The sequence below is a fragment of the Homo sapiens genome, chromosome 16 (assembly GCF_000001405.40).
Source record: "Homo sapiens chromosome 16, GRCh38.p14 Primary Assembly".
NCBI classification, from domain to species: domain Eukaryota; kingdom Metazoa; phylum Chordata; class Mammalia; order Primates; family Hominidae; genus Homo; species Homo sapiens.
Window position 1 is genome coordinate 24,914,859 of NC_000016.10, and position 110,623 is coordinate 25,025,481.

Sequence of the window (110,623 nt, forward strand, 5' to 3'; positions counted from 1 at the left end):
AGATTCCATCTTAAACAAATAGAATGACAACCAAAAACCCCAAATTCAAATACAAGTAGAAAGAGTGAAAACAGAACCCTGAGGATTTTTTTAGGTTGGGGTTCTTCCTTGTATCAAATATCCCCCTCCCCACATGTCATTTGTGATGATGTTTCGTGTGTGAAGGATAGACCCTAAGGTGACCCTCAATCATCCCTACTTCCTGGGAAGTGGATCCTTCCCCAGCCCAGCCTCCAGATGAGATCCCAGCCCTGGCTGCTGCCTTGACTGCAGCAGATGAAGATCCTGGACAGAGGACCCAGAGAAGCTGTGCCTGGACTCCTGACCCACAGGAGCTGTGAGAAAATGAACATGTGTTGTTGTAAGCTGCTAAGTATGTGATCATCTGTCATGCTGCACTGGATAACTGACATGAGGGGCATGGTGTGTGAACGCATGTGTGGATGTAAAGGAGGGGTTGGCTGGAGAGGGTGTGGGAGGAGGACAGTTGCCTGCAGAGCTGTGTGGGGTCTACACAGCCATGTACCTCCTTTGGAGGGTATCGAGTACAAGTAATTTGGTTGCCAGTAAGAGAAACAAACCCAAAGAGGAACGTTTGTGCCAAAAACAAGCACTTTATTGTGAGCATACAAAGGCAAGAAATGCAGAATGGCTTCAGGCACACAAACCGGGAGCTGGGAGGGTTTTAAAAACCAAGCCCTGCACTCTCTCCCTCTTATCTTTTGTCCCTGCCTCTCCGCACATCTGCTGACTTCTCCCTCTGCAGGCAGGTTTTCTCTACTCCACAGAATCCACGGTGGTGGCAGGGCACCCACAGCTCCGTGCCGGGAGACAGGGGTCCTGCCTGCTGGGGAAGAGACTCAGGGCCCATGCCTGTGCGAACCCATGCGGGACAGGGTGGGGATGGCCATGTGTGCAGCCTGCTGTGGGCAGGAGGGAAACTAAGGGGGTCCTTGACTTGCTCCCCTCCCTTAGCTGGCAGCTCAAGTGGTCTTGGTCACTTCTTGTCTTTTGGCTGCACCAGAGCCTGTGGCTTCCCCGCACCAGCACATCTCCTCCTCTCTAGCTCCACCGATGAGATAGGAGGAAAGTGCAAGCCCTTGACTGAGAAGCATCCCTATGAGTGAGGTGCTTGCTGCCCAGTCTGATGCAAAACCCTGAGACCGTGGGTCCCAGAGGCCAGAGGCACTGGAATATGGTGAGGAAATCGTGGGAGGAGACCTCAGGGAGAAACCAGGAGGGTTTGTCTTAAGACCTTCAAATAGGAGCACTTGTGGGACTCACTGGGCTTGGGAGACACTGAGAACTGCAGCCCCAACAGAGGAGCGGGAGTCACTCCACGGAGCTCCCAGAGAACCAGGGCCATCACAATGGTCCAGGGATGGGGTCACTCCAATGGCATCTGAATTTTTTTTTTTTTTTTGAGACAGAGTCTCGTGTCACCCAGGCTGGAGTTCAGTAGATGATCTTGGCTCATTGCAACCTCTGCCTTCCAGGTTCAAGCAATTCTCTTGCCTCAGACTCCTGAGTAGCTGGAACTACAGGCGCGTGTCACCACACAAGCCTTTTTTTTTTTTTTTTTTTTTTTTTTTTTTTTTTTAGTAGAGACAGGGTTTCACCATGTTGGCCAGGCTGGTCTCAAACTCCTGACCTCAAGTGATCCACCCACGTCAGTCTCCCAAAGTCCTGGGATTACAGGCACGAACCGCTGCGCCTGGCTAATTTTGTGTGTGTGTGTACACACACACACACACACACACACACACACACATATAATTTTTTTTTTTAGAAGAGATGGGGTTTTGCCATGTTGGGCAGGCTGGCTTCAAACTCCTGACCCCGTGATCCGCCCACCTCGACCTCCCAAAGTGCTGGGATTACAGGCATGAGCCACTGCGCCTGGCTAATTTTTTTTGTGTGTATGTGTATATATATATATATATATATACACATACACGCGCACACACACACACACACACACACACACACACACACATATATATAATTTTTTTTTAAGAAGAGATGGGTTTTGCCATGTTGGCCAGGCTGGTCTCAAACTCCTGACCCCGTGATCCACCCACCTCGACCTCCCAAAGTGCTGGGATTATGGGCATGAGCCACCACACCCAGCGCATCTGAACTCTTGGAATGACCACAGGGTGGAACTCGGCAAAACCAAGGCAGCCAGGGCTCTACTCTGAGCCTCTGCAGTCTCCACAGTGCTGGGTGCAGGACAAGCTCCTTCCAGAATGCTAGGTGAGTGCTAAACCACAGGGGGTAGTGAGAGGAACCGGTGCCTGACCAAGGAGGTTTGGTGCAGGTGGGGGAGCAGGGACACGAAGTCTGAGCGCAAGGGCCTAGAACATTCTATAAGAAACTACTGTGTAGAGAAGGGAAGGAAACAATCTGAAGGGCAGATGGCCAGTGCCCTTCTGGACAGCCAGAAATGGCCACTATGGGTTCAGATTCTCTGCCTCTCTGACGGTGGGCAGGCTGGAAATGGTGTGCCTAACGTACAGTGCCAACACAGTACAACGCCTCCAGCAGAAGGAATCCCGGGCCACAGAACGGGAAAGAGGATCCAGGTGCCTCTCCTGGCCCTGCCGGTGGGATGCTCAGCCATGTATCCCACCCTAGACAGTTCTGGGTTTTTTTTGTTTTTGTTTTTTTTGAGACAGAGTCTCACTTTGTTGCCCAGGCTGGAGTGCACTGGCTTGATCTGGGCTCACTGTAGTCTCTGTCACCCAGGTTCAAGTGATTATCCTGTCTCAGCCTCCTAAGTAGCTGGGATTACTGGCACCCACCACGATGCCAAGTTAATTTTTTGTATCTTTAGTAGACATGGGGTCTCACCATGTTGACCAGGCTGGTCTTGAACTCCTGACATCAAGTGATCTGCCCGCCTCGGCCTCCCAAAGTGTGGTCTTTACCTTTGACACATACACAGAGTCAAATGACTTTCATTGTTTTGAAGTTTGCAGCTGTCAGGGTAGGAAGATTGCTGCAAACAATAGGAGAGTAAAAACTGAATGAGGCTCTTAAAATAATGAGGTATGGTTTGCTGTATTTCAGAATCAGCAATGATGAACACATGCTATATGCTGGGCAGGATGTCAGCATGGATGTTTCTCATCCCCAGGTGCCAACAGCATCTCCTTGACAAGCGCCCAAGTCCCTGCTTCCTCTGGAGGACAAGCTCAGGCATCACGATGGGAGCATCTCCGAGGCTCCATGGAGACACCTGACCGTGGACAGCCAGGCGCCTGGAGAAGGTGCTCAACATGGAGCATCAGCCTACACAGAGGATTCTTTCTCTGCAGGGTTTGTTCTGTGGCTAAAGGAGGGTATAGAAAATTAACAATACACAGGTGGCACAGGGGAAGAGTGAGCCTTAAGCCAATGAAAATTCAAGATATGGGAGCAAATGGGCTTACAGGAGCATATTTTGAAGGTAATTAATAAGTATAGGGAGTACTTTGAGGGCATAGGAAACTGAGTAAAGATGAAAATGTGGGCTGGGCATGGTGGCTCACGCCTGTAATCCCAGCACTTTCGGAGGCTGAAGTGGGAGGATTGCGTGAGGCCAGAATTGTAAGACCAGCCTGGGCAACACAGCAAGATCCCTGTCTCTAGAAAAAAAAATATTTAAAAATTAGTTGGGTGTATTGCCATGCACCTGTAGTCTCAGCTACTTGGGAGGCTGAGTTGGGAGGATCATTTGAGCCTAGGAGTTTGGAGGCTGCAGTGAGTTATGATTGTGCCACTGCACTCCAGCCTGGGCCACAGAGTGAGATCTGTTTCAAAAAAACAACAAAAGGAAACTGTGGTTCCCCTTTTTAAATCAGGCTTAAGTCAGTTCGTAGTGGAAAGAGGCCCAGTGTCTTCTAGGCAGTGACTTAGACACTGACACACCTAGCAAACTCGATCAATAGAAGGCTCAGGGCAGCCAACTCTGGCAGCGTGTCCCACTCTGTTCCCAAGAGAAAACGGCCTTATCTGGGCCAAGGGGTCGTGCTATCGTCAGACCAGCTGTCCAGAGCCTCAGTCTCGCTTTGCTCCAATTCCCCATCGGCTCTTCCCTAGTATTTCAATCCTGGGAGAGACGGGATAATTTTCACGCCTTGGATAGGGCATGAAAGCACCAGCCATTGGAAAAAGGGCTCTCTATGGCAATTCACAACTGCTGACGAATGCACCAACCCGGTGGGGCTGAACTCCTGTGAGCTGCCCCCGGGAGTCTGAGTATCTCTAGATGGAAAGAAAGGGATGCCAGCACTGGGAGGACCAAGGGTGCAGCCTTGACCAGAACCTGCACTGAGGATGGCCAGGCTAGGAGGTCTTTGGGGCACCTGGCGGCCTTTTTCACTGTTGCGACCTTGCTCTCTGTTTCTTCAAACTCCTACAGCTACAATTAGACCCTCTCCCCCAAGATGTCCCAGCCACAATTCTATCTGGTTGAGTGGCAACACACACACACTCATGCACACACACACACACACACTCCACAATTTACCTCCAAGAATTATGAAGTTTTCATATAAACCACAGAATATATTTAATTCAAATTAAACATGAAACTAGAATAATGTTCGGTCCTTATCAAGTAGCAATTACATTGTTTAAAAAAAAAAAAAAGAACAGTACATTTCTGTCTACATTCCGACAATCCAACGAGGCGGCATGGGTCACATCCAGTTTGATGAGGTGACAGAGCCAGCAGTCACCATCCATGGGCATGGTTCTGAGGGGACTGGGGAGACACAGACCATACATGATACAAAATGATTCTGCAGCAAGTCTGAAGGAGCGCAGCCTCCCTCCTAATACATAAGAATGAACGTCCAGGTAGCAGAGAGTAGGCGACTTGCATAATGAGCGCATTTTATTAAATAGATAGTTAACGCACTGCTTCTTACTCATTCCAAGTTGCTGTAGGTGCTGCCCGCATTAACAGCAGGGACAAAAGCTTCCTATGCGCGTTTCAGCAGGAATACTCTCTCCACTCCAGGTACTTCTTTGTTTTGGATTTTTTTGGCATGATTTCCTTCCCATGTAAAGAAAGCCAACTTCTTCAAGACACAGGTCATTCAGCTTTAGTGGTGGCCTCCAGGTTCTCCTTGGGCCGTGCAGAAGGCCAGGTCCCGCACAGTGAGGCCCTCCTTTGTCCTCCACTGAAAGCTTTTCACTGTTCGGTCTGCAAAGAAAGAGGTTCGCCTGCCCCTGCTCCACTCGCCAGGGTGGAAGTGGTGGAGGGCTGGGAAAGGGCTTTCTTCACAGGGCAGTGCTCTCGGTATCATTGTCTATATCCAGCAGGATGCGGCCAGGCACGTCTTTGCTGGCTGAGTCTGAGTGCATTTCAGGAAAGATGCTGCGATGCGGTTCTGAAACCCTGGAATTGGAGTCTGGACAAAAACACGAGGAGACATGGTATCAATGAGGGGTAACCCCCGAGAGGCCACCTGAGGGTGCTCTGAGAAGAAGAGAGGCTGGGAAGTTTCAGGGTCAGCCCATGCACACAGGGTCCCTTGCGAGAGGCCTCATCAGCTCTTAGAAGCCAAGTGAAGCCTTTGTGACCCCAGAGGGCAGCTGAGTAGCACAGCCTTGCCTCTGGGCTCCGACGTTGCTTGCTATGAGCCCGGAGCAGCCCTTGGAGATGCAGCTTTTAAAGGATTTGCTTGCTTTGATGGAGGAAAGGAAGCCTCATTCTTCCCAAGACCTCTAATGCATGAGATGAACCCTCCTGATGGCCCCTGGGCTGCCCTGGGAAGAGGTCTCTCCTCCAGACTGCTGGGTTTTCCTCCTGTTACTAACACTAGGACCTCACCCTCAGCACCAGCAACATTTGGGCCTGAATTATTTGTTGTGGTTGTCCTGTGCATTGTAGGTGTCACCCAACAGATGCCAGTGACATGCAGCCTCCTCCCCCAGTGTGACAACCGAAAGTGTCTCCTGTACATCACAGATCACTGGGGAAGTTTAAACTAAAATGTCTCCAGATGCTGCCGAGTGTCCCCTGGGGAATCACAATCACTGCTGACTGACATCACTGAGGCAGACCAAGTCTCCTGCAAACACTAACATCCCCTTGTCTGTCTAATACACCTCGAATGCCATTTTCATGTCTTATTATGTTGGCTGAAATTCCTTCAGCAAGATGGCAAACATATGGTCCTCATGCTGTTGTCCCCCTCTCCTATGCTCTTCCCAGAGGCCAGTGGGTCTCAGATTCATTTATGCATGAACAAATATTTACTGAGCACCTCCCAGGTGCCAGGCACCATTCTACCTGCTGAGGACGCAGCACTGAACAAGACAGGCACAGCCTCAATGAAGCCCACGGTCAAGTGGGCAGACCAAGGGGATCCTAATTAAGACAAAAGGGCTGGCTTCTCTCGTAGATGTGGGTTCTGGCAAATTATGAGAGCCTCATTAGGTATTTTAGGGCTGGTGTAAGAGAGAAGAGAGATGTTTTGTAGTTTTGCTTTGCTGCGTTAGAGGTAGCCATGGCAGGCAGCAGTGAGGGAGTGGGAGGAGGAGGTGGTTTGTGGGGGCGTTTCACAGTTAGGCTTGAGAGCTGCTTTCCCCTACTTGCTGTGGTGCAAAATGACATCCTGTCTGTCCTTGACGGGAGCTAGTTTTGACTATATTTCTGTTCGACCTGCTCCCGTCTACGCAGGCACAGCTTGAAAACGCTGGTGCACTTTGGGGAAGCTCACTGCTTGGAGACTTGTTCCAGCTCCTACCCCTTCCACCTTCCTGTCCCTACAGTTCTGAGCTGTGAGATCTATTTACTCCCTGGGACACCCTTTTTCTCACAGTTACTCCTGGGTTGTCCCTCAAGGTTTCCTATGCACCACAACTCAGAGAAATTTCTAGATTTATGGAGGTGCCAAAGTGTCAAAGAGTTCAGGTGCTGAATGTCATTTCAGACAATTCAGGTCTTGTGATAACTATAAAACCAATGACACTGTGCAGAACTGCACCAGCCTATGGTGCAGCCAAAGGTGGTCTGTATGCACAGAATAGGGGCTGTCTTGGATTTGTCCTAAGCAGAACAGAAGTCAACGAAGGCAGGGACTGTGTCTGTCTTGTTCACAGTGTATCCTCAGTACCTAAAACAGTGACCGGCAAATAGCAGATGTTCAAGAAATTTTGTAGCTGCACACTTGGATGGTTGGATGGATGCATGAAGAGTCATCTAGAGCAACCATCTTTCCAATCCTCCATTCTTACATCCTCAGGCAAAGAAGTAGCTGTGACTTGAAGACGACGTATAAGAAAATCACTGCAAATGCAATCCTTTCCCCATTATCTTGGCCCCCAAAAACAGAAGGGGCTACCAGCCCGTGTCTCTTCTCAGCCCAGAGTTTACCAGAAACTATGGAACCGACATGACTTGGCGGGGAATGCATGATGCAAAGGCACTGTGTATACGGATGAGATTTCTACTTGTTAATATCTGTATTCACATGCAAGCTAACGCCTATCAGCCACCAAGCCCCTCCACAGCTGCTCTCTTTTTCTTATACATCACATATACATAATTTTTAGATTTGTGCCTCTCTGAATTTTTCTATTTATGATCCACACACATTATTAATTCAAGGGGAAAAAATGTGTTTTGGGGCATAAAGGAAATCCCTTACTCTGCCGCCCACCTGCCCCATCTGGTTTCCCCAGCCCCTCTCTATTCCTACATGAATCAGTCCCTGAAAGAAACAATGACTTTGTTTACACACAAAAAGTAGAAAGAATTACGGCAACCTGTACAGAACCAGTTTTCAGAAAGAGACTTCATCACAGTAGCTAACATTAAAAAAAAAAATTTTTTTTTTGAGATGGGGTCTTGCTCTTTTGCCCAGGCTGGAGTGCAGTCGTGCAATCTCAGCTCACTGCAGCCTCCACCTCCTGGGCTCAACTGATCCTCCCACCTCAGCCTCCCGAGTAGCTAGGACTACAAGCATACGCCACCATGCCTGGCTAATTTTTTTTATTTTTGGTAGAGACAAGGTTTCACCATGTTGACTGGGCTGGTCTTGAACTCCTGGCCTCAAGCAATCCTCCCACCTCGGCTCCCCAAAGTGCTGGGATTACCAGCATGAGCCACCACACCCAGCCTCAGTAGCTGACATTACTATAGAGCACTTACTTACACCAGAGACTGTACTATACACCCACACTTTATTACATCGTCTCACTGAACCCCCACTAACTAATCCTAAGGCAGCAGAAATAAGAAAGGGAGACTCAGAGGCTCTATTCCTTGCCCAAGGTGACACAGCCAGTGTGGACCAAAGAGGATCAAAGCCAGATTGGTTGCACTCTGGCTCTTCGCATTACATTTTCCCTCCTCCCCAGAGGAGTCTGTAAATCCCTGGGTGAGGGCCTTCAAAGACATTATCCAAGATCATTGTTTCAGTCTTACAAACACTCTGGTTTGTTGTAAAAAGGAGAAAATGGTTATTTCAGAAAGACACCTGTAAGAACCTGGTTTGTCTGAAACACCTCTAAATCTTTCTGGCTATGAACTCGTATATTAACTGCACTCCAAGAAGGGCTGGTTTCTGAGCATATGCTTGGAGCTAAGTTCATACAAAAGATATTGTATTTAAAAAAACAAAATAGGCTGGGCGTGGTGGGATGATGGTGTGAGCCCAGAAGTTCGAGACCAGCCCAGGCAACATGAGACTCCGTCTCTATAAGAAAAACACAAAAATTAGCCGGGTGTGGTGGTGCATGCCTCTAGTTCCACCTTCCAGCTACTTGGGAGATTCGCTTGAGCCCAGGAGGTCAAGGCTGCAGTGGACTGGAATCACACCGCTGCACTCTAGCCTGGGCAACAGAGCAAGACCCTGTCTCTCTTTTTTTTAAAAAAAAAAAAAAAAAAAAAGAGAGAAACAGAGGATGACCTCCAGTAACCAGCCTCAGCCCAAAGGCAGAACTTGATACAGTTCATCTCAGATTTGGGGCTCTGACAAATGTAACCCAGGTTCCTTCCTGCACTGAGTATCTCATCCAGGAAACAGAAGTGGGTATTTAAGAGCTAGAAGTGGAATGTTATCACTGAGGGTAAGGTTCTAGAAGATTTACTTATTACTTCAACAATTTTGAATATGTGCTTTCTCGGTTGTGAACTCACCCTTCAAGAAGTCCAAGGTGATTCTGATAGCCACTTTGACAAGTAACAGATCCAAATATGCCCTTGAAAGTAAGTGGTGCAGGCACAACTGCAGGGCGAATAAACTCCCTCCCCCTCTCCACCACCCATCCCTCTTCTCAGACCTAGAGTCTCAGGGAATGCCTTCCTTCACCAGTGAACGGTTTGAGTCTTAAACACTCTGGTTGATTGTTGTAAAAAAGAGATAAAGGTTATTTTAGAAAGACACTTGTAAGAACCTGGTTTTCTTTAAACACCTCTAAACGTCTCTGGCTATGAATTTATATATTATTTGCATTCCAAGAAGGGCTGGTCTTTGAGCATACTGCTTGGAGCTAAGTTTATATGACAAGTATTATATTTCAAAATTAAAAAAAAGCAAAAAATCAGACAAAAAAGAAACCTTTTATTGGAGGTCTCTTTTCTGTTTTTTTTTTTTTTAAATAAAATATCTACTGTATGAACTTAGTTCCAAGCAATATCCTCAAAGACCAGCCCTTGGAAGGCAGAGAATATATAAATTCACAACCAAAGAGGTTTAGGGTGCTTTTAGAAAGCAGGTTCTGGCTGGGTGTGGTAGCTCATGCCTGTAATCCCAGCACTTTGGGAGGCCGAGGCAGGCAGATCACCTGAGGTCAGGAGTTCAAGACCAGCCTGGCCAACATGGTGAAACCCCGTCTATACTAAAAATACAAAAATTAGCCGAGCACGGTAGTGAGTGCCTGTAATCCCAGCTACTCAGGAGGCTGAGGCAGGAGAATCGCTTGAACCTGGGAGGTGGAGGTCACAGTGAGCTGAGATCGCACCACTGCATTCCATTCTGAGCAACGGGGTAAGACTCAGTCTCAAAAATAAAAAAAAATAAAAAAAAAAGCAGGTTCTAACAGGTGTCTTTCTAAAATAACCTTTTTCTCCTTTTTACAATGTAATACCTGTCATATAAACTTAGCTCTAACCAGAGTGTTTAAGACCCAAACCATTATTTCCTCAGATAATGTCTTCACTTTCAGGATCCTCACCCAAGGATATACACAACTCTTTTGGGAAAGAGGGAAAATGTTAGGGTGATTAAGAATGATGGGGCCAGGTGCGGTGGCTCATGCCTGTAATCCTAGCACTTTGGGAGGCAGAAGTGAGTGGATCACTTGAAGTCATGAGTTGGAGACCAGCCTGGCCAATATGGCAAAACCCTGTCTCTACTAAAAATACAAAAATCAGCCAGGTGTTGCCACACCTGCCTATAATCCCAGCTACTTGGGAGGCTGAGGCAAGAGAACTGCTTAAACCAGGAAGGCAGGGGTTGCCGTGTGCCAAGATTGCACCACTGCACTCCAGCCTGGGTGACAGAGCAAGACTCTGTCTCAAAAAATACACAAAATAAATAAACAGAAGAATGACAGTCCAACCAATCTGGCTTTGATCCTCTTTGGTTGAAGTAGAATTGTGTAATTTTATCAGGAACTGATGATTTCTCGTCAGTTTTCTAGGGCTATTAGAGACTCTGAGTCAACTATTCAGGAGTGATTCTGTTCAAGTCTCACTGGATGTTATCTTGACACAATTCTGATTATCTACTTATTAAAAATAAACTGCAAGTAGAAACAGAAGCCACTTAAATATCCAACTAGGAGTAATAATACATCTGGTTGATGAAACATTATGTAGTCACTGAAAAACATGGTTCTAAAAATTACATTATCACATGAGAACGAGCATATGATGTAAAGTGAAATAAAAGGATCCAAATCTGTCTATGTCAAATAATTATGCTCATGTACCTCCTTGCCTTCTAGAAAAACTAAAAGAAAAAAAGGGGCGGGTGTGGTGGCTCACGCCTGTAATCCCAGCACTTTGGGAGGCCGAGACGGGCAGATCACAAGGTCAGCAGATCGAGACCATCTTGGCTAACATGGTGAAACCCTGTCTCTACTAAAAATACAAAAAATTAGCTGGGCGTGGTGGTGGGCGCCTGTAGTCCCAGCTACTCGGGAGGCTGAGGCAGAAGAATGGTGTGAACCCAGGAGGCGGAGCTTGCAGTGAGCCAAGATCGTGCCACTGCACTCCAGCCTGGGGAACAGAGTGAGACTCCGTCTGAAAAAAAAAAAAGAAAAGAAAAGAAAAGAGAAGAGAAGAGAAGAGAAGAGGAGAAAAGAAAAAAAGTAGAATATAAATGGCAGACTTTTTCAATTGTATAGCTACAGTTGATTTCTTATTATTTCCATTTCTCAAGAGTTTTAATATCCATGCTTATTTTTATTTATTTGAGACAGAGTCTCACTCTGTCACCCAGGCTGGAGTGTAGTGGCACGATCTCAGCTCACTGCGACCTCCACCTCCTGGGTTCAAGCAGTTCTCCTGCCTTGGCCTCCCAAGTAGCTGGGATTACAGGCACCCACCACGACACCCAGCTAACTTTTTGTATTTTCAGTAGAGATGGGGTTTCCCCATGTTGGCCAGGCTGGTCTTGAACTCCTGACCTCAAGTGATCCACCCGCCTCAGCCTCCCAAAGTGCTGGGATTACAGGCGTGAGCCACCGTGCCCCAGCTCATGCTTATTTTTAAAAAGGCATTACTTACATGACATAAGAAGGGTGAGAGTTTAAAAAGCAAACACTATGAAATTAGCCAGCAAAGTGTCCAGGCTTATGGCTACTTTGTGAGTGATTTGGTCTATCTGTGGTACAGTGGACTAACGCCTCACAGACAGTCTCAGGCTCACTAAATTATATGAATGTATATGTTATCTCCTTCTGCAGAGCATTGTCTTTTTAACCCATGAAAGAAGTGAGATTCAAAAAACCAAGTGGTGCATCAGAATCAAAATATGGATACCTGGGTTCCACCCCCAGTCTCCTGTGTTTGGGTCCTAGAAGGCCGGGTCCGGGCGTATGAGTTTTTAAAACCCTGATATGTGAATCTAACATAGAAATCTGATTAAAACTATTTTCTTCTAGATAAAAATGATAAATAGCAGGCCAGGCACAATGGCTCACACCTATAATCCCAGCACTTTGGGAGGCTGAGGAGGCCGGATCACCTAAGGTCAGGAGTTCGAGACCAGCCTGGCCAACATGGTGAAGCCCCGTCTCTACTAAAAATAAAAAAAATAGCCAGATGTGGTGGCAGGCGCCTATAATCCCAGGTACTCAGGAGGCTGAGGCAGGAGAATTGCTTGAACCTGGGAGGCGGAGCTTGCAGTGAGCCGAGATTGCGCGTATATTAAGAACTGTAACTGGCTAACAGAATAATCTTGGACTTTCTCTTATTTCATCTTCAACAATTTAGACAGATGTCACCACTTTACAGATCAGCCAGGTTGTGCCTAGCCTATGTTATACCAAGAGCTGAAATTCTAACTCAGTCAGGTCTGACTCCATAATGTGTGTTCTTCCTACTATACCTCAAGCTTGCCTGATATGGAAAAGAATGGAAATTAAAGAAGTAACAAGGACAGCCCTGTGACCACCTGTTCCACATCTGGGTACACACTTAGTATTCCGAATCATTGCAGCAAGCATCAACAAAGCCAGTCCTCCTTCAGTGCATGCACTATTAGTAGGGATGCAAGCAGGCAGGGTTAGGGTGGCCAGTTAGTAACAGGCATGAGTGCACAAATATGATCATCAAGTAGCAAAAATGCATTGGCCAATCAGGTGCCTTTTCCTTACCATTAAATATTCCAATCTCAGTTCTTACTGAATATGGCAGGTCATACATCTAAATTATTTAATAAAATGTTTAAATTAGAATACTCTTTGCTAAAATCTATTACTTCAAAAATAGCAAGATGTAAACTCTTTTACATGGGAATTAAAACTCTTACTGCTCTCTAGAGTCACAATTAACAGGAGACTCAAAATGATGCCAGAATGCCGGCATCCTCCAGTGCTGGTGCTGAGCTGTGAGAAGTTGGCTGCCAAACCTGCTTGGCAGCAATAATCTCCCCCCAAGAGTTTATCTTAATCCCATTAGCCTTAACCCAACTCTTTAAAACTCTAACTTAATCCAATTCTAAAGGAATAACCTGTTTTCAGGAATTTGTCCATCTAAAGTTTTCTAAGTGAAAACATTATGTCATAATAAAGGACCATCCTGTCCAAGGAAGTTATATATTTTTTCCTCCTTGAAAAACCCAATGGCTACATCCAAGAATGGTTAATAGCAGTATGATCAATACTAGCAGATTAAAAAATTCTAAATGTTGGCCTTCTGTGTACTTTCAGTGGGAGGCCAGGGGATTTTAAGATAGTACAGGTTAATTCTGTAATACAAAGATAACTCTGGTAACCTGGAATTTCTTGAGTTAGGAGAATTCATAGCATAGACCGGTTTTTAAATAGCTAGTATCTTCGGGAAACACATTTTTAATGTAAAATTTCACTTATCTAATAATTACAGGCAGTATATTACAGTGTTGTAGCAGATCAGTAAACTAAACTTGTGGAATAAATACACCCCGGGTAACAATGGTATTAAAAAATAGGCATAATTCTGGTTTGCAATCTTTCATTTAAATAAAAGGAAATATCTGATAATAACATTTTGGTGTGTCACAAGCATGAAATTGTGGAATCGCACCCGGGCCTCCTCCCTGTTTTGAAGGCTACACTCTGGTTTTCCACTTACGGTTCCTACAGAAAGTCTTACTCAGACCTAAGCTGTGAGCACTCTGGCTAAGGGGCCCACAGTAGGCCTAAGGCTCAGGCCAGCTGATTAAAGCAGCTGTACATATGATGAGGGCCTTATGCTGTCCACATGTAGACCCAGCGGCAGACTTAGATGAGCTCACAGTGCCTTTTAAAAAGCTCATATGGTTTAATAAAGCAAAACGTAAGCATGCTAGGATGCAAAGGAATTTAAAATAATTCAGTGTAGGGTATTTGGCGGAAGATTTTTTTTAATTTTTTGGTCTTGAGAATTTAAAATATCAAATTAAGAAGCTCCATGCAGTTAACTTGCACTTAAAATACAAAAATTTAAAATTAAAGCTCAAGACACAAAGGACACAATTTCCTCCCGTGCTGACTGCACCTGGGTCCTCTTTGGTTGGATGCTGGTGAGCCCATCAGTGACAGGTAAATCACACTGGGAAGAGTAGACTGCTGCTAAGAGGCTCACCAAAAAGATAGAAGATATTCCTTTTTTTTTTTTTTTTTAAAAAGAGGCAGGGTCTCACTCTGTCATGCAGGCTGGACTGCAGTGTGCAGTGACACAATCACTACCCACTGCAGTCTCGAACTCCTGAGCTCAAGCAATCCTCTTGCCTCAGCCACTCAAAGTACTGGGATTAGAGGCACGAGCCACTGTGCTTGGCCCCTAAGAAAGAAGATACTCTTCAAGAGCAGCTTGAAATCAGGCTCTTGATCTACTGACATCTACTCCTCGAATTTGAAGCACTGCAGCTCAAAGTGCTTCTGATAAAAATAAAGAAATGTCAATATGCTACAGAATGGATGGCCTATTGGCTGTCAGGGCACACGGTCAAACGGCTGCTCCTGAGCACATGGTCAAAAGCACATATGCAAAACACGGCTAAGCAGGAGCATTTGGAGCTGTGGGGCGAGCTATGGGGCAAGCTGCTCGGGGCCATTACAGACCTTAGTCCTGGAAACCTTCCCCACCTGTGAGGGCACTAGGAAGGGCATCTATTGGGAAACAAAACAAACAAACCAACATGGCTTTGTTGTTTTCAAAATAAAAGCTCTGATGGCATCAGAAAAAAAGTTATTAACCATTTATAACATGTGCAAATTATGTATTATATTCCTGAAAAAAGTTATCAAAAGCTGTTAGAATCAGTTAACCGTCACCCTTTGGGTTAATGGAAACCTTGGCACATTTTTAGCTGCAAAGTCACTCAATATGGTTGGAAAGCCCAGAGGTGTATTTCAGCTTCTTTTCCGAAAGTGCCTCCACTTAGAACAATTTAAACTAGGCTGCTGTAAGAAATTATTTGAGGCCCCTAATTACCATTTTTAAAAACACACTAGAAACCCCCATATTCATCCTTAAATTAAATAATAAATTAGAGCATTTGGGATGGAAATATTCTTGAAATGTTAAATAAAATGGTCATGTTCTAGACTATTAAAAATATGCCATTAGGTAGCCCACTAAAACCTGTACAATCACCACCACTTCCAAACAGGTTCCCACTGGGTCTACAGGAAAATCTTGATTCTTCCCTCCCAAGCCATTAGAACATGACAGTGCCCTGAGATCTCCCTTCTGGAGCATTCAATTTGGCATAAATCATGTTTTTTAAAGTTATACCTGAAATTCTGTACTTAATATGAACACTTTTACTCTTAGAAGTACTGTTTAAGCATTTTAATGAGGAATTCACTAAGAAATAAAGTTCATGCTCGTGTTGTAAAATACCTTCCACCTGGAATAAAAGCCATTATGTTGAGAAAAATGTAAACGTACATAGGTCTTAAACACACAAGCAACTATAAGTCAGGGGTCGGCAAACTTAAAGGACCAGGCAGTAAATGTTTCCAACTTTGTGGGCCACAGGATCTTTGGTCACGACTACCCAGCTCTGCTGTTTCAGCACCAATGCAGCCACAGACAATATGTTAACAAATGGGTGTAGCTGTGTTCCAATAAAACTTTAATGACAAAAACTGGCTGCAGGACAGGTTTGGTTTGGCTTGCGGGTGTAGTTTGCTGACACCTGGCATAAATCAAAGCTTAAATAAAATGTAGTAGTACAAAAGCAATGTAGAGCAGACGAGGAAATACGGGCATTGATGTCCTACTTACCTGTTACTATCTTGGAAGCTGTTGGTGCTGTGTTGGTGAGGCTGCTGTCCCCAGCTGAGTGGACACCAGGAGGTTGGGGGGGTGGGGGCACGCTGGGCCGGTTCCTTGGCTTTGGTACTGGTCTCGGTCTCGGTAAGGTTCCAGCATGTGGCTGTGCAGTTTCAGGGTTACCCCCTGCCAGGGTCTGAGGAGCTGGCAGACTGGGGTTCTGTTTTCCTAGGGGCGGAGTACTGGGGGGCGTTGGAGTCTGGGGAGGGGTGTGAGATGGCTGCTCAAGTCCATGCTCACTGGGCAATGCCATGGGGTTGGGAGGGCCCTGGCTATTGGGTTTGGTGTGCATCAGTGGCGTGGCCTGCGTAGGGGGCTGCGGCGGTGGGTGATTGGGAGCTTGGATTGGAGACAAGCTGCTGGAGTACCTCCGGGGTGCTGAGAGCTGGGAGGGGGCGGAGGGCTGGCCTGGAGGCTGGCCCGTGTGCTGGGTGGGAGGAGAGGGGCTTCGGGTGGGTGGCTTTGGTGACAGACTGGGTGGATGCTGAGATGTTCCTGAAGAACTCTGGCCCCCGGGGTGGCCAGGAGGTGGGTTGCCCGGTTTCGGGGGTGCTGGAGCGGGTTTTTTAACAGCTGCACAAAAAGAGAAAAAACACCTTTCAGTAGGAACAGTGAGGCAGCAACCAACCCTGGCCAGGAGCCCAAATTTAACATCACCAGTAATAAGGTACACCAGCATCATGTACCTCTGATGAGAGGTGGTCAGGAGGGCACCACACTGTGTCTTCCTCCCCAAAGCCCATAACCCATCAGAAGAACATCTGACAAACACAAATTGAAGGCCTTTCTTCAAAATGCCTGACCAGTACTCTCCAAAACCATCAAGGCCATAGAAAAGCACAGAAAGACGGAGAACATGTCACAGACAGCAGGAGACGAAGAAGATACGATGACTACATATAATGTGGGCTCCTGGATGAGATCCTGGGACAGAAAATGGACATGAGTGGAAAAACTAGGGAAATCTGAACAAAATGTGGAGTCTAGTTAATGGTAATGAACCGCAAGGTGCAGTGGCTCACGCCTGTGATCTCAGCACTTTGGGAGGCCAAAGCAGGCGGATCACTTGAGTGCAGGAGTTCAAGGCCAGCCTGAGCAACGTGGCAAAACCCCATCTCTACAAAAAACTACAAAAATTAGCCGGGCGTGGTGGCATGCGCCTGTAATCCCAGCTACTCATGAGGCTGAGGTGGGAGGATCCCATGAGCCTGGGAAGTCCAAGGCTGCAGTGATCACACCACTGAATTCCAGCCTGGGCAACAGAGTGAGACCATTTCAAAAAAAAAAAAAAAGTTGGGGGGGATGGGGGGACTAGCCCAATGTTGACTTCTGAGCTGGGGTAAATGTGCCATGGTCATGTAACACATTAACAACAGGGGAAACTGAGTAAGGGGCATATGGGAACTCTCAGCATTATCTTTGCAACTTTTCTATAAATTCAAAATTACTCCAAACAAACAAGTTTATTTTAAAAATTAAGTACATTATGCACATTTGAAAGGGCTTTAAAGGCCTATCGTTTTGAAAGTTCAATAAGAAGAAAACTGTTAACAGAGGCCACCCCAATGACACGGAAGTGCTGCCCTCAGCCCACTTAGCAGCCTCCTCATTAGGGCCCCATGGGAAGACGCAGAAAGAGGCAGAACAGCCAGGAGGGACCACCAAGCATGACTAGTTCACCCTGATATAACATGACCCCTGATCCCAAGCCACCTTCTCCTTGAGAGTTTGATTGGTTTGATTGGTCTTAATAACAGAATTTCTACCAATTCCGCAACCATTTGAGTTAATAGATATGTCCTGGACAAAAGCATGAATAAATCTGGAAGAGTTGCCTTAGAATTATTTCTCTAAAGAGAGCTGAATCACATCACTCTCCTCCCTACACCAGCTGAGATCAGGGATAGGAACCTGGGACTGATGAGGGCAGGAGGGAAAACAACAGATCTGGGGCTCTGGTTTTGGGCTGGGAGGGGTAGGGGGAAAGGAGAGATTTTAGCCTTTTTCAAACTCTGCTAAGATCCTACTGGTTCTCTAAGAAAGAAGGAGAAGGAAATGAAGGAAAGAAATGAACATGTATCACTCTTATCACCAGTACCAAGTAAGGCCTTTTATATAAATTATGCACATTATAATTTATATAAATTATCTCATTCAAGTTTCATAAGCTCATTGCAGGGCAAGCTCTGTTATCCCCATTTTCACAGAGAAGAAAACTGAGGCTTGAAGAGGGCCAGTGTTTGGTAATAGGTCACACAGCTAGTAAGGGGCAGAACTGAGACTCCTGCCCATGACATGTGGACTCCCTGAATGCTTTTTCCTCTTCCTCCTTCCCCTATTCCCCGGCTGCCTGTTTACAGGGCCCAGAATTCAGGATTGAAAAGGGTAAAGTCTCGGTGGCTCATGCCTGTATTCCCAGCACTCTGACTGGCTGAGGCAGGAAGATCACTCAAGACCAGCCTGGGCAACACAGTGAGACCCCGACTCTACAAAAAAATAAAGCAGCCAGGCATGGTGGCATGTGCCTGTAGTACCAGCACTTTGAGAGGCCAAAGTGGGAGGATCACTTGAGTCCAGTGGCTGGAGGATGCAGTGAGCTATTATCACGCCACTGCATTCCAGCATGGGTGAGAAAACGAGACCCTGCCTCTAAAAAACATAAGAAAGGAAAAAAAAAAAGAAAAAAGGGTAAAGTCTACTCTGCTACACTGGTCTGGAACTTTCAACCCTGGAACTCAGAAACCACCAACCAGCTTACATTAGCTGTACTCCAGACTGCCATCGGCATTTAAAAAAAAAGTCTAGTTTTCTGTTCTAAGCAATACTAATTGTAAAGTCATACTGAATAAAAGCTCGTTCCTGAAATTTAAGGGTGTGAAGAGGATGGGGAGAGGGAGCGTGGGAGCAAAGTGTCAGGGGGAGGGGGCTGGGAGAAATGGAGGCCTTGTCTGAGACCACCTCAGAGGCGCAGGGGGTGGGGAAGGAAAAAAGAATCAAACCCATCCTGCGAAGAAGCCTGGGAGCTGTGATTTCGGGAAGCATGAAAGACTCTGAATGCGGCTATAAGGAAAAGAGTCTTCTTAATCCAAAACCAGAGTCACACCTGGAATCTAGGTCCAGAAGACTAACTTCCCTCAAGGATCAGCTGAGATCCTGATAAGATGACAGGGCCCAGAGAGGCAGCCTGAAGAAGAATAAAGTGGGGGTCTGCAACCAAGCAGTGGACTCGGATTTGCCTCCCTGCCTATGATTTGTAGAAATTCCACTAACATTTGTGTAGTGCTTTGTAAAGACCATGCTTCTATAGACAGACACAGTGAATTTAATCCATTTTTTTTTCTTTTTTCGGGACAGAGTCTTGCTCTGTTGGCCAGGCTGGGGTGCAGTGGCACAATCTTGGCTCACTGCAACCTCTGCCTCCCAGGTTCAAGCAATTCTCCTGCCTCAGCCTCTTGAGTAGCTGGGACCACAGGCGTGCAAGCACCATGCCCGGCTAATTTTTGTATTTTTAGTAGAGATGGGGTTTCACCATGTTGGCCAGGCTTGAACTCCTGGCTCAAGTGATCCACCCACCCCGGCCTCCCAAAGTGCTGGGATTACTGGTGTGAGCCACTGCGCCTGGCCTCTCTTTTTTATTTTAGAGATGGGGTCTCACTCTGTTGTCCAGGCTGGAGTGCGGTGGTGCAATCATAGCTCACTGCAGGCTCGACCTCCTGGGCTCAAGTGATCCTCCTGCCTCAGCCTCCTGAGTAGCTGGGACTATAGGTGTGTGTCACCACACCCAGATAATTTTTAAAATTTTTTTTGTAGAGGTGGGCTCTCACTATGTTGACCAGATTGGTCTCCAACTCCTGGCCTCAAGCGATCTTCCTGCCTCAGCCTCCCAAAGTGCTGGGATTATAGGTGTGAGCCACCACGCCCAGCTGGAAGAAGTGATTTTTGAGGTGAGACCTGAATGGTAAGAAGAAACCATGTGAAGATATGGGACAGAATGTTCTGGAAGCCCTAAGGAGGGGATGAACTTAGTTCATTCAAGGAACCAAGAGTGGAGTGTGTTGAGAGGAGGGAGTGTAAGCTCTGGGCTCAGAGGTAGGCCCCACCAAAGCACAGAGAACCCAGGGTGAGAAGTTCGCATGGAAGCCACTGAAGAGTTTAACCAAGAGACGACATGATCTGCTTGGAGTTTTAAAGCAATTCCCCTGGCTGCTGGGTGGAGGACTGCAGGGAAGACAGGTGGGAGCAGTTCAGATTCTGTTAATCAGGACCTAGAAAGCCTTCACCCCAATTCCGAAGCAAAAGTGCCTCCCAGACCCACAAAGCTGAGAAGTACAGAGGCTGTGGTAGTCTCCAAACAGAGCGAGGGCTTGGGACACCAGGAAAACTGGGAGCATTTCTGCAGAACTGACTGTTTGTTAAGCTTTGTCACGCCTAAGGAAAAACTAAATGTCTGCTTTTCTGTTCTCTATTTTTTCCTTTTTCTTTAATGACTTTTCTCTTGAATGACTGAATTTTCTGCTTGGGATTTTACAACAGACATAGAAAAGATCTGGCCACAAACCTCACCATCTGAATCCTTGCACTAACTTAAGGAGGTCTGCACAGGCTTCCCTGAGGGCAAGGAGGACGGTGGCTGCTTACCTCGGCGCAGTGTATGCGGGCTGGGCCCTGCAGCATTGTGAGGTTGGCCCATGGAGAGCTGGTGGGAGCCAGCAGCTGCCTGGGGCTGATTTTGGCCAGATGCTATCTGACTGTTGTTTCTCCCTGGTGCTGGCACAGCTGCAGATACAGGGTCCTTCGGTTTGGGAGGACTAAGAGGAGTAAAAGTCAAGTTAGACGTCAGACAATCCCAGCTAGAAAATCTGAACATACTGCACATAAAACATAAGATTCCAAGCAGAGTTTTCACTTCGGCAGGCAGGAAAAGGATCTGAAATTCTAACTAGCTCACACTGGGCTTATAAAGCTAATGTTTACTTGGTGCCATATAAAGAGCTAATGTTTACTTGGTGCCATTTTTTTTTTAAGAGATGAGGTCTTGCTATGTTGCCCAGGTTGGTCTCAAATTTCTGGACTCAAGCAATCCTCTCCTGCCTCAGCACCCTGAGTAGCCGGGACTATAGGACTATTTATTTTATGAGATTCGTTGCATCAGACTGGACTCCAACGACTCTGCCACTCCAGTATCATCAGAGAGACCATTTCAAAGCAACCAATGCGGAGTTTTCAGTTCTACTGCGTTTGGACTTAAATTGGGCAGTACTTAATACCATGAAATGGCTTTTACATGTTGACATATACACTGTACAAAACTAAGCAAAAGCCATGGCAAAATAAGACCCTAAATGATAAAGGGCTTGATTATTATCAATAACTTGGACTGAAGAAGGAGAACTCAGAGGCTAAATGACTACTCGAAGTCCAGAGTTGGTAGCAGCAGGATAGAGATCAGAATTCAGGCTTCCTGTTTCCTGGCCCAGAACTTTTTATACCAAACTCTGTAGCTCCATTTTGTCAAGGTCACCAAAGAGTGAATAACATTAGTGTAATGTACATAAAAATACCTACAGAATACAGTATAAAAAACAAACAGCAGGCCAGGCACAGTGACTCACGCCTGTAACGCCAGCACTTTGGGAGGCTGAGGCACATGGATCACTTGAGGTCAGGAGTTCAAGACCAGCCTGGCCAACAAGGTGAAACCCCGTCTCTACTAAAAATACAAATATTAGCCAGGCGTGGTGGCGCATGCCTGTAGTCCCAGCTACTCTGGAGGCTGAGGTGGGAGAATCGCTTGAACCCAGGAGGTGGAGGTTGCCGTGAGTCAAGATCATGCCACTGCACTCCAGCCTGGCTGACAGAGCGAGATGCTGTCTCAAAAAAAAAAAAAGCAAAGTAACTGACATTCCATTTGTCCTTCTGCATTAAGACTAATTATTGTCTTAAATAATACATTTAGCCTTGATTAAACAAATGGAATGTCACAAGGAAATGAAAATATGTAAATTGGCTGGGCATGGTGGCTCATGCCTGTAATCCCAGCACTTTGGGAGGTTAGGGAGGGAGGACTGCTTGAGACCAGGATTGAAGACCAGCCTGGGCAACACAGTGAGACCTCGTCTCTACAAAAATTTAAAAAAATTAGCTGGGCATGGGGATGCACTACTATAGTCCCAGTTGGGAGGCTGAGGTGGGAAGATCGCTTGAGCCTGGGAGATTAAAAGGCTGTAGTGAGCCATGATCACACCACTGCCCTCCAGCGTGGGTGACAGAGCAAGACCCTGTCTGAAAAAAAAAAAACAACAAAAAACAGGCCGGGGCAGTAGCTCACGCCTGTAATCCCAGCACTTTGGGAGGCCAAGGCAGGTGGATCACTTGAGGTCAGGACATCGCGACCAGCCTGGCAAACATGGTGAAACCCCATCTCTACTGAAAATACAAAAATTAGCCAGGCATGGTGGTCCATGCCTGTAATCCCAGCTACTCCGGCGGCTGAGGCAGGAGAATCATTTGAACCCAGGAGGCAGAGGTTGCAGTGAGCCAACATTGCACCACTGCACTCCAGCCTGGGCAACAGAGCGAGACTTCGTCTCAAAAAATAAATTAATAAATAAAAATAAATAAAAATAAAAAACAAAACCAAGAAAAAGAAAATAAGTGAATTTGCTTAGACTTTTTTCCTTCAAACAAAAAAATTTAAACCAAAACAAGTACATGCATAGGGCACAATTATTGACAAGCTAACGTGCAGCCTATGAGGTGCACGGGAAGCCCTAAGAAGTCTGAAGTCTTAATTTTTTTTAACCCCAAAGTAAACTTTCCCAAGGTGAAGAAAATGGAATTCAGGAATGCACAAAGCATTCAGCATTCAGTTTTAATGGTGAAACAAGATTCCTATCTCACGAGCAGCTTCACACACAACAAGGCTCTCCCTTGCTCATCCCAAGGACGATGAGAAAGGAGTTCTTTCAAGGCAAATTCATCTCTCTGTGTGGGAAATAAACGTGTGGATAAACAGCCTGTCCTTGTTTTGTGCACATTTATTTTACTTCATATATGATCATTCGGTGTGTTGTGGATGGCCAATGCAGAACATATGACAACAAAAATTTTGGCACACATGTATGCAAAGCTAAGCAGCTGTCAGTTCCAAACCACAAGAGATGCCACCTGAAGTAGCCTCTGGTGGTCATCTGCCTGGATCAGTGTGGAGAACTGAATTAATGTCAATTAAATAAAAATCTCAAGTTATGGCTGGGCGCGGTGGCTCACACCTGTAATGCCAGCCTTTGGGAGGCCAAGGCAGGGGGATCACCTGAGGTCAGGAGTTTGAGACCAGCCTGACCAACATGGCGAAACCCTGTCTTTACTAAAAATACAAAAAAATTAGCCTGGCATGGTGGTGTGTGCCTGTAATCCCAGCTACTCCGGAGGCTGAGGCAAGAGAATCACTTGAACCCGGGAGACGGAGGTTGCAGTGAACCGAGATTGCACCACTGCACTCCAGCCTAGGCGACAGAGTGGGACTGTCTCAAAAAAAAAAACCTCAAGTTCAAGGTGACTTTTCTTAAAAGTTGCTATCCATTTGCAGCCCACTCCAGGTGGCTTATCCAAAGGTTAAGCAACTAAAAGAGCCTTTTAAGAAAATCTACCAGCTAGGCATGGTGGCTCATGCCTGTAATCCCAGCATTTTGGAAGGCTGAGGCAGGAAGATCACTTGAGGCCAGGAGTTCGAGATCAGCCTGGGCAACCTAGGGCATCTATGTTTACCCCATCTTTACAAAAATAAAAAAATTAGCTGGGCATGGTGACAAGCACCTGTAATCCCAGCTACTTGGGAGGCTTAGGTAGGAGGATTGCTTGGGCCTAGGAGGCGGAGGGTGCAGTGAGCTACGATTATGCCACTGCACTCCAGCCTGGGCAACAGAGCAAGACGCAGTCTCAGAAAAAAAAAAAAAAAAAAGAAAAAAGAAAAGCTACCATCTTATTTTCCACCTTGGACTCATGGATCAACTGCCCTACAAGACTGAAATCTGGGGGTGTGGAGTGGAGTCTTAGTCACCTCATGTGCCTAGCACATATCAGTGACTCAGTAAATCTGTTTCACTGAATCAATCAACGAATGGGTGAATAAATGCCAGGAATACGAAAATTTAACTAACTTGCCACACTCAAATGCTTCCTGGTTAGCACACTGGATGACAATGAACAGAAGGTACATGAATGCTGACAGTATACATCCAACAGGTGACAGAGGCTCATCACACTATGAGACATCCACTGGCTTCCGGTTTCCAGCACCAAAGCAGTGTGGCAAAGAATGCAAACCAATGTTGCTTTCTTTGGAAAACATAAAAAGAAGCGAGCCATTCATAGTCTTTTTTTCCATCTTTTGCCAACCAGAGGAGTGAAAGTAAATCTGTTCACTCCATGCTGGAGCAGTTCTTTGGGCATGGATGCCGTGCTCAAAGGCCACCACCTGCAAGAAGGCTGGGGCGTCCAGCCTCCACTGCCAGCAGAAGTCAGCCTCCTTACCTGCCGTCGCCTGGGCTCGGCCCCTGCTCCAGTATGCCCGCGGAAGAGGGGACAGTCCCACCCCCAGAGCTGCTTTCAGCCCTAGAGCTCTGGGGAGGGGGCTCTGGGCCAGCGGGCACCACGGTGCTGCCATCTGTGGGCGGAAGTGGCGGCTGGAAAGCGGGGGATATGTGCTTTCTATTTAGAGTGCCACCCCGCCGGTGGGCCTGGAAGTCCATAAGCTTCACACCAAAGCTACACAGAGAGAAGAAACAGTCAACACACCATGCGAGCAGACTACTGAGACAGAAGCCCATCGGTCCACATGTGTTAAAACCACACATGGGGATAGCCACCCAAGCTGCCCGGCATGCAGTGAAGCGGCAAGGACCAGACTAATGGCCACCCCTGAGCAACTCCACTCGGCTTCAAGCCTGAGCAAAGCCAATGAACCTGGTACTGTTCAATGTCTTTGATCAATTTGGGTGTGAGCAGCTAAAAGCAAATAGGCAGGCCTCATCTTGAATGACATCATGTTAGTGTGTTTATCCCCATACTTCCTCTGCTGTTTTTTTCCCCCTTTAGACATGTGGTCTCACTCCACCACCCAGGCTGGAGTGCTTGGCACTCCAGTGGAGCAATCATAGCTCACTACAGTGCCAAACTCCTGGGCTCAAACAATCCTCCAGCCTCAGCCTCTGGAGCAGCTTGGACTACTGGCACACATCACCATACTGGGATACTAAAAAAAAATTTTTTTTTGTAGAGATGCGGTCTCACTACATTGCCCAGGCTGATGTCAAACTCCTGGCCTCAAGTATTCCTCCTGCCTTGGTCTCTCAAAGTGCTGGGATTACAGGCATAAGTCACCACATCCGGCCTATTTCCATACTTCCTAGTTCCCATCTCAAATCTGTTTTTGGGGAATGACACAGAAGTCAAGTCCAGAAGGCCTACCAATGGCAGTGTAAGGTTATCACACCACACTGCCTCTTAACTGAGATGAGATGTAGAAACAATCCTATGTGCATATGCAGACTACATGTGAAAGGTACATAAGGCTGGAAAAGCTGGGCATGGTAGCTCACACCTGTAATCTTAGCACTTTGGGAGGACAAGGTGGGAGGATCGCTTTAGCTTGGAAATTCAAGACCAGCTTGGGAAACATCGTGAGGCCCTGTCTCTACAAAAAACTATTTTTTTAGAAAATTAGCTGCGTGAGGTGGTGCGTGCCTATAGTCCCAGCTAGTCAGGTGTGTGAGGTGGGAGGGCTGCCTGAGCCCAGGAGGTCAAGGCTGCTGTGAGCCATGATCATACCACTGCACTCTAGCCTGGGCACATAACCCTGTCTCAAAAAAACAAAAACCAAAAAGACTGGAAAAAGCCGTTGCTTTGGGGAAGGGAATGGTGGCTGGATGTGGCTGGAGAGGGTGGAAGGAAGGCTGACTTTTCACTTAAGGCGACTGATCTATGAACTTAACAACTTTTTCTTTCAGTTCAAAAAGTAAAAAGATACCTGGCTTCTTGAGCTCGTGCTTACTGGGTCAGCTGGCAGGGAGAATACACAAGGCAGGTAACTGAGAATTGTCTGTCACGTGCTAACTAGACTCATGCACTGTATTCTGTAACTTAAAATATATGAAAGCTAATTTTGTTACAGGTAGAGTCTGTCATCAGGAAATACTACTGAATGTATGAATGAGGGTTCAGAGAGGTAATACGTCTGCATAGAATAAATGTGGATTTTGGAAGGACAGAATAGGGACAGAATAATGCATTCTCCTTTGCTAGGGGTAAAAAATGCAATACAAAGAACAAGAAACAAACAGCACACCTCACTATAAGACTGAGCAATTAAAATAAGAGCTTGTCACTTCGTTTTAATGTAAAACTATTTCTAGTAGTATTATTTAATATACCAAGAAAAGCATATTACTTCCAACAGGCCTCTTAACTGTTAGCATTCCTAGTGAGTACAGTGGCATTTCATCACACACATGGGACAGGTTGGCATCCAAAGGCACAAATTACAAACAGTCTTAATCACCCTTGAAAATCCCATGAATTGCCCATAGAAAAGAGTATATAGAGACACACTGCTTCTCACTAAGTTCAACACTGCCATTTTTTTTTCTTCTAGAATTGGCAAATACTGAGGTTTTTCCCACTGAACATCAAATTCAGTGGTTGGCTTCCATTGTGGGGCCACATTATACCAGAAATATGTCTCCTTAAACGCCAAATCACTCAACTCACTGTGCCAGGTGGGTGTTCTCACACTCAATTCTGGACAAAAGTCCACACTATTGAATTTATTTTCCTTTCTGTTTCCCCCCACTCACGTACATCTGGGTCACTTTTAACATGTGTATGATGCCGTTCCACTGCAGGGCTTACCAAGCACACCACCAAGTTAAGCTGGAATACACGTGGAAGAAACGTTAACTGAGAAGCTACACACTGACTTTATGGTGAGATTAGTGCTTGGAATGACCTACAGCAGAATTCCAGAAACTATCTGGACACCATCAGTCATGGGTGGATGGCGACCACTCTCAAATCCCAAGTCCACTGAGCGATACCAGATACCACGGGTCTAACAACATATTTACTGCTGGTTTGGAAGTGAACGGTCAAATCATACCTTTCCTTCTTCACCAAGTCTCCTTCCATCACCGCCATGCTAGCAGGCCGCTTCCTCTCCAGGGTCCCCGAGTCAGAGTCGTTTCCAGTGTGGAATGAGTGATTAGAACTCGGGGTGGTGAGAGGTACAAATGCTTCTGATACATTAAATTCCACCTCTGCAAGAGGAAAAATAAACAAGTGCATGAGACACTGAGCACAGCAGGCGAGGGAGCTCTAAGACACCCCTCATTGGAACGGGAACCTCGTTCTTCAGTCCACAGCCCTCACTATTTCAAAGTGGAAGCTCCAGGCACTCACATCGCAAGAATGGTCCATCAAACCAGTGGGAAGTAATGTTAAGAGGACAAGACAGGGGAAGAAGTATGGGTCAGAATATAAGTTACACACTTTTGTGCTTTCTCTTTTGTGGAAAAAAAATAAATAAAAACAAATCTAGAATGTAGAAGAGGACGATGAGCACAGATCACTTATTTGAATCATTCAAAAAGAGACATTTAGCTGGGTGTGGTGGCTCATGCCTGCAATCTCAGCACTTTGGGAGGCCAAGGCAGGCGGATCACTTGAGGTCAGGAGTTCAAGACCAGCCTGGCCAAGAACGTGAAACCCCGTCTCTACTAAAAATACAAAAAATTAGCTGGGCATGGTGATGTATGCCTGTATTCCCAGCTACTCAGGAGGCTGAGGCAGGAGAATCGCTTGAACCTGGGAGGCAGAGGTTGCAGTGGGCCGAGATCGCGCCACTGCACTTCAGCCTGGGCGACAGAGCAAGACTCTGTCTCAAAAAAAAAAAAAAAAAGAGAGATATTTACACTTTAATATAAAATAGAAATAAAAGGCAACATCAAGTTCATACTGCCTTTAGCAGTTTTTGCAAGAATCATTTCCTCAAAGGAAACCTTGAGCAGAATGCTAGCATTCGCTCATCCATCCCATCCTCACTGGGCAACCTATATGAATGAGGCGTGATTCCTGATGGTGACAAAACAGTGGTAAAGAAAAGATGGGCTCAGTGGTGAGGGAAAGATGGGTATCATGGGGCTTGCACCCCACGGGACATGGCAGCAGGGTTGCTCTGGGGGAAGTAGGTGTGGGGGATCCGGAATTCCAACACTTGCCTGGCCAGCATCCCCAAAGGGGGCCATGGGAACCTCTGTGGATCCCAGAACTGCAACAAACCTAGTTTGAAAATCTATTGCCAGCAGGATGAAATACTAATTCCCTGACACAGCCAACTCAGGCCTTCACCAGCTGGCCCCGATCAACCTTTCCTGCTTTATCTCCTATCTATGGGCAAATCCATAATCTAGCTAGAGAAACAAGCCCTCTTCCAAGTGAAAAACTCCAGCATATTCAACATCGCCTCTTCTAAAAACCAATCCCTGGTTCCCTTTTCCCAGCACTTGAGTTTGTCAAATCTTTCTCCATCCACCTATCTTCTAATGTGCCTTGTGTTATAATTTATCTGTTCATGTGGCCATCTTCTCCAGTGGCCGGAGTTCCCCCAGGTAAGACGGCATGTTTCACCAGCAAACATATGGCACCCAGTGGGTATTCAACATACACTGACTGGCTATGTTTTAGTGAAACTAAGTGAAATACAATACAATATGATTACCATCATGTCAAAATACAAATGCAATGAACAAAGGCTGGAAAGAAACATGAAAAAGTGAAACCAATTACGTAATCATGAAGAAGGATTACAGATGTATTCTCTTAAGAAGACTTTTTGTACGATTATCACATTGCTTTGGCGGTCAATGAAACTGAAGTGAGAATTACCTTCAGGGAAGAACCAGTCGGCATGCTGAATGATGGGTTCAATCACTGCAACCACATGGACGGATGTGGCTGCTGCCATTTCAGCAAGTGTTCTGCAAAGCAAGTTCACAAAATTAAAATACTTCCTGTAGGCAGCATCTAATTTCTTCTGGTTGTGTCAGGGCAATTCAATTATTTTTAAAGGATAAAATATTTAAAAGATGCAAAAATCAAAATCACTGGCCGGGTGTGGTGGCTCACACCTGTAACCCCAGCACTTTGGGAGGCTGAGGCGGGCGGATCACAAGGTCAAGAGATCGAGACAATCCTGGCCAACATGGTGAAACCCCGTCTGTACTAAAAATACAAAAATTAGCCAGGCGTGGTGGTGCGTTCGCATAGTCCCAGCTACTCGGGAGGCTGAGGCAGGAGAATCGCTTGAACCCGGAAGATGGAGGTTGCAGTGAGCCAAGATCAGGCCACTGCACTCCAGCCTAGTGACAGAGCGAAACTCTGTCTCAAAAAAAAAAAAAAAAAATCAAATTCACATGGTCCTGGTCTATGAATGTGGCCGTGATCACCCAGGAAAAAATGACTCTGGCTTGGCTGCTCCTTAGTGTGCACTGTGATAACAACCACAGTGTCTGCTACACACAGACCCTGGGGGCAGCAAAACCAGTCAGTCAACAATGCTGTGTCAAATGCTGGTTTTAAACTGGTCTGTAAAGAGGGTTGCACTTTCCCACTGGAATAGCATCACACATGGGTGGTAGCTATGTTCTAAGACTAAAGATTACTAAAAAGCAATTTTGCCTACGATATCACCAAGAACATGCATTGTTACAGTGTGCCTTTTATTTTTTATTTTTTTATTTTTTATTTTTTGAGACAGAATCTCGCTCTATCGCCCAGGCTGGAGTGCAGTGGCGCTATCTCAGCTCACTGCAAGCTCCGCCTCCTGGGTTCACACCATTCTCCTGCCTCAGCCTCCCGAGTAGCTGGGACTACAGGCACCTGCCACCGCGCCCAGCTAATTTTTTGTATTTTTAGTAGAGACAGGGTTTCACGGTGTTAGCCAGGATGGTCTCGATCTCCTGACCTTGTGATCTGCCCGTCTCGGCCTCCCAAAGTGCTGGGATTACAGGCGTGAGCCACCGCGCCTGGCAAATGTGCCTTTTATTATGTTGAAACCTGAGCCTCCCATTCACACGTAAGGTCATCATATATGTGGACTAGTCTCAAGATGAGTGTTCAGATGTTAATAGTGTCTGACGCCAAGGCTCAAAAAGAAGAAAATAAGTAGGCCAGACGCAGTGGCTCACACCTGTAATCCCAGCACTTTGGGAGGCTGAGGCAGTTAGACCAGGAGTTCAAGACCAGCCTGGACAACATAGTGAAATCCCATCTCTACAAAAATACAAAAATTGGCCAGGTGTGGTGGCATGCATCTGTATTCCCAGCTACCGGAGAGGCTGGGGTTGGAGGATAGCCTGAGCCCAGGAGGTTGCGGCTGCAGTGAGCCATGATCACACCACTGCACTCCAGCCTGGAGAACAAAGCGAGAACTTGTCTCAAAAAAAAAAAGAAAGGAAGAAAGAAGAAGAAGAAGAAGAAAAAAGTAAGAGTTATTATCACTGCTATCAAGCTCCTGTTTCAGCTGAGAGTCAGAACACCACAAAAGCAAACCACCTGCAAAAGGCCTGACACTTTCTGGCCACCTACCAGGCTTCAGGTTCTTCACCTCGCTTAATTTTTACAACAACCCGTTATGAGGCCTACATGAGGACACTGGGTTCCCAAGCTCAATCCCAGGTCTGACTGCCTCAAACCTCTCCTCTCCTATCACTCTGACCTCTCTTCCCATCAGAGTATTTTCACCCACTTTCCGACCAAGTAAAATTTCTTGCTCCTTTCAAATTCCAGCTTAAAATTGAAGCTCTGCCTGTAAATGATCCTTCCCAGCCTTCCTCCCATGTGGAATCTGATCAGTCTGTGTGCCTTAAAACTCTGCTGGATTAGGGAGGAACTGTCCTCTCCATCCTTTCCCATTTTTCTTTTAGGAGAGTACTGGAAAGCTAATAAGGGTTAATAAGGACACAGGCTCTGTATCCAGAACCTGGGCACACCAGTTCCCTGCTGTGTGACCTTAAGCAAATTACTTTTTCTTTCTAAGAGTCAGCGTCCTCATCTGCAAAAACAAGGACAACAGTATAAATGTCAATGATTCAACCTCTATTTGCTATATATTTCTAATCAATTTCTCCTTTATGTCCTCTATTCAAAAGGTTACTTCTGATTACTAAATGAGATCATCACAATGCCATCCACAGAGTGACAATTTCCCAGAAGCTTTCCAGCGGATCCCCCGACCCCTCCTCTATTCAATCTACATTTTGCAATGCCAATAAAGTTATCTAAGTGCAACTTAAGACATTATTCTGCTTAGGAACCTTAATGAATGACTCCCCACCACCCAGAAAATAAGTCCCAGACACCTCAGTACAATGTGTGAGGCCCTTGAAGGCTCTGGCCTTCCCAGTCACAGCCTCATGTTCTCTGTCTTCAAGTTTCACGAAGCCACGTGACATGCCCATAAACGATGGAAACCAGGCCCTTTCAACAGTGTCTTGGCCCATCCAGGTCCTGGCTGTACGAAACTGTTAACTCATCAAGGTACAGCTCCAGTGCCATTCCCTAACCAGAGCTTTCCCTGACTTCTCAGCCTGAATTATGTTTCTTTACCTCTGCTGCCGTCATACTTGATAAAGGGGGCAGAATACGCTATCCCAAAATATGCTCCTTAGGCATAGGATTATTTTGAGTTAAAGACACTTGAAAACCATCACATGCAAGAAGAGGGCTCCGACCTTCCTTTTTCATCCTGAAAGCAGGAGATAAACTCCCATGTGAAGGATGCCCTCCTTATACCAGGAGGAAAGAAACATTCCTAACACCAGGGACGGGGAGGCAAGGCTGAGGGAAACCTCCATAAACAAACCTTGCTGAACGAATCCTTATCTTCCTAGTCACTTCTCCACAACTAACTGCCCTAGCCCATGCTCCTTTGTCTGGTCACGTTTTCACAATTTACTTTTTGTCCAACTTCATATATAAGCATTCAGTTCCACCTGCTTCTTTGGATCTTCCTTTTCCTATGGGAACTCCAATGTCAGACATGACACTGATGCTTCAAATTCATCATAATATACGTGAAATCCCATTCCCAGTAGTCCCAAGTTACTCTCCAAAGTGATGTGTTTTTTTATTAATGTGCTAAGTAGGCATGAATTAAATGGCTTCTCTGCTGGGCATTAAAATGTAAAAATCTGTATGCTTTCTCCTGTTAACCTGTCTTATGTCCATTTAGTTCTCAGGCCCAGCCAGACACCCTAAGAGGGTGGAAGTGCTACCCCTCCTACAATATCATATATACACACACATAAATATGTGTATTTTTCTTATCACTGTACTGTAGCCACTGAGCTATCTGACTGCCTAAGAGCAGGGGCATTTTGAGAACTGGGACAATGTCTCACACATCTTTGTGTCACCACCAGCTGGGACAGCACCCAGCTCACAGCTGTGTTCCAAGAATATAGGCTGAATGAGAAAACCAACTTCAGAATACCTTGAATTGATCTTAAACTAGAATGTGTAACCTGAGTTACATTTCTATGCATCCCATCAGGTGGGAAAGAAGAAATTCAAATGATACAGAGAAAGATGACTTACCCTTCATTTCTGGCCCATAACAAGTTAGGGCCTAACACAATCGCAATGTTGCTGGGAGTCATTTTATTCACATCGCTGGTCTGAGCAAGCTTTGCAAGGAACTTGATCAAATATCTAGGGGTCAAAAGAGAAGGGGAGGGTTTCTCCTCTGAAATAGCTGCTGGAATGTTCTCTTCCTGCCTGGGTGCACAATCCCAGTTTGCTCAGGTGCTAACTGCAGAGGGTTCCTAAATCAGAATCTGGCTCAGGTGAAGCATTTTATACATTTCTTGTGTTCTTTGCTTCAGATAATAGACTAATTAGGGCTTGGAAGAAGAAAATAGGTTAAGTCTAAATCTCAGTGATTTGAACCCCTATTGGCTGTATATTTCTAATCAATTTCTCCTTTATGTCCTATCTATTCTACCCCTATTATAAGTTATAATGTGTTAATAGTGAGCTCAATATTTTTAAATACAAAAACAGACACAGTTATATTGCTTACAGGAAACTGTATTTGAAAACACTTTATGGTGGAATTATAAAAATATCCAATTTATCATATATACCTACCTTATGTATAAGTACAGTCATATAAAGGCAAAAACGTAAGAACAACCTATCAATAGGGAGCTGCTTAAATAAATCACAGTATATCCATACAGTGGAGGACTATGCTACCATCATTACAAAATGTACTGAGAAGGAAAAATCTCCAAGATGTATTACGCAAATACCTTAAGCTGTCAAGCAAAAAAGGTAAGGGGGAGAATGACGTATACAATATACACTACCATTTGGTTTTTTAAAAAGGGGGTGTGAGAGGAAAAACACACAGGCAAGTATGTACACACGAATGTATCTGCTTACGTCTACATTAACTCTTGCTGAGAGGATATATAAGAAACTGTAAACACTGGATGCATCCCAGGAGAGGAACTGGGTGGCTGGGGTATGGGAACAGGAGAGAGATTTTTCATCGTATACCATTTGAATTTTGAACCATGGGAATGTGCTCCCTATTCAAAAATCAATTAGTAACAATTACAGAGTAAAATAAACAAAATAAAGAGCCAAACTCTCAACATACTAAGAAGTACTGAGCTCTCACCATATACACTGAATAGAGGAAGAGTATCTGTAATTCCAAGGTGGGTGAGTTAAATTAATCAAAGGGAATATTTAAAAGGCAGTATGTAGCTTAGCTTAGTAGGAGAGCCCAAGGCGGAATTTAAGGACAAGTAACATTCCAGGCATATCACCTGTAAACTATTCTGACTGGTCACTTAATGTCACTCAAAACCAAACAAGGAAAATTTTCTAGGGGCACTTTCTAGAAAATTTTCTTTGTTTGGTTTTGAGTGACTTTACCACCTGAGGCCACTTTTTCCTTTTCTCTATACTTGTTCAAAGTTACATATTAAGTCAAAAGGAAAACAGAAGTTACATTATGGAAGTTTTGTCCCATGGTAAATTTTCTTAAAACCACAGTTATTCCACAAAGCAATATATAATCTCCATTCTTTGAAATTTTATTTAGTAAGATGATTTATACTTTAAATTAAGTAGCATATATAAAAGACATTACAGAATGTACAATTATTGATTAATTTTGCCTTTTAACATACTGGATGATTTGGACTCCAAACCCAACATACAGTCACTCAAACTTTTCACAAGAAATTTATTGCTAATAGCTGTAGTGGGAAAATGATAAGCCAACTTACGTATTAATGTCAGGCATGATACTGATGCTTCAAATTCATCATAATATACATGAAATCCCATTCCCAGTAGCCCCAAGTTACTCTCCAAAGTGATGTGGTTTTTTTTGTTGTTGTTGTTGTTTTTTAATGTGCCAAGTATGCCTGAATTAAATGACTTCTCTGCTGGGCATTAAACTTATCTTCACTCCAGAGTCATTGTAGCTCAATCATACATACCTAAAGTTAACAAAATTTTGTGGTGGCAACTTCTGACATGTTCTCCACAAGTCTTGAAGTTTTTTGTCTTGATCCTGCACACTGAGAACAAAAACTTTTAAGTACAACAACTTATTAAGACACCAATTATCTTATTAATATGCTATGTTAAAAATGAGGCCTCCATTTTGACAGAGAAAGCACAGTTGGAAAACAGCCCATGCTATGGAAATAAACAGATTTAGAGTCAAATACCAATTAACTGTTTAACTCTGCGCAGTTGGTTAACCTTCAATCTCTGGATGTGCAAAACAGGGTAAGTGTTGATTCTGCTGAACGATTTTGAGGCGTCTGTGACAAAACCACCTCCACCAATGCTTGGCACAGAAGAGACAAGACACTACTGAAAATTCTGTCTAGAAAAAGTGTGTACTGACGTATGGCTTTACAGAACCCAAATTCTCCTACCCTCAAGCAGCCCAGCCACAGATCAGGGGGCTGAGCTCCCAGGCACCCAGACCTCTGGGTCTTTCCTCGCTTGCAATACTGCAAACTGGCTGCACATCAAGCAGCCCATTTCTGTTGTGAAGCAACTGTAAGAGCTCTTGCACTCCACAGGCGCAACGTACAAACTTGCAGAGACATAAAAAAGGGGCAGTGAGGAGCCTGTAGAGCACGGCCAACTCTGCCCACTAGGGACCAAGAGTGTTAAAGGGGCCTCTATAACACCACTTTGAACGTGAAATATCCTCCAGAACAGAACCATTCTGGAGAACATGGATAGGGATTAAACATAATTACACTTTAGAGGCCAGTCGATGTGTTACTGGGATGGAAGCCCACCCATATTGACAATTCTCAACTATAGAATCAATATACCAACAGATAGACGCCTTCTTTTACAAGTTTATTTCCTTGTAATAAACAAGGAAATCTTTTATTGGGTAGGAGGCTAGCCAATAAAAGAAATCCCACAACTCTCTTCTACCTAACACTGATGTTGGATTCTACTGAATTCTGTCCCATAAACATTAATACTGACAGCAGGCTGGGCCCCAGGCAGGGTTCCAAGGATACGTGATGACTAAGAACTTGTCTCTGAACTTAAAAACCTCACCATCTACCAGGGACAAAGTCTCATTCCACAATTACAGAGAAAAGCTCAAATGCGGCTGAGCGCGGTGGTTTATGCCAGTAATCCCAGCAGTTTGGGAGGCCGAGGCAGGCAGATTGCCTGAGGTCAGGAGTTTGAGACCAGTCTGGCCAACATGGTGAAACCTTGTCTCTACTAAAAATACAAAAAAATTAGCCAGGCATGGTGGTGTGCGCCTGTAATCCCAGCTACTCAGGAGGCTGAGGCAGGGGAATTGCTTGAACCAGGGAGGTGGAGGTTGCAGTGACCCTAGACTGTGCCACTGCACTCCAGCCTGGGCGACAGAGTGGGACTCCAACTCAAAAAAAAAAAAAAAAAAAAAAGAAAAAAGCTCAAATGCAAAACCTGGTTAAAGACACAAGCGATGGACTCACATCCACTGAAGTGTAACTGATCAGAAATAAGTGGCTCTTATTTGATCATGGCCTGCCTGCAGGGAACAGGGGCAGTGTCCGTAGACGGGGAAGAGGACAGAACAGAGGTGAGATTTGTTCCTCTTCCCTTAGTGGTGAGGAGTAGGCACTCTGGAGAGGAGGGGAGTCAGCGCCATGAGAAAAAAGACGAGGAGGTGGGCTGGCCAGCCAAGCAGAAGCCTCTAGGCTTTTTAAACAAAGCTGTCCTGCTTAAAATCATCTGTTCCTAGACAGACTGAAGCTGAGGGTGGAGGGAAAGGGACGAAGTAGAGGAATATAGCATTTGGGTCTGTCTGGTTTGAATTCTAGCTCTGCCAATTACTTGCTACTCTCCTGGCCCTGTTCCCTCCCAAGCCTCAGTTTCCTCTCTGTAAAATGTGGATCACAACATCATCTGCCTTTTATAACGTTAATTAAAGATTACAGGAGGTAATAGCTACAAAGATGAGCACAGTACTTAGCACAAGAAAATGCTCAGTAAATATTAATGTCATCATTATACAGCTGACAACACAAGGTCCACTTATATGCAAATTTTTCAATAAACATATAGGAAAATTCCTGGAGATCTCGGACAATCTGAAAAAACTCACAGATGAACTGCCACCCCTGAAACAGGAAGACCAACCCCTTCACTTTCTCTGCTTCTTCAACCTACTCGACATGAAGACAAGGATGAAGACCTTTAAGATGATCCACTTCCCCTTAATGAATAGTAAACAGATTGTCTCCTCCTTACAATTTTCTTAATAGTACTTTTTCTCTAGCTTATCTATTGTAAGAATACAGTATATAATACATACAACATACAAAATATGTGTTAATTGACTAGGTTATCAGTAAGGCTTCCAGTCAACAGTATGCTATTAGTTGTTTTGAGGGAGTTAAAAGTATACTTGAATTTGCAATTATGTAGGGTATCAATGCCCCTAATCCCCATGCTGTTTAAAGGCCAACTGTATTATCGCACAGGTGAGACTGCACACAGCTCAAAAGGCACACTGCCACGGGTCAGTATGACCCCTATCCCCAGTTACAGGGCTTTCTTCAACATAAAGGGGGCTGGAAATTTGCAAATCCATTAATGTGGGTACCACTCTATGTCTTCATCCACCTAAATAACACAAATTTAAACCAATGCCTACGTGGTGACTTTCCTACACTAATAATTATAATACTTGATATTTTTATTCTAAACATAAATAAGAGCTGAGACATGTATTATTTAACAAATACGCTATTTTAATCTTATGATCCCTGAGAATAAAATGATTTGCAAATAGGGCACAATATCACTTCATTCCCTTTAACATTTACAACTCTGTGTTCTTTAAACTTACCTTGCAACTTGTGTCCATTCTTCATACAGATTAAAAGTCATCAAAGGTTCAGGCAATTCCCGTAAATAGGATTTTAAAGCACCTGAAATCATTAACACTCTCTTTGAGTATGAAAAAGGGGTAAGGCTAGGAATCTTGGGACATATTATTTTGCAAATTGAAATGATCTCAATAACGATCTTCCAAGGTGTACATAACAAATCATAAGTTGGCAAGAGTTGTTAGAGACTAAAATGTTCATAAAACAAATTCAATCTCTGAAAAAAAAAAGTTTTAAGAGATCAATTACAAATAAAATTAGTTTTAAAGTCATCCCCTTAACAGACATAATTTCTCCAGGTAGAAAGGAATTTGGTGGGGGGAGACTGTGAAAGATGGGAAGAAAATACAAATATGTCTCCAAATATTTGCATTATAAGCTACTCTCTCTTTTAATCATCAAAATAGAAAAACAGAAAAGGAGTAAAGAAGACACAGTGTACATTACATTGTATATACACTAAGGAATTGTAGCAAGAGCCACTTCGGTTTTGTCACTTAAACCTGTAACTGAAATTGGATTTTAACTGACCATCTGTCTGAGACAGAACCTGCCCACCGCCTTGAGGGTGACTTGATTTGCAGACACTCTTTGGCGCTCACCTGCTACAGCATGGGGGTCTGAATAGAACTCATCCAGGTGAGAAGTAGAACAGTCCAAAGCAGCTTTCAGCTTCTTTAACTTGGAGGCCCCAGCCCCAATTCGGAAAAGGCCCTAAAGATAATGAAAAGCCATCAGCATCAAGTGCAGGTTGGGACACTCAGACTAAGTGGCAGTGTGTTCTGATGGGTATTTCCTGACTTCCGCTCACCTCCTGTCTATGAAAGCAGTGTTACTGCCTGCCCTGCAGGGCTGTCAGGAGGAATGATGAGGGCTGAGCACGCACCCAAGCACAGGGACAGGCAGGAAGAAAATTAATCTGGGCAGAGTTTCTTGACCTCAGCACTATGGACATTTTAGGCTGGATGATTTTTTGTTGGAGGTTGTCCTGTGCCCTGTAGGATGTTTAGCAGAATCCATGGTGATATGGTTTGGTTCTGTGTCCCCACCCAAATCTCATGTGGAAGTATGATCTCCAGTGTTGAAGGCAGGGCCTGGTGGGAGGTGACTGGATCATGGGGGTGGATTTCCCTTTTGCTGTTCTTGTGATAGTGAGTGAGATCTCACATGATCTGGTTGTTTGAAAGTGTGTAGCAACTCCCCCTTTGTGCGCATGCTCGCTCTTTCCCTCCTGTTCCACCACGTGAACACTGCCTGCTTCCCCTTCCGCCATGACTGTAAGTTTCCTGAGGCCTCTCCAGCCACGATTCCTGTACAGCCTGTGGAACTGTGAGTCAGGTAAAGCTCTTTTCGTCATAAATTACCCAGGCTCAGGTAGTTCTTTACAGCAGTGTGAGAATGGACGAATACACATGGCCTCTACTACTAGATGACAGTAACACCTCCTCTTCTCAGTTGTGATGATCCAAAATACCTCCAGACCTTGACAAATGTCTCCTGGGGAGCAAATCTGGCCCCAGACAAGAAGCACCAATGTAGGCTGTTAGAAGGGGAGTGGCTGGAAGCAAACACAAGGAGGGCTTCCGGGATGTTCTTTGATCTGAGCGCCGACTCCATGGGTGGGTTTAGTCATGCAAGCACATCAAGCTGTACACCTATGATATGTATGCTTTTCTGTATGTACGTTCTATTTCAATACAAAGCTTTAAAAAGGAAAAAAAAAAAGCCTTGCATTTTGATTCTAGCTCTGACCTGGAGTAAACTCCCTGCATGCTGACTTCCTTATTTATACAAGAAGAGTAATAAAAACTCCCTTATTTGGTTCATGGGGGGTTTGGGGTAAGAATCCTGTAAAATTAAGTATGTAAATGACCTCCAACCAAAAAAACTGCATAATACTATGCAAATGTAAACTAAAGCTCCTTAGCCCATTAGTGCGTCACGAAATCTATTGTCACAAATCACAACCAGAGTTTTAAATGAAACAATCAAACAGGACACAAAGAGGTCAGGGTGTACCACAATCAGGAAAGGTAAACATTGTTTTGTAAAACCTTTGTTTCATTCATAGACAGATAGGTATCATAGGGAACAGGGTTGCAATTTAAAATATGGATCATGGTGACAAAAGCTTGAAAGCCACTGTTCTACACAAAACGGACAATGGCTGTATAACTAAGCAGGGGTGGACAGGGGGCTGGCGGGGAGCATGGTGCTCTGGGTACAACAAGGGGCATGGAGACTTGGTGCACAGGATCACGAAGCTCCCCTCACCTCCTCCTTCATGCCTGTCTCCAGAAGCAGCATGACACAGGCTTCAATGGGCAGCGCAATCTCGCGCCCGCTCCTCTTCAGGTGTTCTTCTAGGGGAGTCCCAAAGGCTGGTTTTTCCGCCCACTTATCTAGAGCAGCAAATTGTTCAGTTAGACACCCAACAAACTCACGGCATTACCAAGCTATTTTCTCCCCAACTACCCAATGGGCTTTTCTAGCCGACTGGTAGGTGAGGCTGTGCAAGAGGGGATACATCTGTTCTATTTGCTTTTGTTATTTGCCATCTACTGGAGCAGCAAACTATGGACCAGGCTGGGGCGGTTACTTGTGGAACAGAAGCCTGAGCGTACCTAGATGGCACCAACTCAGGCTGCCCAGAAGCTGCAGTGGCACGCTGCACCTGCACCACACTTCATCAACACACGCCAGCGGGTTTAGTGGGCTGCCTTGAACCAAAAGGAAGATTTGCCAGAGCATACCGTTTCGTTGAAAAGAAATTTATTCTAGCCATGCAAAGCCTTCTAGCTAGAGGACAAGAAATAGATTCTTTGCTATGCAAAAATGGAAATGATCTCTGAAAATTTCAAACACAAGTTAAGTATCTGTCATACAAGACTGGAGATGGCCAACGTGAACTCTCCACGTTGCAGTTACTCTCCATCAGATGCGACATCTCCGCGGCATGCAGTGCTTCAGAACACCGCATCCCCAAACAGCTCCGAAAAATTCTGAGTGGAAAGAAATGCAGCATCTGCAGCCCTAAAGCAGCTGAAGGCTATGCTGATGGCAGGAAAGCCATATTTTAGATTATCTTCAGGTTATGAGGCAGCTTAGCACAAATACAATGAAGCAGTAAAATAGAAAGAAGAATTTAGAGAACGGACATATGAATTAGAATAAGAAGTATCTGGTTGAATTTGGCCTGCCTGTGCAAGCTGCAGAGATCTAGTGCTATCTGAGCAGCTCGCAGAAGCAAAGGAGGGCAAACCAGTTGTGAAAACTGCTCCAGGGAGAAACACTTAAATCTTTCCAACAACAGGAAGGGTTCATGTCCTTCTCTGCACCTTTACTGGCCATTGGTCCCTTAGCAGCTCTGCTGTTAGAAAGCTGGGTTGGAAGAAGGCAGTATGTACTCTGGTGTGTCCTCTTACACTCTCTCCCATGTCACAGCAGGGGTAGATTTGCACATGGGGAAGGAAGAAAAATAAAATCCCACAAATCCATAGAACCGAGAGCTTGTGGAAAGGTAAAAATGGATGGAAAGAGCAAGAGGTAAAGACTGAAGAAAGGGGTGAGGGAAAGGAAGGTGGGGGACAAAAATGAGGTGCAGGCCACCAGCCACTCTCAGAATTGTGGGGAGCCCTCCTCGTCTCTGGCCCGGCCCCAGCTGGGGAATTTCCAATAGAAAACGCATCTGGGGGTCTGGACCTTCCCAGAGGTCAAATCTTACCTGAAATACTTTGTCCCTTTTATCTAAAGCAATAAGTTACAACACAGGCTGAAAATGGCCACGTGAGCCTTCCACTAGGGGATGCCCTGGAATCACCCAGGGGGGTTCTGCAAATGACACCCGCCATTGCCTTCACCACAAGCCCAACCCTGTAATGCTAAGGGGCGGGCATGCTTCAAACCTCTGCTGGAACTTTCTAGTAAACACTGGACAGAGTGTACCCCACCCCCAAGCCTGGTATAATGTTGACAGAGGGTGCAAGTGAGAACCACTGACCTAGAAGCAAGTCATAAGGCAAATTCCACCTCAGGCACTGGCCTCTCAAACAACAGACCTACTATGTGTCAGGTACTGCAGGAGGCATGTAAAGTTAACAGAGACTCCCTACCCTCAGGAAGAGGGCAATTGAATTGTGAAGGGAATATAAGACACACATGTAAACACAGAACAGTCAATAACAAGACAAGACATATTTGCTAAGTCATGGCAGATCGATGGTATAGACAAGGGTTGCAAATGCAATTGTCCAGAGGAGTCGGATAGGTAGCACAGGGGCACAAATCCTGCTGGGAGTGCACGATCTGCCGACAGGCGATAACCACTCCTCTGCACCAAACCAACACTGCCACGTGGGAAAGCAAAGCCAGTGTTGCCAGATGTTCTCAACTTTCAGGAGAAGCCAGAAATCAGAATTGTTACATCAAACCATCTGGTTTTCACATGATGACAACCAACTTTTAACAATTTTTAATGAGATATGGCTGTTTGCGACTTCTGGTGTAGACCATAAATGCTGGCACAATTCAAGAGGCAAAGTGTTTGCCATTGGCTTCAGCTGTCGGAGAAGGCTTCTCAAAGGAAATGAGGTTGGAGGGGGTCTCATGAGACGGACAGAGATTAAACAGGCTGAAAAACGGACAAACACATCTTTGTGAGGGGCAATCAGCTGAGAAAAGATCAGGAATTGTGAGTCTGGGAATTTACATCTTATCCCAAGTTCACGCCAAGGCCGTGAGAGCATGGAGCAGAGTGGGCCAGGGGAAGAGAGGATGACAGAGCCTAGGGCGAAATGGACAGAACCCAGGCACTGGATGGAAGAGAGGAAGGAGAAAAGGGTTCCAAGGTTAAGACCTGAATCACTTGGAGAAAGGTGATATAAGGGAGACAAGAAGGGAGAAAAGGGACAGTTGGAGTGGGAAGAGGACTGGTTTGCTTTTTGAGTTTAAGGTGAGTGCTGTTCATCAAAGGGAACCGATGCTTAGGAGGCTGCAAGGATTAAAATGCAGGTAAGAGGCAAAGCTGTCCAAGTAAGGGGATTTCTAGGGAAAAGGGGGCGAGGAAGTGAGGGTGGGAGAGAACAGAGGTGCAAGGACTGGACCTCAGAAAAGGCTGACTTCTGGGGTGGAGACAGAAATGAGCAATATATAATCCTTCTTGAAGAAAAATTTTTAAAAAGAAATGGAGCAATGCAGAGTCCTTACAATGAAAGAAGACAGTCGAGTGGCGTGAGGAGACAAAAATGAATAAGGAAGGGACGGCCCATGCCGGGTCAAATGCCAGGATCTGACGGGTGGTTGCTGGTCCTTTGAAAACTGCAGTATGTTTTGCTCTTTTTTCCTAAACAGCAGAGGGATTGGGGGTAGACACAAGAGTGCAAAGGATTCAGGAGTAGGAAGGTGGTAAGAAAATGCAGGTGGCAGGCAGGAAGGGGTCATCTGAAGTACCCACCAGAAAAAATGAAGGAGAACCAGATTAAACAGGACGCTGTGTTCAGGTCAGGAAGGTACCAGATTACCACCAACTGACCATGAATGTGACACCAGAGTCCACGGAGGTGAGGGGGCTGTGGGGGCAGGTCACACTTTTTTTATATAGTAAGGACAAGATAAGTCTTTCTGAAAACAGAGAAGACAGCAAGGAAAGAAAAGACAGAACTAAGATGAAAGGCAGGTACAAGGACAGGCAGAGGTGGGAGGGGTTGAATTGCAACTCGGTAAAGGGTGACCTCAGCAAGAAGGACAAATCGCACTTCCTCCACGGGCTGTTCCATCCTAACCTCTTTCCTGTCCCATCCCCGCTCTCCATGGCTTCCTGATGTATTTCTCTAGGGAAAATACCCTTGGGAAAAAAACAGAATGAGAGTTCTAGTCTAGCCTGGGCAACAGAGTGAGACTTTGTCTCTTTAAAACAAACAAACAAACAAAATGCGAAAAAAAATCCAATCTCTCGTTTTTCCTCTTGTTAATCAACTCTTTCAAATCAGACTCTCAGCCATTCAAAGGCTAAAATGATGATTTGTCTACTATTTTGTCCTATGCGGGGCCCAGCCCACAGCAGATATCTCATAAATATATTTTCTTGGTCCTCTGAACTTGCCCAGCAAGAGTCTGTCCCTAGAAAGGTGGGAACATTTTCCAGAGACCTCGTTCCTTTGCACTGTGACTCAACACCATCCTCCATGAACTAATAATCTTGATTATTTGGGAAGGCAAGGGCAATGGCTGAGAAAATCAGAAACACTGCCCCTGAGAATGCTGAAGATCTGACTATATGGTCAGGCAAGACATAAAATTTTATAATTCCATAATCCCAAAATTTTCAGGCACAAAGCCAGAACCTGTGAGGATCTCCTGGAACTTAGGGGGAGAAGAAGTCGCATTCTTGAAGGTGCTGGTATGTATGCACATCCACAAAGCATCCCCCCCACAACACACACAGACACATGCTCGGTCTCAAAATCACAAAGTCATCCCACTCAGCACCTGGCCTGATCCCCTTTCAGCTCAAGACCAGTGGTTCTGCAGAGGAGCATAAGCTCCAAATGTCAGGTCTACACCACAGGTGAAATAGATCCAAAGACGGCCGAGCAATTTCTGACTCAACAGCTGTGCTCATCTCTGCTGGTAAATGCTCTAATGGTAAATCAGAGAGACACAGCATCGAAAGCTTTAGGGAGAGAAAAAAAAAAAAGCAGCTTTAGATGCCCAACTTAAAATTCAACATAAGGGGAAAGTTCAGTCTGCACCTAACTTGCAGATACAATCTGCAGTGTGCTTGAATATGATAGGAGAAATATTAATGGTGATAAGAACAAAAGCTTAGTATAAAGACAAAGGAGGAGTCTGAACGAAGCGACCACGGTCTTAGGATTCAATCACACTTATTATTAAGTGTGACGTGCATGATGTGGCATCAAGTACTGGCTTCTCTTTTGGAAAGTCCAAAATATTTTCCCTAGAATGGATGCTCTTGGAGTCACATGGCCAGAATTAAGTCCTGTGGAACAAATAACTGATGTGGAAAAGGATCATTCAATGCTGGACTTTTTCAAGCCTACAGAAGATGGGAAAACACACAGGTACTCCCCAAAGAGGCCAGCTTTCTCTTCAACTGAAGGTTTCAGAAGAACTACAAATGTTCCATTAGTGTGTTAATTTGGGTTTGGAAGAAATTAGAGAATGCAGCAAGGAAGATGAAATTATGCTGGGAAACAGTACCCTCCTAGGCAGAGAAGCTTTATCCCAAGGACGTGCATGCAGAGGAGTCAGGGTGAAGAAGAACCCAGGCAGAGGTGGCAGAGGCAAGAAGGAAGCATCAGCCGCACGCGGGTTACATTACCTTGATGGGCTCGCATTTCGGGGAGGGTCTTTTCTAAGACTGCTAATGCTTTTCTATGGTAATCTGCTTGGGCTTCTAATAACTGAGAACAGACCCACATTCAAAAACAAAAGTAACGTTAGCATCGGATGGACACACACACAATGGCTGAGCAAAACTAAAAATGAAATCTTTTGCAAAAAAGCTAAAATGACTCCATTTTAACAATGCTTTAACATTTTCTCAAGGGAAGGTGCTTACCGTAACAAAGAATTTGCCATACTCCCCTTCTTTGGCCATAAAGTTGTACATGTCTGCTGCAAGTTGATCCTGGGTAAATGGAAGATAAGAGGTTATTGAAGAAAAAAGAAGTGAAACAAAATGGCATCTGAGAACAATCTCTGTGAGCTCTTAGATGAAAAAGTGATGGAAAGCACCACAGATTAAATGTCCATCAACTGCCTGGTACAACCATACAGAAAGAATAAGGAGGCTTCTTACATGACTGACAAAGAAAGATCTCCAAGATATATTTTAACACATCTGTTTAAGAAGCAAAGTACAGAGCATTACTTATGGTGTATTAACATCTGGGTTAAAAAAGGGGTGGAATGGCCGGGCACGATGGCTCATGCCTGTAATCCCAGCACTTTGGGAGGCTGAGATGGGCAGATTACCTGAGGTCAGGAGTTTGAGACCAGCCTGGCCAACATGGTGAAACCCCGTCTCTACTAAAAATACAAAAATTAGCCAGGCGTGGGGGCGGGCAGCTGTAATCCTAGCTACTCGGGAGGCTGAGGCAGGAGAATTGCTTGAGCCTGGGAGGTGGTGGTTGCAGTGAGCTGAGATCGTGTGCCACTGCACTCCAGCCTGGCCGATAGAGTGAGACTCTGTCTAAAAAAAGGCTGGGTGTGGTGGCTCACTTTGGCAGGCCAAGGTGGGCGGATCACAACGTCAGGAGATTGAGACCATCCTGACTAACACAGTGAAACCCTGTCGCTACTAAAAATACAAAAAATTAGCCAGGTATGGTGGCGGGCACCTGTAGTCCCAGCTACTTGGGAGGCTGAGGCAGGAGAATGGTGTGAACCCGGGAGGCAGAGCTTGCAGTGAGCCAAGATTGTGCCACTGCACTCCAGCCTGGCAACAGTGCAAGACTCCGTCTCCAAAGAAAAAAAAAAAGGCAGGGGGTGGGTGGAAGGGTATGTCATATTTTTATTTTGTTTTTATTTATTTTTTTGAGATAGAGTCTCACTCTGTCACCCAAGCTGAAGTGCAGTGGCACAATCTTGGCTCACTGAAACCTCCACCTCCCGGGTTCAAGGAATTCTCCTGTCTCAGCCACCCTAGTAGCTGGGATTACAGGCGTGTGCCACCACACTTTTTGTATTTTTGGTAGAGACAAGGTTTTGCCACGTTGGCCAGGCTGGTCTCAAACTCCTGGCCTCAAGTGATCCACCCACCCCAGCCTCCCAAAGTGCTAGGATTACAGGCGTGAGCCACCACACTCAGCAATGTCATATTGTTATTGTCACATATGTATAAAAATATGTCTTGACAAAAAAACAAGAAATTAGTACAGTTATTACCTATTGGGAGCAATGGAAATTAGGCAGGAGGAGGATAATGGTAGAAGAAAGACTTCACGGTACACTGTTTTACACTTTTTCATATCTGACCTAATGTAAATGAATTACATATATAAAAATTAAATAATTTTGTGAACAGTGACAGGCTGAGTGTGGTGGCTCACACCTACAATCCCAGCACTTTGGGAGGCTGAGGTGGGAGGATTGCTTGGAGCCAGGAATTTGAGAACAGCCTGGACAACAGAGCAAGATCTAGTCTCTAAGTAAAAAAAAAAAAAAATTTTTTTTTTTTTTTTTTTTTTTTTTGAGATGGAGTCTTGCTTGCTCTGTAGCCCAGGCTGGAGTCTGGTGGCGCAATCTTGGCCCACCGCAACCTCCATCTCCGGGGTTCAAGCGATTCTCCTGCCTCAGCCTCCTGAGTAGCTGGGACTACAGGTGCATACCACCATACTCAGCTAATATTTTTCTGTTTTTTAGTAGAGATGGAGTTTCATCATGTTGGTCAGCCTGGTTTTGAACTCCTGACCTCAAGTGATCCTCCCATCTCAGCCTCACAAAGTGCTAGGATTACAGATGTGAGCCACTGCACCTGGCCAAAAAGAAATTTTAAGTGACAGATTAGGCAATTAGGTACGTATTTCCAATCTTCAAATATAAATATACATAGGAATTTTATATATATATATATATATGAAAACTTATATGCCGGAAAATATATATGTAGAGAGAGTTTGTTTTTTTTTTAATGTAATGACTTCTGTTTTTGGCATCAAGGTACACAAATTAATGTGAAGGGCCTCCCATTTATGACAAAAACTTGGAAATGCTAGTTAGAAGTAATGAACATCCTTTTATAATAACTGGGAAAGCAATAAAGTAAATTCCTTGATTCCCCTCAACCCCACCATACACACACACACACAAAGAGAGAAAGAAGAAAAAGAAGCAGAAAGAAAGAAAAAGTCGGAATGCTAAGCATCAATGGAAGCTGGAGATGACCTGGGGCAGATTTGTGCCAGTCTTGGTGACCAAGGTGTCTGAAGCCTTGGGGACTAGTAAGGAGAAACAAGTACACATATATCATGCATAAAGATAAGATTCCTGAAGAACTGTACTCTCAACGAAACAACAGATTAGAACAAATGCACTTAGCATCACATGGAAATCATGGGGAAGTATGTCTGTTTTGGAATGGGCTTTAGGTCTGAGAAACATTGGCCAAGAGATTTCACAAAACATAGGCCTGCTTTCAGGAGGGTTTAAAGTTTAAATTTACTGACATGTGGTCCCAGAAACCCCAAACTGATTTAAGTTTAATTAAAAATGGACCTGGACTGGTAATACTCTCTGGGAAGTCTCATTCCCAATCCCTGATAGTCCCACAGATAAAGCCCCTCTTAAAATGAGTTCAAATAATTACAAAACACATGAGGAAATAATCCACCACAAGCAGACACCTACCACTCTCACAGAGAATTTCAGAAAACAGAATTAACAGAGATTATTAAATAAGTATGTTTAAAATGACTTAAAAGAAAGAAACACTAGAAAAGAATAATGTAGTATCAAAAAGATTTGAATAACTAGAACTTCAGAAATGGAAAATATAGTCAATGAAATTAAAAACTCAGTGTTATTTGAGTAGCAGATCAAACATAGCTAAAGAGAGAATCAGTGAAACAGAACATAGATCTGAGGAAATTACCCACAAGGTATGCATAGAGAGAGAAGGAGGCAGAAAATATTTTCTTAAGTTTTTACCACTTGAAATACTGACAAGTGTGGAAGTTGAGAGAACAGACATCAGCCCATGATGACTTCCTAAACCTCTACCCAAATTTGTGTGCAATAAGTAGGCAATAGCCAGGATCTAGGTTAGACCAGATATTAAGAAGACTGCTGGGTAAATGACACTGACAAAGCTACAACTCTTCAGACCACAAATAAGCCAATGTGACATTATTTTAGTAGAAGCATTTATCTGAATATCATCTTTTAAACATAAAAACTTTTTAAAACAAAGGCATAACTTTGTGAGTTTAGTTTTAATTTCTACCCACTATATTATTTTTATATTTTTCTTATATTTCTACCCACTATATTATTTTAAACAAGTCATTTAATTGCAGTTAACTGATCAAGGTTTGCTATTTTGAAAAGCAAAGTATGTCATGACCTAAATGAACTAAAATATAACAGTCTTAATATTAGCAGGAAATAAAAAAACAATTTTTTTAAAACAATGAAAAATAAGAGCAGGAAAAGTCTAAGTCAATCCAGACTTAAGACTCTAGATTGTCAAGACTCCCCGAAGACCTATTCCTTTACCATTTCAAATAATTTCACCTCAAATAACATTCAGAATGAACATCTATCTACACAGGTGGATGCAGAGAGAATGAGATCACTTGACCATCTAATTAATCTGTAATTTATGAGATAAAAAGCTCTATTTCTCCCAAATTACAAACCAATTGTTCAAGCAACATTTTAAAAGTAATCCTTATCTTCTCCAAGGACATATGAGCCATTTACTGTATATTAAATTTTACATTATAGCATTCATTCCAGAAAACCTATACTATTTCACTGATCTATTTTAATGCTTCTTATACAGTTTTACTTCTTTTTTCTTACTTTTGTATTTCTTATGCATTTTTAATCGCTGTAATTTTATTATATGTTTTGCTATGGTTTTCTTTCCTTTTTTCTGACTTCATCTTTAAATAAGCTTAGACATCTTGTCAAGTTTTTAAAAATATCCTATTTGAAATTTAAAATGTTTTATTCTGATCATAAAATAATATAGTCTTAGAGAAGAAGAAAATAAAACCTACCTTTAAAATCATTCAAAATATTCTGATAGAAATTATTTAAAACATTAAGTAACTTACATTTGAACTTTCATCCCTCATTTGCAAAAACCGAAAAGATACATTTATCAAGGAATTCTCATACCTTGCACTGTTCTACTTTATTTCCAGCTTCATCCATCTCTTCCTTTAGAGTATCTATTTTTGATGGAAGCCCCTGAAAGTTGGTTCCTGAGGATTTGTGAGCTTGGTTCCACCTGCAAAACAAAGGGGTCACCAGCATCTGAGAACCAGCTGTGTATACTCAACAGCTGGAGGCAGGACCTGGTGGAGATAGATCCTTCCCCACAATTGATTCTACCTGGAAGGGGTATCATTGCCCAGGATGCCAAATTCTCTTGAGCTTATTCTCTAAGAATGGAAGCAGGCAAAAGGAGACTTTAGCTTCTCACCATGACAGGACTCTCATAGTGCTAGGAGTAGTGGTCTGCTTTGAGCATAACCAACCACATCTTGTCTCACACAAACTCTACTACTGGAGAGAAATCCATGGAACCCCTTTCTTGTGGTGGCCAACCATGGAATCCCTGCCACCGGAGGAGAGCAAGGTGCTCTCCTTGCTCTCTTGCTTTGAGCTGAAATGTTCCCTGTGCCACTGGGAATCAGCTCCTGCTTTTGAGAACTCCTTGTGGCTCTTTCCACTACCATACTACCATCTGTGACCTGGGATTACTTTCAGAAAGTAAAAGCCAGAACTTCAATAGTGTAGCTATGAGGCTGGGTGCGGTGGCTCACGCCTGTAATCCCAACACTTTGGGAGGCTAAGGTGGGAGGATCACTTGAGCTAGCAGTTTGAGACCAGCCTGGACAACACAACAAGACTCCATGTCTACAAACAACAATAACAATAATAATGTAGGTATCAATCAATAGCTATGAAAGCACTAAAAAGAAAAAAAAAGAAACTATAGTAATAATAGGGGAAAAGTGGGAAATAATCATAGAAAACAATTTGTTTTGATTTTCAAATGTGCTTTGACCTTCTGTTTGAAAATGGGTATGTCTGGTGTTGTGGAAAACTCTATCACTTTAAATGTAAACATAGATGTTATAAAATGCAGCAAGAAAACCCACGTTGGCCGGGTGCGTTGGCTCACGCCTGTAATCCCAGCACTTTGGGAAGCCGAGGTGGGCGGATCATGAGGTCAGGATATCGAGACCATCTTGGCTAACACGGTGAAACCCCATCTCTACTAAAAATACAAAACATTAGCTGGGCGTGGTGGCAGGCGCCTGTAGTCCCAGCAACTTGGGAGGCTGAGGCAGGAGAATGGCGTGAACCTGGGAGGCAGAGCTTGCAGTGAGCCCAGACCAAGATCGCAACGCCGCACTCCAGCCTGGGGACAGAGTGAGACCCTGTCTCAAACAAACAAACAAAAAAACCCAAAAAACATGTTAGCTACTTACTAAACTTTCTAGACTGCTGCAGTGCCCCAAAATGCTATGTTCTGCCCACTTTGTGTTCCTGACGTGACACACTCCTCCACCAAAAGGCTTCAGCAAGTCAGCCAAAGCTAAACTGGAGATGCTATATTGTGAAAGGAGCATAGATTTCAGAGTCTGACATGTTCAAGTTTGGAGCTCAGCTTTATCTTAACTAGTTATGTGACCTAGTTAGTGACTTAGCCTCTATGCATCTCAGTTGCCTCATCTACAAAACTATCACAAACACTGTCTGCCTTGTGGAACTGTCATAAGGAGGAAAAGCGAGAAAAATATGTGTGCATGTGCACAGCATATGATGTCTGGCATATAATGGATTCCTACTTATTACCATTTTTTTCTCCAGGGAAAAGCAAGAAGAATGAGAAAAAGTGGAAATATTCAATTGTTTCAGCTTCTCCAACACCTATTGTGATTAAGTGAACAAGACCATGAATGCAAGATCAAGAATCAGTATTAAAATCACCTATGAGATACATGCACTCAAGATGCAAAACTCCTGTCAGATAAACATCTATAATAATGCTCAACCAACTCTAGTGAGGGAGCATTTGCTGCCTTGTTTAATTAATCATTAGAATATTTTTCCTTCTCTTGAGCAAAGATGTATCGCAGGGTGGCCTGCACTCTCAGCTACACAGGATTCCAATCACACGTACAGGCCAGGTGTGATGACTCACACCTGTAATCCCAACACTGTGGGAGGTCAAGAAGAGACATTTACTTGCGGCCAGGAGTTTGAGACCAGCCTGGGCAACATACCGAGACCAGGTCTCTACTAAAAATAAAAAGCTGGGGCTGGTTGCAGTGGCTCACGCCTGTAATCCTAGCACTTTGGGAGGCTAAGGCAGGGAAATCACCTGAGATCAGGAGTTTGAGACCAGCCTGGCCAATGTGGTGAAACCCCATCTCTACTAAAAATACAAAAATTAGCCAGGTGTGGTGGCACATGCTTGTAATCCCAACTATTAAGGAGGCTGAGACAGGAGTATCGCTTGAACCCAGCACCTTGGTTGCAGTGAGCCAAGATTGTGCCACTGTACTCCAGCCTGGTTGACAGAGAGAGACTCCATCTTAAAAAAAAAAAAAATAGTAGCTGGGTGTGGTGGTGTGCAGCTACTCGAGAGGCTGAGGCAGGAGGATCCCTTGAGCCCAGGAGTTTGAGGTTGCAGTGAGCTATGATCACACCGCTGCACTCCAGCCCAGGTGACAGGGAACATCACATGTACACATGACCAGGAGACTGTGGACTTTGCTGTCAGAATCCTAACACTGCAATGTATGCTCCTGAAGGCACAAAGCAAGTCATATAGATAACAAATGCAGGTCCCTCCCTTATCTGTAAAACAAGTCTCCTCTCAAAAGTAGGGAATGTTACACTAACCTCTACCCTGTTCCCTCCAAGTCACATGGAAAGGCCTATGCATTTAGAGTCTAGCACAAAGTCTGGTGCACACTGAGCACCTAATTGATATCAGTTGAAAACACAGATGAACAAATGAACAGGGATTGCTGGGAGAATCAAATGGGCTGACATAAAATGAAAGTAGCTCGATCTCTGGCATGTGGCAAGAGGTAAGTTACTTGATAATTGCACTAGCAGAGTCTTCACCATGTGTGAATTCCTAAATATACCTTTTCTCATCTCAACATTTCTTAAATCAGGACTCATCTTCACAACTGATTTGTACACATTGTAAATAAAGTTTTATTGGAACACAGCCATGCTCATTCATGTATGCATTGCCTACAGCTGCCTTTATGCTACAACAGCAGAGTTAAGCAGTTACAACAGGGAGCAACTGGGTTGCAGCACCAGAAAGATTTACTATCCAGCCCTTTACAGAAGAGGTTTGTCAACCCTTGTGATAAAGCAGGAAACAGGACTGAGGCTGGTGGTGCCTGTTTCCCTATTCCCAACTGTCACATGCCTGAGAAGAAAGCCATGTAAGTCACTGATAGAAACTCCACTGAGGGCCAGGTACCACGGCTCATGGCTGTAATCCCAGCGCTTTGGGAGGCCAAGGTGGGAGGATCACTTGAGGCCAGAAGTTCAAGACCAGCCTGGGCAACACAGCTAGACACCATCTCCAAGCTGTGGCATGTGCCTGTAGTCCCAGCTACCTGGGATGCCGAGGCAGAAGGATCACTTGAGCCTGGGAGTCTGAGGCTGCAGTAAGCTATGATCGCACCAGCCTGGTACAGCAGAGCAAGACCTTGACTCAAAAAAAAAAAAAAAAAAAGAAAAGGAAAGAAAAAAAAGCCAAAAAACTCCATCAAGGACAAAGCAGAGGCAGCAGTCCTGCTCTGAATCCTGACAGACTCCTTCGCTGGCATCAGTCCCCACATCAGCAGCGCTGATTTGGCTACATAGGTTTACATGAGTTCCTGCCATGTGAGTGCCTCCTTCCTTGGTACTGAAGGTATTACAAGTACACAGGGTTTGTGACATGGCAGGACCCTCATGAGCTGTTAGGGCCACAGATGTGTTTATTCCTACACTCTGAGTTGTGCTCTCAAAACTGCCACCATCCCCTCTTCCGTTAAATATACTCACTTCATTTTCCTTAGATTATTTCCTTTCACTGCTGGCTCACTAAGAACAGGATGTTCTAACAACATCCCCACTGCCACGCTTGGGAGAACAAGGCCTATAGGAGGTGCTGGCAGGCTGGCACCCAGTCTGGGGGTCAAATGCACGAATTGGTGAGCACTTCCATTGTGTCCACTGTCAGTGGTCTTCTCCCCCGTGGTGGGAATGGGACACAATGCTGCATTGCTGGCTCAAGCTGTTACCTGGCTCTGACTGAATCCCAGTCTAACACCAATCTTGCAAGCTGCTTCCTCTGCTTCTGGATGTTGGGAATCTCCACCTAAAAATAAGAACATACCAAATGGGATGCACTTCAGGGCTTTTAGGTTAACCATTTTAAAGTATTTACAAACGTTTTTTCTCTAAGGCAAAGGATTTTGTACCTTCAATTGACTCCCCTTATTTCCAAAAAGAAGTGTATGTTAAAGCCAGCAACTACTGTTAAAATTTTAACACTCACTGTCCAGCCCACACCACTCTCGGCTCTTCCGTGCTGCACGGTGAAGCACCCACCTCAGCTATGCCGTACAGAGGGTCCACGATCTCCTTCTCAACAAAGACTTCGTGCTGGGAGAGCTCGAGAGCCAGCTGATTCTCAGCATCTCCACACGTCTCCAGCATCTTCCTTTAAAAACAAGACCCCCAACAACGAGCACGTGCTCATTAAATCAGGCACTGGATTATCGTGTGGATCAGTGCTGCTTGCCATACAACAGGAACGCATTAGGGTGCTACCTAACGAGCCTTGAAAATATTATAAATGTAGGGTACTGCCTAAAACATGAGTCCACAGATTTGTGCTTTAAAATAAAAATGACTGTCTCAGGGATGCACTTTGTGTGTGTGGGTGGCAGACAGATGTGTGAACAGTGAAATAACAAATTACTCAAGAATTAAATTCTCAAGTCAGGTGAAAGCCAAGTGTTCACAAAATACTCTGAAGATCTTTTAAATTAGACATTAAGTTCATTCCATGTTATCTTATGTCTGCGAGTCCAGCCTTGGCCAGGCTCCCTTTCTGCTATGCAGATGAGCTAGCTGGCTAACACTTAAGGGCCCTGTTACATAAATATCATGTTTCCTTTTAGTTTGCTTGCGAACATGCAGCTGATATCATACAAAGTACACGTGCAGTGATATAACTCCACAGTCTCTATCCCTCCCTCCTCCCTCTCTCCTTTCCTTCCCCTCCACCCCTGCAAGCTCTCTATGGGGTTTTTTTGACACCAGAAATGCACGTTGCCTGGTGTGAGGTGGCCATGGTGTCATAGTCAGGAACATGCTCTCTGGTGCCAAGCTGCCCAAGTCTGAATACAGGCTTTGCTCTTCTCCCACTGTGGGGTCTCAGGCAATTTCCCTGCCCTCTCTGTCAGTATCCTCGTCTGTAAAATGGGAGTGATGTTGTGTGTTAACATGGTTCTAAGTGCTGATATGACCTACCTCCTAGGTTGTTTTAAGGATTAAATGAGCTATTACTTGGAAAACACTTATAACCATGCTAGCACGCAGTATCACTCTGGTGTGATGAGGATGGCCATAGCATGTGGAAGCACAAACAGGAAAAACTTCCAGGCTGGAGGGAAGGAGGATGCTGGCAGGTGGGCACAGGCCACCCTCCTCCCAGGGCCCCCAAACATGGAAGCAGACAGGAGAAAGGAATGGTGACGAATGGGAGGAAACTGTTCTAGGACAGCGAGATAACTGTAGACGCTGAGAAATGGACTGAAAAGTCTGAAGGCCTCGTCCTGCTGGGAAGCAGGGCCCATGTCACAGCCAGAGAGAGCAGACAGGGCTAGAGAACACCAGCCTTGCTGCAGGAGCAGACAGAAGGGTATACCTTCCCTCCTACAATAAAAACTGCTTTGTTCTTACTTATATAAATTATTTAAAGAATACATGACAATTGTAAAAAAAAAAAAAAAATCCAAGTAATTCAGAAAATACACTCTTTTTAGATAACTACCATGGACGTTTTGGTGACCGCCTGTAAACGATGTGACTAAGAACTGAAAGGGTCTGGTCAGAGTTTCTAAATCTGAGCCAACACCTGGAACACAGAAGGGACCACATTCTTTCTGTCCAAGATTAGGGGAATAGGCATTGACCCTATCAGTTGCTTTTTTGTTAATGGCCCTTTCTGCCATCCAACTCCAGCCTGACACCTACTAAAAGGAAGATTCTCCAGCAACCTGGCGGCCTTGACCCCACTTTCTCCCAAGGAGTCTCAGCCGGTCTCCTAGCGGATGAGCCATGCCATCAACGCTCACAGTTCCTCTCACAGGTCCTACATACACCACCTGGCCCAGCCACTTCCACCAATCTACATGGCACTTGGCACTCTGAAGGCAGCAACTCTTACCCCAGGAGAGAGTCTTCCAGCTGAGTCGATGCTTCTTGCATATTTTGAGCAAGAGCTGTCAGAGGCAGTTTTTTCTGGAAGATAGAAGACAGTGTGTGTTTTTCTCATTATTTGATACCCATTCTCAATGATCTTTTTCAGATCATCATTCATTAATTTCTCCCTCCAGGCAAATTACACAGGTAGGAGACAGCCTGTCTGGGTTCAGGTTCTGGTCTCACAGATATTAGTTGTATGATGATCTCTGTTTCAGTTTGGGGCTATCTGTTGACTAAAGAAAACATATCAAGTACCTAACACATTGTAAGTATTCAGTAAATGTTAGCTGCTATTATTATTATTGCTGTTGTTGTTGTTCTGCTTATTATTATTTTTGTTTGTTTTTTTGGGACAGGGTCTGAGTCTGTCACCCAGGCTGCAATGCAGTGGCATGATCTTGACTCACTGCAGTCTCCACCTTCCAGGTTCAAGCAACTCTCCTGCCTTAGCCACTGAAGTAGGTGGGATTACAGGCCTGCATCACCACGTCCAGCTAATTTTTGTATTTTTGGTAGAGATGGGGTATGTTGACCAGGCTAATCTCAAACTCCTGAGTTCAAGTGATCTGCATGCCTCAGCCTCCCAAAGTGTTGGGATTACAGGCATGAACCATCACGCCCAGCCTGTTCATATTATTATTAATGAATCAAAGCACACTATGTTCAAGGCACTGGGGACATGACAGAGACATAGACCTTGCTCTCTAAATGGTTATCCTGACAGGTAAATGCAATGAAGTGCTCAATTTCAAAAGCTTTTGCTAGAACACTCATTCTTAAATTGGCTTTTTTTTTTTTTTTTTGAGGCAGAGTCTTGCTCTATCACCTAGGCTAGAGTGTAGTGGGGCAATCTCGGCTCACTGCAACCGCCGCCTGCCAGGTTCAAGTGATTCTCGTGCCTCAGCCTCCCCTGCTGTGATTATGGGCATGCACCACTTACACCCAGCTAATTTCTGTACTTTTAGCAGAAACAGGGTTTTGCCATGTTGGCCAGGCTTGTCTCAAACTCTTGACCTCAAGTGATCTGCCCTCCTCAGCCTCCCAAAGTTCTGGGATTGCAGGCATGAGCCACCGCACCCAGTCTAAACTGGCTCTTAATTTGGCTATCATTCTAAAATGTAGCTTTATTTAAATACCTAAAAACTTCTAGCTAAAGAGCCAGTTTTTGTAATATTTTTAAATACAAAGCCACTCATTTTCCTATCAGAGATTTGTTTTCCAGCTGGCAATGACCACAGAATCACCTGATCTAATGTTATAATCATACAGTCAAGGAACCCAAAGCCGAAGGAGGTCAAGTGGCCTGGCCAGGCATCCCAGGGAGACGCAGGAAAGTCAGACCTGAGTGCTGATGGCCCGGGCCTCTGTTCAGTGTCTTCCCTACGGGCCAATGGCTTATCTCAGGAGAGGCCTGGCAATTACAAGTGGGCTGGTTATAACGTCATAATCTGCTAACAAAAAAATGCTTTCAATTCTGCAGCATCCCATGTAATTTCACCTGCCCAGCAGAAAGGGCATTCATGTTAAAAACACAGGGTCCACCCCTGACATGTCACTTGCCTCTTCTGCCTCCAAAGGGCTCCATCTGATACAATCACATATGCACTGGCTTGTACTGGACAGAATATCTCTGCAAGGCTATACAACAAACTACTAAGAGCAGGGGCTCTGGAGGAGGGAACTGGGTGCCTGGGGAAATGGGCTAGGAGGCACTTCACTGTAAGTTCTTTTGTATATTCTGAATTTTGACCGTGTAAATGTAGAACCTATTCAAAACAGTAAGCTGAAATTTAAAAATAAACAGAGGCATTTACTCATTTCCCCTCTCCCCAAATTATTGATTTTTAAATTTTTTGTAGAGACAAGGTCTCACTATGTTGCCCAGGCTGGTCTCAAACTCCTAGTCTCAAGCAATCCTCCCACCTCGGCTTCCTACAAAATTATTTTCAAATAAATAAATAATGGGCTCCATCTGCACTACAAGGAGACTATTCCCAGCTGCCCCATTTCTGGACAAGGAAGACATGAGAATAATAGGGGATAATTCCTACCTTTTGGTTATGCTGCCTTTCTAAAGGAGGTTAAATACCTATTAAAGATCAATGCAATAATCAAGACAAATATATTGTGCAACTCTGGAACTCTAGGAGTCTATGGAAAAAAAATAATAGAAAACTCTATTTTGACAAGCATCACTCAAGATGGCAGCTGTAAATAGTTTTGTGGTTTCCCTAACCTGACCCCAAAGCCACAACAATCTTGTTTCCTATGTACATAAATAAGGAAACTCTGCTTAACATATGGGCTCATTAATCAAGTATCAACACTGAACTCCTCCACAGGGAGGGCTTCGTGCTTCCTAGAGGTGAACAGCTTTCTATCATCAGGGATAATTTTTTTTTTTTTTTAAGACAGGGTCTGGCTCTGTTGCCCAGGCTGGAGGTCAGTGACGCGATCTCAGCTCACTGCAACCCACTTCCGGGGTTTTGCCATGTTGCACAGGCTGGTATCGACTCCTGAGCTCAAGCAATCCACCCACCTTGGCCTCCCAAAGTGCTGAGATTACAGGAGTGCAGCACCATGCCTGGCCAGGGATGAATTTTAAATGCTCTAAAGACTTAATTTGTAAAATGCATGCCAATCGCACAAAAAGAAATAATTCTCTAATCTAATAATCTATCTTATCTGACCCACGACAGTTCTGCCATGTCAATGGTGGCTGGGCTGCAAAGGTCACCTGCCTCATGTCTCTCTCTTCCCTTCTATTCTTGCCTCTTCCCATGCAGGAAGCATGTTATGAGGCCTTTGGGAGGTTCCTCCTGTGTTTTCTAGAGCCCTGGAGACTGCTGCAATTTTCTCCATATTAGTCTTCTCTCACCATTGTTGTGGTAACTCCTCTTCCCAAGTGCAAAGTGTAGGCATCCTCAAAGCCCTGTCTTTGGCACTTTCGTTTGACGTTGGAAAAGGAAAGCTAAAGCATTAGGTTTCAGAAATGAGGGCCAAGCACTTTGCCCCAGCTGCCTGGAATATTCCCACCACCTGCCACTAATTTCCCTCCTTTATAGGGCAGACACCACCTCCTCCAGGAAGCCTCACCTAACTACCTCCCTCTTCCTCTGGTACCCATTCTGGGCCCCCCATAAAACCCTGTGCATGTTTTATTGAGCATCTTGTTTTATAATGATCCATTTGTATGTATCTCCCCCATGAGACCATGAAAACTTACATTTCATTCATTTTATATCTCCAGCACTTGTACACAGTAGGTGTTTGATAAATATTTGTTTCTATTGAATATATGTCTTGGACTGCGTCTCAAGGAAGACAACAGGAACTAGATAGAACTGTGAGGGACAGTGACATATTTGGGGACTGGTGAGTGTTATGTGGCTGGCACAGGGTGTGAACGGGAAGCAGCAGGAGACAATGAAGCTGATAAGGAGAAATGGAATCAGCTGAGAAAGGGCTTAAGTCATCTAAAGAGTGTGGACTTTATCCCAGGCAATGGGAACCAGCCAGTGTCCCTCAGAAGAAGCACTTCTAACATTAAGATACTTCCTGTGTGGAACTATTTCACCAGGCACTACAAAACATTTAGCATCTTGGCCAGGCACGGAGGCTCACGCCTATAACCCCAGCACTTCGGGAGGCCGAGGAGGGAGGATCACTTGAGGTCAGGAGTTGGAAACCAGCCTGGTCAACATGGTGAAATCCTGTCTCTACTAAAAATACAAAAATTAGCCAGGCTTGGTGGCGTGCACCTGTAGTCCCAGCTACTCGGGAGGCTGAGGTGGGAGAATCGTTTGAACCGGGTGGTGGAGGATGCAGTGAGCCGGGATCAACCACTGCGCTCCAGCCTGGGCGACACAGCAAGATTCCATCTCAAAAAACAAACAAACAAACAAAAAATGCTTAGCATCTCGGTTCACCCTCCAAATGCCAGTGGTGCCTGCCAGTCCCTGTGATGACCGAACTGTCTCTACACATTTCCATATGCCCCCAGGGGTGTAATTCTGGTCCCTGTTAAGAACCACTGAGCCAAGATTTTTTTTTTTAGGCAGGAGGATAATAGGGTTGATTTGTGTTTCAGGAAATTGACTCTGGTGATCAGGTTGAAGACAGACTGGAAAGGAAATTACAGACAGGAAATGTAGCTCAGGAGGTGACTACAACAGTCCAGGTGAGAGGGAGTCAGGTCTTGCATTAAGGCCAAGGTGGTAGAGATGCAATGGAGATGAGCAATTTAAAATATTCACAGAGAGAAATCAAAGGACTTTCTAATTAGGCAGTTATGGGGTTTGGAGGATAAAATAAAAGCGAGGCCCAGCACAGTAGCTCATGCCTGTAATCCCAACACTTTGAGAGGCCAAGGCGGGAGAACTGCTTGAGCCCAGGAGTTCAAGACCAGCCTGGGCAACAGATGAGACCTCATCTCTACTACGAAAAAAACAAACAAACAATTAGCCAGGCTTGGTGGCGCAAGCCTGTAGTCCCAGCTACTTAAAGGTTGAGGTCGAAGGATGGCTTGAGCCCAGGAGGTTAATGTTGCAATGGGCCGGGATCGTGCCACTACACTCCAGCACGGACAACAGAGTGAGACCCTGTCTTGAAAATAAAAAATAACAAGGAATATAAGAAAGCCCCCCAGTTTCCAGCCTGCATAAAAGGGTGGATGGAATTCAGAGAGTCAACACAGAAGGAAGAACTGATCATGCATGCTAGAATAGACATCTAAGAGAGGAAGTTTTTTGCTTGGTTGAAAATGGCTTAGAAGTCACTGGCATAAACACATCAGTTAGAAGCCATAAGAACAGAGGAGGTGGCCCAGAGAATATGACTTGGAGAATAAGAGAAGCAGAGAACTTAATGAAACAATGTGAAAAGGGTAAGCAGAGCAGAAGAAGGCAACAGAAGGACAAGGAGCTCCAGGAAGCAGAACCAGTAGGCTGGGTCTGGTTCCGAGGGACAGAGCTTTGAGGCAAGTGTGGAAGCATAGGTGTATGCAAACTTCCATTCCTATGACAGACATGATTGCAGAATCCTCACTGTTGTGCAAGAGTGGAAAAACCCTGCTGCCAGGGTGCCCCATAAAAGTCTGTAGGAAACATAAAAGGGTAACACAGATCATCTGCATACTATTAATAGTTCTCACTTTTGAGACACCTGGTGACAATACACCAAATCATAGCTTCCCTGTGTGTCACCGAAACTGTCACTTCAATGTTGCATGGGGTCTAAGGTTTACCGCATGCTCATAAGCTGGGGACTTGTAAAAGCAAGGATGGAACTCCCTCATGAACAAAGGCTGCTGTGCTCCACTGGCTCTACCTAGGAACTGAACGCTCTGAACAAGTGGACCTTGGAAAAGACACCGGATGGCTCTCCTAGAGTCCATCCCTCTTCCTCTCTATACTAGTATCCTGATTTTTCTCAGGGATCTACCCTGGCCTTGATAAAGTCTATGAGCTAGGAGTAGGACCACAGCCCATGCTCTAGGTCTGGGCCAAACTAACTTAAACCAATCGGCACATCCCATCTCCTCACCCCACCTCACCCCCTATCCATGGTAACTAGGGTGGAACAGAAACAGTCAAAAACGGGGAATGTAACTCCACACAAATCAATGCAATGGAACGCGCTTTCAATCTGCCAAGAGCTTGGAAAAAGCAGCTTTCTCACTCCATCAAGAAAAACTACTGGGGCCAAGTATGGTGGCTCATGCCTGTAATTCCAGCACTTTGGAAGGCCCAGGTGGGAGGACTGCTTGAGGCCAGGAGTTCTACATCAGCCTAGGTAACAAAGCAAGATCCCCATCTCTACAAAAAAATTTAAAAAATTAGCCAGGCATGGTGGTGTGTACTGTGGTCTCAGCTGCTTGGGAGACTGAAGCAGGAGGATCTCTTGAGCCCAGGAGTTTGAGGCTGCAGTGAGCTGTGACTGTACTACCACACTACAGCCTGGGTCATGGAGTGAGACCCTGTCAGGAAAGAAAAGAAAAGAAAGAGAAGAGAAGGGAAAGGAAAGGGGAAAGGGGAAAGGGAAGGGAAGCAAAAAGAAAAGAAAAAAGAAAAAGAGGCGAGAGGGGAGGGGAGGGGAACTACTGGGAGAGAGGCTCTCTACTCCCACTGGCCACACTCAAGGAACAAGCAGCCCATAGAAGCTGCCAATAGCCAACTTGCCATCATGAGGATGCCTGTCTAGGGACAAAGCAGACACTGAGGGCACAGGAGAGAGAAGGAAAGAAACTGGGTTTTTCATTACATTACTAAAATGTTAGATAAACCCTGACCTCAAGTCCATCCCAACCTCTGGACTTTTCAGTTAGCAAACCAATACATTACTTCTACTTCAATGTCAATTTAAGACAGGCTTTCCGCTTTCTGCCAGCAAAAGATGCATAACCGACACAGCCATTCTCTTATCAATGACACATGATCGTGGAGCTTTTAAAAGCACCTGGAGAAGATTCCGTGTAAGGAGGGCTTCCAGCCCAGCGATGTCTTAAACACAAAAGAATGCTATGGTCACGCAGGTGTCATGAGCGTGCTTGGTGATAGAAGTCACCAAAGGCTGATCCACTGATGCCACTTAGGACAACCAACCAATCCAGGGGTTGAAAAGCCTCAGAGAGACGCAGGAACTGTGGGTCTGAGTCACATCTGATACTCACGTGTCTCCTCTCGGCATCGGTGCCATGCTGGCCCTGGAAACATGCCACCAAGCGCTTATGGGAATGGTGGCATATTGACCGCACCGTGTCCAGGCGTCTCTCAATCTGACAAGGCAGAGACAAAAGAGAACAAATTCATCCTCTTTCTTTTGTGGTGTCTGCATGCTGGTAGGAAAAGCATGGCTGAATCTACATGCAGGGAAAAGGGATGATCTTGGCTACACCTTGCTATCACACTGAGTGGCGCCAGTCAGTTTACACACTACAGCACCAGAAAAGCACCAGGTTGGACCAGGCAGAAATGAAAATGAATGATCCGGGCCCAGACCCACTGCCAACTGGAAAAAACCAGAGATGCCAAAGAGCTCTCTCCAGTTCATGGCAACTGAGCCTTCCACACAATGTACATCAGACAGAAGCAGCAAAATAAACGTTCCACAATTTAACTGCAAGATCTGTGTTTTCAAAATTATTCCTTATTGGGTTTGGGGTGTGTGTGTGTGTGTTTTAAATAAACCTCTAAAGCAGAATGGACAGTCAGCAATAAGAAACACTGACTTAGGGGACCCACGCATCATAAGCAGCTTCCCAAAATACTATTGCTAGAATATGGCTGTTTATGGCAAAGAGAGCCGCTTTTTACAGGAAGGAATGCCAAAAATGTGTATTCTGATGACTCATGAAGAATGAGAGCAGGCCCTTTGGGATGCTTTCTATTTTAAAGATAAATCAACAAATTCAAAACAGAATACATTTGACCCCAAACCATTTTACGCATCGAGATGGTCTGTGCCTCTTTCTCAAAAGGGCAGCGTTTCTTCAGATCCAAGCCCATAGCCCCAGGACTCAGGGCTGGCAGGCAATGGGAGATTTAGGAGCAGATTCCACATTACCTTCCCCAAATCTTGCAATGACCAGATTTTCAAACATTAGAAAACTAATCCACATTCATTTGCCACCAGAGAAAAGCAAAAAATGAACAAATTCCATGATTTAATTTTGATTCCAATTTCCACTAGAATGTAAACTCCACAAGGACAGAAGCCTGGATCTGTTTTGTTCACTGATTTCTCCCAGTGCCTGGGACGTTATCTTTCACAGAAACAGAAGGTGCTCATTTAATATTCGTTGAGAGGGCCCATGTCTACTGAGTTCCTGTGCAAGGTATTCAAGAATCAACAGCAAATAAATGCTGGTTCTGCCCCGCTGGGATGCACAGCCCCCTGGGGAAATGCCACACAACTGCTCTAACAGAGACTGAAAAAAAGGCAGAAGAACACAGGGCAAATCAAGGGATGTTTCACGTCAGAAACAGACAGTCTCTGTGGCTTGCAGTGGCAGTAATAATAATAGATCACTAATATCTAGCACTTACCACGTGCCAGGCTCCGTTCCCAGTGCTGTTCCTGCTTAACTCATTAAACCCTCCTAACAACCTGTGAGGTGGATAAGGCCTTTCCCTCAGTTTAGAGAAGTGGAAACTGAGGCGCAGGGAAGTTCAGTAAATCCCTGAGGCCACAAAGCTAACCAGCGCAGACGTGAGATTCGAACCCAGGTAGCTGGGTTTCAGATCCCCTTTTCATCATCATGCAACAAAACTGTTTTCTTTCCTGCTCAAAATCACACTAATTAATTTTATTCTGTTTCTGGTTAAAAAAAAAAAAAAAAAAAGCCCACAGGCCTCAATTCTCACATAGGAATTTTTTTCCATCCTTTAAACAGATCATTTAAAGGAGACTATATTTTGTTACCTGTAATAGATCTTCACTAAGGACTTCTGTTTTCTCAGCTCTGTGGGAAAAATTAAAAATTCAGAGTTAGAAATCCAAAAATGAAAGGCAACTCCTAAAATTTAATAATTATTAGCCTGGAGTTTAAAGCAAAACAGGCAGAAATAAATTTAGAAGGGTTGGCAGGGGCAGTTTACCAATTTTTACATCAGAGAGCAATTTAAGCAAAACCAAAGAAAAATAACTAAGCAAAACTTTGTGGGGAATAGCAGCCCAAAACAAGAACAAATGATCCTGAGTAGTGGTTCTCAAATTTGAGCAGGCACAGAATCACCAAGGGCAGCAGGTGCTGATATAAAATGCCATTTCCCAGGTCCCTCTGGATATTCTATTCTAATTCAATAGACCCTGCATTTTTAACAGCCACTCCTTGCTCAGAATTCCATTGCAGGAGGTCTAGAGACATGGCTTTGAGAAAACACTGTTCTACAGAAGCTTAAACTTCAGTTCACAACCAGAAACGTTATGCAAAGATGCAAGCCTAGACCACCACACACAATAACAATTAGTTCCTCCTTCAAATTTCCTCTCCATCCTTACTTTGAAAAGAAACTAAGTGTTTCCACAACTTTCTCTGCTATGCTTTGAACTACTACTAATTTCATCAACCCTTCCATTAAACCAACACGGTGGCCAGCAATCAGAAGGGGGCATTCCGAGCTGGCGGAGTCTCAACTGTCAGACCATAATAATTTTTATTTTATTATTATTATTATTATTATTTGAGACAGAGTCTCATTCTGTTGCCCAGACTGGACTGCAGTGGTGTGATCTCAGCTCACTGCAACCTCCACCTCCCGGATTCAAGCGATTCTCGTGCCTTAGCCTCCCGAGTAGCTGGAATTATAGGCACGTGCCACTTCGCCCAGCTAATTTTTGTATTTTTAGAAGAGACAGGGTTTTGCCATGTTGGCCAGGCTGGTCCCGAACTCCTGACCTCAAGTAATCCGCCCACCTTGGCCTCCCAAAGTGCTGGGATTACATGCGTGAGCCACCGCGCCTGGCGTGAAGGAAATTTTTAAAAGAGAAAGAAAAAGTATGTTTCAGCTCTGAACAGTGAAGGGAGTCAGGGGAAGGCTGTCAATGAACCGGAAATTCAGAACAGGGATTGTATGATCTTGGCCGGGAACCAATGCAAGAGCAGGAAAAGCTCTTGGGCCAGAAAGTAAATGAGACCCCTAGAATGACCTCGAAATGCTGCTAAGCTCAGAGTAGTGCCAACTGTGGGCAAGGGAAAGAAGCGCACAGCTCCTCCAGTCTACACTTAAGGCAATGGCACGTTAGCCAGAACAGGGCATTGCCATGGGGGATTCTAACACTTGTCATCATGGCACTGTCCCAGTCAACCTGGAGATGCCTACAGGGTGGCTCACTCACCAGTTTCTGCAGGAAACTGGAATGCTGACCTGACTCAAATACTTCCCAGGGCCAGAGGATCAGGGCCTAGAGACAAAGCCAAGGCCCCAGCTTCCAGAGGCAGCCAATTTTCAACTCTATGAAAAGGTTCCACCAGCAACAGGCCAACATATGCTACCCTAGACCTTGCTTGGCAAGCAAGGTGCCAGGCATTGCTGAAGAGCCAAACACAGGTAGTCATACCAGTTAGGGAAGGGAAGCAGGGCCCCAGCTGACCATGAGGTCAAAGAACCAGACTCAAAAAGAAACCTGACAGTCAGCCTAGCAAGAACACACCTGGCATGAGATCGTCATAGTTTCACCATTAGACGCCCCCATTCCTCTCGCCAATGCCTCATCCCTCCTTTAGCAAAATGCCACCAGGGAATGGGTAACTTTTGCCTTTCTTCCCTAGCCAAAACCCCCAAATCTGGACAGGGCCCTGTATACCTCTCACAGAATCCACCTCAACTCTAAAATGACTTCCTTCTGTAAGTACGAGTATACACAGAGAAGTCTCAAGGCCTATTAAAATTTTCACAAGTTCAAAAAAAGAGATTCAACCTGAGAATCAGAACAAATATGTCCTTTTTCAGAGCAAATTATTTTTTAAAAAATAACAGAAGAAGAGAAGAACTTGCTCTACAATCCCAATGTGGGCTATAAGCAGATGTGGGAAAGTTAGTAATAGCTCAGAGGTATGCTAGAGCCAACTCAGACCAACCAACCATGTGCATCTTCTCCCAACTCCTTGCTCAGTAACCTCACACTGGTACTTGAAATCAAAAACATAAACAACTGCAAACAATTCAAATAGGAGCTTGGCAGTTGTTAAACAGTTATGAGCACAGTGCTGCAACAGCCACAAAGAAAATAAAGCAAACATAAAAACGAGGCAAGTATTAACTTCAGGAAAAACAAAAAGTCCACTGGAAACATAAAGATAGTCATAGTAACTAGTATGCTCAGCTGCAAATAATTGATTGGACATAATATAAATATCAAATAGTAATACAATGAAAAATTATAACTGTATTGAAAGGATGGGGGGAGCAGAAGCAGAGGGAAAGGGCCCTAAACCCTCATTTATCAGAACAGAAAGTCAACAGACAGTAACTAATTTGATAACCCAAACGATAGTTTACACATATTACTTATAATTATGAATATGAATAAATGTCACAATAAACTGTTAATATTTCAAAGTAGTTGCTTCTGGAGTTGGGAAATCTCAGAGAGTAGGGAGTGAACCCACCGTATTTTGTGGTAAGTCTTTTACTATATTATTTGACTTTTTAAACTACATGAATCACAGTTTTGAGGTTTTTTAAAAATAGCATGTTACTTACACTTTTAAGTAGCATGCTTGATTGATATGGCCAGGGGTGAAGTGTGCCTAACTTAAAGAATTGGTCCAATGTCAAGCTCTACAAATGCACAACAGAAAACATACCTCAGAGTATCTAAAATGTAAAGAAAATCAGTGTATTTCCAGCCATTTTTTTCAAATTAACTGGACCCTCTGCTTTAGAGGTACTTTACATGAAAAGGTCTGGAGGCTGAAAACTATATTGAATATATTATATGAAAATGTTAATGTACTGTTTAAAAAGAAATTTCCCCTTTGTTTCCTGTGTTTGTGGAGGCTATATATATATTACATTAATAAAATCAATTTTAGATTTGCAGGCTTAGATTTTTTTTTTTTAAATCAATTTTAGAGGTTGGGGGTGGTGGCTCACGCCTATAATCCCAGCACTTTGGGAAGCCAAGGTGGGTGGATCACTTGAGGTCAGAAGTTCAAGACCAGCCTGGTCAACATGGCAAAACCTCATCTCTACTAAAAATACAAAAATTAGCCAGATGTGGTGCCACACACCTGTAGTCCCAGCTACCTGGGAGGTTGAGGCACGAGAATTGCTTGAACCTGGGAGGCGGAGGTTGCAGTGAGCCAAGATCGTGCCACTGCACTCCAGACTAGGCAACAGAGCAAGACTCTGTCTCAAAAAAACAAAAAAAAAATGTGTAGAAAAAAATCCAAACCCAACTAGAGATTAAAAGTGATCTATAATTGGGAAGAATTACTTTTAAGTGACAAATCATGACTATGGAGTATAATACACAAACTGGAATGGCTCCCTCACACAAAGATTCTTTGCTGGCCTGTGGACTCTCCATCTTAATTTTCAGGCCTTGGTACTGTCTCCATCTATTCCAATAATGTGGTCCAAATGACCTGATCTCCCTCATCACTGTGACTGGTCCAAGCCTTGGTGCTTCCTATCGTGAACTGTTTTGCAGTGTTCACCTTTACCAGAGATATGGAAAGTCCAGCAATTATTCCACTATCGGCCAAGGTGCCCATTCAATAGGCCATTCAATAGGCCATGTACGTAGGCCACAGAAATGTGCTGGTTTTTTCTGAGAAGTGTTATCTTTGGTTGAGTTTTTGTAATTTATTAAAGCAAGGCAGGGGGCAAGAGACTGAATTCGTCAAGACATCTATAGACAAAAAAAAAACAGTAGACAAAGTGATCCAATCATAAAAAATAATACTTGATAAATCATATATATATATATATATATATATATATATATTTTTTTTTTTTTTTTTTTTTTTTTTGAGACAGGGTCTCGTTCTGTCACCCAGGCTGGAGTGCAGTGCCACAATCTCAGATCACTGCAATCTCTGCTTCTTGGGCTCTAGTGATACTCCCACCTCAGCCTACCAGGTAGCTGAGACTACAGGCATACACCACCACGCTCAGCTAATTTTTCTATTTTTAGTAGAGACAGGGTTTCACCATGTTGGCCAGGCTGGTCTCAAATTCCTGAGCTCAAGCGATCTGGCTGCCTTGGTCTCCCAGAGTGCTGGGATTATAGGCATGAGCCACCGTACGCGGCCAGATTTTTTTTTTTTTAAGACAAGGTTTTGCTCTACCTCCCATGCTGAGTGCAGTGGCCTGATCACAGCTCACAGCAGCCTTGAACTCCTAGGTTCAAGCTATCCTCCCACCTCAGCCTTCCAAGTAGCTGGGACGAGAGATGCGCACCATCATGCCCAGGTAATTTTTAAAATTTTTTTTATAGAGATGGATTCTCACTACATTGCCCAGGCTGGTCTCAAACTCCTGAGCTCAAGCCATCCTCCCGCCTCCAACTCCCAAAGTGCTAGGCGTGAGCCACTGCGCCCAGCCTAGATTGTTTTGAATCAGACATTTTGCTCCATGTTCCTAAACTTTTTGTATATGGGTTTTTTCTGCTTTGTCAGAGCCTTCTTTGTGTCCAACGTTCTGGGCTTGAAAACACACTTGAATGTTTCCTGTCTGCAACTGGAAAAACAATACGAATCAGGAAGGAACTTCCCACTCGCCATTTTACTCTGGGGTTTGTTTTTTCCTATGAAGCTATTCTGCAATTTTACTAGTCACTCAAGCAAGGCTGATACCAGGCAGGATCTTTAATTTACTTTTTGGTAAAGCACAGATTTTCTCCTCGTAATTCTCAAAGCAGCAGTGCTGCCCAGGCCTTCATAGTGCCACTTTCCCTTGACCTGGTGTGGCAATGTCCAACCCTGCAGTGTGGCTAATAGGATGTTTCACTGAGCTCACTTGCCAGGCAAGGAGAAAACAGAAATGTTTTCAATCTGGAGTAGTTCACTGTACCAAAAAGACAGAAGATGCTCAGACCAGGTGAGAGTCAAAGGAAAATTTCCAATTGGTCTGATATTTTCCATCTCTAATCATGGATTTCTGGTAGTTTCCTTCATAAAACATGTACTATGGGAGCCAGGGACTCCCAAACCATGGACACGAATGCTCAAGTCCCCGCGATCAATGCAGGCTGTGGTCTTCCAAACAATGAGCACTACCGTCCTCCTCCCTGCTAGACAGCAGGTTCCATGAGGGCAGAGAGAGAGCTCTAAAGTCATCACTCCTCCCCAGCGGCAAGCTCAGCACCTTCCTGCCACTTAAATACATACTGAGGCCGGGCGCAGTGGCTCACGCCTGTAATCCCAGCAGTTTGGGAAGCCAAGGCAGGCGGATCACGAGGTCAGGAGATCGAGACCACGGTGAAACCCCGTCTCTACTAAAAATACAAAAAAAAAATTAGCCAGGCAGTGGCAGGCACCTGTAGTCCCAGCTACTCGGGAGGCTGAGGCAGGAGAATGGTGTGATCCCGGGAGGCGGAGTTTGCAGTGAGCTGAGATTGAAATTGCGCCACTGCACTCCAGCCTGGGCGACAGAGCAAGACTCCGTCTCAAAAAAAAAAAAGAAATACACACTGAATGAATGAATGGATGTCTATCACATCTTTGGGAAAAAGGACATTCACAATGTCAAACAAAATCCAATAAAACTAGGTTGAAAAGCAGCCATAGGTGTATAGAACTGCCTTCCACAGTAAAATCCATAATGACTAAAATTGAAATGTGATATTACCTTTCAAGGTTAATCTTTTTATAAAATGGGAAAAAAAACCACAGTTGAAAATAAAAAAAAAATGTCTGTAGGGGGAGGCAAAATCCAGTTTTAAAAATTTTATGTTAAAAGAGGAGTGAAAGCCATTCCTCCAATCCCATATCCCAAAGGGTACTGTTACGAATTTGTTATATATCCTTCCCAATTTGTTTTCTAAATTTAAACTAGTGCTTCTCAACTGGAGGCAACTGTGTCCCCAGAGGACATTTGGCAATGTCTGGGGACATTTGTGGTTGTCATGATGGGAGATGCTACTGGTCTCTGTAGGCTAGAGGCCAGGATGCTACTGACTATCCTAAATGCAACCCCACACACACACACACACACTAAATAATATAAAGAATTATGAACAAGGAATGATCCAGCCCTGGATTTGTTTCCTATTGCTGCTGTAACAAATCACCACAAACTCAGTGGCTTGAACAACACAAGTATATTATATCACACTTCTTGAGTTCAGCACTTCCAACCAGGTCTCCCTGGACTACGATCAAGGTGGCAGCAGGGCTGAATGCCTTCCTGGACATGCAAGGGGAGCATCTGCTTCCTCGCCCTTTCCAGCTTCTTGAGTCTACCGCATTCCTTGGCCTCCTCCTGCACTGTCAAAGCCAGTATGGTTCACTCTGGGCCTCTCTGCCACAGTCACCTCTTCCTCTGACTCTGCGACCTCCCTCTTCCACTGCTAAGGACCTCTGTGATTACACTGGGCCCACCTGGCTAGTCCAGGCTAATCTCCCTTTCCACTGATTAGAAATTTTAATCCCATCTCCAAACTTAGTCCCCCTCTGCCATGTAATCTAAGACATTCAGAGATTCTGGAGATGGGGATCTGGACATGTTTCGGGAGGGCAGAGCATTATTCTGCCTACTTCAGGTCCAAATGTCAACAGTGCCAAGGCTGAGAAGTGCTGATTTCAAAGGACACACATACACACACATACGTACACACACATACATGCACACCCATACACACACACACAGATGCACACAGGTAGATAGAGACACGAGGGGCATTTTTACACGTCAGAATACAGATGTACAACTCCACCACCTCCCTTTTTATGCCTGTACATTAACCTATTCTGTGGATATACCATGTTCTACTTAACTGCACGAAAGCAAGGCAGCACCACCAAACCCTCCAGCCTCATATTCAATCTAATTGAACTGTGGACTGAAGACAGTTGAAGACCGTCAAACCTCCACATCACAAACGGTTCCTCCAAGGCTGTAGGGATCTACTTGAGCCTTCATAATAGCCAACAGTAGCAGCCATATTTGCTGGGTGCTTTCTATGCCCCAGACACTGGGCTGGCACTTACATCTACTCTAATTCTCACATCAACCCTATTGGGTAGGAACCACTATTTCCCCCATTTTACCTATAAGGAAAGTGAGGTCTTGAAAGGTAACTTGCCTAGGACCCCAGCACTAATAAGTGGGATTGTGGGATTCAAACCCAGAGGGCCTGACTAGCAAGGCCTACACTTAGTTTATCTAAACCAGGGGTCAGCAAACTATACCCGCAGGCTCAATCTAGCTCACCGCCCATTTTTTATGTTCAGAAAGCTCAGAAGAATGGTTATTTTAAAATGATTGGAAAAAAACAAAATAATAATATTTGGTAACACATGAAAATTTTATGAAATTCACATTTCAGTGTATTACAGAAGTTTCACTGGAACACAGCCAGGCTCATGCATTTGTGTGCTATCTATGGCTGCTTTTGAGCTTCAACAGCAGAACTGAGTTGTTGCGAAAGACATCACCGTATGACCTGCAGAGCTCAAAATATTTGTTATCCAGCCATTTACAGAAAATGCTGGCCAACCCCAGGTCTCTATTAGTAACTCTTGCAGGATGTGGTGCAAACCTTGATAGCTAACTTTTTAGAATCACTTTGAGGATGGGTGAGGCTGGGCTGGAGGTGTATTTTCTCTTCCTCGACATTCTGCCTCATAGGCAAGCAGCAGCTGCCAAAATGAACAGGGGTGGCTGCCTCTGATAATTCAGTCCAAATGCGGAGGCACAGCCCAGTGCTGGTGACACTGGTGACAGGAAGAAATCAGAAGTTATGTCCCTCCTGCACCTACGCACCTCCATCCACTCACCTCCTCAAAAACACTGAAGTATTTTAATCACTGTTTGCTTTCTGGTCTCTACTGATAAACATATTTCGGGACAAGACCTAAATAAACACAGTTCTCTACCCAAGAGTTCAGCAACAATAAACATTTCAGGCTTGCAGACCATACTGTCTCTATGTAATGACTCAGCTTGCCACTGCAGCACAAAAGCTGCCACAGACATTGTATAAATGAACGGACCTGGCTGTGCCCCAATAAACCTTTATTTATGGACACTGAAATGTGAATTTTGCCTAATTATCGTACGTCATGAACTACTGTTCCTCTTTTAATGTTTTCAAGTATTTAAAAATGCCAAAACCATTCTGAGCCTGCAGCAGCCGCATTTAGCCCACAGACCAGAGTTTGCTGACCCCTGATCTATGTACAAGTGAAGTCCATTTTCCCATGAAACTTCAATCCTTTTTAATCACTTCCCAAATCCAAATTCTTCTTACTCAGAAGGGGGATTTCTACGTTTTCCCAACTTGCATTTCAGAGGTTGAGAGACGCTGGCTTTTCAAGACTTTTGCCAAATTGCTCCTTTTCAATCCTTTCAGCCATTCTGGGGCCTTGAGAGCAGGGGCTCATCTTTCTACCACCAAGAGCACCCCCAACCCAAGGATGGCAAATATGTGGCCGAGGCGCCAACACTAGCATCAAACATCAATGGCTCCCACTGCCTCTGGGCTCACAGGGCTGTTGGTTTTTGGTTTACAATTTCACATGAGAGATCACTGTTCTGCTGGCTTTTACACTTGCACACTGACTGATACGTCAATTAAAATGAAAAAATGAAGCATGGAGAGAATTTTTAATGAGCTCATTTTCAATGCTAGTTACCAGGAAATATCTGACGCATTTTTGAGAAATAAGACAGACTGTGACTAATCTACCAAGGATCTGAATATTGTATGTAGGGTAACAACATAAACATTACTGCATGCAACATGATTTGTATTCACAGTGAAATTACAGAGCCCACCCAGGGCTAGGCAGTGGATTTCATTCTGCTGGGAATCTGATTTTGTGCAACACTGTCACCTCCCGTTACAAGTGTTTACAAAATCCACCTGAGCCTCTGAGCCCAGTTTGGATGCAATAGTTTGATTTCATAGTGAGCTGGAGGACTACTGAATGAGTTTTTACTGTTTTATCTCATTAGATTAGCTGTCGTCTTAGATTTCTGGGAAGGAATCTAAAATCTACTTAATTGGATTTTTAAAATAAACGACTCTCTGAAACTTTAAAAATGAAGCAATTTGTTATACCTGCCACAAAGCAGTTTAAAAGCCGTAAGAGAGTTTACAGAACTCTAAAGGGATGTTATTGGGAAAAAATTGTTCCCATGCCTAACACTGAAAAGAAAAAGGATACTTAACGGGGGGAAATGATTCAACAGAAAATATTTTGGCAATGACGTGGGAAAAATAGATCTAATAGTTCTATACTCTGCATTATTTCCCCAAATGATGGTATTTTGCCCATGTATTTACAGCTTCTCTAGGACAGGGTTATAACATTTAATTTTTACTTTAAATGACAATAAAAGCCTTCTCAATCTTAACTTAATCTTGATAATATTATTTGAATTCCAGTGACTAAGATGAACAGTTACATTTTACCCTAAATTGAATTGAGGTTTATCGTTTTCCTGCACATGTAAGCTTACCCACGCAGCGTTTTGTTCGGTCAGTTGGCTTTTTCCCCTCTGGCACATGAAATGGAATCTATTTGCTATCCCTGCTCTAACCACGTGGCCTGTCTCAAAGCTCCACCACCGATTCTTGCTTATAGCAAAATCTGAAAGAAATCTCCCTTCTGCCACCAACCACCTCAACGGCCTCTCAGGCATTCCAAGTGCCTTATTCCCCAGCCTGCTCCAGTCACTCATGGTACCTGCTTGGACCTGGAGGCAGCTGAGTTTGAGATTTTAAAACTCATTTAAGCAGGCAAAAATATGTGAGAAATATTTTGCAAAATATTGCAATGCAGACAGTACATCCACATAGAGCTACTGCCTAAGGGAAAGGAGCTCAGGAGGAGTCCAGTTTACTGCTCTGGTGAGGCAGCCAGAGGCTAGGAGGAGCTGAAAAGCCACACAAAAAGTCTAAAGCAAAAGTGCCCAAGGCCAGGCCACACAATGTCAGGGGCTCCCTCCACACCTGGGCTCTGACTCAGTGCTGTGACTGATGGCTGCTGGGGAGGTGCACAGCGTCTGAAGACAGGTTGTGCAGGCTCCCTTCCAAACTAGGTCAGCACATTTGGACTTTGACAAGCTCATCCCCATAAAAACAGGTTGTAAATGTTAAGTTCTCAGTCCAACTTACAAGGACTCATTTAGCTCACAGATTATCTAAGAGACAGCCCTGGCAGGGGCCTATTGAGTTTTCTGAGCCACTCAGAAAAATAGTAAAAATAAAAACTAGTGGAAAAAGATCTAGGAGGTAACAGTGGTTCTTAACCAGAGCTACACATGACAGTCCTGGAGGCTCTGAAAATAATACAGGTGATGCCACTTATATGAAATGGCCAGAAAACGGGAATCTATAGAGGCAGAAAGTAGATGAGTGGTTGGCTTTGGGGGTGGGGGGAATGGGGATTAACTGTAAAGAAGTATGAAGGCTCTCATTTGGGGTGACAAAAATGTTCTACAATTGGGTTGTGGTGATGGTTACACAACTCTGTAAATTTACTACAAATCATTGAGTTCTACACTTAAAATGAGACATTTTTTGAAATATGTCAGACACAGAAAGATATATACCACATGTTCTCATTCATATGTGGGAGCCAAAAAAAATAACGTCATAAAAGTAGAGAGTAGAATTGTGGTTATTAGAGGCTGGGAAGCATAGGGTGGAGGAGAGATAGGGAGAGGTTAATGGATAGGGATAAATAATTATAGCTAGATGGGAGGAATAAGTTCTAGTATTCTATAGCACTGTAGGGTGAATATGACTAACAATAACTTAGTGTGTATTTTCAAAAATCTAGAAGAGGATTTTGAATGTTCACAATACAGGCACAAACGTTCAAGGTGATGGATACGATAATTATGCTGATTTGATCATTACACATTGTAAACATATCAGAATATCACTCTATATCCCATAAATATGTACAAACATTGCAGCCAACTAAAGATAAAAGGGGAAAATGGGTAAATTTTATGATCTATAAAATATATCTCATAGGTTGGGCACAGTGGCTCATGCCTGTAATCCCGGCACTCTGGGAGGCCAAAGTGGGAGAATCACCTGAGTCCAGGAGTTCAAGACCAGCCTGGGCAAGACAGGGACACCTCCATCTATACAAAAAATAAAAAACTTAGCCAGGCATGGTGGTGCACACCTGTAGTCCCAGCTACTCAGAAGGTTGAAGTGGGAGGATTGTTTGAGCCCAGGAGGTCAAGACTTCAGTGAGCCACGATCGTGCCACTGCACTCCAGTCTGGGCATCAAAGCAAGATCTTGTCTCAAAAAAAAAAAAAATTAAAACAATTAGCTGGGCATGGTGGTGAGCACTTGTAGTCCAGCTACTTAGGAAGCTTAGGTAGGAGGGTCATTTGAGCCTGGGAAGTGGAGACTGCAGTGAGCCAAGATCACACCACTGCACTCCAGCCTGGGCAACAGAGTGAGACCATGTCCCCCACAAAAACACAAATACACACACACCCCTCATAAGGTTGTCAAAAATAATAATACTGATGCCTGGACCCCAACCTAAAACAAATGAATTAGAACCTCTGGAGGTGGGGCTTGGCTTTTTTTTTTTTTTTTTAGCTCCCCAGGCAATTCCCAAGCAAAGAGAACACTGAGAACTGCTGCAAGGAGAAGGTTCAGGTAGCAACAGCTGGCAGGTGGCAGAACGAGCAGCAGGACAGACTAGAAGGGTAGCAGCCATAATGCACTGCAGCACCATAGTCTCCAGGGTCCCTGTGTCCTAGGCCATAAACACATTTCAGAAGGAGCTGATGTGCATGATTCACAACTGGCTTTACGCTGCGGCCTTCACAGACAGAGTAAACTCAGTTGTAAAAAACAGAGTGATACCCAATTCTAAGTTTCACTCTCAGCAAAGGATAAGAATGTAGGATACAGTCAGAACTAAGAGTTAGGGCTCTGGAGTCAAACATACCAGACTTTGAAACCCAAGGCTAGACGTTCACATGTGCACCTTACTAAGAAACATTTCCTCCACTGTGAAATAGGAATAATTATAACCATAAAATTATAATAATGATACCACCACCATAGTGGTTGTTTAGGAACACCATCTCATGTACTTCATTTAACGTGTTTCGTGGCACCTAGTGAGGGTTCATGGAGTGTTAGCTGTTCTGAGAATTACAACAAATAATAACAACCTTCAGATAAATCCCAAGTCTTATCTAAGAATGACCTTTCCAAATTTATCAAGCTGTTCTAGCTTCTCTCTGGAAGAAGTCACAGTCGAGCCTGGACCACACAAAAACAAAAAGCTAGTCAGAGTTAGAGCAGGAGTAGCGCAGGACGTTCAATTAAAACAAAGGGTTGGTTGTGACAACACCGTGTGGGATGGCACCAAAGAGAATCACAGGCAAACAATAAACAGAAACTCAGGGACAGAGTACGTGGAGAGTTAGTAAACCCTGCATCAGAAGCTAACATCTTAAGCTGCTGGGCTTCCCACCACTGCTAAGGAAGCTATAGAAACACCTGCACCAGCAGATCTCAGCTGAGCATGCATTCACAGAGAAGCAAAAGCAAGTCTCCAAGTATAAACCATCCATCCGAGGATGGACTTACTTCAAGAGCCTCAGATTTTAGATATTTGTTCATTCAGACGGTATTTACGGAGTTCCCACTAAATGTCAGGAACTGAGAAAGAAAAAAGGAGACAGAAATGATACAGTCCCCACCCTTGAGGAGCTCATGAGAAAAAAAGGTCTCATCCTTAATGAAAACACTTTGGGGGCACAGATAGAAGAGTGATTAACTGTGTGGCCAGGAAAGCAGGGAAACAGTCCAAGTGGACCTCAGATAAGTCAGGCATGGGGAGAAAAGGTTTGGGGAGGAGTGTGTACATAGTAGGGTACAGAACAGGAGGTGGAGATGTGGCTGCAGAGAAAGGCTTTGCCTGCCATGGAACTCGGGGGCAACAGGGAGCCACTGATGGTTTTTCAGTAATGGAATGGCAACAGGTTTGAGTTTCAGAATGAAAAGTAGAATAGCAGGATGGAAGTAGGAACTCCTGGAGCCCTCTGTGGATATCTAGACGAGAGACAAGAACACAGACCCAGAGCCCAAATAGTCATCCTGGCCAATGACACATAGCTATTTTTTCTTTTTCTTTTTCTTTTTTTTGGAGACAGAGTCTTGCTCTGTCACCAGGCTGGAGTGCAGTGGCACAATCTTGACTCACTGCAACCTCCACCTCCCAGGTTCAAGAGATTCTTGTGCCTCAGCCTCCCGAGTAGCTGGGACTACAGGCGCACGCCACCATGACCGGCTAATTTTTGTATTTTTAGTAGAGATGGGGTTTCACCATGTTGGCCAGGATGGTCTCGATCTCCTGACCTCATGATCCGCCCACCTCGGCCTCCCAAAGTGTTGGGATTACAGGCGTGAGCCACCGTGCCTGGCCCAACACATAGCTATTTTAACAGAAAGAGTACAGTAGAATCTGACTATAAACTACCAACTTGAAAAAAGTACAAGAAAAATTCATAAATACAGTACTCCTGTTCAAGAAAGTAATCAAACATAGAAACTGGAATTGGTGGATCATAACATGTAATCAAAAAAGTTTCTGTTACCGTTTATTTATTTTTTAGAGATGGGGTCTGTCACCCAGACTGTGGAAAGCAATGGTGCGATCGTAACTTATTTTAGCCTCCAACTCCTGGGCTCAGCAATCCTCCTGTCTCAGCCTCCCAAGTAGCTGAGACTACAGGCATACACCACCACACTCATCTAATTTTTGTATTTTTTTGTACAGACAGGTTCTCGCTATGTTGTCCACACTGGTTTCAAACTCCTCGCCGCAAGTGATCCTCCTGCCTCAGTTAAAATCCTTTTTTTGGAGACAAGGTCTAAAATCTTAACGTGCTGGCATTGTAGGCATGAGCCACTGTGCCCAGCCAAAAGAGTTTCTTAACACCAAATTTCCAATACTAAAATTTAAAAAAAAATTAATAGTAATATTTTGCATTTATACATTATTTTCTGTTATGAAAGCACTTTTACCTATATTATTTCATTATAATAGGTTGGTGCAAAAGTAATTGTGGCTTTTCCCATTAAAAGTAATGGGCAGCCGGGCATGGTGGCTCACGCCTGTAATCCCAGCACTTTGGGAGGCCGAGGTGGGCGGATCACCTAAGGTCAGGTGTTCAAAACCAGCCTGACCAACATGGTGAAACCCCATTTCTACTAAAATACAAAAAAAAATTAGCTGGGCATGGTGGTAGGCACCTGTAATCTCAGCTACTCAGGAGGCTGAGGGAGGAGAATCACTTGAACCCAGGAGGCGAAGGTTGCAGTGAGCTGAGATTGCACCACTGCACTCCAGCATGGGCAATAGAGTGAGACTCTGTCTCAAAAAAAAAAAAAAAAAGTAACGGGCAAAAACATGTACCCATACAGGGCAATTTTTATTATCCCTGTTTCGTGGGTGTGCAGGCAGACACCCATTAAGTGAATTACACAATGTGAACCAGTCTTTGAACCTTCAGAAAGAGTACCTTCGAGGCCATGGACCAAAGTTAAATTTCTCTTAAATTTGCAAGCTATGTTCTGACCCTAACTCCGCCACAAACTAACCATAGCATCTAAAAATACATCCCTTAACCTTTCTGCCCCTTACTTTATTTATATTTGCATCAACATTCTCACAGGACTTTTAAGAGACTAGAACAAAATAGCAAAGGAGGGAACATTTTGAAACCTTCCAAACTGGGCTTTGCAAACGTAGGACTGTAACTCCAAAAATGACAAATGTTGCACGGTTTAAACAGGCATCTAGTGCTGAAAATCTGAATAATGGTGGCTCCTCTGGAATTCTACAATAAACACACGTCACAGATGTGGCCCAGGAAGTTCCATGCTTAGCGTGGTGCACAAAATGAAGAAAAAATAGTCACCTGGAAAGTCAGGGCGAGGCAGTTTTTGAGGGATGATGGTAGATTCTGGGTGGGGAACACCCTAAATCTCCACTTGCCCTTTTCTAAGGTCAAAGAAAGGAGTGCCTGATGGATGAAAGGACACTGTAAATACCTTAAAACAGAAATCTGATTGCTTTTTAATGAGGTGTTTTGTCAAAAAAGCTATTCAGGATAAGTAAGCCTTAACTGAGTGGAGCTACACAGCCCATCAACAAATTCAACCACAGGCTGGTGTCATGCATACTTTGCACTAACTTTTCATTTGGTTAGTCACTGAACAAATATTTTCGGGTTCCCTTCCATGAGCCATCATGAGTAAGATAGGGCCCCTGCTCTGCCAGAGCTCAAGGACTATCAAGGAAAATAAGCCATTATACTCCAGTGCAAGGACGGTTCCAACAGGGAAGTGCAGGGTCCCTGGGAGTTGTCACTATCACCACAGCCCACATTTATTGAGCTCATATCACATGCTCAGCACTGTTCCAGGTGCTTTGCAAGAACTGAACTCTACGGGATAAGTATTATTACCCCCGTGTTACAGAGGAAGAAACTGATGCACCCAGGGAACTTAAGCGATTGCCCAGGGTTTCCCACCTAGGCTCTGAATCTCGGCAATATTACTTCAGGGACCCTGTTCTTAACCACCTAATACACACTTTACTTGTATTAACCCACCTAATCCTCAAGACAACCATGAGACTGATACCACTATTATAACCTGTATTAGTCTGTTCTCACATTGCTAATAAAGACATACCCACGTCTCTGTAATTTACAAAGGAAAGAGATTTAATTGACTCAGTTCCGCAGGGCTGGGGAGGCCTCAGGAAACTTACAATCATGGTGGAAGGGGAAGCAAACACGTCCTTCTTCAAATGGCATCAGCAAGGAGAAATGCCGAGCAAAAGGGGGAAAAGTCACTTATAAAACCATGAGATCTCATGAGAACTCACTCAGTATTACTAGAACAGCATAAGGGTAATGGCCCGATAATTAAATTACCTCCCATGGGATCCCTTCCACGACACGTGGGGATTATGGGAACTACAATTCAAGATGAGATTTGAGTGGGGACACAGCCAAACCATGTCATACCCATTTTAGAGATTTAGAAACCTAGGCACAGAGAAGCACATTAAATTGTTGCGGGTTACAGACATGACAGGAGGGGCCTGAATGCAGACCTGGGATATCAGAAAGATATCCTGAAACTGGTGATGGCTTCTGAGACCTACTGGATGAGTTGGAAACCCAGAGGCTGGATAGTACAAGAGCACCCAGGTCAGGGAGAAGAGAGGGAAGAGAGAGCAGGGAGGAGCAGAGGCAGGTGACATGGCTGGGGGAGAACCCCACCCCATTTAAGCTCAGGTACACGGGATCTGCTGAAGATTGTGAGCAAACTTATTTGCTGAATACATAAGTGACTAAATGAAAGTTTTCAGTATCTGGGCCTTGTACTGAGTAGGAGCCAGCGGCAATCCACCACCAGGGTGGGCAGGAGAGCCAAGGGCCAGCCCAATTCTAGGCCATCAGGTGTGCGAACCAAACTGAAGGACTGCGGAAAACACGGAAAGGAACTCTGCCGGACTCTGGGCCTTCAAATGAGTACCAGGCAGCAAATGTAAAAAAAAAAATCTTCAGAAAGGCTGTTACATGCATTTAAACAAAGGAAAACCAGGCTTGGACAATGAACCAACAAATAAAACTGCACTCACTTTACTTCTCTATAGACCAACTTTTTCTTCTCTTTTTTTTAAGAGACCAAGGGCTTTGCTATGTGGTCCAGGTTCACTTCAAACTCTTGGGCTCAAGCAATCCTCCCGCCTCAACCTCTCCAGTATCTGGGACTACAGGTGCAAGCCACCTACTTCTTCATAAGTACACCAGGGATTTCAGCACAATGGTTTTTAACTTCTAAGACTTAAAAAAAATTCCCAACATTTCAGTGAATTTTATTTTTTTGGGGGGGGAGGGAAATAAATATGTCTTCAGTCAACCATCTTAACTAAAATGTCTCCCATAACGTCTTAAATCCCTCTCTGCACTGAAGAATCTTCCTATCATCAATAATTTCAGGAACCTACCAGTGGAGTAACAGTTAAATTTGTTGTGCCATAACATGTTATTATGATAGTTGTATTCCTAAGAATTTACCAATGCTCATATTATAAAATCAACTGATCAAATGGCAGGAGCGAGAGTCTTCTGGGGATGGAGCATTCATAAAAAAATTTCTTCAGCGTTACCAGGCAAATCTAGCATTTCATCATATCTGGACATTGCTCCAACAGGATATTGGTCTTTTGTTATCATCAGAAGCACTCTTAGTAATGAGAACATCTTATGCATGCACATCTCCTTTGCCACCCACAACTCGGAAAGCAGAACAGAAAAACACCCACTAAAGCATGTTCAGAAGGTGCCCTCCCTCTACCCCAAGCAAGGTGCTAGCTCCTTGTAGGTGGGTGAAGTGGCTAAGAGCAAATATGCAGGGAGTCAAAGCCCCGTTCACCACCTAAGAGCGGGGTAATCTCTGTGTCTCCATTTCCTTTCCCGTAAAAATGGAGATATTAAGAATATCTAATTTACAGATTGGAAAGATTGAAAGAGATAATATAAGCAAAGTGCTGATTCCTAGAAAGCTCAAAAAATTCCTGGCATGGTGGCTCACACCTGTAATCCCAGTACTTTGGAAGGCCGAGGCAGGAGGATTGCTTGAGGCCAGGAGTTGGAGACAAGCCTGGGCAACATAGGGACAACCAAAAAAAAAAAAATGGTTTTTGTTCTGTCTAGAATATGGAGAAATCATGTCACACAAGTTACTCAATCTCCCTGTGCTTCTGGTTCCCACCTATAAAAGGGATAACACTATACTGACTTCACAGGGTCTGGTGGGTATTAAACAAGTCAATACACAACTTGGACTAGCGCAAGGTGCCCAGTACACATCCAGATGCATATTCTCTGTCATTAGCACTTGGACTGGTGCAAGGCGCCCAGTACACACCCAGACACATATTCTCTGTCATTAGCACATGGACTGGTGCAAGGTGCCCAGTACACACCCAGATGCACATTCTCTATCATTATCACCTGGACTGGTGCAAGGCGCCCAGTACACACCCAGACTCATATTCTCTATCATTAGCACTTGGACTGGTGCAAGGCGCCCAGTACACACCCGGACACATATTCTGTCATTAGCACTTGGACTGGTGCAAGGCACCCAGTACACACCCAGATATATATTCTCTGTCATTAGCACTTGGACTAGTGCAAGGCACCCAGTATACACCCAGATGCGCATTCTCTATCATTATCACAATTATTTCTTTGGCAGATCCCTCTGGCTGCAGTGTGGAATATGTGAGGGAAAGATATGCTGCCGGGTAGGGAAGCCATGGAGGAGAATCTGAAGAGTCCCCAAAACACGAGATCCAAGTGAGATGGAGGACAGCCCACACTAAATAGTGGGTAGGTAGAGCAGGGCACAGAGAGCCACTGCAAAGGAGAAAGGAACAGGACTCGGTGACTTGGGGGTGGACAGGAAGTGAGGGGGAGGAGCTGAGGATGACCACCAGGTTTCTGCCTTGAGGGACTGGCTGGACAATGTGTGTTTTTCCTCACCAAAAGAGAAACACTGGGAGGATATGAAGGTACAATGAGGTCAGCTCTGGAAATGCTGGGTGAAGGGACCTGTTGAACATTCAGGTGGAGATATCCAGTTCCCTTTTTTCTAGATGGTTCTGAAGCACAGAAAAGACATCTGGTCCAGAAACGAAGAGCCTGCTGTGAGGACCAGCAGCAAACACGGATCTGGGGGAGTTCATGCAGAAGCAGACCCTGCAGAGAAGACGGAGGCTGAGGATGGAGGCCCTGGGACACAGCGGAAGGAGAACCAGGGCAGGGGACAGGATAGGAGTCCCCAGGGAGGGCAGGGAAGAAGCCAGGAGCGAGGTGCGGGTGAAGCATGGATGAGGGACTGGCTGATGATGCAAACTGGGCCCCGGGCACAGGGACGTCAGGGACAGGAAAGTGGGAGGAGAGGGTCCTGGGAAGCCAAGACGCAGAGCGTGGATGACAGAGGAAGACGCAAAGCCCCAGAAGGAAGGGGAGGGCTGAGAAAAGCCTGACCATGAGGAGCAGCCAAGAAGAAACAGGCAGCAGATGGAGGGAGGTGAAAGGTGCATGGCACAGAGGGGAGGCTGGCAAGGCAGCGCCCAGGACAGCGGCACAGGTGGCGGGGCCTTGGACAGAGGGTGGGGTCCAGGCAGGTGGGTGGTGACGGCAACCATGACCACGGGTCAACCTGGGCCTCAGACACTGGGGAAAGGTGGCCATGTCCAGTTTTCTTAGGAAATTAGGAGGCAGGTCATCCAAGGAGAGAGGGTGGGTGTCTGGGGTAGGGTGAAGTAGGTTTCAGAAAAGTGAAAGTCTGGCAAAAGCACTCAGGAAAACGGGACAGAAAACTAAGCCAAGCGCTGGACGGCAGCATTCATTCAGCCCAGCTGAGCTTGGAGGCCATGAAATGCTGGCAGCCCCACACTGCACGACTGCAGGGTCTTTCTGGGCCACGCCCCGAATCCCAGGTATGGAAGTGAAGGACCCAAAAAGAGGAATGAATCAGGCTATTATTCCGCAGAACAGGTGAAAGAAAAAGGCCAGGTAGACAGAGCCTTGGAAGTCAGTCACCCACATGCCTGACCCCATCAGAGAAGAAAGGGGACCAAGCCAGGGCGGGAGGGACTGTGTGGGAAAGAGGAGGCTGAAAGGAGGAGAGACCGCGGGCAGAGGTGGACAAGGGACCAAGGTGAAGACCTTTGAGGTGCTTCTTGAACCACAGTGGCGAATGTCTTTCTGGACAAGAGTGCCAGTGCCCACCGCCATCACAGGACACAGCCCCATCCACACTCCCGGGACAGCAACATCTCATTGTCCCAAACTCTGCCAATTTCATCAGTGAAAAGTGGAGCCTGGAAGCTTTGCATTTCTTCAATGACTTCGAATTTTTTAAAGTGGTCTCACAGATTTCCTGGTCATCGGTATTTCATCTGAGAAGTTTCTGTCTGTGATATCTGCTCATTAGAGCGGAGTTCTTAAAATTACTAGAGAGCTTTATACATTCAGTATATTCACCTCTGTAGTGGTTGCTCTCAGTTTTTTCCAATTAGTCATCGTTTTAAATTTAACTTTGATATAATAAAACAGACAGAAGTGTAGTTATTATGTGGTTAAATCTACAGGTGTTTTATTTATTTATTTATTTATTTATTTATTTTTTAGAGATGGGGTTTCACTCTGTCACCCAGGCTGGACTGCAGGGGCACAATCATGACTCACTGCAGCTCCGGCTCCTGGGCTCTAAGGATTCTTCTATCTCAGCCTCCTGAAATAGCTGGGACTACAGGGGTGTGCCACCTCACCCAGCTAATTTTTCCAAAATTCCTTTTACAGACACGGGCCTCACTATGTTAATCAGGCTGGGCTCAAACTCCTGGCCTCAAATGACCCTCCTGCCTCGCCTCCCTAACAACTGGGATACAGGTGGGAGTCGCATGTCCCACCTACAGGCTATCTTTTATTGTTCTTTCTCCACATTTTTATGCCAAAGCATGCAGTACTTTCCACAATAAGCTATATTTTCTTGTATTTATTTTGTGGTTTTATTTTTTACATGAAAGCTTTAACCCATTTGGAATGTATTTTGGCATAGAGCAGTGAAGTGAAGGCTAACCTGGCTATTTTCCCCAGTGCTGACCTGCTGTGTCACACTGTATGTCCTCACTGTCTCATGACGCCTCCCTAGCACACACCACCTTCTTAAACACAGCAGAGCTTGCTCCTGGTGGTATCAGGAGCCGTTTCTCACGTATAGGAACACAGCAGAGTGGCTGATTGGACCAAGGTCACAGACACAGCGAGTAAACAGTACAGACAGGATCTCAAGCCCTCAGACTCAAGTCCAATACACTTTTTACTACAATGCAACTGCCCCAAAGCAGTTTTACGTTGATTAAGCCCTTATCTAAAAGTTTTGAAAACTGAATTAACTAATCGCCAAGAAAGCCAATTCTTGAGGGAAAGTAATTTGATGATCATCAAATCCCATGACAGAACACATTTCTGCTTTGTGGGGGAAAGGCTCCCATCTAGAAAAAGCATGTATTTTGGACACAGGCAGAACAACACACACAGACGCACGAGGTGCACATCTGCAAATAACATTTCTCTAGAGAGCAGCTCCCAGCATGGGAACTGTAACTAAGCATTGCTTGGACAACTGGCAGGCTTTCTTGAGCTGCCGACCATGTGGACGGCTTTTCTTGAATCTTGGGGTTTTTGTCCATGCGCTTGAGGATGTCTGTGAAGTCCATAAGATTATAGGCAAATCTGTGTGTGGATGATTTTTTCTGGCAACGGGGGGGTTATTAAAACCTCTACCTAAATCTACAGGCAGCAAGGTTTCCATTCCTAAAGACTGCCCTGAGATTCAGAGGCTACAATTCAGTCTACTGCCTTGTGACCTGCTAACCACCTCTTCTTTAGAAGTGACATTAGCATACTGCCACATACGCTCCATTAAAACTCCTCTTACCATTTCTCAACTTTCTCCTCCAATTTGTTCCTAAATCTAAAGTGCATTGCAATTGTTTTCTCCATATAGTTGGACTACTACAAATTCAGCATTCTGCATTTAAGATCACCTGCCAACCTCATGACACAAAACAGACACAGAATAAAGCTCAAATAGCAGACACACTAAAAGTTGTGTGGTTCGAAAATGAGGAGAACGTTGCTTGCAAACTTCCATTGGGAACAATTCATATTACAACACTTGTATTTTAGCAGGATTTAAATAGTCCTTATCATGTTCCTGAAATGTCCAATAAAGGTAGAATCATATGCCCTTTACACAATATTCCTATAAACATTTATACAGCTACACACTATTTTGGAGTCTAACCAATTAAATAAGGGATGAAAAAGAAATCATTGAACTAAATAGCAAAAGCAGAAATAGAAGCACAACACTGATAATATTATGTACCTAAAATAACAAAAATGATCAGTTGCATAGTTTAGTAAATAGGCACTATTCTCAATTTAAAAAACAAAAAAAAATACCTGGGAAGCATATAAAAGATTGTACACACAAAGTCATGTGCAATGCTCATCTTGTAGATATCAATTCTCAAAGTTTAGTTCACAGATTTATTAGGCCATAAAAACCTGGGTTTTATTTATTTTTGAACCTTTAGAGCCTAGCCCACAACAGGGACCCAATAAACATCATTTGAATAAATGAGTCCCAACTCAATCAAAATCCTAAATAATTTTTTCTAGAAACTAGAGAAGATGAGATGCCAAAACTCGCCTTTATACAAAAGTAAGAGAGATACTGAAAAAAGAATATTTATTATTATTTTTTAATGAGACAGGGTCTCTTGCTGGAGTGCAGTGGCAGGACCACAGCTCACTGCAGCCTTGAACTCCTGGCCTCAAGCGATCCTCCGGCCTCAGCTTTCCAAAGTGCTGGGATTACAGGCGTGAGCCACAAACCCAGCCTGAAAAAGAGTATTTGTAAGAGACCAGCTCTACCCAATTTAAAACATATTACAGATCAACAGTTATTAAACCATACTGATGCAGGCTAGGTGCAGTGGCTCATGCCTGCAATCCCAGCACTTTGGGAGACCAAGGTAGGAGGATCACCTGAGGTCAGGAGTTCAAGACCAATCTGACCAAAGCGAAACCCTGTCTCTACTAAAAATACAAAAATTAGCCGGGCATGGTGGTGGGCACCTATAATCCCAGCTACTGGGGAGGCTGAGGCAGGAGAATTGCTTAAACCTGGGAGACAGAGGTTGCAGTGAACCAAGATCGCACCACTGCACTCCAGCCTGGGTGACAGAGCGAGACTCCATCTAAAAAAAAAAAAAATGTTGATGCAAACATATACACACACCCAAAGCCATAAATCAATGGAATAGAATAGAAAGCCCAATAAAAGGTCAAAGAAAATATCACAATTATATGTTTCTAAAAAGGAATCATTGTAAAACAATGAAAAAGTGAAGAATTACTGTTCCCTATGTAAATAACATCTACATCAACCCTAACCTGAAGCTCCTCACCTCTTCCCTTGCTCTTTTCTTCAGCCCAAACATGGTGTTCAATGTTCTTCCCAGTCACCGCCCAAGGCTGCTGTCTTAGCCCTGCCGTCATCACCTCTCTGAGCCTACTGCAGTAGCTTCCTATCTGGGTTCCCTTTCCCTTCCTCCCTGGTCCTGACTCCATCGGCTGCCAGCTGACTTCCCACAGCACCAACTTTCTCAACCTTTTGCCGAAAAGAGTTCCCCAAGTTCTACCACAGTAGCCCTCAAACCATCATTCCCCCCTAAAACTGGAACAGAAGCTTTTCTAACGATGGACTTCCACAGATGACGACAGAAGCCAATCAACATCGCCTGGCTCTCAAAAGTTGGTGCTCCAGGCCATGGATGGCCTGTATTTTAGTCCTGCTATGTTGGGGTTGTTTGAGGATTATTATGAACCCCAGCAAGTACAAAAATGCAAAAGCAATGGGAGTATTAAACTGGTTCTGGCTGGGCGCGATGGCTCACGCCTGTAATCCCAGCACTCTGGGAGGCCAAGGCAGGTGGATCACCTGAGGTCAGGAGTTTGAGACCAGCCTGACCAATATGGTAAAACTCCCTCTCTACTAAAAATACAAAAATTAGCCAGGTGTGGTGGTGGGCAACTGTAATCCCAGCTACTCGGGAGGCTGAAGCAGGAGAATCGCTTGAACCCAGGAGACGGAGGTTGCAGTGAGCCGAGATTATGCCACTGCACTCCAGCCTGGGGAACAGAGCGAGACTCCGTCTCAAAAAAAAAAAAAAAAAAAAAAGAGGCTCTAACAGGAGATATACAAGTAAAATGGAAATTAGAGAAAATAATAAGTTACATTGTGAGAAATGATACTTGATATTCAATGTATAACAAAATTGTCTATTTGGGGCAAAGGTCTCCATCAGCTTATACAGGGCAAATAAAACAAGAGTATGCTAGCTTTAAAGCTTTTTTTTTTTTTTTTTTTTTTGAGACAGGGTCTCACTCTGTTGCCCAGGCTGGATTGCAGTGGCAGGATCTCAGCTCATTGCAACCTCTGCTTCCCAGGTTCAAGCGATTCTCGTGCCTCAGCCTCCCAAGTAGCTGGGATTACAGGTGTGCACCACAATGCCTGGCTAATTTTGGCATTTTTAGTAGAAACAGGATTTCGCCGTGTTGGCCTGGCATCAAATCTGCCTGCCTCAGCCTCCCAAAGTGCTGGGAGTATAGCCATGAGCCACCATGCCTGGCCTTAAAGCTTTTTAAAACTTGGAAGAACCAGCTGGGTGCGGTGGCTCACACCTGTAATCCCAGCACTTTGGGAGGCCGAGGAGGGCTGATTGCTTGAGGCCAGGAGTTCCAGATCAGCCTGGCCAACATGGTGAAACCCTGTCTCTACTAAAAATACAAAAATTAGCCGGGAGTGGTAGTGCACACCTGTAATCCCAGCTACTCAGGAGGCTGAGGCAGGAGAATCGCTTGAACCTTGGAGCAGAGGTTGCAGTGAGCTGAGACTGTGCTATTGCACTCCACCCTGGGTGACAGAGCAAGAATCCATCTCAAAAAAAAAAAAAGCTTTGAAGAACCAACTTACACCTTCTATTGGATGGAAATGCAACCAGGGGCTGTGAATTTAAATACTACAAATACTTAACAAATGGATCAGAAAATAGCAATCACTACCCAAGTGATTTGAAAATAGAAGAGCTGGAGAGAGTTGCTCCCCTGCTAAGAATCACATAATGGTTGCCTTTTTCCCAATTTACAAACAAAAAAAAAATATTAAGTTAAAGGATAAACTCTTCAAGTGTTAGGTTTCCCCTAGGACTATCTCTACCCTTGGAATTCTCTATCACCTGCCAGTTATTAAGATCACTCAAGGCCAGGCACAGTGGCTCACGTCTGTAATCCCACAACTTTGGGAGGCCAAGATGGGAGAGTTGTTTGAGGCCAGGAGTTGGAGACCAGCCTGGGCAACATAGCAAGACTCTGCCTCCATGAAAAAATTTGTTTAAAAATGATTGCTCACGTTACATGCCCAGCGGAGTCCTCACTGAACCCCCAGGCACATCTCAGAGACTCCCCTGCTTTGTGCCTGTGCCCACACTCCCTCCATCCAAGCACTCACTGTATCTGGTGAAGTAGAAACACTTCGGTGTATTTCCCCAAAGTACCGCTGGCCATGGTTTCAAATGGTCACTCCAGCCCAGGCATGTGAAAGTATCCAATGACCACGTGATATCCAAGCTGCTTGATTTATACATATTCACACTGACAGGTAACAGCTGATGGGTGCTTTTAATAATTTCTGTACATTTATTTAAGATTTATATTCATTTGAGCACCTGTTTACTTGGTCTGTGATTTCTAATTTAAACTCTTTAAGAAGTATAAATTTGGCCAAACCATGTGGAAGAACACTGAGTAACTACAGAAGAAATGCTAATGAAACATTAAAGGAGAGATCAAATTGACTACTAAACCAAAAGGTATCTCTGATAAGGAAGACGTCCAAAAAGAAGAGCTGTGGGAAAGGAGAGGAAGAGAGAAACATCTTGGGATAATCAAAAGGAAGTAGCCAATGCAAATAATCAATAAGCTGTAATTAACACAGAGGAAACACAGTCTCACAAGATGCATGGCTGAAATGAACTGAATATTGTTTGTTTTTGAGATGGAGTCTCACTCTGTTGCCCAGGCTGGAGTGCAGTGGTGCGATCTTGGCTCACTGCAACCTCGGCCTCCTGGGTCCAAGCCATTCTCCTGCCTCAGCCTCCTGAGTACCTGGGATTACAGGCGCCTGCCTGCCATGCCCAGCTAATTTTCGTATTTTTAGTAGAGATGGGGTTTTACCATATTGGTCAGGCTGGTCTCAAACTCGTGACCTCAGGAGATCCACCCGCCTTGGCCTCCCAAAGTGCTGGGATTACAGGCGTGAGCCACCATACCCAGCCTGAATATTGTTTTTATATCAAACATGCCTATTATTTTATTTGCTATAAATAATAGGCTCTACCTATTTAAAAGACAGTTTCTTATAGAAATCTTAGATTTTTTATAGAATCAGCTTTATCTTCTGAAACTTGTATTAAATCTGTACCTAGTCATGAATGTGCAAGGTTTCATCACTGTATCTGTTGAGGAACATATCTATGAACAAGAATGCTAACTTGTTTATATTAAAGTACATAAATACATCAAAGAATGGCATTAAGATTTCATTAACAGCACCTAAGATCTGCTAGAATAGATAAAACTGGTTACATTCAGATTATCTGTTTGTAGCTCTGTCTCCACATTCAAGTCCCCAGGGATCAATTATATTTTTAACCCCAGCCCCTATCATTTGACAGGTTCTCAAGAGACATTTGTTGAACTAAATTGGTAACTGAGCAATGAAACTGATAACTAAACGTTAATTCCATGACAAACAAATGACACATACAGAGAAAACTCATATAAAGAAATACAAATGTAAGAACACATTCATTTTGAACTTAGTGGAAAAAATTTAAATAGATAACAAATTTTTTAAGGACAATATCTAATGCAACTAAGGTGATGGTGAAATGTGATATTCATCATGTCATGCATAATGACACACATTATTGCGCAACATCACTTTCTGCACTACAAACTAAATGACGGCATTATCATCTTAGGAGACAACCTGGCAATACTGTCATGATATAAACATTAATTTCCTATAAATCTAGTGATTCTAACCTCTAGAGAATTCATCATGAAAAAGTAATTTAGAGGTGAGCAGCTATAATCATTAAAATGGTGACCGACCATGTCAAACAGAAGGTTGGGGAATTGTAGATACAATCCAGCTCAAGCCAGCTCAAGGCAGCAAAGCCAACTGGAAGACAAATTTGACTCCAAGTGAAAAATAATGAGCACCTAATTAAGGTAACAGGAAGGATGGCCTCTGGGAAGCAAAGATGAAGTCAACAGATAATCAAGGTCAGTTCCAGACCAGCCTGGCCAACATGGTGAAACTCTGTCTCTACTAAAAATTAAAAAAAAAAAAAAATTAGCCGGACATGGTGGTGTGCGCCTGTAGTCCCAGCTACTCAGGAGGCTGAGACAGGAGAATCGCTTGAACCCGGGAGACAGAGGTTGCAGTGAGCCGAGATCATGCCACTGCACTCCAGACTGAGTGACAGAGAGGGACTCCGTCTCAAAAAAAAAAAAAAAAAGAAAAAGATAATCAAAGAGGCAGAATTTCCAGTCTCCTCACCTGACTGAGATGATGGAGGAAAAAGAATGGGACTGACAGGTGACTAGGGAGGGTGTGAGGGCATTTAATGCCCTAGGGCAGGGGTCACATGCTTCTTATGAAGTGCCAGAGGATAAATACCATAGGCGTTGCAGGCCATATGGGTCACTGTTGCAACTATTCAACCCTGCCACTGTAGTGAGTGGCTGTGTTCCAGTAAACTTTTTCACAAAGCAAGCGGTGGGCTGGATTTACCCTGCAGGCCAAAGTCTCGTGACTCACAGACTAGAAGATAGAGGGAAATGAAGCCAATTTGAGGAAGAAGTTCATGGGTTCAATTTTATCAGGCCATGTCAGCAGAGATTTTTCAAGAGAGAGATGATAGCATCATTCTAGGGATAAAGAGACCCCAGGGCTGGAGGCATAAAACTGTCACCATGAGGTGATAGTTATGGGGCTGAGATCACCCAGGGGAACGGTCTGAGAAGAAAGGAGATCGAGGACATTTCTCTGTCGCAATATAACAGTGAATACCCAATGTTACTTCAGATCACTATGGCCCTGGAAAGGAATGAACATTACAATCTAACCTCTTTTAACTCCTACTTTTTAAAAAGAGGGCTCCTATTTTTGAAGTGGGGCTTTCAGTCCCTTTTCCAAGATAAATAAGTTTAAAGTTTCAAATTTACAGATGAAAATTTCCTAATGGCTAGAAAATAAGGCAATGCTAAAATAAAGTGCTTATCAACTTCTTTAGATTTTTATTATGAAATATTTTATGTGCAAAGAACATATAGTGTGTATGTAAAGCATAATGAATAACAATAAAGCAAATGCACCCATCCATATCTCAAGAAAGTAGTTCATTACGAATGCCACTGACAAATTACTTATTTAGAGACAGGGTCTCACTCCATCACCCAGGCTGGAGCACGGTGGCAGGATCACAGTTCACTGCAGCCTCGACCTCCCAGGCTCAAGCGATCCTCCCACCTGAGCCTCCCAAGTAGCTGGGGACTACATGCACATGCTACCATGCCTGGCTAAACTTTTTGCGTGTGTAGAGACAGGATCTTGCTATGTTGCTCAGGCTGGTCTCAAACTCCTGGTCTCAAGTGATCCTCCCACCTCAGCCTCCCAAAATGCTGAGATTACAAGCATGGGCCACTGCACCCGGCTCACTGACAACTTTTCATACCACAAGCATTAGTCTCTAAACTACAAATGAAAGCAGGCAGCCCACAGCCAGATAATGCTTTCAGATGTTTTCTTTGGCCAACAGTGGGTTTTTTTCTTTTTAGTTGCCAACATTTAAATATCAAGAAACTTCACATGAAAATCAGCATTCTGGAGTATCATCAAAAATGGAAGATGTAGCTTCACTACTCCCACGTTCACCATGGCAACAAGTGGCTAGAACTGAAGAGCAGCTCTCCCCTTTGAATGAACATGTATTCACCAGTTCACTGCAGTCCCCACATTCCCTACTGTCCTATACCCGCCTCCCATTTCACTTATTTATTTTACCCAACCTGGCACTTCGGTTTGTGACCCCTGCTTATGTGATTGTGGTTTCCAACCTTTGGGAATATGGGAAATATTATTTACAGTAAAAAAATTTAACAGACTCTCAATAGGTATATAACTAAAAGTAAGACAAGTCCACAATCCCTATCACCATTTTGTAATCCAAAAAGTTCTAAAAAACAAATCTTTTTTTGTAACTTATTTGGCAATAAAAGTTGACCTGAACTGATATTAAACTATGCATAATCTTCATGCATATCCATTCAGTGGGAATATATGTATATATATTTTGCTATACTAATGTTTGATTATGGGATTTTGTCCCAGACCCCACTGGAAGTATTACATAACAACAATATATGCATATTATTACTTTTAGAAAAATCTGAAAAATTCTGAATTCTAAAACTTATCTGGCCCAATGATTCCAGATAAGGGACTGTGGGCCTATTACACTTTTAATCCCTACCTTTAAGAAAATACAAACACAGCGAACAGATGAGAGTTTAACATTTTTACATGGATTTGTACTTCACTAGTTACTACAGCATCTACCTACACTTGAGAAACTGAAATAGAATGATAAAGGTGAAACATCCTGTGGTCTGACAAAAATGCACGGTGCACGTACTGACTGCAGCGCCCTAGGCCATAATCAAACTTGGAAGGTTTTGCCTCGTCCACTCTGCTACAAAGGCAATTCCATAATAGCGTAACATGCCGCTTACACATATAAAAATGATGCTAAATGAACATATCCTTTTATGGTTCAAATTTACAGATGAAAATTTTCTACTGGTTCATCATTTTTATGGTTTTAGAGTTCATTTCTTCCCCCCAGTAAAGAATGGATTTTCACTCAACTATAAATACTTCTGGATTTCTTAACATGTAAACTACATAATAAGGCCATAAAAGATGAGATTGAGAAGCTGCTGCAACGACAAGAGGACCTCTTTCCACCCTGCTCTATGGAGAGGTTGATGGAATCCACTCAGATTGAAGCAAAGCACACATTACCTATCCCTTCTCAGAAATACTGTTCAGAGTTCCCCTAGAAAAGGCAGAGTGGGCAGGCGTGGTGGCTCACGCCTGTAACCCCAGCACTTTGGGAGGCCAAGGTGGGTGGATCACCTGAGGTCAGGGGTTCAAGACCAGCCTGGCCAACATGGCAAAACTCCATCTCTACTAAAAAATACAAAAATTAGCCAGGCTTGGTGGCTCATGCCTGTAAGCCCAGCTACTCGGGAGGCTGAGGAAGGAGAATCGCTTGAACCCAGGAGGTGGAGGTTGCAGTGAGTCGAGATTGTACCACTGCACTCCAGTCTGGGCGGCAGAGCGAGACTCCGTCAAAAAAAAAAAAAAAAGGGTGGGGGGAAGGAAAGGTAGAGTGAAGATCAGTGGGAGGAAAAGGACACAGTGGAGTGGGTGAGGGATGCAGAATGTTACTGCTGGCAACGTAAGGATAAGGTTTGTGATCATCAAATACAGGCAGGGCTGACTCAGGGAAGAGAGATGAGATTCATTCAATTCGGCAGCAGGGGACTGTTCTGGGATCAGTAGGTAGAGACACATTTTGACTCAGTGTGAGAATTCACATTGCTGGTAGTGGATCCAACTACCTAGTGAGTGGTCCATTCTACATACCTCCTAGGAGTGGAAGACTCCTAGAGGTCATTAGATCTCTGTGATCAGAATTTATAGCTGCTGCAGAATCAGAAACCTGGGTTTGGGTCCACGGCTCTGTCTCTTGCGAGCTTGATGACCTCTTTGATCTCTGGCTTCCTCATCATTAAATCAGAAATAAGTAACATCACCTCAGAGGGTGGCTATGAGAATGCAATGAAATAAAAGTATGCAAAGCACCAAGCCCAGCAGCTTCATAAGCACAGAAGATGTTTAATAAACATTAATAAACACTAATCCTTCCCTGGTGAAGAGGCAGCCCAGTTCCTGTACTCAAAAGCACTTGGGAACCACAGGAAGAGGCCCTGGACCCAAGCCATGCCTCAGCCACTACTCAGTAACTGTGCAAACTTAGAAAGTCAGGTTTCTTCCTCTTTTTTTTCTTTTTTTTTTTGAGACAGGGTCTTGCTCTGTCACCCAGACTGGAGTGCAGTGGCATGATCTCAGCTCACTGCAGCCTCGACTTTCCAGGCTCAGTTGATCCTCCCACCTCAGCCTCCCAAGCAGCTGAGACAGGCAAACACCACCACTCCTGGCTAGTTTTCTGTATTTTTTGTAAAGACCGGGTTTCACCATGTTGCTCAGGCTGGTCTGAAATTCCTGGGTTCAAGTGATCCTCCTACCTCGGGCTCTCAAAGTGTCAGGATTACAGGCGTGAGCCACCCCACCCCACCCAGCCAGGTTTCCATCTTTGTCAGAGAGAAGTTATCATTGTCAGGAGACGAAATCCAAGCCAGGTGGTTTAGTACAGCACTTTGTAAACTAAACCACCATAGAAATGTTATAGACTGTTACTATCAGACCTTTTCAAGATTTTAGTAAAGAAAGGATGAGCTGTTTTTCAACAAATCCAAAGAACTGAAAACATCAGGGTAAGGTACAGGGGAATAAATGAAAAAGAGGGACTGTCAATTTCTGAGTCCTTCTAGACAAGCAGTTGGGTGATCCACAGAAATATTTTGTTCAGCTGCATATAGTGTCCCCGTAGTTTAATTTGGATTAAACGCCAGCTAGTTAAAATGCAGATTTCAGGAAAACTCCACAGGTGGTCCACACTGGGCCTACATTACCACAGCAGCCCCTTTGGTGGGACACAGTCCTCCAGGTCCCCTGAGGCCTTCACATGGCCCAAAGCACTGATTCATTTTACTGGCCTCGCCCTCTAGGCATTTGGGTTTACAACCTTGGGTTCTCAAAAAACAACTATCTGTGAAAGCATTCAGACCTCCAAGGGAAACTTCAGTCAGGGAAGAAATCAACACCCAAGGAGACACTCCCTATCAGAGCCTCAGTACTATGCTCTCCTAGTTGTCTCTCAAATTTTTTTTCTCCTTGATACTTCTGTAACTTCAAGGTCTTCATCCCAGTGTACTCCTTCCTCTACTCAAGACATCATCTCCCCAAAAACACCATTGGTGATGATCTGCATCTAAGGGTTTTCAAGAAACAAAACATCTCTCTTTTTAGCAGGGCTACAAAAGACACACCATGACCTTTATTTCTTGCCTGATTACCACCCATTACCATCCACTCTCAGTCCATATGGTTTGGGTGCGCTGACTCCAGTCCATTTCTGGGGAAAGGCATGTGACCCAGAAGCATTCAGAGCCAATCCTGGGACTCGGGCCACAGTGACTGCGAGATGAGTATTCTTTCCCTCTGAGACTTGGAAGATGTGGAAGTCTCCCAGTGGACACAGTGCCTACCTAAAGAGTGGAACCGAGGCCAGGCGCAGTGGCTCATGCCTGTAATCCCAGCACTTTGGGAGGCCAAGGTGGGCAGATCATCTGAGGGCAGGAGTTTGAGACCAGCCTGGCCAACATGGCAAAACCACATCTCTACTGAAAATACAAAAATCAGTCGGGCATGGTGGTACAGGCCTGTAGTCCCAGCTACTTGGGAGGCTGAGACGGGAGAATTGCTTGAACCTAGGAGGTGGAGGCTGCAGTGAGCCGCGCCACTACACTCCAACCTGGGTGACAGAGCCAGACTCCGTCTCAAAAAAAAAAAAAAAGAGTGGAACCCCCAGAAGAAGCCAAATCTGCAGCCACACTACTTATTAGAGGCTCTTTTGGTCACTTATGAGCCAATCAATTCCCGTCTTTGCTATGAACTGGGTTTTCTTACAACCAAAAGAGACCTAATCAATACAAGAGATATTTGAAATAAGGGCTTGAAAATGAAGGCAGAGAAAGGTGCTCAGATTTTCTCCTCTGGGAAGCTTTTGTTACCTCCCTCAATCCAATGACAGCTGGGTTTTGCTCTGTGCATTAGCCATCCCTCTTAAGCACTTATCTCATGTATATAATTATTTTTTGCCTGCCTACCTCTTCCACGTATCTCCTGAGCTCCCTCAGGGCAGAAACCATGCCCGTATTCACCTTTGATTCTTTAATACCCTGGATAACAGGACACAGTGTAGGCTCAACAAGTGTCTGTTGAATGCATGAATCAACAAAAGGCAGGTGGACTAAAAGAACCATCCTACTTCTCTTCTTTGGGACACTCACACCATGAGACCACCTCATAAGCCTTGCCCCTGTGAGTTTCAGGCCGTCTTCTCAAATAGACTTACCCACCCATCGTAAACAAACTGCATCATGCGAACTCATTCCTTCCAGGCATTACTAATTCTCTACAAGTCCCTCCCCTGGAACCTTACAGTGAAAGTACTCAAAGGTCTCCCTTCTGAGGAGAATATCTCACTGCAAGACACCACCTAGAATTCCACAAATTGATAAACCAAAACACGATGGGCATGACATTCACATATATAACTTCCTTCTCCACCTAGATCGCAGGGGCGAAAACAAAAAAACCCTTTGCTTTGTAGCCTTCATCTTGACCTAAAAACACCCAGAATCCTGATTCTGGGGCCAACCAACCACCTACTTCCAAGCAGTAACAATTCTAGGCACTCTCCAGCCTCCGTTTATCTTCCTTAGTCCTTTCTGATTACTTAAGCAGAAAACACATACACACACACATCTAGGAAATCAACAGCAAGGAAGCAACAGGTTTCCCAGTTAAAAACAGATGTTCTGACTTTGGGTGCATAATTGCCACACCCTTAATAGTTCTGTAATAGCTTCAGCTTCCACTGGCATCTAGCAATAAAGATTTTTAAAGACAGTCAAAGGTCAGGCCCAGAATTACAGCTCCAGCATGAATCACCATCTACTCTATCCACTTCATGTTTTCCCATACTCGGGCCCACACCACCAAGGCGATCTAGTAAGAACTCAAATACCAGAATTAACAATGTCTACTGCACCCTGGCCATGGGGTAGGAACCACAGCAGACCCTGGGAATCAAAGGAGACACAGCAAGGACTCTCAAGGTATTTATCTGATGGAGAACACACACAAGAGGCAGTCACAGCACAGAAAAGCAAGTGCTACACAGGATTACAAGAACGCCCAGGAGAGGCATCCAATCTATGCTGTAGCATCATAGAAGGCCTTTCAGAGGCAGAGGGACCTTTCCCAGAAGGCTGAAGAATGAGCAAGAGGTGCCTGGAGAAAAGGTGTGGTGGGAGAGGCTTCCAGGAGTTCCAAGTAGATGCTAGCAGGTAAGAAAGCAAGACCTCCTGTGGAAACTGAAGGTAGGCAAGCATGGCCGGAATTTTAAAATGTGAAGGTGCCAGGCAAGGTGGCTCACGCTTGTAGTCCCAGAACTTTGGGAGGCCAAGGCAGGCAGATCAGTTGAGGCCAGGAGTTCGAGACCACCCTAGGCAACATGGCAAATCCCCACTCTACAAAAAATACAAAAATTAGCGGATGTGGTGGTGCCCACCTGTAGTTCCAACCACATAGGTGGCTGAGGCGAGAGGGTCGCTTGAGCCCAGGGAAGTCAAGGCTGCAATGAGACAAGATCGCACCACTGCACCCCAGCTTGGGTGACAAAGGGAGACCCTGTCTCAAAAAAAAAAAAAAGTGTGAAGGGAGAAGCCTCTAAGATGACCCAGGAGTCAAAGAGACCCTAAATAGCTTGGTAGATTTAAGTCTCAGAACTTTGTATAAAAAGAGTGAAAGTCCCTTACCTGTCACGAACAATGTAAAAACAAGCCAAACGACTATTTGACAAATGTATCTTGGCACTTACTAAATACTAGTTCCACAATGCACGTTGCTCAGAACACTAACAAGGGTACGAAACTCACAAGAAATTATCATGTGCTTGTAAACTGTTCCTTGAAACATCAGCCGCCATTACCACACGTCTACCTTCCTCTCAGCATTATTTCTTTAATTTTCCTGCAAATAACAGAAAAGTAGGTTTGTCTGGGCTTTAGGGGCAGCGATTAACCCTGAAAATAAGAGTTAATTCTCACCACAATAATACGGTAGGGAATCGAAAAAATTAAACAAGGAAACTAAGCAAAAAGATGGAGGAAATGAAACAGTAAAAAGCAAATTTAGAAAACTCGAGAGGAAGTAAAAGTATTTTCATACACTCAAAAAAAAGAAGTGTCCCACGTGCTTCAGCCAAACCAAACTCCCCTTAACTGTTAAAAACAGAAAATCAAAAGAAGAGCTGTGAGAAATTCATACTTTCGTATCTCTTTGCTGAATAAACACTAAATCGGTACAGTACAGCCAGCTGCCCTGAAAGACCTTGAAATATTAGCCCCAGATAATACAGCACATGACAGTCACCTCCAGAAACTCTCAAAAACCACAAATCATTTCTTGTTCTGACAACCTGATCTACCAACTCTGGTCTAGCCTGCCATTTAATAATCAATAACGTTTCTTGTTAAGCACTTCAACCGTAGCAAAGGAAGATAAAGAAGCATTTGTTTCCAAACCTAAGGTGAGACTTTTTAAATTGGCGCAAGGCGTCTCCATAATCCTTTTCCGCCAATTCCTAATTTCTAAATGTCAAGAACTGGCAGCAGCAGTCCAGTTCCTAGGAGCCCTGGTTTTGAGACAGCACCACCTCCGAATTCCCTCAAAGGGCGTTCTGAACTCACTGAGCAAATCCGGCTGGCTTTCATGTCCCTCTAGCCATTTCTTGCCGCCATGCACTTACAGGAGAAGGACTCGCAAACAGCGGGAGCACCGGGAAAGCCTGGGACTGCCGCCCCCCACAGCACAGCGCTCGGCACAGCGTTAGGGACAGAAGTCACCGTTGTTGAGCCCAGGGCAGCGATCCCAGCTGGCTCGGCCCCCGGGAAGGGAGGAGAAGGACCGGGTCTACTCCCCGAGGGCGATGCTCCCGGGGCAGGGACAATGGGCAGGGGACCCCGCGGTGTGGCGGAGGAGGCGGCGGCCCTCCCCTGCAGGTCTCGGGAGCCCGGCGGCGCTGAGAGACAGGCGGGCCGCCTGGAGCGCGGCGCTCGGGCCTCAGCGCGGCGCAGCCCCCGGGCCCGTGCCCCGCTGGTCTCGGGCAGGGGCTGCGGCCCAGCTCAGAGCCGCCGGACCGCGGAGGAGCCGTCCCGCCCCCGCGCCCTCCGCCCTCCGCCCCCAGCCCCGGTGCGACCCCCGTGCTGCCCGGCGCACTCGCCTGCCCACGGTCTGGTTAGCCAGCTGCTTCATGCGGTTGAACTGCTTCTTCATGGCGGCGGTGGCGGCGGCGGCCCGCGGGGCTCGGGCCGGGCAGGGCGGGGGACAGCCTGGCAGCTACTACATCGCTTCCCGGCCCAAACGGCGGCGCGGCGGTGGCTCCCCGGGCCGGCGGCCCCGCCCTCGCCTCGTCACTTCCAGTGGCACCGCCCGCCCGCCCTCTAGGTCTGGCCGAGCCGAGCTGAGCCCGAGTAGAGCCGAGTCGAACCGAGCCGAGGCTAACAGTGCCTTACCTGACACGGGCGAAGAGCTAGAAGGCCCCGGGCGAGAAGACCACTAGGCCTCCTCCGCCTGGCCTCCCCGACCCCAACGCTGCCCGGTCACCCTCTCGTTTATTTCAACGTATGAAAAGCTGTTTCTAGCAGGGCGCAGTGGTTCAACGTTGTAATCTCAGCACTTTGGGAGGCCGAGGGGGCAGATCACTTGAGCTCGGGAGTTCGAGAGCAGCCTGGCCAACACGGTGAAATCCTGTCTCTACTAACAATACAAATTTAGCTGGGCGTGGTGGTGGACGCCTGTAATCCCAGCTACTCAGGAGGCTGAAGCAGGAGAACGGCTTTTACCCGAAAGGCAGAGGTTGCAGTGAGCCGAGATGGCGCCACTGCACTCCAGCCTGGGCAACAGAGTGAGAGACCCTGTCTCGAAAAAAAAAAAAAAAAAAAAAATTAAAGTCAATGTGTGTTTTCCTTAACACACGTGCTCACACACTCATGTCTTCCTGGTTTGGTGGCCTTGGCTCCAGGTAAGCCCCTTCTTTGCATTGGATGGGCAGCAATGTGGCTTCTTTCATCAGCCACATCTCAAATGTGCTCCTAAATGTCATAGAAAAAGGAAAGAGCTCCCTAACTATGGGATAAAGGAGACTGATGCCAGTTTGGAATTCTTAATATCAAAGAATGAGGGACTTCAAGATCTTTTTAGTGACCTAGGAGAGACCTAGGAAGCATCAGAGCTTCAGATAGGGCAGCAAACTAAAAGTTATCGACATCAATTACAACAGAAAGAGGTAGAAATGAGCCTTCCTAAAACAAGAAAGCAAGCACTACAGGATCGGTTGCAGGACCGGCAGCCAGCCCTGGAGTCAGCACATTCAGGGAAGGCCGGAGGTTCCCATCCACACTGCATCCCCTCCATTCCATGTGGTACCCATCATGCTTCAGTGTTCCACGACGCTTACATGGGTTTTTATGACATAATTTCATCATAACAAGAAATAAACAGATAGTCCAATGAAGTTCTAAAACTTGAGTCTCCAGTTGGCCATTGGAAATGTATTGCTCAGACTTATAAAATAGGAGGAACAACTAGTTTTGATGAAAATGAAATCTACAAACTACAAACACCAAATATTAATATCATCAAGGAGCTCAAACAAAAAAGAAGTCAGGATACTGATGACCATCAGCTTGAATTATCAGTATTACAGAATGTTCATCAACAGAAATTGAGGGAAATAAGTTGTAAGCATCAAGAAAATCTAAGCAATTAGGAAGAAAAGATTGAAGAACTGGAAAATTTGTTACAGCAAGGTGGCTCAGGAATTACAGTACATGATCTCTCTAAACTTCAAGAGAAGGAAAACACTATTCATGCAAGCTCTACAAATTGAAAAAGTAGAGTCTACCAAAAAATTGAAGAATTTGAACATAGAGTAAAAGACAAATAAAAAATTATCTTCTGGGGCCAGGTGCAGTGGCTCACACCTGTAATCCTAGCACTTTGGGAGGTCAAGATGGGAAGATCACTTGAGCTCAGGAGTATGAGACTAGCCTGGACAACATACTAAAACCTCATCTCTATGAAAAATTTAAAAAAAAAAAAAAGGCCAGAAGCAGTGGCATGCACCTGTACTCCCAACTAGTTGAAAGGCTGAGGCAACAGGATCATTTGAGCCCAGGAATTTGAGGCTGCAGTGAGCTATTATCACACCATTGCACTCTTGTCTGGGTGACAGAGTGAGACCCCTAGCTGAAAAGAGGCTATTGGAAGAAACAACTCTGAGAAAACCATGAAAAGATTGTCCACTGAAGCTAACCTGGAGAGCTCTGCCTTACAGCTAGAGCAAGAGTGTGTAATTAAACTCAGCCACGAGAAAGACTCTGAAATGTCAGCACTCAAAAAGAATATTGAGGCTGGGTGCAATGCATCACACCTGTAATCCCAGCACTTTGGGAGGTCGAGGTAGGTGGATCACCTGAGGTCAGGAGTTCAAGACCAGCCTGGCCAACATGGTGAAACCCAGTCTCTACTAAAAATACAAAAATTAGTCAGGCGTGGTGGCGGGCGCCTGTAATCCCAGCTGCTGGGGAAGCTGAGACGAGACAATCGCTTGAACCTTGGAGGCAGAGGTTGCAGTGAGCTGAGATCTGGCCTCTGCAGGGTGGTCCAGCCTAGGTGACAGGGTGGTCCAGTCAAGGTGACAGAGACAACGTGACAAGGTTACTGTCTCAAAAAAAAAAAAAGAATATTAAACAGATGGACACTGACCATAAAGAAACTAAAGAAAAAGTGCTCCTAAATTTACTCCAAGAGATTGAAGAGCTAAGAAAATCGCTGCAGGAAAAAGATGCAACCATTAGATCCCTCCAAGAAGACAATCAGAGACTGATTTGATTTTGTCATCTAGTTGAGAAGAGCAGAAGCAATTGACACAACTTATAAGAGAGAAAGCAATTTTTTTAAAAAAAAACTTAAAGGAAGTTCAGAGCTTCCAGAGGAATTATTATACTAAAACCTTAAGAAAGAAAGAAAGAAATTTCATAGCAAACCATAGAGGAAAAAGACAGATGTCTTGCATCCATGAAAGAAAAAAAAATCTGATAGAAGAATTGAAATGACTCAGAGGACAACAAAGTCTAACTGCCCCTGTGGCTGAGCCTAGAATGGTAGATACTATTATGGTACTAGAATTGGAGATATTTCAAATGAAAATAATCAAAGGTAATCTTGAGGAGGGAATAAAGTATCATCAAAATATATTTGAAGGTTGGGCATGGTGACTCATGCCTATAATCCCAGCACTTTGGGAGGCCAAAATCACTTGAGGCCAGGAGTTCAAGAAATCACTTGAACTTTGGGAGGCCAAAATCACTTGAGGCCAGGAGTTCAAGACCGGCCTGGCCAACATGGTGAAACCCTGTCTCTACTAAAAATAAAATTAGCCAGGTGCGGTGGAAGTGCCTGTAGTCCCAGCTACTCTGGAGGCTGAGGCAGGAGAATCGCTTGAACCCAGGAGGTAGAGGTTGCAGTGAGCCAAGATCGCACCACTGTACTCCAGCCTGGGCAACAGAAGAAGAATCCGTCAAAAAAAACAAAAACAAAAACAAAAAAGACTGAAGAGGCCAGGCACAGCGGCTCACGTCTGTAATCCCAGCACTTTGGGAGGCCGAGGTGAGTAGATCATCTGGGGTCAGGAGTTTGAGACCAGCCTGGCCAACATGGCAAAACCTTGTCTCCACTAAAAATACAAAAATTAGCCGGGTGTGGTGGTGGGTGCCTGTAATCCCAGCTACTCAAGAGGCTGAGGCAGGAGAATTGTTTGAACCCAGGAGGCACAGGTTGCAGTGAGCCAGGATTGTGCCACTACACTCCAGCCTGGCCGACAGAGCAAGATTCTGTCTCAAAAATAAATAAATAAATAACCATAATTGAAGAGCAAACACAGAGTAAGATGCAACTGCTTCAGTCTTTAAAAGAGGAGAAAAAAGTAGGAAATGGATGATTTTTAAAACCAGCACAAGCAAATGAGTATCACATACACCCAGCTCTTTTCAGTAAAAGGTGAAGAAATTAGGAATTTGCAAAACACAATAGGAAAAGAATCAAAACCCAGCTGCATGAAACAGGACAAGACATTAAAAGACTCTGAGCCATTTTTCAAGCAACAGAAGTTGAATGTCCCAATATAGAAAGCAGAAGTGAAACGCATAGTTTATTTAAATCTGAAACTGAAAGATTAGTGAAAGGAATGAAAGAGCAAGAATTGGAGATTAATCCTGAATCAAGGACCAGAGGGGGAAAGAAAGAATTGGAGAATAAATTTATAAGTAAAAATAATATGACTTTAAACAGATGGATCAGCTGTCCATCAATGGGGTTGGTCAGGAAGATACAGAGGTGCAGGGCCTTCAGGCTAGAACAGCTTCAGCCTCTGACACCCAGGGCGTTGCTCACCTTCAGCAGCAACTGCAAGCACCTGCTTTGGACAGAGAACAAATACAGGCTGTTTGGAATAAGGCAGCTCAAGAAAATAGCTGTCTCAAAAAGGAAGATCACCAAACAATGGATATTATTGCTGGTAATGAAACAGGCCCCCATAAGCTGCAAGAGGAAAATAAAAAACTGTCCACTAGTAATGGTCAGGAGAAATTTAAAGACACTTTTCAGAAGTCATCATGTCTCATTCTAGAAAAAGACATTGAAACAGATGCATTAAGTCAGGAATGTCAAACTTTAGTGACAATTTTGCAAGCATCCAGCACTGGTCATGAGATTGGAGGTGTTAATGGTAATCCGTTTGAGGAGCTTCCACAAGGACCTAATAAATTAAAACAGCCAGTTAAGAAAATGGAAGTGTGGGCCGGGCGTGGTAGCTCATGCCTGTAATCCCAGCCCTTTGGGAGGCCGAGGCGGGCGGATCACCTGAGGTCAGGAGTTTGAGACCAGCCTGGCCAATATGGCAAAACCCCATCTCTACTAAAAATACAAAAAAAAATTAGCCGGGCGTGGTGGCGGGTGCCTGGGAGGCTGAGGCAGGAGAATTGCTTGAACCTGGGAGGCGGAGGTTGCAGTGAGCTGAGATCGCACTATTGCACTCAAGCCTGGGCGACAAAAGTGAAACTCCATCTCAAAAAGAAAGAGAGAGAGAGAGAGAGAGAGAAAGAAAGACAGAGACAGACAGAAATAAAGAAAGGAAGGAAGGACGGAAGGAAGGAAGGAAGGAAGGAAGGAAGGAAGGAAGGAAGAAAGAAAGAAAAAAATGGAAAGAGCAGCTGGCGACCACAGTGGGTGCAGCATGGGGCAGCCCAACTCCAAGAAGAACTTTGTCACCTTCAAGCAAAGCTTTTAACTGACAGTGATAATGATTTTAAACTCCAGATGAACTGTAGTGACCTGATGCAAAAAAACGAAGGGAATGAAACTCAACTCAAAAACCTGGGGCAGGAGTTAGCACACACGCAGCACAGCATCAGACAGCTCTGTCACGGCAAGGACAGTTTCTTCCCACAGCTGGATATTTTACCCCAGCTCCCCAGAGAAGCACTTTCTTCACATGCCGCAGAATCTCCTCACGCAAGTGAGTCTGCTCTGTCGAGTGAGTCTTCTAAATTGCTCCAAGATATTGAAGAGCTAAGAAAATCACTGCAGGAAAAAGATGCAACCATTAGATCCCTCCAAGGAGACAATCAGAGACTGTCTGATTCCACTGCTGCCATCTCAGAGCTAGAAAGAAAAGAACATATATAAATGCATTCAGAAATTCAGCAGCTGAAGGAGAAACAAAATGTCTTAGACAGGTTACTTAGGGGAAAAAACCTTTTCATCAAAGCCAAAAGTAGTAAATTACATTCTTAGAGAGAAAATCTCACTAATAAATGAATAAAAATGAGCTTTTGAGGCAGGCAGTCAGAAACCTGAAGGAGAGAATATCAATTTTAGAAATGCATATGGGTAAACTAAAACAGGACAATGAAAAAGTAGTAGAAACATCCAGGGGGGAAAAAAAACAGGCCAGGTGCAGTGGCTCACGCCTGTAATCCCAGCACTTTGGGAGGTCAAGGCGGGTGGATCATGAGGTCAGGAGTTCAAGACCAGCCTGGCCAAGATGGTGAAACGCCCATCTCTATGAAAAATACAAAAATTAGCCAAGCGTGGTGGGAGGCACCTGTAGTCCCAGCTACTCAGGAGGCTGAGGCAGGAGAACCACTTGAACCTGGGGCGGGGGGGCGGAGGTTCCAGTGAGCTGAGATCGTGCCACTGCACTCCAGCCTGGATGACAGAGTGAGAAGACTCCGTCTCAAAATATATATATATATATATACGCGTATATATATATATATATATATATATATACACGCGTATATATATATATATGCGTATATATATATATATATGCGTATATATATATATATATATATATATATACACACGTATATATATATGTATATATCAGCCATTACAAGAGATTAATATGCCAGGTGTGGTGGCTCATGCCTATAATACTAGCACTTTGGGAGGCTGAGGCAGGCAGGTCACACTTGAGCCCAGATGTTCAAGACCAGCCTAGGCAACATAGGAAGACCTTGTCTCTCTATACAAAATTTAAAAAATTAGCTGGGCATGGTAGCATGCGTCTGTAGCCCCAGCTGCTTTGGAAGTGAGGAGGCAGAATCGCTTAAGCCCAGGAGTTCAAGACTGCAGTGAGCTATGATGACGACAATATATTCCAGCCTGGATGACAGCGCGAGACTCTGTTTCAAAAAACAAACAAAAAAAAAGTTACAGTATTGGAGGTAAATCTAGTTTCTTCTGCAAATCAAATGAAAAATGCAAGCCAGGAAGCAAGGTTGCAGGTGAAATCATTAAATGAAAAACTGAATATGGGCCAGGTGCATTGACTCACACCTGTAATCCCAGCACTTTGGGAGGCTGAGGTGGGCGGATCACTTGAGGTCAGGATTTCCAGACCAGCCTGGCCAACATGCTGAAACCCCATCTCTACTTGAAAAAAAAAAAAAAATTATGTGGGCATGGTGGTGGGCGTCTGTAATCCCAGCTACTCAGGAGGCTGAGGTGGGAGAATCACTTGAGCCTGGGAGGCAGAGGTTGCAGTGAGCGGAGATCGTACCACTGCACTCCAGCCTGGGCAACAAAGCGAGACTTCGTCTCAAATAAATAAATAAAAATATACAACAAAGTTTAGGAAACACACCAGCTTTCATACCCAGAGGAACAGATGCCAATCCCTGTTCCTCTGCTGTGTCACTTATGAGGCTGACTGGACTAGGACCGGGTGGGTCAGGGCATGTTCTATAAAATGCTGCTGCAGAGGTTTTGCCCACATGTGCACCTCTGCTGACTTCACCTGGCCAGAGGGCAGGAGCTGGGCTGAAAGGCTGTCAAAGCAATGGATGATTCTCAGAGACTAGGAAAGATCAAGCCATGCTGTGTATCTACTTTATCATTAAGTAGCCTTTAGGAAATAGTCATTTATTTGTTCTCAGTTTTGCTCTCTTTAATTTTTTTTTTTTTTTTTTTTTTGAGACAGGGTCTTACTCTATCACCCAGGCTGGCATGCAGTGGCGAGATCTCAGCTCACTGCAACCTCCACCTCCCAGGGTCAAGCAATTCTCTCACCTCAGCCTCCTGAGTAGCTGGGATTACAGGCGCCCACCACCATGCCCAGCTAATTTTTGTACTTTTAGTAGAAATGAGGTTTTGCCATTTTGGCCAGGCTGGTCTCAAACACCTGGCCTCAAGTGATCCGCCCACCTTGGCCTCCCAAAGTGCTGGGATTACAGGTGTGAGCCATTGCACTCAGCTTCTTTAAATTTAATAAAAATATTCTTAATGATTTTAAGTGTCTTTGAAGGGCTGTAAAGGTATTCACCCAACTTTAAACTGTGATTACTTCTTGTGAAGGTGGGTATTGGTGACATTGGAGGTTGTGGTCAAAGGATACTTCAGGTAGGGTTTATAATGCTTTTATTTTTTTGCAAGAAACAGGTATTTGTGTATATGTTGGTTAATTAAAATATTAATTTGTGGCCAGGCACGATGGCTCACGCCTGTAATCCCAGCACCACTTCGGGAGGCTGAGGCAGAAGGATTCCTTGACCCTAGGAGTTCAAGACCAGCCTGGGCAACATAGTGAGATCTCGTCTCTACAAATAATAATTTAAAAAATTAGCTGTGCGTGGTGACATATGCCTGTAGTCCCAGCTACTCCAGAGGCTGAGGCAGAGGATCCCTTGAGTCCAGGAGGTCGAGGCTGCAGTGAGCTGTGATCATGCCACTGCACGCCAGCCTGGGCAACAGAGCAAGACCATGTCTCAAAAAAAAAAGAAAAAATATATATATATTAGTGTTAAGGATCAACTATTAGAAACACCATAGGTGTATACTCCTTACGTAAGAAAAAAGATGAACAGCACAAAAGTACAAGTTGTATAACATTTTAAAAATTAAAGTTCCCTTTTTTGGCTACGACTCACTCTCCTTTCCATTGCCTAGAAAACCACCTTATTGTTTACTTGTTTGTTTGGTTTTTTTTTGATTTTTTTAAAAAAGTGCATATTTGTATATATGTCAGTGTATTATTCTCTGATTTGCTTTCTATTTATTCTTATTTTATTATCATCATCATTATTATTTTGAGACAGAGTTTTGCTGTGTCGCCCAGGCTAGATTGCGGTGACGCGATCATGGCTCACCGCAGGCTCAACATTGCAGGCCCAAGCAATCCTCCCACCTCAACCTCCCAAGTAGATGGGACCACAGGCATGTGCCACCACGCCCTGCTAATTTTTTTATTTTTTTGAAGAGATGAGGTCTTCCTATGTTGCCTAGGCTGGTCTCATACTTCTGAACTCAAGCAATCCTCCCACCTCGGCCCCCTCAAAGTGCTGGGATTATAGGCATCAGCCACTGTGCCAGCTGCTTTCTGGGGAAAAAAAAAAAAAAAAAAATATATATATATATATATATATATATACACACACACACACATACATATATACGTATATATACATATTAAAAAAGTGCATATTTGCATATATGTCAGTGTATTCTCTGATTTGCTTTCTATTTATTCTTATTTTATTATGTATGTATTATGTATACACATACATACACATATATACACATATACACACACACACAAATATATATATCTCACTACATCTTGGACATCTTTCCAGATTCTGTGAATGATTTCATCATCATCTTTCTTTTTTTAGAGACAGGGTCGGTCTCTGTCATCCAGACTGGAGTGTAGTGGCACATCATAGCCTATGGCAACCTCAAACTACCAGGTTCAAATATTCCTCCTGCCTCGGCCTCCCAAAGTGCTGGGATTACAAGCATAGCCACCAGATCGGGCCATCTTATTTTTTCTTTTCTTTTCTTTTTTTTTTTTTTTTTTTAGATGGAGTCTTGCTCTGTCGCCCAGGCTGGAGTGCAGTGGCACGATCTCGGCTCACTGCAAGCTCTGCCTCCCAGGTTCACGCCATTCTCCTGCCTCAGCCTCCCGAGTAGCTGGGATTACAGGCGCCCACCACCAGGGCCGGCTAATTTTTTTTTTTTCAGTATTTTTAGTAGAGACAGGGTTTCACCGTGTTAGCTAGGATGGTCTCGATCTCCTGACCTCATGATCTGCCTTCCTCGGCCTCCCAACGTGCTGGGATTACAGGCGTGAGCCACCACGCCTGACCCAGGCCATCTTATTCTTTCTAAAAGCAGATGTTCATCCTATGCATATACTGTAATTTATTTAACTAGCTCCTATTCGTCAGCATTTGTTTGTGCCCCAAATCCTAGGAAATGTTCATGGGCAACTCCCTTGTTTATTTCCTCAAGGGCCTCTCCAAATCTTTATCACTTTGCTCAGGCATGATCATGCCTTATTAAGACATTAGAGACCAGCAGTCAAGACCCCCATACCCCCTTCCTGTATCCCACCATCCTCTCTTCATTCATCTATACTCCTTCCCTTTTGTTTCAGAGGAAAGGGATCCAGCTTTGCAATTGAAGGCTAACAGTCCCCTGGACATTATCTATTCAGACTTCTTCAAAGACCTCATTCTACTGATCTCCCATTCTGCTTTGTCTTTCATCTGTCTCTATCCCTAAGCACACAAGCATGGCTGTTTCTCCTGATACATCACATTCTCCTTTCAGCTCCTCCAGCAACCAACCACCGTATCTCTCTATCTTTCTATCTTCTGAAAGAATTCTTTACTCTTTATAAGTGTCTCATTTTGTAATGACTTCTTTTTGAAAGTTCTACAAAATCTTGTCTCATTTATGCCCCAGGAATCTTCTCATGGCTAAATCCAATGTATATATATTTTTGTCTTTGGTTCACTTAAGTCTGATAAATATTAACCACATGTTCCACATACTCATTCTTTAAATTCTTTTTTTTTTTTTATTGAGACGGAGTCTCACTCTGTTGCCCAGGCTGGAGTGCAGTGGCGTGATCTCGGCTCACTGCA

General features: G+C 44.5%; 1 protein-coding gene and 1 pseudogene across 19 annotated transcripts, besides 10 other annotated features; one reads left to right on the top strand and one right to left on the bottom strand.

Annotated features, from left to right (window-relative positions):
• Positions 1-4,530: 4,530 nt before the first annotated feature.
• On the bottom strand, positions 4,531-100,511 carry ARHGAP17 (Rho GTPase activating protein 17). 19 transcript variants are annotated; one of them, XR_950809.3, is made up of 23 exons: positions 100,351-100,511; positions 64,108-64,147; positions 62,357-62,461; positions 55,649-55,722; positions 53,803-53,914; positions 53,493-53,569; positions 49,339-49,450; positions 45,053-45,121; positions 44,813-44,894; positions 40,095-40,190; positions 39,745-39,872; positions 38,073-38,184; positions 37,431-37,512; positions 34,546-34,626; positions 32,624-32,737; positions 28,913-29,004; positions 27,129-27,285; positions 24,506-24,739; positions 20,612-20,781; positions 15,926-16,546; positions 14,755-14,802; positions 12,826-12,874; positions 4,531-5,402 (listed from the first exon to the last, which is right to left on the bottom strand). XR_950809.3 is itself a non-coding variant. In XM_011545876.3 (22 exons), the coding sequence occupies exons 1-21, from the start codon at positions 100,401-100,403 to the stop codon at positions 12,867-12,869; spliced, it is 2,619 nt and encodes an 872-aa protein (XP_011544178.1). In that variant the 5' UTR covers positions 100,404-100,511; the 3' UTR covers positions 4,531-5,402; positions 12,826-12,866. The 19 variants fall into 19 exon arrangements, 18 of the variants coding, with proteins under 18 accessions (XP_011544178.1, XP_011544177.1, XP_047290270.1 ...); XM_011545876.3 differs by lacking the exon at positions 14,755-14,802; XM_011545875.3 differs by lacking the exon at positions 12,826-12,874.
• Positions 73,590-74,193: an enhancer, noted in NCBI's record as "H3K27ac-H3K4me1 hESC enhancer chr16:24999769-25000372 (GRCh37/hg19 assembly coordinates)". NCBI's record gives its function as "activates a minimal SCP1, AML or CMV promoter by ChIP-STARR-seq in naive H9 embryonic stem cells {active_cell/tissue: H9 hESC(naive)}" and the evidence as "EXISTENCE:reporter gene assay evidence [ECO:0000049][PMID:30033119]".
• Positions 95,310-95,409: an enhancer, noted in NCBI's record as "active region_10601". NCBI's record gives its function as "activates an Ori minimal core promoter by ATAC-STARR-seq in GM12878 lymphoblastoid cells {active_cell/tissue: GM12878}" and the evidence as "EXISTENCE:reporter gene assay evidence [ECO:0000049][PMID:35858748]".
• Positions 99,399-100,067: an enhancer, noted in NCBI's record as "H3K27ac hESC enhancer chr16:25025578-25026246 (GRCh37/hg19 assembly coordinates)". NCBI's record gives its function as "activates a minimal SCP1, AML or CMV promoter by ChIP-STARR-seq in primed H9 embryonic stem cells {active_cell/tissue: H9 hESC(primed)}" and the evidence as "EXISTENCE:reporter gene assay evidence [ECO:0000049][PMID:30033119]".
• Positions 100,050-100,099: a silencer, noted in NCBI's record as "silent region_7289". NCBI's record gives its function as "represses an Ori minimal core promoter by ATAC-STARR-seq in GM12878 lymphoblastoid cells {active_cell/tissue: GM12878}" and the evidence as "EXISTENCE:reporter gene assay evidence [ECO:0000049][PMID:35858748]".
• Positions 100,050-100,736: a biological region, named in NCBI's record as "H3K27ac hESC enhancer GRCh37_chr16:25026247-25026915".
• Positions 100,068-100,736: an enhancer, noted in NCBI's record as "H3K27ac hESC enhancer chr16:25026247-25026915 (GRCh37/hg19 assembly coordinates)". NCBI's record gives its function as "activates a minimal SCP1, AML or CMV promoter by ChIP-STARR-seq in primed H9 embryonic stem cells {active_cell/tissue: H9 hESC(primed)}" and the evidence as "EXISTENCE:reporter gene assay evidence [ECO:0000049][PMID:30033119]".
• Positions 100,160-100,209: a silencer, noted in NCBI's record as "silent region_7290". NCBI's record gives its function as "represses an Ori minimal core promoter by ATAC-STARR-seq in GM12878 lymphoblastoid cells {active_cell/tissue: GM12878}" and the evidence as "EXISTENCE:reporter gene assay evidence [ECO:0000049][PMID:35858748]".
• Positions 100,270-100,319: a silencer, noted in NCBI's record as "silent region_7291". NCBI's record gives its function as "represses an Ori minimal core promoter by ATAC-STARR-seq in GM12878 lymphoblastoid cells {active_cell/tissue: GM12878}" and the evidence as "EXISTENCE:reporter gene assay evidence [ECO:0000049][PMID:35858748]".
• Positions 100,400-100,649: a silencer, noted in NCBI's record as "silent region_7292". NCBI's record gives its function as "represses an Ori minimal core promoter by ATAC-STARR-seq in GM12878 lymphoblastoid cells {active_cell/tissue: GM12878}" and the evidence as "EXISTENCE:reporter gene assay evidence [ECO:0000049][PMID:35858748]".
• On the top strand, positions 101,120-107,522 carry LOC100421171 (thyroid hormone receptor interactor 11 pseudogene; annotated as a pseudogene).
• Positions 107,817-107,988: a silencer, noted in NCBI's record as "fragment chr16:25033996-25034167 (GRCh37/hg19 assembly coordinates)". NCBI's record gives its function as "represses an EF-1alpha promoter that drives an FKBP-Casp9 reporter gene in an ReSE screen in K562 erythroleukemia cells {active_cell/tissue: K562}" and the evidence as "EXISTENCE:reporter gene assay evidence [ECO:0000049][PMID:32094911]".

Bases quoted from the DNA above. Each gene is read 5' to 3' on its own strand.
- ARHGAP17 (XM_011545873.4), bottom strand. From the start codon at position 100,403: ATGAAGAAGCAGTTCAACCGCATGAAGCAGCTGGCTAACCAGACCGTG. The intron at 39,873-40,094 runs GTACGCTCAGGC...TTGCTGCTCTAG, and splicing joins CCTGAGTTGGTGCCATCTAG to ATAAGTGGGCGGAAAAACCA. The intron at 5,403-15,925 runs GTAAGTAGGACA...GTTTTTGTCCAG, and splicing joins AGCTTCCAAGATAGTAACAG to ACTCCAATTCCAGGGTTTCA.